Consider the following 144179-nt stretch of genomic DNA (forward strand, 5'->3'; position numbering starts at 1 on the left):
GGCTCTCGCCACCGTCCGGCCGCCGCCGCCTCGCCGACGATCCTCGCTACCGACCTCCCTGCTTGGCTAGCGGCTGCGCCAGGGACCCCGAGCACCGGCGACCCGCCGCCGACCTCTTCCTCCTCCCTGTTGTTCCTCCCTGTGGCTGCTGCCGGGAGGTGTTGTCTCCCCTTCGCCGGCGACTCGCAACCGGCGTCCTCAGCCGCCGACGACCGACGATCCTCCCTGCAGCCACCTCTTCGCCTTCGCTCTGAGTTCCGGCGACCCAGTGGCCCTCGAGCTTCGCTCCAGGTCTCCCCCTCTCTGCTGTCGACTGCGCCGGCCACCAGCGACCTCGCCAGCCGCCGCTCCCCGTGCTTTCCGGCAGGGGGGTCGACCCCCTGCGTTTCCGGCAGGGGTGGTCGACCCCCTGCCGGAAAGGCATGGGGGGTCGACCCCCTGCCGAAAACGCAGGGGGTCGACCCCCCCTGCCGTAAAGGCACGGCAGGGGGTCAACCCCCCATGCCGGAACTGCCTTTCCGGCAGGGGGTTTAACCCCCTTCCCTGCCGGAAAGGCAGGTGGTTTAACTGGCTAGGTTGAGATTTAAAATTCAAAAAAAAAATAATTATAAAAAAAAAATTCAAATCGAAATCAACTGGCTAGGTTGAGATTTAATCAACTGTGGTTAGTTAGAGTATTTCATAAATTTTTATCAATTTGTTAGTTTGTTCTAGTTAGAGTAGTTCAGAAATTTTTATCAATTTGTTAGTTTGTTAATGTCTACTGGTAGTTAGTTTTACTTCAATTTGTTTTCTTGAAATCTGGTTAGTTAGAGTATTTCAATCTATTAGTCTTTTATAATTATATTTTTCTTAGATAGATTGGTATTTAATGTTCTCACAATCAGTTAGTTAGATTAGGGCTATTTGAATTCTTTATGATAGTGGTGGTTAAACGGAGTTCACATCTTTTCTAGTAAACTAATTGATTGATTTACTATTCCTTTGCTAAGTAGTTCAGATTAGAAATTGTCTATGACTTTATGTTAGTCGACTGGTTCAACATGTTATAGCTGGTTTGTTAAATTAGCATCTTCTAGTTAGATTTGGCTTAACATATATACTATTTTTCTTTTCTCTTCTTTCAATTAGTTAGAGTTGTTTTAATTTGTTTTAATTTTTTTAGTTAGTGTTTCATCTTGTTTCATGATTAGTTAGTTTGTTACTTAATTTGTTTTGTTTTTGTGCATATTTTTCAACGGAACCAACTCGTGCTCGGCCACCTGTGGTAAGTAAATGACAAAAACAATGCAAATCGGGTAAATACCCGTGGTGAGTAAGTGATGCAAACGTATCACATGTTATTTAATTTATTGAATGCAGCACTTTATTGTTCACACACTCACTTAGTTGTTGATATCTAGGACTGCTTTGTTGGAGTTCGGAGATCATGCTGAGCATGATTTTAATGTAGAAATATGGAAGTGTTCTTATTTTTGGAGTACGGAGTTCATGCTAAGCATGGTAGTAGTTAGTGAGATATTGAAGTGTGTTTGCTGCAGGTACATGTTTGCCATTTATTTGATATGAATGATTATGATGTATTGCAATGTTTGATGTAATTGTATCCATGCTTGCATGTAGTTACTTTCAATTTGATTTTGACTTCCATGTGAAATTTTATAATAAAAGCATGTTTCAAATGATTGTATCATGTCATTAATAGTTTGCACATGAAAATATTAAGTTATCAATGCATGCATCAAAATTCTTGTTATTGTTTGACATAGTATATTGCATGGTAAATTTGATATTTTCTTCATCGTAGCATTCTGATTGTTTTTTTCTTAATTCGTTAGGATACTATTCGTAACATCATACGACAGAATGACTGCAAACCGTGAATGAATGTACCGTAGGATAGTGGACAATGAGTTATCGCATGAATATATGGATGGTGTCGATAGTTTTATTGAATTTGCAACGGCGAGTGTCAGTACGGTAGATCCCACAGGTCGGATTAGGTGTCCCTGCAAGATTTGTAAGAATAATCGATTTGTAGAACCTCATGGTGTTAGACATCACCTATACAAGAAGGGTTTTGTGAGTGATTATCAGAACTGGACGTTTCATGGAGATGAATTTAGAAACGATTTTGATGCACGGGTGAATGTGGTGCACGATAATCCATATACGAATTTGATATTTGATGCTGCAGGAACAGAACTGGGTTCTGCTATGAGTTCTAGTGATGTAAGAACTGCCGTAGATGAAGAATCACCAAACGATGCAGCTAGTAGATTTTATGATTTACTTAAAGATGCTGATGAGCCACTTTGGAACGGTTGTGAGAGTCACACTATCTTGTCTGCAGTTCTTCAACTAATGAATTTGAAGTCCGAGTATAATTTGAGTCAATCATGTTTTGACCGTTTGTGCATGATTGTGAAGAGTATGTTGCCTAAAGATGAGAAATTGCCACAAAATTTCTATCGTGCGAAAGTTATGGTCAACGCTCTAGGTATGGGTTACAAAAAGATTGATGCTTGTCCAAATCACTGCATGTTGTATTTCAAGGAGCAGGAAAACGACATATCATGCCCGTCATGTGGGCATCCTCGGTTCAAGCCAAAGACAAGAGGCAATGGTAGCACGAGATCAAAGGAAGTTTCATACAAGTCGCTCCGCTACTTTCCTATCACTCCTAGATTGCAGCGATTGTATATGTCTTCAAAGACAGCTAAACACATGAGATGGCATGCAAATAAAGTTCGACACGATGAAAACAAGATCACGCATCCTGTTGACGCTGAAGCTTGGAAGCACTTTGATCGTACTCATCAGAACTTCGCAATGGAAGTGTGAAAGGTTAGACTCGGTCTATGTACAGATGGATTTAATCCATTTGGGGGTAGATCAACTCTATACTCATGTTGGCCAGTATTTGTAACTCCATACAACCTTCCACCAAGCTTGTGTATGAAACGTCCAAATCTTTTCTTGTCTCTGTTGATCCCTGGTCCGACCTCACCTGGCCAAAATCTTGATGTATATCTAAGGCCATTGATTGATGAATTAAAAGTACTGTGGGATGACGGTGTTACCACGTATGATGCCCACAAAAAACAAAATTTCAACATGAAGGTCGTTGTTCTATGGACAATCAGTGACTTCCCTGCATATGGTATGTTATCTGGTTGGAGCACACATGGGAGGTTGGCTTGTCCGTACTGCATGGAGGATTCCAAAGCTTTTAGATTGAGGCATGGAAGGAAGCCTTGCTGGTTTGATTGCCATCGTCGATTTCTACCCAGCGATCATCCGTTCCGACGTCAAAAGAATGCATTTACAGCAGGCACAACTGAAATGGAAGGTCCATCCTCAAGATTGTCTGGCATAGAGATTTTAAGAAGATTGCGATACTTTCCAGATGTATTAACAGATGCCCGCATTCCTACACCCTTCCGTGGATTTGGGAAGGAACACAATTGGACGAAAAAATCTATTTTTTGGGAACTACCGTATTGGCCGACCCTATTGATACGACATAATTTGGATGTGATGCATGTAGAGAAAAATGTGTTTGATAATGTGTTCAATACAGTAATGAATATTAAAGGAAAAACGAAGGATAATCTGAAGGCCCGTATGGATTTAAAATTAATATGTAAAAGACCAGAATTGGAACTCAAAGAGTATAACGGCAAAAGTACTGAAACCAAAGGCGAAGTACGTGCTCGGACCTGATCAAATAAAACATGTATGTCAATGGTTGAGACAACTGAGATTTCCAGATGGATATGTCTCTAACATTGCTCGGGCTGTGAAGATTGACGATGGACAGTTATATGGGTTGAAGAGCCATGATTGTCATATCTTTATGCAACGATTGATACCCCTAGCATTCCATGATATGTTAGACAAACCTATATGGGGGGTATTGTCTGAGTTGAGCGGATTTTTCAGAACATTGTGCGCATCGGAGGTCATTGTATCAGATGTAAAGAATCTCGAGGACTCTGTCATCACCACTGTTTGTCTGTTAGAAAAGATATTTACGCCAGCATTTTTCGATGTTATGGAACATTTGATCATACATTTGCCATATGAACTAAGGGTTGGTGGCCCTGTGCAATATCGATGGATGTACCCATTTGAAAGGTATATGTTTTTTTATATTTGTCTCTTTAATGACAGATATTTAAAATTTGAAATGTATATTCTTGTCAGATGCATGTTCGACCTAAAAAAAAAGGTTCGTAATAAAGCAAGAGTAGAAGGCTCTATTTGTGAGGCGTACACTTTAGAAGAGATTTCAAATTTCTCATCTATGTACTTCGAACCTCATATTTCAACACGTTACACATGCCCGCCCCGTAACGATGATGGAGAACAAGTAACTGTAGCTGACAAGCTATCGATATTTCAACTACTTGGGCATGCATTTGGTAGTTGCCGATCAAGGCTATTGACAGATCGAGAGCAAGATGCAGCACACATCTATATTCTTTTTAATTGTTCAGCGATCGACCCATACATCGAGTAAGTATATGTATATGCAACTCAATTATAAATCCTTTTATGTTCTATATGTGGATACATGGCTCGGTAATATAAGTATTTGTGGTTTGCAGACGATTTGATCTGGAGTTGCAAAGCAAAGTTTCACATCTCACTAATGCAGAAGTACAAAAAGAACGTGAAACTAAGTTTGTGGAGTGGTTGAAACAGTTGGTAAAGAAGCTAACATAAATTTTGTACTTATAAACAACACTAAGTTACTTAATTGATCGTGATCACAATAATTGTTTATGTCTGTGCGTAGGTTCGCCATGGTGATGTTAAAGATCAAGGAATATGTGATTTAGAAAATGGTCCGACCAAAGTTGTGCAATGCTACAACGGGTATATCGTAAATGGTTATCGATTCCATACAAAAGACTACGGTATAAACAAATCAACGATAAATAGTGGCGTGTGTGTCAAGGGTAGCAGCTACGGTGAAAATGAACATGATTACTACGGTGTTATAGAGGAAATAATGGAGTTGACTTACTTAGGCATGAATAACAGGGTTACGGTATTCAAGTGTCATTGGTTTGATCCAACTGCAACAAGACTCGACAAAGCTTCAGGCATTGTGGAGGTGAATCATAAATCCAGGTTTGGAACATATGAACCATTCATATCAGCCTCGCAAGCTCAACAAGTTTATTATACTTCATATCCGAGTATAAAAAAGTCAGATAGAAATGAATGGTGGGCAGTTTGCAAGGTGAAATCCAAACTATACCCCGAGTATGATCAGTTACAGGAAGATGAGTTAGCTGAAGACAGTGATTACTATCAATCAGATGATGTCTGTGACTTCGCTTATGGTCACGATGTAGCGCATGATATGCATGTCATATCTCCATTGGCTGATGAAACATTCATAGAGGAATGTGATCCAAATGATGTACCAAGTGGATGGGCAAACAATGAAGAAGAAGAAGAAGAAGAAGAAAAAGAAGAAGAAGAAGAAGAAGAAGAAGAAGAAGAAAGTCAAACTAGTGACGAGGAAGAATTCTCAAGCTAGTGAGCAAAATCTTATACTACAAACCTCTATTTAAATGCATTGTAATACTTGATGTGAGTTGTATTGCAATACTTGGTGCGAATGATTAAAATTTTTATTTCAATGTATTGTAATACTTGATACGAATGATTCGAATGCATTGTAATACTTGATGTGAATGATTTCAATTATCTGAATGTATTATAATTTATGCAATTAACGAATGATTTGAATTAGTGCAATACTTGATGTCAATGATTTGAATTATTTGAATGCATTGCAATGCTTGATGTGAATGACTTGAATGCATTGTAATACTTGATGTTAATTATTTGAATGTATTGTATGACATATGTTATTTGTTAGAATATGGTTCGTGGAGGTTATAGTGGTCGCTCATCCAGTAGTAGCCAGGCTCAACCTTCATCTTCACGGGCTCCTGTGATAGGTATATCATATAACTAATTAGATGCTTGATTAGTTCAAATGCACATTCTGAGAACTTGGTGTGTATTTTTTTACAGATGATGTTGCGCCTGTACACGACCCACCTACACCAGTTGATCGCACAAGTCAACAGCCAACACAAGAAACAGGGTCTTCTCAGGCTGGCACAAGAAGACTCATTCGAATAGTGTATATCGATAATCGACCGTAAGTATTTTGTTTTCAATTATTGCATATCTTTTAAATATTTTATATTGATATTTACTGTGTAACAATTCATGTGCAGCACGAGGTTTGAGCCACAAGAAGTAGTACGGGAGATTAGGAATTCACTTCTTCAACATCTACCAGGGTCAGTTGCTCAATGGAAAGAGTACCCAAAGGAGGTGTTAGACAGATTGTGGTCCTCATTCATGGTATACAGTTGTTCCTCATAGTTAATGTGTTTCATATTTAATTTATTTAAGCAATGTCTACTAATTTTCTGAAAATATTTATAGGCTTCGAATCGCTTTGCAACTACGGTGGAAGAAAATGATGCAAGGAAGGTGTGGCAGAAGGTGGCTGCCAATCGATTTGCAGACATGCTGCACACTATGAAGACTGCAGCAAAAAAAGCATCTGGCGTAGTAGATGATCCATTACTGTGGAAGGGCCATGGTCCTATTACTATCAGGAGAGATTACTGGGATGAAATGTGCGATATGTGGGCGGGAGATGCATTTAAAAATCGCTCTGCGAAGGCTTCACAAAATCGATCGAAGATGCCCGAAGCCCATCTACACACAGGTGGATCTAAGACATTTGGGAGCCACCTAAAGAAAATGGTAACTCATCAATATATAATATTAATTTTATAAGTATTGTTGCAAATTTGTGTACTAAATCTTTTGTCATTTAACTTCGCAGGAAGCAGAAAAAGGAGGCAGTGTACCATATAAGGATGTGTTTGTAGAAACACATAAACGGAAGACCACGGGAGTCTTCGTATCAGAGAAGGCGAGAACGACAACGGTATGTATTAATTCTATTAATAATCATTGCAATATATATGCAAGTCATCATAATGTTATCATTAATTATTAATGAATACTTTAAACATTATTTTGTAGGAGGCATATGAGCAACAGATGGTAGAGCGATATGGCGAAGACGCTACTCAGCATCCATCATTTGATCCTACAACATGGGTGACTGCAGCAGGTGAACCCAAAAAAGGTCGCGTGTTCGGGTTTGGGAGTAATATGAACACTTCACCAGTTATTGGTTCTTCCAGTTACGGCTCACCGACTTCTTGCGCCGACATAAGCTCCAAGCAGCCGACTATTCTTTCCGGTGATGATGTACGCGAGATCATTAATGAATCACTGAATAACTACTTTCAATACACCGTCGCCCCCTTTCTCCGAAATGAGATCAAGGTCGCTGTTCAGGATAGGGGATCTTCGATTCCAGGTCCCTCTCAGGTATAATCACATATATAGTTTTTTTGACTGTCTTAAAGCACATCTGAGCATGGTAGAATCACATATAGAGTTTTTCTAGATGCCTTAAAACACATATGAACATGCTATAATCACATATTCAATTTTTTTACTGCCTTAGCACACATATGAGCATGATAGAATCACATATAAAGTTGCTTTGCCTGCCTTAGAGCACATATGAGCATGCTATATTCAAATATTCAATTTTTTTACTGCCTTAGCACACATACGAGCATGATCGAATCACATATATAGTTTTTTGCCTGCCTTAAAGCACATCTGAGCATGGTAGAATCACATATAGAGTTTTTTTATATGCCTTAGAACATATATGAACATGCTATAATCACATATTCAATTTTTTGACTGCCTTAGCACACATATGAGCATGATAGAATCACATATATATATATTTAACTTTTTGTCTGTCTTAGAGCACATATGAGCATGATAGAATCACATATAAAGTTTTTTTGATTGCATTAGAACACATAAGCATGCTATAATCACATATTCAGTTTTTTTACTGCCTAAGAACACATATGAGCATATTATAATCACATATTCTATTTTTTGACTGCCTTAGCACACATATGAGCATGCTATAATAACATATAGAGTTTTTTAACTGCCTTAGAACACATATGAACATGTTATATATCATTTATGATAGAATCACATATAAAATTTTTGGCTTTGCCTGCCTTAGAGCACATATGAGCATGCTATATTCACATATTCAATTTTTTTACTGCCTTAGCACACATACGAGCATGATCGAATCACATATATAGTTTTTTGCCTGCCTTAAAGCACATCTGAGCATGGTAGAATCACATATAGAGTTTTTTTATATGCCTTAGAACACATATGAACATGCTATAATCACATATTCAATTTTTTGACTGCCTTAGCACACATATGAGCATGATAGAATCACATATAGAGTTTTTTTATTGCCTTAGATCACACATGAGCACATGATAGAATCACATATAGTGTGTAATTTATTTCATTATATTTTGTTTATCAATACTGATTGTTCTTTTCTTGTGTAGGCTGCTAGCGATAATCAGGGTAGTGGAGCTGAAGGGACAGATAAAGACAATGAACAAGAAGACGCACAAAATCTTGGCGATGATTAGAGGACTGTGTTGAAGAAGTTCTATTTTTTTTATTTTTCCTAATTGTAATTGTTGAATTGTAAATAATTAAACTTCTTAGTTTTAAGGTGGAACGATTAATTATTATAGATACTTGTTATATGAATTTTTTTGTGTGGTTTGTTTTTTATTTACAGGAAATATAAATTGTACAAGAAATATAAATTGTACAGTTCTCGGTAATTAATTTTTAAATAAATTTTTTTTGATTTTTTTTCGTTTTTGCGACGGATTAGCGACGGATGATTCCGTCGCTATTCATATTAATCTAGCGACGGCTTAGCGACGGAATTAAATTCGTCGCCACTCCTGGTCGCCGTTTAGTACCGGCGGATTGGCGACGGAATATAGCGCTCGTTATTCCGTCGCAATTAGCGACGGACTTGGCGACGGAATAATTCCGTCGCCAGTTAGCGTCGAAATATTCGCGACGTAAGCATACTGTAGCCGCGTTGTCGCTAATCCGTCGCTAACCATGTTAGCGACGGATTAGCGACGGAATGTGGTCGTCGCTAATCTACTGCTTTGTTGTAGTGTCAGTACTATAGTAATTTGTAAATATCATTTCAACATCCATCATAACTGCTTACACCAACCACATAATGTATCACTCAGTTAACAACTTTAAAAACCAACAACCAACAATAAACCACAATACCTCATACAACCAACCTCTATTAAATGCTTGTGCACAGTCAACTCTAGCCTCAATCCAACATAGATAAATATTGACAAAACCATCGAATATTGACAGGCAATAGACACAAATAAGTAACTATATGTGCATTTAAATGAGACAAAAACATCCAAAAAACCAAAAAAAAAATTGAGGAAACTAACAAGCAAATCAATGAGGGATTTTCGTAAAGTCGTCGCCCTCCAGAACAAAATTTTGCAAGAAAAAGTAATTTTGCAATACGGGTGTGATTCTAATAAGAAATTTTGCAATATCATACTTTCGCAAATATTTTAAAATTTCATAATACTTCATGTGATACTTATCAAAAATTTCACAATCATCGGACCTTCCGTAAATTTTATGATTTTTGCAAGTTTTTGTGCAAAACTCATCATAAGTTTCACAAATTGTTTGGAATTTTGCAACCTCATATGTGATTTTGTTGAAGTGTTCTATGGGTGTAGTATTTTAGCGTCATGACATACAAAAATCAAAAATTTGCACATGCGAGGGGTAAAAGAGATACGAAAAAAATTTAAAACCTGCAATATTGTCTATTCGACAAATTTGGTAAATTTTGTGGTATTTTAGGAAACACGTCATTTTTCCTGTATAGTACGGTCAATTTTCGTTCATTATACCTCAAGCACCACAATTGGGTCCTCACTTGGTGGTGGGGGTAGGGATTTGGATCTCTTTTTGTCGTCATGTTTCCCTTTATGTATATAAGTATTCATCGCAAAATACCTAGGATATAAATATAATACATAAGATATTAGAATAGTTTATTAAAAAATAATATATAAATATAAAGAAGCAATTCATTAAAAAACTTTTAACAAATAGATTAAATAAAACATTGGAACAATTCATTAAAAAAAATAGATAAATACTAATAAGCAATTCATTAAACAACTCTTAACAAATACACATTTTGCAAAGCATAGGTACTCATACATATTGTTATTTGTGTTTTTACCTATTATAACTAATCCCACCACTTATACTACACTTGTATGACATAACATCCTTGTGTTATGTTCTATGTCTCTTCACCTCACACCTCAGGTCGTAATGCTTTACGAATCACTTTTGATGGATAGATATGAATAAGAGTTTATGAAACGAAGTTTGGGACATTATATGCCATCAAATAAATGGATATATATTATATGCAGCTTAATATAATTCAACTATAAAGAACTTGTTACAGTAATCCTCTGGTAGCTTAACCTCATACAAAATGTGTGTAATCGCACGTATGATGAGAATTCATGAATTAAAGTTATCTGCTATATTAGACATTAAGCACCCATATCTTCTTGCTAGAAAGTGACTATTAACCTATTGTTTTGGATCAATGTCAATATAATGATATGAAGCTTCATCTTGCTCGTAGACTTTTTCAAGAAAATAATTACATTTTTGTGTTGTGGTTGCTTAGGCTACACTCCACCAAAGTGCACTTAGTGGTAAATCAATTTTTTTAGAAAAGTTCTTCATGAAGTGCTTCATGCAATATTCAACATGACATGTAGGTCATGTGTAGGGGACAATACACTTTAGAGCTCCATGCTTTTCTGAGATAACTGTAAATTATAATCTTTCTTTATATTCGTTGAAGACAATGAACTTTTCCTTCACATGCTCAAAAAATAATGCCTATGAATCCTTCGACTCCTTATACACAACTACAAATGTTATTAGAAATATCTCACTGCAAAGATTAATACTATGAGACAACAATAATATACATGTGTATCTTTCTTTTAAAAATGTGTCATCTACCATAAGAATTGGAAGCCATCCTTTCAAAAATTCATTGGTGCAGGAATGGAAAGATAAGAACAAGTACTTAAATTGATCTTTCTAATTGATCTGAATATACCATAATGATCCTCGATTAACCTTTATCAAATGATTCAAATAAGCTTGAAGCATCTTGAAAGACTTTAAATAAACCATATAGTGCCTCCCCACATATGTTCCCACCTACATCATGTTTGTTTGTAAGTAACCTCCATACCTTCCTTGCAACTGATGTCATTCATGATTTCTCCTAGAGTCATATTGAGGTTATAGTGCATGCATTTTTTAACAACTAAAATTTACTTGAAAGATACTTTTTTCACTACAAGGTTGTCCAATGATCCACCATATGTATGTTCGCTTTCCTACTTCTATACTTAAAATATTGTTACTCAACGCACTTTTGTCCAATGGATCTTTCAAGGGCAATCAACCATAGTTTGTGAGTTCTTTCTTGTGCATACGACAATGACTATTATTGTAGCTATTCACCAATTTTGCTTTATAATTATTTTTTATCACATGATATTTCAAAAACTCGTGATAGTACTGAAGATCATTAAATCTTTTTTTTAAAGCAATTGCTCGATCATTTAAACATGTTGTTAGCAGCTGAAAATGTTCATAATCATTAAATTTTTTGTTACAGAACTTGCCATACAATTGAGATGCATTTGCTTCAATGATTTTCTATTGCTCTTCATTATATGAGAACTCATTGAATGAGAACATGTTCAACTATGTTTCATTAGTGTAAAAACATAAAACAAGTTTACTGCCCAACAAATACTCATATAGCTTATACAACATACTAAGGGTTCAACTTTTCAATTGTCATTTGTGCAATGTTTTCAACCGACACTATTTGCCTAATGTCATTACTATCTTGGTTATCTCCTATCATTTTTTAGTACGGCTCAATAGACATGGTATGGTCATCATCATTGATATCATCTGATTCTCCATTGTTTATGTCATCTTTGCTACCACTAATTGATTGTTTTGTTGTGTAAACTAAATCATAATTCATCATATCTATAAATTCTCTTGCTTCTATGCATGAAACATTCATCAATTTCTAACTTTTAATATTAACTATAAAAATATAATATTCATCATCACACATATATCTCAAACATAAATTGCAAAGTCTAGCAACTTGTACTTAGCTTTGTCATCTTCTCTAGAAGGCTGGATGTTATCCACATTACTACGATCAAGATCATTGGCACTGATTTGTTCACGTGGTTCAATATCCTCTGCAGTGATCCTCTGATCATGTACATTATTATTCTTGGAAGTTCTTCATTGCTTTCACATTGAAAATCTATATCCCTAATCGGTTTGGGCAACTGCATGTCATCTGTGTGCCTGAGCTCAATGTTTGGGATATCAATATCGTTTACTATTTGGGACCATTGGATGTTCACCAAAGGACTAAGCTTGATAGATGATGCCTGAAATAAATGCATATTCTCTACCGGATTCTCATCATTTCATTTATCAACGCTTCTTATGCATCACTTCCAATTGTTTCTTGTTTAACTTTGTAAATACCAACTTCTTTAGCTTTACAATCAACTAAGTAAACATCACCACTAAATAACATCAATTTTATATCATCATCGTCCAACACATCTATATATATGTTTTATCAACATTCGAAAAACAACTATATCGGAAGATCATTGACTCTTCTGCATATCCAGTTTTATGAGACATCAAAGCCATAAATTTCTTATAATTATTATTTTTTTAGACCACTATAGATCTCCAAGTAGGGTACCTGAGCAATTTTACAATAGTATATTTTAACACTTTAAGGTGTCATTATTAACTGCCTACATCAACCATACAACATATCATTCACATAATAAAAATATCATGTGTGAAAAGATCATCCATATACACTTCATACATTCAATTAACATAACTACCTACAACAACCACCTAAAAATCAACTACTCACAATAACTCCTAATCCCTATTCAATGCTTATGCACAGTAAACTCTAGCCTAACTATACCAACACAAAAACATCAAATATTAACTAAAGGACAAGCAAATAAATATAAATCATCTACAATATATATATATATACATATAAGCGAAAACATAGTAAACCTTAAATAGTAAATTTGCTAACAAATATTAAATAAAATACAAAAAAAATACAAAAAACATTCATAACAACAACAAAATATAAATACACATGAAATTATTAAATGCTCATATTTACAAACAAACAAAAAGTTTAGAATGAAATAAAATAATACACACACACACACACACACACACACACACACACACACACACACACACACACACACACACACATATATATATATATATATAATACAAAACTAACCTTTTGACCTAACCTGGAAAATCGATGTAAAGGATACTGCAACCTCGTCAGAATGCAACACATTTTTTTTACGAAAATCGCCCCAAAGAGAGAAAAAATATTAAGGATTCTAGAGAAAAAAAGGTTAGGGTTCTTTTAAAAAATAAATGAGAAAAAAAATAAACAAAAATAACTTTATATATGATTCAGCAAGCATGTGAATGTAAAAAAAATTGCATGCCAAAAATTTGTGCAGATCGCCTTATATTTGTAGATCTCCTTTATAATCAATTACTTAAAGGAGATCCACATGATTCTATATGAACTTCGTACTATATATGTAAATTTAATTAAAATTTATGAAGTTTCGACAGGTTTCAATTGCAGGAATTTCATATATTTGGTTATGTGAACTTCGTACTATACATGTAAAGTTAGTTTGTGAAGTTTTGATAGGTTTCAATTATAGAAAGTTCACATATATAATTATGTGAATTTCATATTATATATACAAATTTCAGTTACAAGAAGTTCATAGATTTAGTTATGTGAACTTCGTATATGTGAATTTAGTAAAAATATTTGCAAATTTTCTAAGTTTCAATTACAAAAAGTTTGCAGATTTGGTTATGCGAACTTCATACTATATATGTGAAGTTAGTTTGCGAAGATTCGACAGATTTCAGTTACAGAAAGTTTGCAAATTTGGTTCTACATATTTTGTGAAGTACGCAAAAAAAATGTGAATCTACCTTTTAATGACAATTTGCGATACCCGAATAGTGTACCAATATATTGCACAAACTTCAAGAGGTTTACTCACGCAAAGGATAAAATGATCCTAAAGAAGTCGGACACTTGCGAATTTGGCCATGAAACGGATTTCAAAAATTGTAAGCATTTTGAGAAATATATCATTTTTGATGTACAGCACAATCATTTCCGTTTATTTTTTGCCGTTATATTGAGAACTTGCAATGTCCATGCAGGATCCTGGTTTTACGTAAAAAGAAAAAGCATCCGACATTTGTGGGTAACAATGCAGGAATCCATGCAGAACCCTGGAAGGCTGTTCTCAGCATAACCCAGAATAACGGGATCTCTGCCTTCGTCTGATTTCCACTATAATACTCAAAAGGCCCATTGTAAAATAAAACACTTTTAATATTTCGCTACTTATAATAGTCAGACAAGGAGGATATGGTTTTTGCGAGTGGCATAATCACCGATGGGACAACCCAATGTTATCAGAAAGTATTGTCGGCAGAAAATCAATACGGAACAAGCCTGAATTGGCTAATTTTCAAATAAATAATAATTTAAATTTTAATATTTTCAAATATTTTTACGGGTTTGAAAGTTGAGCGATACAGATCGATTTAGTTTGAATTCACTTGAATCGTTTGGAGAAACAGGGCCCAAGACGATACTGACAACATTGGGACAAACCCATGATATGATTCCGTAAGGGAAATCCGAGTTTGTTTTGGTCGTTTTGGGAAGTTAAAAGCCCATATTGCAGATTGTGGCATTGCATTTGAGGTATTTTCAGGCCAACTGTATTACAGGCGACCATAAATAAGCTCAACTAATGAGTTGATGGATGTCACATCTTGAGGGCCTTGAAGAGCATGACCCCAGAAACTAAGAGCATTTTGTTCCTCTGGTAGCAGTAAATAACAGCAGTGAGAAATCAGATGGACTTTTTTATCCATGTAGGCAATTAGCTGTTCAAGAGAAGAAAGATGTCGCTTATCAAAAAAGAAAGGTGTCGACAAAGATTGAACTTCCCTTTCAGAAGTAGGTCACTTTCATCTGCTTTATTTTAAATATCTCTGGATGTTAATGGCAGTGAAGTAAACACCCCACTTGCTCCTGCTTTGTATTAAATGTAAACAGGGGAGCAATGCAGAAATGATGGTGCTTCTCTCAATGGGGACACTTATACAGCCTTTATAATGGCTAACGTTTTTATCAGGAGATTTAGGGAGGCAACAGTGGCTCAAAATAACTGTCATCTCCCTGAGTGGGATCCTTTTCTCACCAAGTTAAGTGGCCATCCCACCTTGGAGAAAAACTCCCTGGAAAGATCCACTTACTAAGCAAGACGGTGCATCAGTGAAACTTTTTTACTCCAAACCTGCTGGGCATTAGTAAAACTTTATCTGAATATGCAAGTACTGTTTTCTATACATGGTATCATGACTGTCGGGCCAAAACAAGCATGCGAGAATGATGTGCATAATAAACTCGTACCTTTTTCACTGAGCACTAATTACATTATCTTAACCAGTCTAATCATCATTTCTGTCATTAATCCATATCAGATACATTAAAAAAAAAGAGAACTATATTATCATAATTTATCGAAATATCTTTTCAAATAGTTTAACCAATTAAATAGAAATTTGACAAAGAAAAGATTGCAAATTGTTGCTTGTGAAGTTCAAATCGTTCATCTGTATTTCTAAGTGGATCTACAATTAGCATGGCTACACTGTGTGAGGGTCTGAATAAAAAAGGCGGTTGACAATTCCAATAATAATCCAGATAAAACCAATTGCAGAAGAAGAAAGCATAAAAACTTTTTGAACAGACAGATACAGGCAAAATTATACATATACACAACTTGCATCTACTTACAGCCTCATAAAGAATGGATGGGGCAGAATTATTTGTACAATCATTACAATAGATGCAAACAAATCAGTTTTGATGATTTTTTCACTCCTACCCTACATACAAATGCTAAACAGGGCTTTCCTGGAACTTAGTCCCAAGGATGGCTACATTATGATAGATAAGGATACACTACTCCTTGGTATAAGAGTTGAGAAACACTTGCGTGCATGAATCAAACTGTGTTTATTTACCCACAGAAGCCTCACAAGATTTGAGTTCTTGTTCAAGTTCATCAAACTCCCAACCTATTTCCTCGGTTGAATAGTCTCTACCAATCTTTCCAAATTCTGACTCCAACTTTGCTAGTTCTGCTTCAGGATCTACGGTTTGATCATGGTCAGATATCACAGTTCCAGACACTGGGGCATCTTCCTTTTCAGCATGTGGAACCTCAATTTGTTGTTGGTTGGAGTGAGACAGACCCTCTGATCCTCCAGCAGATGATATTACTCCCTTTTTTAGGGACACTCTATCAGATTCTAAAGGAGGCCTCTGGATGGACTCAAACTCCTGTCTTATTTGTTCAAGCGCATCAAAAGCTTCTATAACTTCAGAATCATCTTGCCTAATTCAGAAATAAAATGTCTACCTTAACAAGACAGCAGGAGGCACACCATAGATGAACAGATAGAAAGCTGTGCGCATGTAAAACTATGACAGAATACCATGCTGGGAGTTTGGAAATTCAATGCAAAGATCACCTGAGAGGGTTTCCATGTCGAGAATAGAAGTGTTCTTTCATGTTGTCCACTACACTGAATGTAGTTAAGATCTGATACGACATACAAGATTTATATCAAATCAAAGGCAATTGCAAGAAGATAACATCAATAAATAGATTCCAGAGCCCTTGATCAAATTTATGCCAAGTAGAGCAGTGTCACAATAAGGTTCTGTTTGATGGCTCATTACTGAAGAAACGAACAGAAGCTTAAATAAATACTTTTAGGTATCGAATATCATAAAGAACCATAGAAGTTGTTCCATGGAATAACAATACGTATTATCTGAATCACTTCTTGATTCTATCAACAGTACCAGTTCTAAACAGTCACAGGTCATTATCACAGTTCAGTATTGAAATCTTTCAAGCACAAATATCAACAATAATTTTGAAGTTCACCAGCTATTGACAGCATGCTGATTCTTGAAATTGTTCAAGAATATAATATTGGGCTTTCCTGGAAGGATAGTAGCATCCAGTGAAGGATGTGGTTCATGACAAACAATCAATTGCCAGTGAAGTCAATGAAATCAAATCAGCTCCACAAGTAACACAACAGAAACAGTACCTTTCTTGAAATTATCTGCATAGAATGTATAGGCATGGGGATAAGGGATTTTTTTTGAAGCGGCACAAGATTTGTGCATACTGCAGAGATGTTTAGTACATAAACAAAACCAAACTTATTGTAGCCAGAAGTGCATGATAAAAAGATCATAGCAGCAATGAAGACTGAAGTTATAGAATAGGAAGCAAACACTGAAAGGGCAAGTGCAATAAATACAGAGAGGGCTGAGGAAGAATACAGTGCAGTTATTAGTTTATTTACAGTACTAAACAAAAGGTATTCTAGTAACTTTTGTTATTACGTAAGATTCTTATGATAAATAAGCATTCAAGTAACAATACTTAAAAAGTACATTACAGACTTACAAATTCATAAGTAATGAATATGAAAAATATTCACCACTAATATGGTAGAAGAACCAAGAATGCATAAAAGATGTCACCTTTGCTTCAGAATTCAAATAGTCAGCTTCCAGTTTTTTCCTCTGCTCTGATATCTCTAGACTTTCAGCATCACTATTTGAAGTTCCTGCCAGCCTGCCAGAGGAAACTAACAGAAAAATGAGTCAAAAAAACCAATAAGAAAAAATATCCCAGCTACAATATAGACATAGCAAAAGACTAAGAACCAGGGCCACAAGGAGTCAAATTCATATACACCAACCCAATCAGACAGCTAATCACCCATCTTCATCACAAAACAATAACAATAGTAATCTCAATAGTGTTGATGACAATGATGAAGATGATGAGGCTCACAACGATACTAATGACTATGAAGAATGAAATAAGATAGTGACCAGGACAAACTTGGTGCAAGCATGCCTGAATAATAACATGGGACTTTTAAGTCAGTTTGACCAAATCTTCTTGAGTCAATCCTTCTTACCAAAAAACACCAACCTCAGACTTGGTTCCTGCTAAATTGTCACTAATATATGGCAGTGGATACATGCATGACTGATTTTAACTCTGTTCCTTTAGGAACGATTCACTGGGATAAGAATATTAGAGCATCAATGGATGATCCTTGCCAGTTAGCTACTAAATTGGTTCAGGTCCCACATCAATTTATCAAAGTCTACCCTTCACACCAAATTCAAATCAGTATGAAATTTACTAAATTTAGGCGACAACCTATTGCTGAATTTGTTCAAGTCATCAATATGTCTCTGTATACCAGGGATTTCACGTTTCAGCTCTTCCTGCACAGTACGTCATTGAAACAATTAACAATTTAACAACTATTAATAAACAAACCAGTATGATCATACTTGAGACTACTTCTAAATTAGCATCATAAACCTAGAATAGAAATTTATTTGAATACCTTGTAATCATATAGGTACTTGGTGACCAACTTGACAAAGTGTTTCATAGATTTCTCCAATTCATCACTTTAACCATATAAAGAAGCAAAGCCTTAAGTTAATAAAAAGATGAGGAAAAAACTGACTGATAAAACAAAAATAAAAAATCACATAAAAACAATCACAATATGTAAATTAGTTGATGATGCCGTATGATGAGGAAAGTGGGGTTTGGTCACAAACTTTGTTGATTTCTCTTTCTGCTCGGTATATGATGACTGGAGAAGCCAGGTATCTTCCAGGAAATTGATCCATGTTCGGACAACATTTACTTCCGTCTTACATGCAGCTAAAGATCTTGAAAATTCATCTTCCTGGCAAAATTAGACCAAGCAATGAAAAAAATGGTATTTTCTTTTTTCACATTAATAAGGAGATATTAGCTAATGGAAATCTGTATACCTATGTCACATAGGTAGGGGTATGGGATAAGATTGTTTTAAGGGTACAGGGCTACAGCTATTCATGCATGCATACATAAATACATATGTATATTATATTCTTTTAGAAAAAAGTATGTATAGATGCATGTACCTGTGAATGTATGTGTGTGTATGTAGTATGTATGCATATATGTGTGTATGCACATATGTAATGGATGAAAGAAATACTTTATGCATATTAAAAAGGAGATTAAAACTAATCCCACAAAATAGGTAATAGGTCTGGCTGAGTCGGGTCCGAAAGTGGTTGACCCATACCCGTGAAGTACCAGCACCGGTGTTGACACAAATCAACATGGGCAGAAACCCTTCCAGAAGTACCCATGTTACATATCCGTGTACATATTAATAACTGCATAAAAGATTGTGTATGGAACCTTTGTTTTCAAGTGTGTAACAATTTGATTGTTTGCTTCATAAAATTGTTCTTTCTCCTCCCTAGCATTGTGCAGTCGTGCAAGAGCAGCTGTCAAAGAGATATTCACCTACACTTGAATAATCAGAACGGGTTAGTTAGTTGCTGATGTTAAATAACAATTATATGAGGAGATCAAATGTCAGCCAAACACTGTCACATGGGTGCGGGTGCGGGTGCGGGGATTCGGCACTTCCAAAAAACCCGGGTGCGGGGGTGCGGCAGGGGCAAAAATGTAATATATATATATATATATATATATATATATATATATATATATATATATATAAAGGGGAGAGAGAAAATCCTTTACGCAAAAAAGGATTTGAAAAGCTCCTGCCATCCTGCCAGGACTGGCAGCAGCTGACAGGAGCTGTCAGCTGCTGACAGCTCCTGACAGGAGCTGCCTTTTCAAATCCGATTTTCTCTGCTGACAGGAGCTGTCAGCAGATTTTTTTTTTTTTTTAAAATTCGCAGGAGCTGTCAGGAGCTGCCTTTTCAAATCCGATTTTCTCTGCTGACAGCTCCTGTCAGCAGCTGACAGGAGCTGTCAGCAGATTTTTTTTTTTTAAAATTCGCAGCCATCAACAGCTGTCAGCTGATTTTTTTAAAAAAAAATTTCGCAGCCCATTTTAGAGGGCAAATTTTTTAAAACAAAAATCCAAAAAAAAGGACCTAAATGATCCTGGGTGCGGTCAACGCACCCAGGATCGGGTTGACCGCACCCGCGTCGAGTCGTGTCGACGCGGGTGCGGCACCCTGCTAGCCGAATCCCTGTGACATAGGCCAAACATGATAAGACACTCTAGAGAAGGGAATGTGAGAGTACAAGTGATGGAACCAAATCTAAGTCAGTCCCTGCTCCATGCCTAGAAAGGCCTCCAGTGTTTGTTGCAATTTAGAGAGAGAGAGAGTTTAAAAAAGATATTCCTCTTTGAGGTTCTGTTTTCTCATTAAAACCATGAACAGATGCATTTGACTTTATAGAGCCCCCGATTAAGAGGACTTTCATATGGCAGTGGAACTAACATGGGGTGCTCCCCACTTCAGGATCCCTTAGGCCAAGGAGGCTTGACAGATCATCAAGTATTATACCAAAGGAATTCAATAGCACTTCATGATCCATGAATATGTTCCAAGACCAGGCTGAACTTTAGCTCCAGCATCCATTGGATCATGACTTTGCACATGGACTGCCATGATCTGTGTAGATGCATGCACGAGAGTTGATGCAGACACAAAGGCAGGACCACACCAAGACATGTATCTATCCATGTGTGCCCACATGTGGGTGTGTGCACGTGTATGTGAGGATAAAGATGGGCACACACCATTCAACAAATGTAATGAATATGCATTTGGCATGCTGCAGAGTTCACACACTAAAATAAGGGAAAATTCAAATCGTGGAGTATATATATTAATGATGCACCACTCCAATAGTGGTACAATAGTAGTAAATATATCCATGACCAACGACACAATATACAACTGCATTTATCCATATGGGCAAAAAATTATCAGATCAAAACCAGCAAAATCTTCTTCAGATCAAGCCATTTCTTTCATTGCTGGTTGATCAACATTCCCATTCTCTCACATGAGCTAAACCTTTGCCGTCACCTTCCTTTTCTGTATATAATATTAAACCATACATTCAGAAGCCTCTAGACTCCTTAACACCTACACGTGCAAAAATATTATCACCCTCAATCCTCATCAGTATGCTGCATAAGCAGCAACCAATCACATTCATCTGCATTCCTAAGCACAAATGGTTTCTCAGGGGCAGGGCCACAAACAATGGCCTCCTGCTAGCATATCGACAGATGATGGCTGTTTTGGACAACACAAAAACACTTACTATTTTGTGCATGAGTTGCTTAACCTTCTTTGTGTTGTTCCACAAAATATACCAAAAAAAAACTGTTAAGATAGCCAGCACTATATTCCAAAAGTTACATTTTATGTGCAACAAAGAAAAGGCATGTACTTATGCAGTTCCGCTCTTAAGCATGCACAAATCATGGTTTTAACCCTGCAACGAGGCCCAATACTAGACATCATTTCTTTTAAAACGACTGAAATTGTGTAACCCAGAAAAAAAATGGATTTATTACTCTACCAAGGTCATATTACTACTCCCGTATTCAAATAAAATAACTTAGCAGACTAATGTAGTTTCTTTTTATGGAGTTATATCGATGACAACATATGCTTTGCAGGTAAGGCTTATATAGCTATACCTCCTCCACAGTTAAGGGTGCCTGCTTGAATAAAAAGAGCTTGGCGTGATCTTGTTCATTTAATAACGAAACCAACTTGAGTTTAAAACTAGGCTATCTTACTAAATATGCCAAGATCAAGCTTTTAAGAGAGCACAATAAGCATGCATGACTAAGAAGTCAGCGTATCCACCAGTGTTGTAAGTAGCGTGCAATACTGTTCGATACATATTGTTACTTTGAGGAAGATCAATACGATACACAGCCATATCTTGATACAGGTGTGTATTGTACCTGTATCGGGTGTATTGTACGATACACCCCCGGATAATAGGATGTATCTTACGATGCACACTTAGTGTGTTTATGTTGCACTCATTTCATTTTTTTTTTCTTTTCTTTCTCCTTAGGGTGAGTTTGTATTCACTCCTAAAGAACTTGAGTGATTTGGGGTTGATTTCCTGCAAGAAGAAGTCTTCATTTTTTCTGAACTTAAAAAATTTTGGTTATGTAAAATTTTTAAGTATTGAGAAACATTTTGGAATTTTGTTTTTGTTTATGTAAACATGCATTGTTATGAATCTTATAACTTGTTAGCTTAGTTTTGTAAACAATTCCAGCACTGGTTTTCTTGATGAACAAGGAGTGATCTGAAGCTGACCTGACAAAGCCAAAACTCGATATTACCTCAAATAATTTGTGAAATCATGCCCTTGGACTCTGTTTCAGGCCATAAATAGTCTTCTTCAACTTGCACACCTTCTTACACTCCCCCTGAACCTCGAAGCCTGGGGGTTGTTGCATGTAGACAGTTTCATGCAAATCCCCATACAAAAAGGCATTCTTGACATCCAACTGAAACAAGGGTCATCCATGGTGCACAACAACAGAAAGAACAAGACGAATAGTGCCAAGACGAGCAACTGGGGAGAAAGTTTCAAAAAAGTCAACACCATAAGTCTGAGTATACCCTTTTGCAACCAACCGGGCTTTGTATCGTTCAATTGACCCATCTGAGTTATATTTAATGGTATATACCCATTTGCAGCCAACAATATCTGCATCAGTTGGAGGATCAACCAAATCCCCAGTGCCCCTAGAACATAGGGCATCCATCTCATCCTGCATAGCCTGCATCCATTTAGGGTCGAATAGAGCCTGACTGTGATGAAGCGGAACAGAGGAGGCAGACAAAGCCGAGATAAATTTCTTCATAGAAGCCCCAAGATTAACTTCAGAAACAAACTGAGAAATGGGATGAAGGGTGCACTGTCTTTTCCCTTTTCGCAGAGCAATAGGAAGATCCTCATCAATAGCAGAAACTTCAGTATGCTCAGAGATACTTGCCTCAGGAGAAGGAGATAATGGGGGCATGGAGGTAGGTGGTAACCTGTGAGTATACACTATAGGAGGGTTTCTGTATCGAGACTCCCCAGAGGATGGAGCCACAGGCTTTGGAGTGAACGACTCTAAAGGAAAAGGGGGAATTGGCAGAGGAAAAACATCACCCTGACTCTCTTGTAACCTTGGAGTAGTACTTGAAAAATAAGGAATAGACTCAAAGAAGGTAACGTCCGCACTGACATACTCTTTATGAGATATAGGGTCATAGCAACGATATCCTTTTTGGTTCTTAGGATACCCAAGGAAAACACATTTAATAGACTGCACAACAAGTTTATCTCGATCAGGACCCAGCTTATGCACAAAACACACACATCCAAAAACTTTAGGGGGGATAGGAAAGAGAGGAGCCTCTGGATGGAGAATTTGAATTGGGATCTGGTCTTCTACAGAACTTGACGACATGCGATTTATAAGAAATCCGGTTGTCAAAACCGCATCGCCCTAGTATGTAGCAGGCATATTGGATTGAATCATAAGGCACCGAGCAACATTAAGGATTTGTCTATGTTTCCTTTCAGCCACCCCATTTTGCTGAGAGGTATGGGGACATGTAAATTGAGGTTGAATCTCATTAACAGAGTAGAATTGAAGTAAGTCTTTGGATTTGAACTCAAGAGCATTATCAGTGCGAACAATTTTAACACATATGTCAAATTGAGTTTTAATCTCTGCAACTAAAGATTTAAGAATGACAGGACCTTGAGACCGATCTTTTAACAGGAACACCCACGATAGTCTTGAGAAGTCATCAACAATAACTAGATAATAACGACACTGAGACCTATTCGGAATCCTACTCGGACCACACACATCTACATGAAGAAGATCAAACAATCCTTGACTTGATGGACTCTGACTGGAGGGAAAAGAGCTTCGACAATGTTTTCCCAATTGACATGTTTCACACTGAAAAGAAACTGAGGGAGGTATATGAGGAATGACACAACGAAGTTTTGTCACTGGAAGGTGACCCAAACGATGATGCCACAATAGAGGACTTGAGGATGATGTAACAACAGAATAGGTCGAAACCTCTGGTTGGTGTAGGTAATACAGACCATCTTCCTCATAGCCACCACCAATCCTTCTCCCCGTCAGCAAGTCCTGAAAGGTGCATCTCATAGGATCAAAAATCACTCTACAATTCAACTCTTTTGTCATTCGACTGACGGATAATAAATTATGTGGAAACGAAAGAGCATGAAGAACATGCGACAATTGAAGAGTAGGGGGTAATAGACATGTTTTCCTGCCCTACAATTGGGGAAGAGCTACCATCAGCAAGACGTACCCCTTTTTGACCTGTCACAGGTTTTAGACTCAAAAAGTTGCTCGAGTTTCCGCACAAGTGACCAGAGGCTCCAGAATCAATGATCCACCTACCACCTTGAGCAGATAGGCCATCACATGTCGAGCACACAACCTCCGCAACAGAAGACTTCGAATTGGATGATCGTAAAGCAAGGAGCTCGTCATATTCAGCCCTGCTAAGAGTTACACAATCATTGGAGGAATCTGCATCTCGTGATACTAATTTAACCACTTGAGCCATAATATAAACTAAGATTGAGAATGCTGAAACTGCGACACTTCCAACTGATACTGGTATACTCAACGCTCCACCACAGCAGTCAATCTGATATAAAATCAGATCAGATCCACAACACTAATCCGAGCTGATTTACTCAGCAGTTGCTACCATAGACAAATACCAAGACCGCGATACGACTGGTTCATGACGGAACTTGCAGACTTGTTCGACATCCTCGCTACTACCATAGATATGATCAGAAGATGCAAACAACTACACCCCTTTCTGGATGATCTCATCAAACTATTGAGATGCATATACTCCAACAAATCAATATTTGAGCAAGCATATCAAGTTGGGAACCTAGGTGTTGGTCTGCAGTAGACGACTTCAATTACACCAAAAACAAATATCAGATCTGAATATGATCTAACTTAACATAACCACATCAGCCCATATGAACAGCAACCCACGACAACTCAGAGGCTGCTGATTGCCAGCACCACAACGATATTAACTGCAGTAACTCACGACCACACCAGATTACATCTAATCACAACATCTTTAACGCACCAGATTACATCTAATCACAACATCTTTAACACACCTGCAACGAAGACCAATCTGGTCCACACCATGCGACAATCTCAGAATCACCACCGACTGCAACCTCGTCAACGCCACGACTTCAACACACAGATATCAGCCTGTTGCTCCAGCTTGCCAAATCACGATGATCCATATCTTTACACAAATCTGTGTGGATCTTATGCCCACACCCCATTCAAATTAATGACATATGTGAGTCATGCCCCTGCAAAATCAGATCTGCGACCTGATCTGATTCCCTTCAACACTTTTCAGATCAGCGACATGACCTGTTTCACGACCACACAACCCACGACTACTGCACTCAGATCTGAGACAGTTCCACGACTTCAACTTCAACCACAAGATTCAGATTAGATGTTAGATCTGAATCACATCAGCAAAAAACAACAACTTTCAGATTTGCGCAAAATCAAAATCACAACTTTCATATTTGCGACAAGCCAGATCGGTATTTGGTCCACAGAGTTGACGGCGGCTGCAACTTTGATGTTCTTCAGACGCCACCAATGATGATCTTCAGCTGCCCAGAGATATGCAAGGCTCTGATACCATGTTCAAGAATAGCAGAGATGCACCGAACCCTAGGAGGAGAGAGGAAGTGAAAGAGAGAGAGGAGAGAAAGGGAGAGAGAGAGAGAGGGACGGCTGCAGATAAAAGAACATAAAAGAACTTGTTATTTTCAATTAGGGCTAATCTCTATATTAAATAGAGATAGTCCAAGGAAAAAAATTACATCCAGGTCCCTCATTAAAGAATAAGATTCAAATAACTTCTAGTTTAGAAAAACTTATTTACTAAAAACATCTTGGTCTCAACATGTTTGAAATGACAGACCTAAGAAATTTGAAATATTAAGTTGCATACTCAAAGAGAAATTTATTTGTCTCAACATAAATATACAATTGATCTTATTGTAAAGGCGAGACTAGCTGATGAGTCTAAAAAGGTTAGAAAGCAAATGTAAAATTGAGGGCTTCAGATGGAGTAGAGCTAGAGGATCCAATTGTGTAAAGGCAGCTAGTTGGGAGTTTGATATGCTTGACCATTTCCATGGCAAATAACACTTTAAGTTGGTCATGTGGCCAATCATATCATGAGCTCTCTCAAGTCAGTTCATCTCATTGCGGTACTTCAGATCATAAAATATGCGAGGAGCACTATGCACTATAGGATGTTCTTCTCTTTGTCCTCCACAGATCTTAGAGCCTTTTGCGGTACAGATTTTGGAGACTCTACCTGAGACCGTCTTTCTACTATTGGATTTTGTATTTTTCTTAGGAGCTTTTTAATCTCTTGGAAGAGCAAGAAACAACAAAAGAGTTGTGTTATCCACAGCTGAAGCAGAATGTAGGGCTATGGAACAAGTTAAAGCTGAAATTGTTTGGCTAATGTAGCTATTAGGAGAGTTAGGGGTTTCTATTTGTGGACGAATCTCCTTGTATTGTGACAATATGAGTGCCATTCATATTACAAAGAATTTAGAATTTCATGAAAGGATTAAACATATTAAAATAGATTGTCACTTTACTAGGAGAGCATATGAAGATGGAGTTATCTCTCTTGAGCATGTGAGCTCAAAAGATCATAATGCATATGTGTTCACTAAGAGTCTTGCTCATTTACATTTCAATTCATTCATTTCCAAACTTGGGATGATTTCTCTTACATCATCTCAAGTTTGAGGGAGAGTGTTGAGACTTTGTGTATCATATGGATGACTATTTTGAGTGCTGTCCCTCTCTTTTGTATATATGCACATTTCATTCTTTCTAGGGGTATTCTTGTAAATTTTCAGTTAGTATCAAGCCAACAACTTCTGTCATGTAGTGAGATAGAAGGGGTGTCTCCCTTATATGGCTGTAATGTTTTTATTCTTGGCTTAATGAAGTTTCATTTGAGTTTTCCTCTCTATTCACTCTCACCCTATTACTTCTCTTCTTGCTTTGATAGGCTGAACAGGAACAAAGAGACTTTCTGTAATTCTCCCTTCCACCTCATTTTACTATTTAGACAGATTCAGGATGATGTTTCTTTATGTGCCTCCATCCATTGGCAGGGTGATGTATGTCCCAGTCTTTGTTACGTCCTCTACCATGTTAAATAGGGCTTTTAGCCCATGTATTTCATCCTTGGTGATAATTTGTCACTTGCTTTTAAGTTTAGAAACAAAACTTTTTCTTTTCTGAAAAAAAAAAAAAAAGAACATCTCCTTAAGTTTTTTGTTCATACTAATGCCTAACCAACTCCTATTACTTTAAAGGACAGATTTGTTCACTATTTCGCTTATAAATGATCTTTGTAAAGATATTTAAGTGCATTTTTGAAGGGCAAATTTGATTTATTACTTTTCTTTATTTGTTCATCTTTCATGCTTATGTTACAAGTCAATTCGAAATCAATATGCCTATTTTACAGTTTCATCTTATAAAGAAATGGTTAGAAATGCAGTGCTTTAAAACAAATGGGTGCACAACAAACTCATATTGATCCTGGAGGAGTTAAGAGAGAAACAGAGTTCGAATTTTGAAAAAGGAGCCCCTCGCTTGGTAGACTTTCTTCTTGTCCCTTGTGAAAGAGGCAGCAAGAAAGATCCACAACTTCATTCTATTAAAGGTTGCTATCCAATAAAATTTCTTATTGCAACTCTTCATGCCATCCACTTTCAAGACATACATGCCCAAAAAAAGCCGCATCCCACACTTTGTCCTTAAAAACCTTCCAACAAGTTTTTGCTCTTATGCAACCACCAACTACCATTGTGAAACCACAGCAAGCCACAGTCGGCAACCATTACATAAAATACCAGCTCCCACCATAAACACATAAAGATGTCAAATACACCACAACATAACGACTTCCCTCAAACAACGAAGTAACAGCATGATTGAAAGAAAACTGTTTTGGATTGGAAATCAGTTTATCCTTAATGATTTCCAAATTCATCATTTGTGCGTGAACATGAAATGAAAACATCAACGTGGCAAAAGCAATCAAACAACACACACATTTAAAGCACAAAAATGGACTGAGTATCAGCAAATGGCCAACTAGGAATTCAAGCCAAATAACTAGTCCGTGCAAAAATGTAATTAACAATTAATGCAGGAGATGAGGTAATAAAAATGAATATGCAGACATACCCTCTTCAATTCAGCCTCAAGCTCATCCCTCTGCTTTTCTAGTTGTCCAACCTCTGCCTCCAATTCCTAGCATAGACAGGAAAATTATTAAACACACCTAAAAAATAAGCAAGTTTATACTGAGATTATCAATCTTGAAAAGTAATCCTATTAGAAAAACTAAAGAATCAGCTACTTTAACAGACATCATTTCAATTCAATTGAAATCATTGGAAAATGACATGATGCCAAGTTTATGAGCAGACCGATATGTTTTGATATAATAAGCAGGAGTTAAATATAGACCGGGTGCTCTTAACCAGTAAGTAGTCCTTTAAGTTGCCAAGCTGGAAACAAGATTTAAGTGAATTTTTTTGTATTGTGACCTAGTTGTCAAAGGTGGCGCCTAGGCGGTCTAGGCGTAGCCCCACCATCTGGGCGATCTATATTTCCACCTAGGCGCAAGCCTAGGTCGGTATTATTATTATTATTATTATTCATTGACTAATGTCAACGTCTATAAAAGGGGGTCCCTTTTCCCCCCTTTTACTCTCTCGGTTTCTGTCTCCTCTGTCTCGCAGGCTAGGGAACGAAGAAGAAGAAGACTCTCTCTCTCTCTCTCTCTCTCTCTCTCTCTCTCTCTCTCTCTCTCTCTCTCTCTCATCACACGAGGAGACAGGGGATATGCTTGCTTTTCTTTGTTCTCTTCTCTTATCTCATCCCCTTATGTTCATTCTTCATTATTTATTTTAGCCTAGAGTTTAAAAGGTCTGATATGCTTGCTTTTCTTTGTCATGATAATTTTTGTATTAGATCAAATGTGCATATCATGCCTTTTTGTGAAACAATCTGATGTTTGCATTTACTTTATCATGGTCAAAATGTTGATAGTTCTGTATGGTTTTTGAAAAGAATTTTATTGTTCTGTTTTCGCTAATTGTTCTTTTTTAGGTTTTAGTTGGTCCTAGCTTGAGTTGTAATTCAGATCTAGCTCTTTGAAACAGTTTCTGCACATGGCTCTGATATGTTCACAAGCAGTCAAAACTAATTCTTTTATGGTGTTACTTTGAATCCTGGGGGAACTGAATGTTTTAATATCACTAATCAGAGAGCACAGCCTGATGTTGATAAATTTTCAGGCATACTGAATGCCCTTATAATTGAAGGCATCCGTGCATGTTCCAAGTCCATTTGTTGCAAACTATCTGAATATGTAGTTTACCATTTGATAATACAACAACAACAACTACGCCTTCATCCCAAAACAATTGGGGTCAGCGATATGAACCAAAAAAGAAATTCATTTTGGGTCTTCCACATGAATCCTTTTCCTCCAATCATTTCTATCCAATGCCATGTCCTCGGTGAATTTGATAATAAAAAGGCATAAATTCAAAGTCAAATACCTCCCCTTACTCCGTACCCAGCTTGAGTGTGATAGTCTGTATCCGTACATGGAGCAGGCAATAGAGTAGTCACAGGCATTGCTGGTATCCCTGAAGTGAGGTTTGTTTCTCGTACTCTTGTAGGCTCCGTTCCGACTCTTCGTCTACACTATACGCTCGCAGTAGGAAAGAGTGGTCTAGTCCGTTCTTCCGGAACCAAAGAGGATCCCGGTTCATAGGCTTCCACATGAGGAGGGGGCTGTCCATACAAAGCCTCAAAGGCATAATAACCTAGATGCATGAACTTTTGTGTGTATGTGCCTAGGTATGTGCACTACGTATTTGAACTTTGAATTGTAAAGGAGAGAAGGTGTCAAACTACTGGCATGATGTATGGAAGTTTAAAAGTCAAACAGAATGCTAGTATCCTTCTTTCTGTATAAAATCAGAAGCACCATCTTTTTCTTTTCACGAGAAAAGTATGAATGACTGCTTCATCACATTAAAATGTCCTTCACTTTATTATATTGTTTCATTTTATGTGGTTTAGATTAAACTAAATACATATAATATAAGCATATATAATATACACATAACGATAAGCATATGCAAATAACGATAGGCATATACAAATGTATCTATATATATTCTTTTATTTCATCATCTTGAAATAGCCAAGATATTAAAGCGATATTTTCAAAATGTCACCGATATAGGTGACAGTGCTACAGAGTAACAATGTGAAGTACTCTTAGACTCCGCACAGCATGATGGTGCACTATATAACTGAAGATATATAACTGAGCAACTAAGAAATGAATATTGAAGAAAAACAGTATGTAGTAGAAAAGACCTTACATGTTAAGGTACACATACGCAAAAGAAAAGGATAAATTTAGAAATTAATGTCAAAAGATTAAGAGTGCTGTTGATAGAAGAAAAGAAATTAGTGGGTCACCTAAGATATTTTAGGTATGTTGCACGAAGACTTGTGACAAATTACAGGGGAACAAAGGGAGACCAATCCAGAATTAGAGGAAGAGTGAAAAGGTTATAACATGATACAAGACTGAGAAACCCAAACCCATGTAGTCGGAACAAGGCTAGATAATGATGATAATGATAAGATAAAAGGACAATCATATGGTACATGGATAATGCAACAGTATCAGCAAAACAAACAGCAGCAGTTTCACGTTTCAAACATTGGTGTACAACATTCAAATCATAGAGTTGTTCCCAATGCCATCAACCAATATTTTATGAAAAAATAGCTACAACATCGCAACATCCAGATCATACATTCAACATTAACAAGTAAAATACACTATTTATAGCTTTCCACATGGATATACCTAGATGAATGATTCATGCTGATATGCACAGGATAAGCAACCTAAAGAAAGCTTTGCTGGTAGTATACCTTCTCTACTTCACTAGCTTCATTGGTTTTAGCCACACGAAAGTTAAGCGCCTCTTCTTTCTGATGCCTGATATGATCAAGTTTATATCAAATAAAATGCAAACAGATGGAGTAAAACAATGGAGGTTAGAAAGAAGGTAGAACAATCAAATATCCAGAATCATTCTTGTCTGACAGCAAAGATGATCCCCATAAAACGAATTACATACCCAAAGAGGTGAAGTCTAACTACTATGAATTCTAGATCAACACATAAACTATGTCATTTCTAGAAGAGTTTGTGCATGTGCACACACACACCCAAAACGGGTATTGTGGGTATGCGTTAGGTTAGAATCCACTCTTATGGAGGCTCAGTATAAGTCTATAAGATAGTAGAGAAAAGGTGAAAACCCCTATTTTTTGTTCCCTCCGCTTCCTTACCCCCTTCCCCACCTTGATGTCAGCCAGCAGCTGAATTAGACCAATCTTGCAGGGTCAGGTCAGGTCAGGTACAGGGATTAAAATGACCCTGTCCATATTACCAAGTCAAGATTTTTAATAATAACAATAATAATAACCCAGGGTTTCAGGTCAGGTTTGCTTCGGCTCTGACCCAATCCAACTTGTCATGTACAATTACAAATGTCAACACAGGTATCCACTAGGGATGTATCCATGTTACGCAACACATAAGCTACTGGTCTCAAATAAATTCTGAACCAAACAATAGTCAGCCTCATTAGGATTTAGTTGATATTAGTGAATGAGTCTAAAACAATGTCAATGATACTTCCATTACAAGACAAACATTTGTAGGAGGCAAGAGGAATATTTCTTTCTTTTTTTTTCAGAGACTTGCCTCCTACATGTTCACTAACAGGTGGCAACGGGCCGGACTTGGGTGGGATTTTTTATCCTGATCTGGCCCGGCCTAGCCCGACACACACACACACACACATATATATATATATACATATATAAATATATATATATATACCAGAGTATGAAGTATGAACCAAGATTTTGGTGGGTTTTTTGTTTTTTTCTTAAATCTCACTGTAAGAATGTGATCTACATGCTTGGTTTTATGGGGACCGGCTCTCGGATTGGCTGACTAAAATGCATAAGCAGGATCTTTTAAGGCTGGAAATTTACAGCTCAAAATTCTCGTAAATATTCAAGCATCCAAAAATCATATTTTTTTGTCAAAAATACACGATCCAACAGTCAATTCCTAGCACACTGTGCCGAATGCATCTGCAGGGTTAGATTCGCAAGAAAAAGCACCAGAAATACTTAGTTCACACCTTGATAAACATATTTACAGTAAATATAATCTACTGATTCGAGTATATATATGTATATATATATGAGAAGGTGGTAGCTGCTAACCACTTTTCTAGCTAATTGCCATGCTAAACAGGCTTTTGAGGGTTTTCCCCATGGATTACTTGAATTTGACTGTACAAATGTGCTTGACATGATTGATTTACTAGGAATCGACACTTGGATCATGTTTTTTCGATGAAAACATGATTTTTTAAGCCTTGAATATTTACGAAAATCTTAGACCGTCGACTTTTAAAACCTTATAAAAACCTACCTGTGTATCAGAATTGGATGATCCAAGAGTCGATTCCCATAAAATCAAGCATGAAGAATGCATCTGTACGGTCAGATTTAAGGAAAAGATGGAAAACTCCTTCAAAAGCCCAGTTAGCATGGTGGTTAGATAGAAAAGTGGTTAGCATCTCTCTCTCTCTCTCTCTCTCTCTCTCTCTCTCTCTCTCTCTCTCTCTCTCTCTCTCTCTCTCTCTCTCTCTATATATATATATATATATATATATATATATATATATATATATATATATATATATATATATATATATGTGTGTGTGTGTGTGTGTGTGTGTGTGTGTGTGTGCAAAAATATAAATATAAATGAATGACTATTTATCTAAATTTGTGTGTCCATAAACATATATTATATAATATATGTATTTATTCATTAACAGGCTGGAACGACCCAGCACAGTTAGGCCCGTGGGCCTAATGGGTGGGCCATGGGCTGGGCATTCGGCAAGGGGCCTTCCTGAACAGGGCTTGACCGGGCTCACTCGGTCAATGGCCCCAGCCGATTAGCAAGCCAGTCCAGCCCATTGGCCACCCCTATGAGGACGCACAATTTTATGCTTTAAGTGTGTGTGGAACAACAGAACCATGTCTCAATCCTCAAGAAAATTGAATAGTTTTCATACTCATAAAGGAATAAGTCAGGTCCCACATCAAAGTCATACATAATTATGTGCTTCATTTAAACACTCATGTAAATTTTCCAAATTACTAGAACTCCTATTACTCAAGCAACAAGGGAAAAGAAACTACTACAATATAAATTGTCTTTATCACTAGAAAATCTGCAAGGTGGAAATCTTGTGCCACACCTATAAATTTTATGTGCTTCATTTACACACTCCTGTAAATTTTCCAAATTACTAGAACTCCTACTCAAGCAACAGGGAAAAAAACAACTACAATATAAATTGTCTTTATCAGTAGAAAATCTGCAATGTGGAAATCTCGTGCCACACCTGCAACCATGACAGAATTATCCACAGGATGGCTAACTGGTGAACCAGACAAATGCCTTATACATCAGTATAATTCCAACCCAGCTCAAGGTCGTCCTTACCCCTCCCCCAGCACAAGTGGTGGTTTACAGGAAAATTCTTTAGGCAGAGATTCAAGGAAAGGTCTTTTCCAGGAGTAAGGTTTAACTTGCACCCTACGTAACAACTGCAGGGATCGCCCACATGACCAGTGGGGTGGTTGTGAGGGTGCTGAGTTGAAGGCACTGGATCAAACCCCACTGGCACATGGGTGTGTCTGTAGCTTTCAGAGGTGGGCCACATAAGGCAGGGTGGCCGTGGGGTCCCACCTGGGTTTTTTCTCGCATTGGCAAGGGTTCCTCGTCGTAAAAAAAAAACATGCACCCTATGTATGGTAGTTGTAAGACCAAAACGCTTATAACTATTAAGCGAGTTTTATCAATCTGCTCATATAGTACTTCAATATCTCAGATCAAGGGTCATTTAATGGTAAAACCAGTGTTGTTAAAAGTGTGCCTTGAGGTGCGGTACTTATAAGAGCAAGACGCTTATAACTATTAAGCTAGTTTTATCAATCTGATCATATAGTACTTCAACATCTCAGATAAAGGGTCATTTAATGGTAAAACCAGTGTTGTTAAAAGCACACCTTGAGGCGAGGCCCTCTGCGCCTCAAGAAGAAGAACACTTACAGTCCTGACATGTAGTGTCCAATTTTCTGAAATTGTGATTCATGAATTGGTGTTGTTAAATGTTAAAAGTGTATGTATATATATATATATATATATATATATATATATATATATATATATATATATATATATGTGTGTGTGTGTAATAAGTGAAACCCATTAGGGGTATTTTGGATATTACACATTATGTAATTAGTTTTAGTCTATGTCACATGGGTGCGGGTGCGACACGGGTGCGGCGCAATTTTAAAAATTTTGGACATGGGGACTCGGCTATATATATATATATATATATATATATATATATATATATATATATATATATATATATATATATATATATAGAGAGAGAGAGAGAGAGAGAGATATTTTTTAAAATATATATAATAATATATCCAGTGTGTGCATATATGTGGATATTGTCCTCTAAAGTTTGGCACCAGCATGAGTGTTTTTACAAACTTTGCAAATTGTACTTTTGCCCTTGCAGAAAGGGGAGTCCGGGGGCTCCCCCCGGCGCGGACAAAATAATGTTGCAGCGCCCCCCGGAATTTTTTTTTCTGGGGCTTATGTTTGAGACTATATATATATATATATATATATATGAAAATATCTTTTTTTTGTTTTTGCCCTAAAAATGGATATTTTTGGACTCAGTCAATGTTGACCGAGTCCAAAACAAGGTCGTACTCGGCCTCGACTTGTTGACCGAGTCTGACTCGACGTTGACCGAGTTTGAATCGGCGTTGACCGAGTCCGGGCCGTGTCCGAAGTCGCACCTGTGTCGGGGCGTGTCGACTCAGGTGCGGCGCCTCCCTAGCCGAGTCCGTGTGACATAGGTTTTAGTATTTATTTGAGATTTTCTATTTCTTATTGGTTGTTGCTTCATCAATAAAGCATTTTTTTTATTTGTATTTTTAGATTTTTTATAGTTTTTTTTAAGTTTCCAAAAAAAAAATTGAGGCTTACACTTTACGCCTCGCCTCAGTTTTTAGTGGAGTGCCTCGCTACACCTCAACGCTTTTCACTGTGAGAAATTGTACCAGAATATGTTGCTGCAATAGAGAGAGAAGAATCATTGTGAAAGAGGGGCGTCGACTAATGATTTTGTTCACTCCTTCACGTCGTGCCCTATAGCCTCAATATATAATACCTAATGTACAATGTGGGTCGGGTCGGGTCGGGTCTGGTATGCTACATCAAACCCAAATACAACAAGACCCAAAGAACATTTACATGATATGGATCGAGTCCCAGACCCGTAAGGAAACAATACCGATATCGAAGCAATACCCTCCCTCAAGTTGTGCATGGTGTTGCACCATGGACAACTTGCTTTTTAAGAACCAAAATTTTACATGTGTAAGACCTTTGGTGAACAAATCAGCTGCTTGATCTGTGGTCGGAATATAAGCAGGTTCAACCTCTTTGTCTTCAATTTTCTGCCGAATGAAGTGTTGATCAATTTCTATATGCTTCGTGCAACTGTGATGAATGGGATTGAAGGCTATTTGTATAGCACTCTGGTTGTCACACAAGAGAGTGGTAGGCAAAACACTCTCGCCTAATTCAGTTAGAAGATGACTCAACCACGTAGCCTCTGTTGTGGCTACTGCCATAGATCGATATTCAGCCTCGGTGCTAAACCGTAAAATGGCACGTTGTTTCTTGTTGCTCCAGCCTATTAAGTTCCCATCAATGAAAACGCAATACCCTAATATCGACCGCCTGCCATCCGGGTCTCCAGCCCAATCTGCATCCGTGTATACAACAAGTTGGTGTAAACTAGGCCATCCCCAAGAGTTCCTTTCAAGTATCGAAGAATCTGCCTAACGGCATTCATATGTTCTGTGTGTGGTTCATGCATAAACTGAGACACTTGATTTATGGCATATACAATGTCTGGTCTTGTGAATGTAAGGTATTGAAGCATACCTACAATGTTGTGGTATTGTGTGAGATCTGCATATGGTTCCCCATCCTGAGAACTAAGCTTATGATTGAGCACGCTAAGGGTAAAAAGGGGTTTGCAGTCTTTCATTCCTGCTTTATACAATAGATCCAAGGTGTACGTGTACTTATGCTGAGTTAGAAAGAGACGCTCACCTTGTCTATCAACTTCGACGCCCAAGAAATACCGCAAATTACCCAAATCTTTCATCTTGAATTTCTGACTAAGTAAAGCTTTGGTGACTTCTATATGGTCATTCGAATTCCCAGTAATGACAATGTCGTCCACATATATAAGAAGCAGAGTGGTTACCTGATGATCTCGAAAGAAAAATAGGGAATGATCCAGATGAGATCAAAGAAATCCATGCCTTTGAATTTCAAGAGAGAAACTGGTGAACCATGAGCGAGAGGCTTGTTTTAAACCATAAATTGACCTTTGTAGTTTGCAGACATGTGTGCTAGAGTTGTTTTCTGCATAACCAAGGGGCTTCTCCATATACACCTCTTCTTTCAGATTATCACGCAAAAAGGCATTTTTGACATCTAGTTGACCGAGGGGCCACCCATAGTTAACTGATAAAGACAAGATTAGTCGAATGGTTGTCATTTTGACCACACGGCTAAAAGTTTCTTCGTAGTCTTGTTTGTATTCTTGTGTGAAGCCCTTAGCTACTAGCCTCGCCTCGTAACGTTCGATAGATCCACCAAGTTTATACTTTATTTTATAAACTTATTTAGATCCTACAACATTGGTATTTGAAGCTCTATGAACAACCTTCCAAATTCCACACTCATGTAAAGCCTCCATCTCCTCATTCATAGCATCCACCCATTTGACTGATTTAAATGCTTGTGAGAAGGTGACAGGTTCGTCCGGATTCGCAACTTGAGAAATGAATAATTGTAATTCTGTAGAGAAGTTATCATAACTAACCCACCTTTCAATGGGATGACGGGTCCGCGCAGACTTCCTGGGTAGAACATCAAGTTGTTGATCATTGGTCCTTTTTTGTCGTGTATAGATAGCTCCTTGAAATCTTGTGACCTCTGAAATGGGCCTTGAACTAATTTGTTTATCTGGCGGCTCTTCCCTTTGACACGATGCATTTGTCTCATTCTGTCCAGCAGGTTGTATAAGATGTGACAAGGTACCTTGTGTTTCTAGATGATCAAATAGTTCAGCAGCAAGCCATGGTTGGTATCCTTCAATATCTTTGTTGTGCCCGTCTGCACTCATTGAAACTTCAAAATTAGTATCATCGAAAAAAATGTTCCTCAAGACCCTGATGCGGTTAGTAACGAGGTCATAGCAATGATATCCTTTGTAATGATCAGCATATCCCACAAATTTGCATCTACAGGCTTTGTTCTGGAACTTGTTATGTTAGGAACTGTCAATGTGAACATAACACAACCAAAAGCCCGTAATTCATTGTAATCAGGGTAAACTCCAAATAATGTAAAATAAGGAGATTAACTTTCTAGAAGCTTCATTGTCAAACGATTTATAATATGCACAACAGTATGGAAGGCTTTTGTCCACAAATTGAGAGGAATGTGGCTATCATGTAACATGCTCAATGCAGTTTCCACAATATGGTGATGTTTTCTTTCCGCTACACTGTTTTGTTGTGGTGTATGTGGGCAAGATATAAGACGACTTATTCCATTAGCTTGAAAGAATTCAGTAAATTCCTTTGATAAATACTCTCCCCCACCATCACATTGGAAATGTTGGATTTTAGATGAAAATTGGTTACAAATTAGAGTATAGAATGAACGAAAAAGCTTAAACACTTCAGACTTATGCTTCATAAAGTAAATCCAGGTATATCTGGAATAACTATCGATGAAGATAACGTAATAACAACTTGCAGATAAAGAAGATTGAGGGGCAGGTCCCCAAACATCAGAATAAATAATTTCTCTTTGATTTATTGAATTAAATGCAAGAACATGACTCTTACACAATTGACAGCTAGAACAAAGTGAAACATCGGACTCAAGACTCAAACTAGACTGTGGAGCAAGTCCTCTTGACACAAGTTTTTCAATAAAACAACGACTACAATGAGTCAAACAATGATGTCAGACTTCTGACTTATTACACTGAGAGAGACTAAAACTATCTTTAGTCGATAATGCTGAAATGGACTAGGAACTCTGTAGGTTTGAGGAAGTATCACGATCTGAAGAAGACTCCTTGAGAACATACATATTTCCCTATCGTTCTCCTTCAACGAGCGTCTTCTTCGTGAGAAAATCCTTGACACATACAGAATAAGGAGTAAATTCGATAGAAGAATTGGTATCGTCAACAAGTTTAGAAACATAAACAATATTTTTAACTATGCTGGGAGAATAATAGAAATCGGATAAATATAGGGAAGAATTAGATAATAGAAGAAGAGTATTTCCAACATGAGATATGGGGTGGAGAGTACCATCTCCAGTTTTAATATTGTATTTACCACGATAAGGAACAGGTCTCGAAATCTTACCAACATCACCTGTCACATGTACAACAGCCCTGGAGTCAATGTACCAAGCCTCCTGCTCACTCTATTTAAAGCTCAGGCTTGAAAGGGCAGATATTAGGAGATTCTTCACATTGTCCTTTTCATCATCTTTAGATCCTTCCCCTGATTTTCCTCTGGCCGAAGTCCCAACACCATTAAATTTGCCTTTATTATGTGGATTAAACCAGCAATTTGCCTTAATGTGCCCTCTTTTATTGCATTGAAAACAGGTTGGTACATTCCTGGAGTTTTGGTTCCCTGAGAAAGCATTAGGCGTCATGTGAGGGGTTGGGAGTAGTCCTCGACCCCCTTGACCATTTCTTTCTTGCCCACGTCCTTCTCAAAAACCTCAATGTCCCCTTCCTGACATCATCCCTATGACTAGCACATCATGATTGTTCGAGGTCAAGGTTATCTCCTCGCCTCTAATGGTGACTTCATACTGTAATAACTTTGCACGTAGATCTTCAAAACTAGGCAATGAAGGTAGACACAGGAGAGATATGACTAACACGTGATATTCATGGCCAAGTCCATTTAATGCCGGTTGAACTTTATCTTTGTCAGAAACCTCGCAACCAACCATAGCTAACTGGTCTGTAATGCTCTTGACTTTATTCATATACTCTATGACAGATAGAGAGTCATTTCTCAAAAGTTGAAACTCTCTTTTCAAGTGCAAAATTCTGGCCTCTGAGATCTGAGAGTACGTCTGTGCTAATTTTTGCGAGAGCTCCATAGCCGAACATCCATCTAGAATGGCCACCAATACCTCTTGGGACAGAGTAGAGGTAATGTAGGCCAAAACTGCCTGATCTTTTCTCCTTCATGCCACAAAGTCTGGATTCTGAACCAACTTGGTAGAGGCCTCCCTTTTATCATCTCGTTCTTCTTGCAGAACAAATTCTAGTGGGACATGAACGGACCCATCAAGGTGTCCAGAGAGATCCAGACTTCTAATAAAGGGCAAAATTTTCTTCTTTCAGGTTAGGTAATTCGAATTATTGAGTTTTTTAGAAATAAGTTGGCCAAGGAAACTCGATGGGAGAGAAGGAGAATCCATAGATAAAGGAAGTGTAAGAATTTGATGGAGGAGGCAAGTACTGAAATAACAAAAGAGTCCAAGAGTTAAAAGGAGTAATCTGTCTGTCTTCCCTTTTTTTTTTTTTTAGAATCAGGCTCTCGACTCAGACTTAGAATAAAAGATGTTGCTCAGATGTTGAATGAGATACGTTCGGCTATATCCTTTCTTACGCTGTTATTGGGCTGCACAGGTAATGATTCTGATCTGCAGAGAATGTAATCAGACCTGCCACCAACTCCAAAGGTGATAGCACATATCAAAAACAAATAAAACTCATTGAAGAAAAGAATTTGGATTTGGGTTAAAATGTATATGTTTTGTTTTGATTCTGATGTAAAAAATCAGATTCTGTATTGAGAAGGACATATTTGATAAGCTAATCAGATCCTGAAGAGTCGACAGACGCAGATCTGTGGTTTGATCAGATCTGAAAGGGACGATCAAAAAAGGGATGTTTAGATCAGGACATGATGGCAGAAAAGTATAGATAAAATCAGATTTGAAAAATGAATGAGATCTAAAACTGAGAATCGGTGAGTCTTGAAGGAAAGACGTTGATTCAGTGTTATTAAAAGCGCGCCTCAAGGCGCAAAAAGCACGCCTCGCCTCAAGGCGAGGGGCTTTGTGCCTTGAGGCGCAGGCATAAGGCGTAAAAGCCCTGAAGTGCACACCTCATACGCCTTGAGGCGTACACCTCAGGGAAAGGCACGCCTGCGTACACGCCTCACTTAATTGAAGTTGAAGGCCTTAGACATTGCCCTTAGCAATGCTGAAGCCATCATTGCTCGCATTCTCAATGTGGGTGCTTGCAATCTCTGCAATTCTTAGCTTCCTTCCGAGAAGTAAAGGCAAAAAATGGGCATTTGCTATGACACTTCATCCATGGCTTCAGGCACACACGATGAAACATGTGATTGTAGGGACTAGGGAGTGAAAGGTGCACCCTTCTACCCGATGGTGTGGTCATCATCCTTACTGTGGTTTTCGATTTGGGATAGCACAACTTTTCTTCTTCACCACTTTGTTCGATTCTTGATGGGTAGGTGTTGCAGTTTGCTCATCCATGGGGAAGCTCGGCTGCGCACTTTTGTTGTTTCAGGCTTGGGTTCTCACCCTCTCCTCAGATAAAAGCCCATGTATCTGGCAGGGTCTCCTGCTGACATGGGATGTTCCAAGTTTCAACCACCTTAGTAATGTTTGGTTTGTAACAGTAGAAAGTGTTGACATGAAGAATTCAAATGCAGGCATAAGGCGCCTCACCTTTTTTATTTTTTGTTGGTTGTTGCTTCATCAATAAAGCATTTTTATTTATTTATAATTTTAGATATTTTTTATAGTATTTTTAAGTTTTCAAAAAAAACTTGAGGCTTACGCTTTACACCTCGAGGCTTACGCCTCGCCTCAGATTTTGGTGGAGCGCCTCGCTACGCCTCAACGCTTTTCACAACACTATTCATACATAACATGTTTGTGTTTACATTTTTTATATGATGAAGAGAGATAGATGTATTACTATTTAGCATGTTACCCCTCCTAATTAGTCTTTTGTACACAGATTTATTCTTAGGGCTATTCTTGTATTTCCTCAATGCTTTTCACAACACTGGGTAAAACAAAGACCATCATCAAGGCTAATAAATACAAAAACCTTAACAGTTGTGTGAATAACTTGATTAAATTTTTCCTTTTCTAGGAAGACTATCATACATAACATGTTTGTGTCTACATTTTCATCAGTTGAAGAGAGATAGATGTATTACTATTTAGCATGTTACCCCTCCTAATTAGTCTTTTGTACAGAGATTTATTCTTAAGGCTATTCTTGTATTTTCTTATATAAATTAGGATCAACAATTATCCGCAAACAACGGTAATTAAAAAGAGAAAACTTAAATTATGTGCATTTAATAGGGCATGCATATGGAAAGGAAAATCTTAAGTAAAGATAATAAGGTGTTCGAGCATTGCACATAAATCATGCATATTCCTGCTATGCATTAGATCATGTACATTTTACCTATTCCCTTAATTATTATATGTTGGTGGATGTATGATGTTTAATTTCTAATATATGTTAAATGTCTTGCTTATTTAAATTATGATCTCTGTTATTGATTAATGTTCTTTCATGCTTAATAAATGCTCTTTGTTGCATGAATGCTAAATTGAATTATGTAATTGTCATAATTGCACTCCACTGAACTATTGCATGAAATCTTATTTGTATTCTTTAGCTCACTTGTTTCATTAGAAGTACATGTGCTCAAGATTTCGGTTCTAACACCCTACTTCTATGGTTTTTCGCAGCCGCAGATGATCAGTGAAGCGACTGGCTTCTGGAAGAGCTACGAGTGTCACATTTTTGCTAGACAGTTCACAGAGGAACAGTATGGCTCAGTCTTCTTTATTTTTCTTTACATTTAGTGGTTACTACACTCTGAATTCTTCATTTATGCAATTGTCTCGAGACTTATCACTTATTATTCAATAAATATTTGGTTTGGTTTGGTATGGATGATAATTGTAAGCTCTGTTGTGGTTGGTTGTTTTATCGAATTGAGACTAGAACGGTAAAGGCCTCGGGTTTCTGGGAAGATTTCCGCAATGGTTTAAAAAAATCTGCATTTTTCAAGGGGTATGAGTTAGAGTCGTTACATGTGGAGCCTCCCTCTTTGTTATCTCCTTCATCTTCTTCCTCTTCTTTGCAATGAGTACTAGAGTGTCTATTCCCCCTCGTTTTGTATATTATGTCTTTTTCTCCCAGACAACGTGAAATTTTAGATTTAATTCATTCCTATGTTGAGCACAGTTCTTATGCAGAGGTTGTTCCTAAGGAGAAGTGGCAACAGAGAAAATGCATGCTTGGGATCTGGTGAAGCCTCTACCTATGAAGAATATAGTGGGTTGCAAGTGGGTTTACAAGATAAAGACCATAGCAGAAAGGTCAATTGAGCGATACAAGGCAAGATTAGTAACAAAGGGCTATAGTCAACAATTTGGAATTGACTTTGTTGAGACATTTGCACATGTGGCCCATATGACTATCATAATGATTTTGCTTGCAGTTGATGTGATAAGACAATAGAAACTATGGCAATTGGATGTAAAGAATCCATTCTTAAATGGGTATCTAAATGAAGAAGTATATATAGAGTTGCCTCCAGGGTATTCAAATTTAAAAGGCAGAAAGTGCATACTAAAGAGAGCCTTACATGAGCTTAAACCAGAGTTACCAGTCGAGGAAGCAGGAGCGGGAAGCGATACGGGAAGCGGGAGCGGGAAGCGAGGCACTTTCAAAAATTTAGGAAGCGGGGAAGCGTGGGACTACTTAGAAGAAAATTCTGAACCATCTCGAAAGCGACCTAGGAAGTGAACCGGAAGCGAGGGGGAAGCGAAAAAAATGGGGAAGCGTGGGGGAAGCGCGCTTCCCAAAAAAGGGGGACACTTCCCCTTACACTTCGGAAGCGCGACGTTTCACGCTTCCGAAGCGCGCTTCCCCTTTTACCTAGGCGCTTTCGGTAACTCTGGCTAAAACAGGCTCTATGTGCATGGTTTTAGAAATTTAGTGATGCAGTCTAATTTCTTGGTTTTGAGCAATCGTGACCCTGATTTGTTTATGTCTTTATCCTCTCAAGGCAAGTGCCTACTACTTTTGTATGTTGATGACATGATTGTTACAAGAGATGATATGCAAAAAGTCAAGAATACTAAGAATAAGTTGGCAATGTTTTTAAGATGAAAGATCTAGGTATCTTGAAATCCTTTCTTGGCTTGGAGATTGCATACTCTAAGAGGGATAACATGCTACATAGTAATACATCCCACTCTTCAATACTGCTCAAACTTGAGATGATGCAAAAGGAATCATTCCAAGTTTGGAAAGGAATTACCGAAAGTGTAATGGAGCAAGGCTTTTGGTAAAAGTATCTGCAATATGTTCCTTAACTCACATGCTCCAAAGATATCACACCATCTTCATATGTCTCCCTTGTATTGTGACAATATGAGTGTTATCCACATTGCAAAGAATCCAAAGTTTTATGAGAGGACCAAGCACATTGAAATAAATTCACTTTTTCAGGAAGGCATATAAAGATGGTGTGATATCTTATGAGCAATTGATATCAAAGGAACAAATTGAAAATACTTTCACCAAAAGCCTTGCTCTATTACATTTTCAATCATTCCTTTCCAAACGGATGATTCCTCTTGTATCATCTCAAGTTTGAGGAGTGTTGAAGAGTGAGATGGATGTATTACTATTTAGCATGTTACCCTTCTAATTAGTCTTTTGTACATAGATTTATTCTTATGGATATTCTTGTATTTTCTAATATAGATTAGGGTCATCAGTTTTGTCCTCTTGTGTATCCTAATGGGGTCTACTTGTATTATTCATTCATTCTCAACTATGTCACAGGGATTCGGCTAGCAGGGTGCTGCACCCGCGTCAACGCGACTCGGCATGGGAGCGGGTGCGGGTGCGGCACCCGGTGCGGTCAACCCGATCCTGGGTGCGTTGACCGCACCCAGGATTATTTAGGTCCATTTTTTTTTTATTTGCCCTATGAAATGGGCTGCGGAATTTTTAAAAAAAAAAATTGCTGACAGCTGCTGCTGCTCCTGCCTTTTCAATCCTGATCCTTCTTTTTCGTAAAGGATTTTCTCTCTCCATAATAAATGATAATGATGGTGGTAGCCTTGCTGATCCTTCTTTTTCGTAAAGGATTTTCTTTCTCCATAATAAATGATAATGATGGTGGTAGCCTTGTTGATCTTTCTTTTTTGTAAAGGATTTTCTCTCTCCATAATAAATGATAATGATGGTGGTAGCCTGGCTATTAGTATTCACTGTTCTCCTGACGAGATGGGTGCACTATCATGCAGCTGTATATAAAATCAAATTTGAAAAAACCCGCATCGGGGGAACCCCCAGTATATATATATATATATATATATATATATATATATATATATATATATATATATATATATATATATATATATATATATATATATATATATATATATTATGTCACATGGGTGCGGGTGCGGGTGCGGGTGCGGGCGCGGGGATTCGACACTTTTGGACAAATATATATATATATATATATATATATATATATATATATATATATATATATATATATATATATATATATATATATATATTTTACATTTTTGCCCCTGCCGCACCCCCGCACCCGGGTTTTTAAGAAGTGCCGAATCCCCGCACCCGCACCCATGTGACATAGATTCTCAAGTAATGAAGTTTTCTTCTTCATCTCCCTCTTTGTGTTCCTTTCATTGTTTCTTCTTTATATACCCATGCTCGTAGATCATCCTTGCTATGACATAATTGTACAATCTTTCAGAAAACTAGCATACTAGTTGGAACATTGCTAAGCCCATCTTAGTAAAGCACATTAAGGACACATTTGTGTGCCATGGAAGAGGGTGCCGCAGCACCACTTGCTGTGGAGCTCTCTTCCATGAAACTCAAGTCTGACCACCCCCCCCCCACACACACACACACACGGGAAATATTTCAGTAGAAAGGGGGGTGGCCGTTGAAAACGAGGTCCTCTTTCAGCATGGAAAGAGGATTTTGTGTTTGTGTTGCCATGGTGGGCCCCACGTGCATGGGGTTATGTGCATTTCCTAAGATATAATATATAAGCTGATACTAAGAACACAACCAAAACTCCCAAGGCATCATTGAACTGTTCTCAACTTTTAAATGGTCACAAATGATGCCAACCTATAACTATATCATAAATGCTATTCATTATTCTTCAGAAAAAGAAAAAACATGGAACTATAACATAATAGTAATTTGTATACAAAGGAGAGAAAAAACAAATAATGTACAAATTAGAAAAAAGAGAGAATAAACAGCAATAGTGGGGTCACTTTCTTGTCCAACGAAACACATGCAGTTGATGTTTGATGTTTTAAATGATACCTGTTATCAGAGATGCGCTTTTCTGTCTTCACAGTTGAAACCGCGAGAGACTCAGCTAAGATCTTCAACTTATCAATCTGTATACCATACAAATAGATTAAATTGAAGAAACAAAGGAAACAAGATTCTCTACATGTACAATAAATACAAGAAACGATAAACTGTCAAATTGGTTAATCTTTAACATTTACTTTTATCACATGTTTGGGAAGTCATGACATGGCTACCAAGTTCTCTATTTTGGGTGCGGACAGCAACTCATGACCTATGTCACAGGGATTCGGCTAGCAGGGTGCCGCACCCGCATCGACGCGACTCGACGCGGGTGCGGGTGCGGGTGTGGCACCGGGTGCGGTCAACCCGACCCTGGGTGCGTTGACCGCACCCAAGGTCATTTTGGTCCATTTTTTTATTTTGCCCTATGAAATGGGCAGCAGAATTTTAAAAAAAAATTGCCCAGGCCCAAGCCCAGGATAATGATCATTCCATCGTCCTCATATGTCTTTGGACTTACGTGACGTGGTCGATGTGACCTTTCATTTTCAAAGAAACGTTTTTTGTTCGATGCTTGGGAGACTGATAGGCGTAACGCGGCAACTAGTCACTGGTTGTATGTATAGGTAGTCCCTCCTTTTTGTTTTTGCTTTTGCTTTTGGACGACGCTTCCAGCTTTTTGAAACAAAAAAGCCATAGAGTGCCAAGCTGTCACGCGCTCCGAGCCTTTCATCTCAGTTCAGCACTCTCCAACCACACTCAAAATAGCTCTTTGTTTTATCCTGGCAAACTCACTCGACTCGACTATAGTCTATAACTGGTTCTTTTGGGCGACTCTTGAGCATGACTTGCTTTTAATAAGTTAGTCGAGCATTTGAAACAAGTTAGTCGAACCTACATAGTGCGTATTCAAGGCGGGGTGACTGATGACCAGCTCAGAAGTCACCAAGGTTACACGGGGTGGGTATTTGCCTTTTTAACAGGGCTTGGATTTTGAGCACCAGAGTTGGCCACTTCAACTCCCCATGCGAGTCCCACAAACACCATCCTCATAAGGGCAGGAACTTGTGACACGCACATTCCCAAGTTGGTCGATCCATGACCAAACCATTGCGCGCTGTCTAGCTAAATCGTCGATGCCAAGGACTTGGTTCATCGATGACTCGGTCAACAACCATTCTTCAAGGAACGATTGTGCTTTTGTTTCCCATGGGACCCGCACCGGGGGGAACCCCCAGAACACCCCCCCCCCTTATATATATTTACATGTTTTCCCCTGCCGCACCCCCGCACCCAGGTTTTTTGGAAGTGTTGAATCCCCGCACCCGCACCCATGTGACATAGCTCATGACTGAACCTATGCCAGTGCACCTGGGACATAAAAATGAAACAACCCCAATATACAGGGGACTGTCTGCCTAGTGACATATATAAACCTTATAATTATGATCATGACCAACTCATCTATTTCTTGTGCCTCTTTCTTGTCTTTAACGCGAAGCATGTTTCCAAAATGATTACATGAAAGCATGTATATTTTACAGAAACCTATGTCACAGGGATTCGGCCAACCAAGTGCCGCACCTGCATCGACAAGATGCGACGCGGGTGCGGTCAACCCGACCCTGGGTGCGGTCAATGCACCCAGGGTAATTTTGATCCATCTTTTAGATTTTTTAAAAAAAAAAATCGTCCAATGAAATGGGCTGCAGAGGGGAGGATTAGGGCAAATTTTTTTTGCCCTAATCCTCCCTTCATCACCTCTCTGACTCCCTTTGTTCTCTGCCGACCCCGACGCCGTTGTCGACCGCTTTGCCGGACCTCTTCAGGTATGCCCCCGACTCCCTCTGCTCTCCTCTCCTCTCTATCTTCCCTCTCTCCCTCTTAGAATGTCGGGGAGGGGCACGACATCGTCGTGGCTGCGAGCAGTGCTAATTTTCAACGAGATGCTTGGGTGCTCGGCTTCTCAACATGTCCATTGGGCACATGGTTGTGCGCACAGCTTGTGCTTTTGTGGGTGTCTGTGTTTGCTTTCCCTTTGCCGCAGCGGAATCGTGTCCCTACTCGATGCTAACGGCTCAATTGCAAGGTTCCTTGTGCATCTTGCCAGAGGGCTTGGACATGCGGTTTGGCAGGCCAAACTGCAGCATTCTGTCGTTGTTGGTTCCCTTGCCGCTATGTGAGCTTTCGGATGTTCGGTATGTGTTGGCGTGGGGAGTCGAAACAGCTCTCCTTCCTGCACTGATATTTTCGATGTCGGAATCGACGGATGATGCTTCGCAGTTGCGCGGCCTTCGAGCCAGTGTTGCGACGTTTACGAGGGCACACAGGCAAAACTTAATTTTTTTTTCATTAGTGTTAATGTTGTTAACTGATAAAACTTAAAAATTATATAATATATATATATATATTTATTTATTTATTTATTTATTTATTTATTTTGCCGCACCCTCGTACCCAAGTTGTTTTAAAGTGCCGCACCCCTACACCCGCACTCATGTGAGATAGACAGAAACATAAATCCAGTAAATATAAGAGAAAGAAATCCATGAAATAAGACTTATTACATTCTTAGTTTTAACTCCAGTTATATCTCCCTTACGCATTTTCTTTCACTGGCACTAATATCATTTTATTTTTCTCAAAAGAAGAAATTGAATGAATAATCCTAAAGCACAGATGCATCTGATTTTTATTTTATGTTAAATCAATGGTTCCAGTTTACAATAGCAAAGGTAGGTTGATCTAAGCAACAAGACTCAAGTGATTATAAAAAGACTTAGACGAGGAATAACAAAACCAATTCAAGGGCATGGCAGGTAGATCTGGCCTGTAAGAGTTAGTTACGGAAAACTGGGCAACAATTTTATGTCTTATGAGCCATCAAAGGATCCTGGAAAATGGAGGAACATGTTGTCAAAGTGAGGTCCCCAAGTTCCACGAGTCATATGACATCCACATGAATTGGGATGAGATGGAATTGTCACTGAATTCTACCTTCCCATGCATCACAGAAGCTTTATGCTATTAGATTTCTTTATTTCTGTTCTTAATTCAAATGAAAGAATGTAAAAATTTATTAACAAACACTAAAAAGTATAGTAAGAGGTCGGGTATCAAAAGATATCAGAAACTTATGTGAACAATTAAAATGTATTGCTTTCTGCCTCAAATACGTATGAATGAACAGCATCTTGTGGAATGCTTCCAATTTCCAGAAGAATCACATGAACACTTTCTAAACTAAGGGAGACAATTTATTATGTACGAGTACAAAGCATACCAAGGCCAAACTATGGCCCTTTCATAAAGACGAAAAATGCATATGAACACGATACAAAATAATTTTCAGAATTGGCCTTCAAATATCTTATTCAGAATCCCAAATAAAGGTTTTTCAATTAATTATGAGCATTCACAATCATTGAGTTAACTGAGGTGCCTGTTTCCCCATCTCCCCATTTGTTGAATCAAAACTACCAAGAGACTAACACAAACCTTTTGAGCATGTATCTCAGGTGAATCTCCAGTATGTATCAGCTTTTTCTTTAGCAAAAGCCCTTCCAAAGTGGAACACATCCGCACTTCTGCCAGTGCATCTTTCAAAGCCTACAGTTTCAGAGAAGGAATATCATGTATGGCAGAAAGTTTTAGCAGAAACATGCACTCAGAGTATACTGTAATTATTAGGCACAGAGAAACAGATGAGAAATTATCAAATTTAGGGTTTTACATCACAGTGATTCAGCATCAAGTGACACATTATGTACAACAGGAAAAACTACCCTTGACATTCCTGGACCTTTTTCAGATAAATTGCCTACAATAATTTAAGTGAGATGATACTTCCTTCAAAACAATCGGACCCCAATTCAACAAGTTCAATGTAAATGGCTAAAAACAATAAGGATAAGAAAATGGTTGTTTAACAAAAATGCAGCATTGACTTAAAGTAATCACTCTTGATGCTTCTTGCACAAGAGCATATATGCCCATATATGCAGTGGTTAAGCATGATATTAAACCAGACCACATCAAAACATTATTGACATGATGCAGGTACAGGATGAAACATCGGATAATATCTTTGATTTAACCAAATAATTTTCTCTTATTGCTCAGAAAATAATAACTGTATATAAGTGTGTGAAAGAGAGAAGGGTGCAAGGGGAAGGGGGTGCGGCAGTTGAGGAAGAATCAGCATATGCAATAGAAATGCATCATTTTGTTAAGCCAACACTCATATTCTGCTTTAAATACAATAACTTAAAATGATTCACATATGCCATTAGATATCTGCATTCAGTTAATGATCAATGGCCTCATTTCCAACAAACAACCATTCATCATTATAAAAGCATATAATGTGCATGAATGCAGCAACAATAGCACACAAAGCATTCATGTTAGTAGTATCAAGATTATCACAGTTTGCAACTGAACAGCAACTGCTGAAAAATGTGCAAGGCGAGGAACCAAACTACATGTTCTTAATAAAATGTTGTTTGATGAGAAATAAGATAGGCACTATTGTTGAAGGATGTGTATGGATCCAAAGTAAGGAATCACATTTAGAACTTTTCCTCAATGAACAGACGAGCATCACCAGTTTTGAAACATACCTTGATAGACATGGAAGATTTACTATCATCTGCATCTTCAGGACCTTCTGTTGAAGATGATTCCAATGCATTCTTCTGATAGAGTTTATGTTCTACATTTAGGACTTCCGCATCTATCCTGTTATCAAGGGAAAAAAGGATACAAGTAATTAATAGAAGCAAACAACACTATAGCCTTCAAATGGAGAGGGATAATGTGTTGACTTCAAATTTTGAATGAGATGCCCTAATTTGCACAAATACTGCAACATTACATGGTGAGAACAGTGTACAGTCTAAAATAACAGTGAACCAAAGACAGCTTAGATTGGACTAGGCATCCAAAGCAAGCCATCACCTCCAATCATTATTTTGTAAGGCATGTACTTCACCCAGTCTAAGTGCAAGCTCTGCATTGCTAGATTTTGGAATATAAAAGGGCCTTTCTAGAAAATGGGACAAAAGGAATGACAAGATCTAAAATTGGTCACAAGTTTAACAAAAGTCAATGCTACTGCAACTTCGCAGTGACTGCAGGACTCTCCCATGTGGCTGCCTAATCAAACTGATCTAAATAGACCACAGACCATCCTAGATTTAACAGCACTTTGTGGTTATGAGCAAGCTTAATATTAAAAACACATGATAAAAAAAGAATAGAAAATAATATAAAGATTTCCAAGATGCTTAGTTTTTCTTATCTAAAGCATAATGACAAATGTAAAAATGACCATGTCCAAGATAACAAGGTACAATATTTCAATACAACAACAACAACAACAACAACTACGCCTTCATCCCAAAACAATTGGGGTCAGCGATATGAACCAAAAAAGAAATTCATTTTGGGTCTTCCACATGAATCCTTTTCCTCCAATCATTTCTATCCAACGCCATGTCCTCGGTGAGGTTCAAAGCATTCATATCCTTTCCTATCATCTCCATCCAAGTCTTCCTAGGCCTACCCCGACCTCTTTTAACTAATATATTTTCCCATTTCTCCAACCTTCTAACTGGAGCATCATTAGGCCTTCGCCGAATATGTCCAAACCACCGTAAACGATTCTCTCGCATCTTATTTTCAATGGGTGCAACACCTACCTTCTTACGTATCTCTTCGTTCCGAATCTTATCTTTTATTGTATTTCCACACATCCATCTAAGCATCCGCATCTCAGCTACACTCATTTTTTGAATATGATGTCTCTTGGCAGCCCAACATTCCGTACCATATAGTAAAGCGGGTCTAATAGTCGTCCTATAAAACTTTCCCTTCAACCGCAATGGCATCCTACGATCGCACAGCACTCCAGTAGCACTTTTCCATTTCATCCACCCAACCTTTATCCTATGATTTACATCTCCATCAATTTCTCCATACTTTTGAATGATGGATCCCAAATATTTGAAATAATCATTCACCGGTATATCTTGTTCACCAAGCTTCACTACACTCCCATCACTACTTCGTTGCTTACTAAACCGACATTCCATATATTCAGTCTTACTCTCACTCAACTTAAAACCTCTAGCTTCCAATGTCTGTCTCCATAATTCTAACTTAGCATTAACCCCAGCTCTAGACTCATCAATCAAAACAATATCATCAGCAAACAACATACACCATGGTACATTTTCTTGAATTGATCTCGTAAGCTCATCCATCACTATCGCAAATAAGAAAGGGCTTAAAGCAGATCCTTGATGTAACCCAACCGTTATCGGAAAATTGGTTGTCACCCCTCCACAAGTGCGGACATTGGTTACTACTCCTTCATACATATCTTTAATTATACTAATGTACTTGAGAGAAACACCTTTCTTTATCATTGTCCACCAGAGAACGTCCCTAGGTACTCTATCGTATGCCTTCTCTAAATCAATAAAAACCATATGTAAATCTTTGTTCCTCTCTCTATATCTTTCAATAAGTTGTCTAAGAAGATGTATAGCTTCCATGGTTGATCTTCCAGGCATAAAACCAAATTGATTCTCCGATATCATGACAACCTTCCTCAACCTAGACTCAATCACCCTCTCCCAAAGTTTCATAGTATGACTCACGAGTTTTATACCACGATAGTTTGTGCAATCTTGTATATCACCCTTATTCTTATATAAAGGCACCAAAGTACTCTTCCTCCACTCATTAGGCATCTTTCAATAAGAATGCAAATTTTATGATACTGGTATTTATTTTTACTTTCTGTAATAACGAAATGGTGGCCTTATACTTCACAAATTCCTCAACACGGATTTGTATATCCCAAGGTTGCCTGACTAGGAAGAAAAAGCGAAAAGCAATGCATTTTAAACTGTATAGGAAACAGGAAACGAGAAATTAAAAAAAAAGCAATATATATAAGAATTGAATGAGAATTGAAATGGAATGCAAATAAAAACTAAAATAAAAGTGACTATTCTTAAATTTCATGATTTTTTAGTGTAAGAATTAAATTTGTAACATCTCAAAAAGCTGACTGTCAATTTAGGAAACACATAAAAAACATGAAAAGTAGAGTGAGAAAACATATAAGAGGAACAAATAAAGCATGTGGAAAGCTGTGCACCCCAAATTTTTCAAAATTTTGTAAAAATGATCCTTTTTGCCCCTAACCCCGTTTTCTGAAAAAATCAAGTCATTTCTTCATATTTTCTGAATTAAATTCCATAAAGCTATATTCAAAATTAATTCTGGATCTGAATCCAGTACTTTAAATCCATATTTCCTCCAAAAAAATCTGGATCAAAACCCATTTCTGAAGAAATTTTCTCAAAAATAGCTTTTAAATTCTCAGAAAAATTCCCTTTTGTAAATATTTTTGCAAAAACACCAAAAAATTAGTTTTAATCTTTGTTTTCTCACAAGCTTTAGGACTTTATTCTAAAAATGCAAAAAAAAAAAATGAAAAGATAGTGCAAAAACCAAAAAATGGAGAAAAGCTACAAAGAAAACGGATGATTTTCAAGCTTTTGAAGCCATTTTTACCAAAAACCTCATTTTCAAAACCATTTTATAAAAATTTCCTAAAAAGAGGACCATCTTTTTGAAAAAAGGAAAAAGCCTTAACGGATTCCTCCCGCTCCTCTTTCCCTCCCTCTTTCCATCGTTGATCTCAAAACGGCCTTCTTCGTTCTTCACCCTCGATCCTCAACTGACTTTCCTCTCGAACCTTCGTTCTTCCCCTTTAAAAGCAGCACTCGGGGAAGAACGAGGGGATCCCATTTTTTTTTTCCGCATTCATCAACCTTCTCTAAGTAACACATCATCCACAATCGGTTTTTCTTCAGAAGAGGATCCATCTTTTCTTCCTTCATCGAGTAGCATCCCTTACTATCCATTTCCTTTGCCTCACATCAATTTCTTCCTCTTCTTGGCATCGCTGAAGAAAGATTACCCTTCCTCCCCTGAGGCTTCCCCTGTAAGAGCAGAAGAAGGGTCTCCTTACAAAAGCATCTCCTCTGCAGTCGTCTGTAAGAGATTCAATTCTCTGCAAACAAGGTAAGAGCCTCTTCTCTTCTTTCCTTTAATCTTCTTTTGATTTCTCCTGTTTCTGATTCTCGCCCCATCAAAGCACCCATAGTAATGTCGATTTGTTTATAACAAATCGATTTGCTTCTGTGCGATATTAACAGAATGACCTCATTCTGACACTCTTTCATTATTTATTTATTTACGTTTCAGTTATATATCTTAAGTCCATACAGTATCACGCCTCGTCTCCTGGCTTGTATTCTGCACTTCTATTTTTCATATTTTATTTTTTTTTTTCATCGCCATTGATTGTTTAAGGTTCTTATTGTTCTGTTGTGGTATACCTTTACCCCTATGCCTTGTTTCTGGTTGATCATAAGTCTGTGTATATTTTAGGATTGCTATATTTTATCAATTTGATCTTCCTGCCAATTCTCAACATTAGTTTTTATTTTGATCTTTCAACTTCTTGATTATGTCATTTTCTCTGTGTTGGAAAATCAATTTCCTGTCTTCATTCGGCCATGGCATTTGGTTTTGTTAACATAGTAACCTCCCTTGAATCCTCATTACCGTATCTATCCATGCCTCGCTGTGGCATTTCACTTTTCAGTATTATTAAGTAGAGTATTCGTTTCTGCCAATTCCTTTTAGTGCTCTATTAATGTTGATCATTTTATTTTTGCTTTACCCTTCTGCACCCTATATTTGAAAACTCGCGACCCTGGCTTTCAATACATTAATACCCATGGCGTCGATTTCTGCTACTCTTGTGTGGCGTGCCTAGTTGCAGAAGGATACAGCCGACCTTCGGCAGCATGGTTAGTTGCTTCATCATATAACTCAGCATCCCATCTGATTAAGAGCATCCTTAGTCCTGAGTCCTTTGTACCTGTGCATGATCGGCTGTCCTAATTTCATGCTCTTCACTAGATTAACTTGGCACATTTTTTTTAGTTGTTTTGTTTTCATCCCATTAAAGCACCTTTGATAGCTGCGAATAGTCTACAGAAATATCATTCTACCTGGTTACAACTGATATGTTGTTATTTAATCTCGATTTGTTATAAATTCTAACAGTTTTCTTCTCTTCCGCAGTTCATTTCGGAAATTCACTTTGATTTTAGCATTTCAGAAATTCACTTTGATTTTAGCGTGTTGTGGAGGTCTGTGTGTTTCTGATCCTCTGTTTTATTTTCAATCACAAATTTGCACTTCTGATCCCTTAGGTTTTTCCTTGTTCCATCTCGTATATAACATCATACAACCTTGGGTTATAGCCTAAGTTGTTGTCGTTGGAAACAAATAGGTTTAACGTGATTGTATGATGTTTTATAATTTGTTATACTGTGAAAATATTCCAAAAAGGGGCGGATGCACTATAGAATGAGAACAGAACATTGATATATGTTGATCAAAATAAAGGTGGTCTCCACTATTGCCCTAACCAAATCTTTTTTTTTTGCTCCAGAGGTGGAAATACAATTCACTAAATCCAATTAGCAAAAGTCATTTTCCTGCAGTGGAGTTTGCTGCAGATTATTATTAGTTTTATCTGATAGATTTTCCCTGTACATCCTCTACATTCTATTACCTCTTCCTTTATAATAACCCTCTCAGCTCTAAGGCTTTGAAGAGCTCAAACACTTCAATAGATGGCCTTACTGGAGCTCATTCAGAAAGGTATGATTCTATACTTTGAATTCCAGCGTTGGCGCCAGCCAATCTTTCAGGCCCTTGTCCAAAAATGATTTGGGTTTGCCCACCAGTTATGTCTAAAGAATACCGATATCACGTCAAGGATTGTATCCTTTAAGGGAAGGGATTCTGGGGGATCAGTAAGATATACTCAAATCAGCAAAAAAAAAAAAAGGTGTCTCAAGGTATTACAGTTTTAGAGGTCTAGCTACATCAATACATATGGCCATGATCACTTGGAGTTTAGCTATGAAAACACTTAAGTTGATCCACTTATTCCAGGTTCAGTCATAAAATGCTTATATATCTCGAGGATAACTCTTTTTGTGTAATCTTTTTAAAAGGCTTTATTGGGGACTATAGCTTAAGTCATGATCTTCAGTCTCGTGTTGTGTCAACGGGACCAGCCGAATCATAAATCTTTTTGTCCAAAAGATATCAGATAGTTTGGGAGGATTGCCTTCAAGCAATGCAGTTGTATGGGAAAGAAATCTTCATCAAGGACTACCTGCTGTGACGCCTGCTTCAACGGCCGCATCAACCATTTCTGTAGGCTATCACAGCTTCCACAGCAGATGATGTGCCTCCATCGCCTTGCACGTTTCACTCGTTGTCGTCTTTCACTCGCTGTCACCACTGCAACTCATACACCATAAACCCTGCATTATTTACCCATCCCTTTGTTTGAACCACCTACTTTACCAGCACCTCACCACATACCAGCATACCATTTCACTACACCTTTTTTTTTTTTTGTATGTCACTGCTGTAACAGCCCTGGCAAGGCTTACAACTGCAGTCAACTACCCTTTTATCCAACCAAACTGGTTGTAGAGTACACTCACTCCTCTGCAATTTTCACAGTGTCTGCACCATCAATACATATCACTCACTCTCACTCACATCACATAGCCACTATGTAATCACACTCAGCATCACTTGTTCCCCACCTCTTCACGGCACAACACTATGCTGCACTTCATTTCACAGCCATCATATATCTGCTACACAGTGGCAGTCTTACTACACTTTGCCTTCCACACGGTCTCTCCAATGACCTTCACCCTGTCACCACTTTTTCAGCACATGCACAAATCCCAGCATGCTTCACCATCATCCAGTGCATGTCCCTCAGCATTACACATCTCCATTGCTGTCAAACACTACACCACTATCACGTTCTGGTTCACAACAGCACTACCACCTCTTTATGGCTCCTCAACACTGTAAAGGCAGCTGCAGTTTCAGCATAGTTGCACCTTGTCACCTTCACCCACAGCAGCACTCTTATTCATCTAGAGTGAGTGCATATCACATGTGATATACATATATATATATATATACATATATATATATATATACATATATACATATATACATACATATATATATATATATATATATATCCGTGTATATTCATATATATGTATGTATATATAGGCAAGCATGTATATATATGTACATAAGTATATATGTCGTTTTCCATCTTTCTATCATTTATATCTTGACATATGAGCCTTTCATCATTGATATGTACAATTTCTTTCATATTAATCAAGTGTTTTGCAGGGGATATGTGGAAGATATCATTACTTGGAGTCATAAAATTTTCATATCTTGTAATAATTAGATCTTGAATGAAAATTTATATTTCCTGTCTTAGATAGAATGAATGAGCATTGTAAATCTCATAAATTGTTTATTTTCATGCTTTTTGCCTTTATTTCTCAAATTCCCACCATGGTGAAACACGAATGGCACGTGCACCATTTCGTAAGAAATAATAAATACTAAGTTGATGATCCACATCAATGGCCATAGTCAGGGTGTAGACAAAACTTAGCATTTTTATCTTTTACAAAATAACACTGGATCCACATTAGATCCATTTTCAAAATTCATCATATTTTCCTTAAATATTTTCTTCTTTTATCAGAATTTAACTTAAAATTAACTCAAAATGTATACTAATGGCCATAGTCAGGGTATATTGAGAGTTAATTTCATTTTAAATTCTATAGAAGCCCCAAAATGTATTTTATTCTTCACTTGAATTTAAATGTAGTTATTACATAATACATTCAATGACCATAGTCAAGGATTATTATGTCTTCAACCTCATTCTTAATTAATTTAAAGAATGAAATAGTTTTTCAAAAACCAATTTCAAATTCTCTAAATTCATTCATCATATAGGATAGAATTGCATCATATTTTCAAAATTCTCTTTCAAAACCCCAAGTGATCTCAAATATCATTCTTAAGTCCATAGTTTAATTCATTCTTCTATCTTATTTCAAAGATTTAAATTCCAAGTTCAAAGTCCAATTTGACTTTAAAATTTCAAAATTCAATCTTTATATTCTTGATTCATTCCAAATTCAAGCTTCAAATTCAAAGTTGACTTCGAAGTTCATCTATAAATTCAAATTCTCAAATCAACTTTGAAATTCCAAAATTCCAACTCAATTCAAAATCCAATTTCAAAGTTCAATTTAAAATTTCTGATTCATCCTCTGATTCAAAATCAAGTTTTCTTCAAGTTTTAAACCAAAGTTGAGATTGACTTTGAATCTCAAAATCCAAACATTCCTAAGTTCAATCTGGGTTTTCAAAACCCAGATCCATCTTCAAAAGTCCCACTTGGACTTTCAAAATCCAAATCAAAAGTTGGATCAACTTGGATCCGGTTTTCTGAATACAATGCTACTTTGGATCTCAGACTTCAGATCCAAATCCTCCTTAGAGTCCAGAACCTAGTTCCACTTTGGATCTCCAATTACAGATCCAAATTCCATTTAGGATCCAAGAATCCATCTCTACATTGGATCTTAGACTTCAGATCCAAATCCATCTTAGGATCCAGAGTCCATCTCTACATTGGATCTTAGACTTCAGATCCAAATCCATCTTAGGACCCAGAACCCAATTCGACATTGGATCTTAGATTTCATATCCAAATCCATCTTAGGATCCAGAACCCAATTCACTTTGGATCTTAGACTTTAGATCCAAATCAGTTTTAGGATCCAGAATCCAATCCTGCCTTGGATCTCAGACTTCAGATCCAATTTCATCTTAGGGTCCAGACTTCAGCTCTATCTTGGATCTCAGATTTCAGATCCAAATACCATCTTGTATTCCAAGTCTTAAATCCAATTCCCTTCAAAATTCCAAATCCAAAATTCTACTTAAATTCCAATTCTTAAAGCCAATTCCATTTCATTCAAACCAAGTTCCTATTTCGGATCCTAAATCCAAAAATCAACTCAAAACTCTATTCAGAATCCAGAACTTGAATTCGGATTTCATCTTGAAATTCCAACTTTTGCAAATCCCATTTCTCAATTCCTTTAGATTTTTCACATTCCCTTCTAAATTCAAAACTTCAAAATTGGAATTCAATTCCATTCCAAATATCCATCCAAGTTCAAACTTCTAAATTCAAAGTCCATTTGTGACTTTGAAAATTTCCTTCTCTTTTTATCCCAAAACTTCAAAATCAATTTCCAAATTCCAGATTTATTTTCCCCAGCTCTTGATTATTCTAAAAACTTAGAACTTTAATCTTAAGTTCTAAGTTAGGAATCATTTCTTCACTTTATCAGATTCACTTGGAAATTCTTCAAAATATTTTCAAAAAGAGCATACATCTTTGCACATTGCACAAGCATGATTCATTGTGCATTTAAACTTAGGATAAATACTTAGATAAATTCTTCGCAAAGCAAAAGGCATTAATTCGACCCGTGGTTCGATTACCCCTGGTAAAGGCGCCAGGAACGGTCGAACCTCGTACCGACGAGCGGATCCCGTCTCCCAGTTTTCCCGCAAATATTTTTCAAAAACGGAGGCGAGTTATTTCAAAATTCTTCAAAATTAAGGTCAAGTGAGACCCGCAAAAGAACTCCTCTTCTTCTTTTCTCTTCTTTTCTCTTCTCTTTTCTCTTTCCGTCCTCTATTTTCTCCCTTCAAAAGGAGGACATAGAGGTAGGAAAGGAAGAGGAAGAGAGAGAACATTATAAAGAGGAAAAATTTTGCGATGATCACAAAAGCATAGGAGAAGCGTGGGAGAATCGAGATTCTCATCAAGTTTCAGAAGCGAGTATCGCGCTTCTGACGTGAGCTTCCGGGAAGCGGGCTTCCCACCTATCTAAGAAGCTTCTGGGAAGTCTGGTATATCCTCAGGATACTATTAAATATTTCACTAGCATTGACCAAGAAGACATTGACCACAAGTGAGACAAGTTGCTATCAACCTTGGCCACTATATGAGTGTCAATGTCAAACAGCCATTCATAGGGGTATGCATATAACATGGATATGGAAAGCAGACACAGAAAGTTTCATGAGAATACAAGACAAGGGACTGTTTCAAGTATTAAATACAGAGTAATAGCTTGATTTTAGGAATAAAGCAGGGGATCTGCAAATGAAATACCTTAGAATATGACTAAATAGAGACATCATGAAGGGTCTCATTGGTCTTCGTTTTTTTTTTATTAGAGATGGAGAATCATTTGGTCAAGTCATTTCACACATTTCTTAGGAATAGAGTTATCATGAAAGGTCCAATTGGTTTAGCTGTGATGTTGGAAGTGGGTTACTTATCAAGCTAGAAGCTTTAATGACTCAACTTCCAAGCAGTGGTGATGGTTATTCATGGGGATGGGAGTTGGAATGTCCGGAGATATATCAATGGACAAATGGCTCTAGGATTTGGAAGGTATGGTTAAACCTTGAAGGATTTTAAAGAGAATGCAGGTGAATCTAGGTGAAGTAACCTGTTCTCGTTTTGGAGTGACCAATGACTAAAAGTGGGCACCTTAATCTATGACTTTCCTAGCCTCTTTAAGATTGTTATATTTCAAGGTCAACAGGCCAACTAGTGGTGCAATGAGAATTCAGGCTGGGAAATGGTGCTAAGAAGAGATCCTAATGATAGTTAATATAGAGAGTGGAGTGAACTAATGCTGTTGTTTTTGTCATGTTTGCCAAATGAGAATAGAGAAATGCCTTGGGGATCTACTCAGTGAAGATCTGCTATAGAGTTGCCATGGATTTCCCAAGTGAGTGATATGGGATGTTGGCCCTTCTGAGATCTTTATCAGGCTGTCACTCTAGGCACCAGCCCTTAATCCAAACAGGAGCGGTATGGCCCTAAGGAGTAGATCATCCTTGTGCTTTGCAATAGGAAGAATCAACCAAACACCTCTCTTAAAGTTCTCCCTATTTTCATAAGCAGTTTCACTTTATATGGACCAATCCAATTTGGACATTGCACCAAACCTTAGTATCTAAGGTGCAAAGAGAAGAGATAGCTCCTTAAATAGAAACGGCACTCTTTCAAATTTTCATGATCAAACTATATCAATAATCTTCAAGTTTTCTGAAGAATGCCAATGCAGTGCTTAATCTATCACTTAAAAAAGTTAAACAAATATTCAATTTTATGCCATGCAAAAGTGTGGCATTGGACATTTTTTGGATTGAAGCTTTCAGGACAAGTTCAAGGGTAGCACCATTATTTGTTTTGATTCCTTTTCAAGTGATTTCTTTTCATCATTTGTCATGTATTTGTGCCTATTCCATTTGTCAATTTGATTATTTCCTTTCAACGTATTTAAAAAAAGGGTGGGAAAGAATCAATCAGATTTGTTGCAGGTGGAAATAAATAATCAATGAAACAAACTTTCCGTCGAAATTTGTCGAATGGTAACCAATTCATTGGATACTCTGCAAAGAATAACCATGAGTATGATGATATCAGAAAATTTCTAGGTAAAAGAAGTCAAGGATGCCTTTATTCTAGGAGTAATTTCTTTGAGAAACCCACTTCATTTGGTGTTTGTAATAGTGATTTTTTTTTGTTCAAGGATATTGGTATTAAAAGAAAATATGGTGGCCATTGATTTTTTCAGGGTATATTGTTGGGCATATGTTGTCTCTTGTATGTGGAAGAACATGACAGGCCTACCTTGATCAACTTGCCCATTGATATTTTCAGGGATACGTTTTGAACTTTGCAAATGAATCAGGTAGAGAGGGGGATGGCAATTTAATGTTGCAAGTTAATTGTGGTTCTTGAGGTAGGAGAACACATGTAGCAAGTTCCTTTTGGGCTTTCAAAAAGAAAAAAAAAGATAAACACAGGTGGATTTTTGACTTTCAACACAATATATAGCAAGTTACAGTAGATAATATGTTGAAATATGACTCATTTGGAGAGAAGCAAAAGAGAGGAAAAATATTAGATCTCTTGTATGGAAGTTGTATATATTAATTTGGTTCTTGAAAGTGTTTAATATTGCTGTACATATGTCAGATAATACAAAAAATCTGAGAGAAGATCGCATCTTTTCATTTTTTTGGAAAACTGAAAAAAGGCCACATCATTTTTAGAGCCAGCATTGGAAATGAACTTCACTAAAAATGAGCATCTGTGACAGGTCTGCTTATTCTGGTAGTCTTTAGACTTTGTATGGTAGTCATAATATCTTTGATATTTTGAAGATATAGTCCTATTATCAAAACGCTCCCATCAAAATGACATCAAAGGTGCTTTATCATAATAATTGAAAATATCAGCAGTTCTCAAAACATTAAAGATATTAGTGCAAGAGGATTTTCTTTATAACCTCTTTTTCTTAATCTTCATTCTATATTGAATTGTTTTCATGTTTTCCACTTCTATTTTTTATTATTATGAAACATCAGTAATCTTTTCCTTCCCCTTTTTTTCCTTTTTTGCCAAGATGTTTTCATGAATAGTGATGTTGAAAAAATTTCTCATACTTCTCCAAGATTTCTTCAAAAACTCTTGTAAAACAAAAGGCAATAATAACACAATATCCATTGCCCTCGGACCTTAAACCGCAGCTCCAGCACTGCCTATAGCTATGGTAGATGAAGAGTAAAGTCATAGCTAGGTGCTTATTATATATCATGTAATATTATCCTCAATTAACAGAATTTCCCAAAAAAATAGGGCCATAACACCTGCACTCCATTCTTATTGCCACCTTTTGTTGACATATCCTTCATCAAGCAGTATGCTCTCCTATTCCACATATTCAGTAAGATTTTTCATTTTTTTTTCACCTTCTCATTTTATATTCTATAAGTATATTTCATATTTCATTAAAAAATCCAATTAGTCTGCTTGCATGCATATCTGATTCTATAAGGGTAAAATGCTACTCCAAGTCTAGTAAAGGATCTCTAAAACAAATGTTGAATTCAAATACATCACTGATGGTGATGGTGATGGTGATGGTGATGGGATGGTGATGGTGATGGTGATGGTGATGGTGATGGTGATGGTGATGGTGATGGTGATGGTGATGATGATGATTATGCTTTAGTGAAACAAAAGTTCCAACAAAATGATTTTGCTTGGCAGTATTCCAGTTGAAGCAAGAAACTGAAAACAGTGCCCCTGACCATCATAAAAAGCAGTTCAAAACTGAAAGTTATGGATCAAAAACCTTGCAAGATCAGCATTTAGCTTCAGCCCCGTAATAGCACCTTGTGCAAATTGGAGCAATTCCTCCCGCTTTACCTGTAAGTTTCAAACGACATGTACCTTCACTGAATAAATTACCTGATTATTAAATACACTTACTGAGGCTGTACATCCCAATTGAGCTTCCAAGGAACATGATTATATGAAATCATGAATGATAGCCATTCATGTTTCCTAAACTAGGAATAAGAAAAAATAATAATTTTAGAAAATGCATAAGGTTCCATGTTTAGCAAGGGCCGGGGACAAATAGTTATGAGAGGAAAAAGAGACTCCAGGAGTATATGGAAATATCTCTTAAAAGATCCCTGAAATCCCTTTTAAACAGCCAAAACCTCTGTCAAAGTCTGCTCAAATCCCAAACCCCTCCCAAACATTTGGTACTTTCCTCATGCAACATTAACAGATTCACTCATGATCAAGTTATCTCTCCATCAAGAAGCTCCAGAAGATATCATTCACAGAATATGCTTAATATTTTCATATAACAGCACCTCTGTCGATGTCAATATCCAGTATCAAACAGTCATCAAAAAAGTTTTACAGATAAGACTTTTGGGGAAATTTTTTTGGAAAAAAAAACAGCTAAAATTTCAAGCATCCGGTGAGACCCTTCATCAGTAAATTCAACAAGGAATAAAATGACAAAATGCTACCTTCTTGTTTCAAAATATTTGTTTTTATGAAAAATGAGGCTCTTAAAGGACTTTTCATGCAAGTAACATATTTTCAGTCCAGTGACCATGAATATTTTTATGGTTAACTCTCAAATTGAAGCTAGCAGGTAAACAAAATACCAGCATTTCTTCCTTGTAGCTTGAGAATGCTTTTGCCAAGTCCTGTATGCTACTAACAATTGCATTATGAACTTCCTTTCCACCCGTAAGAGCAAGGCTACCAAAACATAAATTCCAGAAGTTAAATAACACCAAATGCTGGCATACAATGCTTATCTTATTTCCATCTTTACTTTTAAAAGAAGAGATCAGAAAATAAGTTGTGCCACAGATCCAACTCCAGATCAAATGAGAGAAATAGTACAAGAAATTGAGGGCAATAGACTTCTGAAACAAACTCCCCTTTTACTAAACACAAATACAGCTGACAATTAAAAAAGAAAGAAAAAGTTTCTGCCAAGTCAAATGGAATCATACATGCCAAATCATTGAGTAAAAGTCAACCAACGTCAACCTCCAAAAGAAAGCCAATCGAAGACAAAAGCAATTAACTCGAGCTGATACATAGTTTTTAGCCATTATATCAAAGATTAACTCGCAGCATTGCTTTCCATGTATAGATAGTATTCTGGTGGCAAAAGACATCATATGTAATGAGAAAACAAAGCCACTAAGTTGAACTACAAATCAACTATAATTTAGGACCTCTATGACACCTTGTATAACAAACTGGACTAAATAGAGCTACCTGCTCTTATTTACTGACTTAAAAAGTCTAAAGGACACCATAATCATGAGTCCATAGCAGCCATACAACTATTAATTTGTACCTATGTCACATGGGTGCGGGTGCGGGTGCGGGGATGCGGCACTTCCAAAAAACCCGGGTGCGGGGGTGCGGCAGGGGCAAAAATGTAAAAAAAAATTTATATATACATATATATATATATATATAATTTTGAAGTTTTAACAGTTTAACATTTAACAGTAAACATTGTCATAAACTCATAATATGATTCATCATGCATGCAGTATATCAACCTAAATATCAAATAAGTAAAGCAATTACATAAATCGACCTAAATATCAATCAAATAAGTATTGTATAAAAGAACTAAATTACATACCTGCGAAAGGAGAGGACATGTAAACCTTTTTGGTCAATAACCTAACACATAAACTTTTGGATACAGAATTTCCAACAGATAAAGATTTTAGCAGAACAACTTGAAAGTAAAGGTTACATAGGAATCCAATCGCAACTAACTCCACAAGTAGATCTTGAGTTTGATTTACAGAGATCAATTTAACAGAAAGACTTCATGCCCAAAAACAAGCACAAGTTGGTCTGACATAGGGTCGGGACCTTATACAGAATCACAATTTTTCTTTGTATAAGCCAAAATACAAAACTAACCACGGTATATATAAGTGCACCCTCACCGTTTGCTGATATGGTAAACAGGGAACCAAACGAAGGCTTCACGTGTGTGCAACCCAAACTCAGAATCGTGATTCTGCGTTTTTGCACAACTTAAACCCACTCATAGGGGCCATGCTCAACGACTTCACCTATTTAAACGGATACGCTACGAAATCCCAATAGATCCTACATCAGAATCGAAAATCCCAAAAGGAATTTCGAACAACAACACAAGGCATACTTGAAATCGATACTTAAGCAAAAACACAAAAACCCTACTGTCAAAAGTTCACGATTTGGGGCTTCCCAAGCACTTCAAACCCCAAATCTCCCCCTCACTATGGATTTCCAGCACCCCCCATCCCATGCTCAACCCATAGAATACCCAAAAGAAAAAAAAAACAGTAAACCTACTTTATTCGCAGCTTTTCCCCCTTTGTGCTGAGTTTCCCGTCATCGTGTTCTCGATCAGCCGTGACTCCGAGGAATCCCTTCCTTGAACCGTGAACGAGGGAGAGACCCAAGGCTTGCCAGCGCCAGGGCCCCTCCCCTGCCGACCCAAGAAGAGAGTGAGAGAGGGTACATACCTGCGAAAGGAGAGGAGGAGCCAAGAGGATGAACCGAGAGGAGGAGCCTGGGCCGAGAGGAGGAGCCTGGGAGGCAGAGCTGGGGCGGCGATGGGAGAGAGCTCGAGCTCAGGGGGAGAGAGAGGAGAGATTAGGGCAAAAAAAAAATTTTGCCCTAATCCTCCTTTTCATCGGGGAAAAAAAATTACGCCCTAATAGTGGACAAAAATGATCCTGGGTGCGTTGACCGCACCCAGGGTCGTGTTGACCGCACGCGCACCCGCGTCGCTTCGCGTCGACGCGGGTGCGGCATCTGTTTTGCCGAGTCCCTGTGACATAGATTTGTACACAAGATCCAAGTAAAATTTTATAATATATAAGTGAACAGATACTGAAATATAAATATGTATCTCTGGTTTACCTTCCACATTACTCTCATATGTAACACATTAACTCTTCAACTCGACCAGTACTTACAGGAAATATCAAGTCTAGTTATCCAAGAAGAATTAACTGAGATTTTATGTGAACCTACCACAGTTAGAACTAAGCATACAAACATGTCCATAAAATTAAAGAACAAACGCTAATATAGCTGCTGGCTGGAGGAGAAAGTAGCCTCTGTTTGATTATGGAAAATTTTATAATATGGAAGCTACAAACATGTCCATTTCATATGATTTTGTGTTCGCCAAAAACAGGAAAAAAAAGTAAAAAAGAGGAAAAACACAGAAATTCTATTAAGAGTTAAGTAAACCAAGATGCATCTACCGTGAGGGGAAAAAACTATGGAACTTTTTGGAACATTAGCTAGCTATTGTGTCTTACAATAAGTTACTAATAGAGTCAATCTACCACAATATGGGCCATGGCTGCTGATATTACAAAAGAAACAATAATATTACAAGCCAGATATTGGGAAAAGCTTTCCTTCAGTTACAAATTAAATATAAGTTATATAACAGAAAAGAACAAAAAAAACATATTTCTGATCTTAATAATTACATAACAGAAAAAAAAACAGCAGGAAGGACTAATTATATAATACATGTTTTGTCCAATTTTAATCAGCAACCAGTGAAGCACAGAATTTCCAACCATTCATGTTATGTTCCATCCTTCTTAGACAAATAATGGGAGCATAAATATGTATAAGAGGAAGCACCAGCATAACTAATCATATGTATTTCACCATATATTCAGTCCAAGACTGAGAGCAAGACCCAAAAATCACATTATGAAAAGGAAATTTTGTAATCTCACAAACCTTTGCAGACATGAGACAGGATCAAACAACAAGCAAAAGCAAATTGGAGACAGGCAGATTCACTTACGCAAATATCTCCAGCAGCAGATTAACTTCTTCATCAGTTGGTTCTTCAAGAATCTGATTCAGACAAAATATCCAACCTGTGGTTAACTTACGGATCAGCCAATACAAAAAGACAACTAACCTAGTATTCATGCTGCAAGTAGAAGTAGAACACTTATGGTTATCCATGTATAGGATTTGACAACCAGAACTTGACCAACTGCACTCATTCTCTGAGTTGCACTGGCTTCACATTTGGTTTATCAGAATAAGAATAGCCTAAAGAACACATCTCAAACAACTAAACCTGATTTTCTCCCAGAAATAAAAAACATGCATCTAGACCAAATAATTCAAATTTTTTCCAGCAACAGAGGATTCAAATGTGCAACTTTATTCAGAAAAGTAAATATCCCAAAACTGAACTTTTTGTATTAAATTTACATGTGATGACCAGTGCTAGCACACTTGACTTATGTGACTGTTGGAGTTACTTTAATATTGCTCTGTTAGGCTTCCTGCTTTGTAATATTGAATCACATCATATTCAATGTATGTGTGACAAAAAAGACAAGTATTTTGTGCAAAAGGTTACACAGCTAATATATCAACTATACTTTGCAAGGAACTCAGAAGTTAATACTGTCAAAGAATAGTGGTAAAATGGTATTAAGTGTGAAGCTGTCAATACAAGGCATTTCAGACCTTTAAGTTAAAAGAAGATGTCCTGTATTTTACATTAAATGTATATGGGTTGTCAGCCCATATAGGACTGATACTAATACCTAAAGGGATGTAACCTTAGCTGTATATAAGACAATTCCATGACTAATCTAGTTTTCTTCTCCTTCCTCTCTTTTCTCCCCGCTATCCAACAGAATCGCACACATACCAAGGTGAATAACTAATAAATATGTCAAGTTTCAGTGGGCATTTCCAAGAGACATGTAATGTCATTAGCAACACAAACACAAATTAAGGAAAATGGGAGATAATGATACGCAACCATCTACTTTGTCCTTCATTGATGCTATAACACGCCCTCTTCATGCCTCAGTCCGTTTTTTGCCTTTCTATTTGTCCATGTCACTAAGAAATACATTCCTATAGACCCTTAGTCAATAGATGGATGTTTTGAAGCCAGCTAAAAAAGAATAATAATAAGTTAATAACATTAGGCAATGATAATTCCCAAACAAATGATTTGTCATATTTATTAATTTTCAACAGATGGTGCCAACTAGAAAGGTGGCATGATCTCTTGGGTCAAGATGTTCATCTCTCAGTACTGAACATGGTAACATCCTGCTCTAGGAGAAGGGTCCCACACTGACATGTGTTTGTTCAATCCAATATGATATTTGTAAGACAGCATGATCTTGTAGACAATGTTGTAAAGATATCATTGTATTTATTGTGTTATCATACCCCCATACAATAGGATACACCCCTATATGAAAAATGGGGTGTATCAGACCATGTTGGACTATATCGAACAATATGGTCCCACATTGTGCCATACTATAAGACATAGTTGGTAAACTCATGACTCGGGCTTGGATCGGACCCCTACTGGGTCACCAAGTCAACGGGTTGACTCGGTGACTCGGACGAGTCAGGACTCTATATTTTATAGTGTAAGCACATAAACAAGACATGGAAATAACTAAACTTCAAGCCAATATGTCAATAGCTAAGTTACAAAAACATATAATTATACATGATTATTAACTTTTTTCATTGAACAATATTAGATTCTTCATAACAACTGATTTTATATAAGAATTATGCATTAAAATAATAAAATACATGATAAAAATATCTATTTAATAGGTTGGATCAGCAGTCCTGAATCGTGGCCCAGTTTGGGTCCGATCCAGGGCGATTCCCAAGTCGACTCGCCGGGTTTGCCAACTACGCTATAAGATATACCCCAGATCATAAGGTATGACCTTTTTTCCTTTTGAAATTTTGAAACTGATTTTTTTTCAGACACGCATTAGACATTTTCCGCATTTTAGTAACGTTTCATTGTAAATGGAGCCTTAGTAAGCTATTTTTTTGCATTACATCCTTGAATACTAAGAACACATTAACCTACCATTCCACGGCTGGACCTTTCCATTTAGGCCTTGTTGGGATGATCAATGGTTTCATATTGGTCAGTGTAATGAAACTAACGGAAGCACCAACAATGCAAAGCACTCTTTAGACAAGGAGCCAAGAACACAAACACTTAAAGTGCATACGTAACCCACTAAGGGGTAAAGTGCCTAAACGGCAAAAGCAAATATTATTGAAGAAGAGAAGAGGGTTGAAAAACCCATAGCATTACAAGAGGGAAAGCCCTCTATTTATAGAGGATCAAATGCAAGAGAGAGGGACCACAAGGGGGCTCCCTTCTAGTCGTTGAGAGCCCCAACGGTCATAAATATGACCGTTGGGGCCCCAACGACTAGATGGGTGGGGCCTCTTGTGGTCCTACATTAATGAAAAATAAAAAAGATAAAAAAGAAAGAAAAATGAAAAACCTAAAAAAGTAAAAAGTATATGGATTTTACCAAAATACCCCTATCGGTATTTATTCAGCTTCTGTGCTCGACCTGGCAATGGTCTTTTGTTTTCTACTGCACCATGAGACAAGATTTAGGCCAATGAAAATAATATATCTTGAGACTGATCTACGCTCATCGGGATCTCCTGCCCAATCTGCATCTGTGTAAGTAAGAAGTTCATGCATGTGATGGTCATGAATACTCTTTCTGTACAGAAGAACATCGCCAATAGTTCCCTTCAAATATCGAAGAATACGTTTAACAGTTTCCATATGTCCAATATGTGGTTCATACATGAACTGAGATACCTGATTGACCGAATAGACAATGTCAGGTCGAGTGAAGGTAAGATACTGAAGCATTCTGACTACCCTACGATATCCTGTAGGGTTCTCATACAAATCTCCATCTTGGGAACTTAGTTTCTGATGAAGTACACTGGGTGTGCTTAGAGGCTTGCAATCTGTCATACCTGTCTTGCTAAGAACATCAACAGCATACTTATGTTGAGTAAATGTCATACCTTCAGGAGTCATATCAACTTCTACTCCAAGAAAGTATCGCAGTCTTTCATCTTAAATCTATGGTTCAAAAGTTCTTTGACTTGTTCAATATGTTCATTAGAGTTACCTGTAATGATAATGTCATCAACATATATCAATAACAGGGAAACTATATCTTTGCATTTGAATATGAAAAGGGAATGGTCAAGAAGAGACCGACTAAAACCATATTTTTCTACTTCAAGAGAGAAACTATCAAACCAAGATCGAGATGCCTATTTCAAACCATATATAGCTCTATTTAATTTGCACATGTATTCTTTGGAGTTCCCTTCAGCATACCCAGTGGGTTGCTCCATATATATTTCCTCCTTCAGAGTTCCATGAAGAAAAGCATTTTTTACATCCAGTGGACTAAGAGTCCATTGGTGCTCAATAGCCAATGACAATATATTGCGGATAGTACTCATTTTCACGACTGGACTGAAGGTCTCATCATAGTCTTGTCCTGGCTCCTGTGTGAAGCCTTTGGCAACCAGTCGAGCCTTGTATCGCTTGATAGTATCATCCGGCTTATACTTTATCTTATACACCCACTTTGAACCAACCATATTTCGATTGTGTGGTCTGAGAATTATATCCCAAGTGCCACACTCATGAAGAGCCTTCATTTCTTTGTTCATAGCTTCAATCCATCTTTTAGAATTTACTGCTTGATAAAACGTGGTGGGCTGATCTTCTTTGCCTAAGACGGTTAAGAAAAGTTGAAAATTCATTGTGAAGTTCTCATAACTATCCACCTATCAATAGGATGCCGAGTCCGGGTAAACCTTATGTGTACAGGTGATTGAATGGAAGCAGAAGGAGAATTCAACTCCTGATTAGGGTTGGGGAAGATCTCCTTCTCACGTCGAGAGTAAGCAATACCTTTATACCTTTCGGGAATCAATGATGATTCAGAGATCACACTTTCCTGAGTTCTTTGCACAGCAGTAGACACGTTTGCCTCGTCTCTTTGATTACAGTTTGTAGAGCAAACATTGTCAATACTAGAAAAGAGATCTGAGTTCAGCCAAGGGTGGTAAGTTTCAATTTCAGGAGGAGTGTCTACATTATGACCAAAATTGGATTCATCAAACACAACATTTCTGGATATCTTGATGTGTTTGCTCACGGGATCATAGCATCTATATCGTTTGTAATCATCAGCATATCCCACAAATCTGCACTGTAAGGCTTTATCCTAAAACTTGTGTCGCATTGAACTGTCAATATGAACATAACATACACACCCAAATACACGCAAATCATGATAATTTGGATGCACACCATGCAAAGAAAAATGAGGTGATTTGTTTTTCAAGATATTCATGGGCAATCGGTTTATGACATAGACTGTTGTATGAAAGCCCTCTGCCCACAAGGTAACAGGAAGATTACTATCATGCATCATGTTCATTGCACTTTCAACAATATGGTGATGCTTTCGTTCAGCAATCTCATTCTGTTGAGGTGTATGAGGGCAAGACACCTGCCTACTTATTCCATTTGTCTATAAAAAATTAATAAAGTCATTTGAAGAGAACTCACCCCGCCATCACATTGGAAACACGTAATATTCTCAGAGAATTTATTTTGAACAAAGTTATGAAAATTCTGAAACAATTTGAAGGTTTCAGATTTACTTTTCATGAAGAAGATCCATGTATATCGAGAATAGCTATCAACAAAAATGAGATAATATCTAGTGTCAAACATGGAAGGAACTGGAGCGGGACCCCAAACATCAGACCATATAATTTCAAATGTTCTTGAAGCTCTTTTATTAATGGAATGAAATGGGAGAACATGACTCTTACACTGAAGACAACTAGAACATTTTTTATTATCGACACTTAAACTCAAACTTGACTTGGGAATAAGACTGCTTGAAACAAGCATATCAATAAAATGACTACTACAATGACCCAGACGACCATGCCAAAGATTCAGCTCAATACATTCAAAAAGATTAAAAACACTCTCAGGAGAAGCTGAAGATGATGATGTGAGCTTCAAGATGGAATCAACAGGTTGAACACGAGAGGAAGGATTATCTTGAAACACGTAAATATTCCCTTGTCATTTTCCTTCAGCGAATGTTTTCCTCGTGTGAAGGTCATTAACATGAACAGAAAAAAGGGTAAACTCGACTAAAGCATTAATGTCATCGACAAGTTTAGAGACTGAAACAATATTTTTCTTGATATTAGGAGCATGAATGACATTTTAAAGAGAAAGAGAAGAGTTGGACATAGGAATTACAGAATTTTCAATGTGCGAAATATGGTGATGAGACCCATCTCCAGTGACGATACTATTTCTACCAACATAAGGAGCAAGATTTAGGAGCTTACCAGCATCACTAGTAACATGGGTGGCTGCACCAGAATCAATATACCAAGTACCGTGATCATTTTGTTTGATGTTCAATTCAGCCAAGGCAGATAACAACAACTCCTTGACTTCCCCAGTATTCTTCAATGTATATGGTCACTTTCTTGTCTCCAATTGTTTCCCTCGATTTTTGCGGGTTATATCAGCAATTTGCTTTGATGTGCCCCCTTTTGTTGCAGAGAAAGCAGGTAGGTATCGTCCTTTGCCTTTGCAGATTAGGAGACATACTGGGAGTAGGTAAAATTCCACGAGCTCCTTGTACATTCTTCTCTTCCCTTTCCCGATATTCACACCTGCCACGTCCTCGACCATAAGTAACACATGTGGAAAGGACCTCATGTGCTCCAATGGGATTGTGAATACCTTCGGAGAATCCCTTCAAGGTCATCTCATATTATAAGAGCTTAGCACGAAGGTCTTCAAAAGTAGGCAAGTCTGGCAAACACAGCAAAGAAGTATCCATCATGTGATAATCGGGTCCCAGCCCACTCAAAGTCTGTTGCACCATATCTTTGTCATTGACAGCACAACCCACGAATATGTCTGAACAAGACAATGCCATAACTACATAGCTGAGCAGTCATCTGGGATTGCCACAAGCACCTCCTATGACAGAGTGGAAGTGATGTAGGCAACCAAAGCTTGATCTCGCTTCATCCAGGATACATACTCTGGATTTCTAACAAATGTAATTGAAGTTTCACCTTCTCCATTCTTGCCTTCTTGTGATAAGAATTCTGGAGGGACAGGAACAGAGTCATCCAGATGTCCAGAAAGATTCTGACTCCTTATGAATGGGATGATTTATTTCTTCCAGGTTAAAAAGTTGGAATTGTTCAGTTTCTCAAACACAAGCTGACTGAGAAAGTTGGAAGATAGGTCAGAGTGAGAAGAAGGGAATGAGTCCATAGTCAATGGGTGAAAAACAAGAAGGATTAAGAGACCAGAAAGAGAAATCACTTTTAGAGCAAACAAAGTAAACTCAAAACTCGGCTGTTGTTTCTTTTTTTTTTACCTGCAGACCCGAGACAGAAAACAGAATATGCAGTGAGAAAGAAAAGAAACTGCTCTAAAGGAAATATGGATCAATCAGTAAGAAGGCACGTTAATATGAAAATAATGTGTTTTATCTAATCGTATTTTCTTTCTAAAAGGGAAAAATCCAAAGTTGAGAGGTAGACAGAATGATATTAATCAATCAAGGAAGTACAGCGAATGTACAGAAGTAGACAGGTCAGATTCAATTTTGACCAGTGTTATTAAAAGCGCGCCTCAAGGCGCAAAAAGCGTGCCTCGCCTCAAGGCGAGGGGCTTTGTGCCTTGAGGCGCAGGCATAAGGTGCAAAAGCCCTGAGGTGCACGCCTCATACGCCTTGAGGCGTACGCCTCAGGGCGAGGCACGCTTCAAGGTGAGGCGTACGCGCCTCACCTTGTTTTGGTCAAATGGGGTCGCTATCCAAATCTACTGCATCGGTGAGCTCCGAAACGTCGACACCATAGGAAACATCAGCAATGGCCTCATCATTTCGAGTGTAGGGAACGATATACGGATCTAGGCGATAGCTTCATCTCAAAATTAGAAGAAAAAATAAGAAAAAACAAAAAAAGAGAGGGAGTGAAACGCTTACCTTCATCGTCAGGAAGTTTCGCAGCCTCGGACCAGAAATTTTCCGGCGAATTCGCCGCGAAGAGGAAGAGGAGGAGGATGAAGGAAGCAAAGAAGAGTATGGAGAAAGAGCGATTGTCGATTCCCTCCATTTCCTTCACCGACTCTCGGCCTTCTTCATACGAATCGAGCAACGGAGAGAAGGAAAAAACTTTCTTCCTTTTTTAATCTTACTTTGGAGATCAGAAGGGACAGCAACGAACTCGGTATGGGTGAAGAGACTTCAGAAGAACAGGGATTCGAGATTTGGGATTGTTATAAAGAATGAAGAAAATAAGATTAAATAATGGAAATTAGGGATCGGAAGCCTTCAGATTGCAGCCAAAATCTGTTTATAAAATTTTCAGTCAGAGGAAGAAAGCATGCGTAACCATAAGCTATGGTGATGGAGACGTTGCGGTCCACAGGAAAGGGGGGCAGATCAGGTCATGCTGAACATGAGCGTTTTTGCTCATGTGGACATCGTGGCCGTCTATTTGCATTTTGGATGAATGCCACGTGGTTTTGTTGACTTTTGAGCTCTTTAAAATGCAAATAGGATGGCCACGATGTCATGAGCAAAAACGCTCATGTTCAGCATGACCCGATCTGCTCCCCTTATTAGACTATCCAGTTAAGCGGGTCTGGTTTATAATGGATCCAAGGTCCAACCAGATATAAGTTAATCGGGTCCATGTCCAAGTCTAGGCACAAATGAAATATATACATGAGGGAAAATGTTTGCTATCCTTTGTTGGTTCCAAACCCCTTAGTTGAAGCTCATGCGGCGAAGGTCGTGTTGGCCAAATATGATTCCATGGATGTGTCCAACATAGTCAAAATAATAAGAATAGACTCTTATATATTATATTTTAATGTAAAAATTATGATTTTAAAAAAAATTGAGGCTTACGCCTCGCCTCAGATTTTGGTGGAGCGCCTCGCTACGCCTCAACGCTTTTCACAACACTGGTTCTGACGTTAATTATGAGGAAAGATAAGGGACGGGTTTGACGTGATTTTAAATTTTGAAATCACGCAAACATGAATTCAGATTTGTGGGGTTAGAAAAGAAAAAGAATATTTTATGGGAGAAATCAGAAAAGAATATGTTGTATGAAGAAAGGAATAGAGAAAGAGGAAACAAACTGTATAAGAAGAAATCGTTGGATTGGGAAGAAAGGAAGAGACAATGAGAATAAAGAGAAAAATACCTTTAGAGAATAGCAAGGAGGATGGACACAATCTTCAAGGGATCTGTTGCTCTGATACCATGTTAGAAATGGTATCCCACCTTCAACAAAAGAGAAAGAGAAGCATAGAGGGAGAGAGATATTGATGGCTGCAGAAAACCCACTCAATTTGGGTTTGCTGTATTCTGTATTAGATATACACATGTACACTTTTATTAGGGTATAAAAACACCCTTTACACAAAGTATGGAATTTACATGTCATTAATGAGCATGTGTTTAAATACAACTAAAACCCAGTCGTGATAATCTTTTCATATAGATATATATTTATATGTACATATTTTAACACACCTCCTCAAACTTTACGGGGAGAAGACTAAAAGTTTGCTGAGAAGAAGAAAAAAATGCGGAGTTGGAAGCGCTTTGGTGAAGAAGTCAGTCAACTGATATTCTGAAGTAACATATACTAATGTGATAGTTCCTCTGAGATATTCGCCTCGAACATAATGGCAATCCATTTCAATATGCTTGGTCCGCTTGTGAAATGTATGATTGCTTGCAATGTAGATTGCGCTTTTATTATCACAATACATCTTGGTGGAAGATGTAATGAGAACGCCCATGTCACAGAGAAGACTTATAAGCCATACGATTTTCATAGTTGTCATTGTTATGGCACGATATTCAGCTTCAGTGGATGATAGTGAAACCTTTTGTTGCTTCTTACATCTCCACGAAATGAAAGATTCACCTCAAAAAATGCAAAACCCAGTAGTTGAGATTCGATCATTGGGATTTTCTCCCCAATCAGCATCAGTAAAAGCAGTTAATTCAAGAGATGAGGAGGATAAGAAAAGCCCTTTGGAGATGGTATTCTTTATGTATCGCACAATTCGCATCACGGCCGCCATGTGAACTATAATAGGCGCATGCTGAAATCAGCTTGGAGCATGAACCGCATGAGCTATATCAGGACGGGTGATGGATAATTAAGGGATCCAATCAATTGATGATAAGGGGTGGGATCCTCAAGTAGAATGCCATCCTCAAGTCTCAACTTTGCATTAATAACTTCAGGAGTTTCAACTTTCTTTTCATCAGATACTCCTGACTTGGTACAGATGTTTGCTGCTAATTTCATTTGAGATAGAATATATCCTCGCGGAGAGTATGTCATTTCAATACCTAAAAAATATCTCAAAAATCCAAAGTTTTCTTTAACATGGACTTAACATCATTTACTCCATTTTTGTCACTTCCAGTGATGATCATATCATCAACATACAGAAGTAGAATAACAATGGAGTCGCCTGTTTTCTTAACAAGAAGAGCAATGTCGGTATAACAAGAAATAAATCCCAAATTAATTAATACATTATTAAACTTGTCATACCAAACTTTAGGAGCTTGCTTAAGACCATATAAAGCCTTTTTAATTTCAAAATTTTACCATTTAAATTCATGCCAAGGCGTGGTTCCATATAAACTTCTTCACTCAGATTTTCATTTAAAAAGGCATTCTTAACGTCAAGTTAAAAAATAGGCCATTTTTTAATAGAAGCTATTGCAATAAGGGCTCGAACACTAGTCATTCAAGCAACAGGGGCAAAACTCTCATCATAATCCACCCCATATTCTTGAGCATATCCTTTGGCTACTAATTGAGCCTTAAATCTTTCTAAAGAACCATCACTCTTAGTTTTTACTTTGAAAACCCATCTACATCCAATGGGTTTCTTGTCATTAGGAGAATCAATGATTTCTCAAGTTTGAGCCTTTTTAAGTGCATTAAGTTCAAGTTTCATTGTTTCATTCCATGGTTGCCAGTTGAGGAAGCGGGAGCGGGAAGCGAGGCACTTTCAAAATTTTAGGAAGCGTGGGACCACTTAGGACCGATTCGGGAAGTGTCTCGAAAGCGACCTAGGAAGCGTCTCGGAAGCGACCTAGGAAGCGTCTCGGAAGCGAGGGGGAAGCGAAAAAAATAAAAATAAAAATTAAAAAATACAAAAAAAATAAAAAAATAGGGGAAGCGAGGGGGAAGCGTGATGGGAAGCGTGCTTCCCATTAAAGGGAAGTGTGTCCCCCATTAAAGGGAAACGTGTCCCCCATTAAAGGGAAGCGCGCTTCCCAAAAAAGGGGGACGCTTCCCCCCACGCTTCGGAAGCGCGGCGTTTCGCGCTTCCGAAGCGCGCTTCCCCTTTTAGCTAGGCGCTTCCGGTAACCCTATTTCATTCCAATAAGCATATTGTTTAGCATCGCTATAATGAGATGATTCATGAAAAGAGTGAAGAGCTAACAAACAGGCTCGAAAATTTGGAGAAAAAGAATCATAAGATACAAATCTATTAGGTATTTTAGAAATACGATTTGATCTTCTTTGAGAGGATTCTTCTATTGACTCGTTTTGAGAGAATTTCTCAAGGGCACAAGGAGGATTACTTTCATTCCTTCTAGAACAAACTTGTGTGTGACTTGGTATATTTTCTTGTAGGTCATGTTGCACATTATCTGGAGGCTCAAAATGATCCTCGATGAGAGTTTCACAAGATTCAATAGTTTCAACATGTTCATCTATAATTTTTTCTTGAGGTAACAAGTCAAACAAAAAGGAATAATCAACATTTTCATTTAGATTATGCGAAAAACCATTTTGTGACATCTTTTGAGATATAAAGTTTGTTGTTTAATAGGTCAAGACATCGGTAGCCTTTTTGTTTTTCACCATATCCTAAGAAAATACATTCAATTGCCCTTGAAGAAAGTTCATCGTTTTTGTGAGTTAGGACAAAGCATTTACATCCAAAAATTCTTAGTCTTTTATAATCGGGAGACATATTGTAAAGTTTTTCAAACGGAGAAAGATTTTTCAAAGAGGATGAAGGGGTTCTATTGATTAGATATGTTGAGGTTAGAACCTCTTCGGGCCAAAAAGATTTTGGAATGTTCTTGGAAACTAATAAAGTTCTTGTGGTCTCAATTACGTGTCTATGTTTTCTTTCCGCAAGATCATTTTGTTGCGGAGTGTTTGGACAAGAATGTTGATGACAAATTCAGTTTTCTTTTAAGTAGTTTTGAAAGTCATTGGACATATACACGCCTCCTAAATCAGATTTAAGAATGGATAGGTTTCTTAAAAATTGATTTTTAACCATTGCATGAAATTCTTTGAAAAAAAAACCTCAGATTTGCGATTTAGGAAGTAAATCCACGTAAATCGAGTGAAGTCGTCAACAAAAACTATGTAATATGAAAAACCTCCTTTAGATACAACAGGAGAGGGTCCCCATACATCAGAATGAACAAGCTCAAATGTCCAAGTAGGAACATGATTTCTTTGAGGAAATGGAATAGCTTTAGATTTCCAAAAAATACAATCTTTACAAGTCATGTGTTTGTCTTTACAAGTATTGTCCAAAAAAGGAAAAAAAGACATCTTTAAAAAATTCGGATGACCAAGTCTCTTATGTCAAACTTCAATACTTTTGTCATTTACAAAATTACAAAATGACTTGGATGGAAGAGTCAAAAAATCCATAAAATAAAGATTGCCCCTCTTATGGCCTTGCCCAATCAGCTTCCTTGACTGGAGATCATGTACGGTACAATCTTTAGGTGAAAAAGAGACTTGGCATCCATGATCGGTAATTTGGGAAACGGAAATAAGGTTTAGGTTAACTTTTGGAACTACTCTTACTTTTGGAACAAAAAAGTTTTGAGAGGATTTTAAATCAAGTGTTCCAATACTTTCAATTTTTAAAGATGTCCCATCGATCGTTGACACATAAGAAGATATGGGTTCAGAAAAAAACATTAGAAAGAGAGTTTTTATGAGATGTCATATGAAAAGAAGCACCAGAGTCTAGTATCCACATACCTGGAGGTGATGAAGAATAGGCTATGGCGGCTCTTGATGTTGATGGTGAGGAAACCTTGAGAAGATGTTGGAGAACTTCTGAAATATGGCTAAGAGTTTCTTTGATATCTCCTCCATTGGTATTTTCTTCTTCCTTCTTTGGAGAATTTTCTCCAACCGCGGCCACCTTTCCTTTGAGCTTTGGACAAACCGGCTTAATATGCCCTGGTTCATTACAATAGTGACAAATCACTCTCTTTCTATACCCATTATTTTTTAAAAAATGGGAAGGTCTATAGGTTTTAACATTTGATCCGGGCCTAGTAATGGCCAAAATTTCATCACTCTTAATACTTATGCCAAGACGAGTTTCCTCTTGGCATATTTCAGCAAGAGCATCTTCAATAGGTAAGGCTTTACTTCTATGAAGAAGAGATGCCCTAACTTGTTCAAATTTTGGCCGAAGCCCATGAAGAAATTAAAAGAAATGCTCATTTTCAATTTGTTCTCTTCTTAGCTCAATATCTTTCGGAGCCACCCACTTGGGCTTAAGAAGAGCAAGTTCATCCCAAAGAGGGGTTAACGCACTAAAGTAATCGTGGACACTCATATCCGTTTGTCTAGTAGACCTAATTTTTTCTTGACAAAAAAATTGTCTAGCTAGATCATTTTGGGTATACATACCCTTGAGAAAGAACTATGCCTCATTGGCTCTTCTAAACTTATCAATATTGGCACAATTCTTGAGGTCAACATTGTTCATGAACCATTCCAAGATTTTGGCATGGTTACTTTCCCAATCTTCTACTTTGGATTGGTGATCATTAATAACTTTGATGCGCCCATCGCCATTTAAAGCTTTTTCAACCTCACCTTCAATTTTAGTGAGCACAAGAGAAGGTTCGGGAGTAGTTCTCATAACAAAACCCCAAAGTTTCTTAACTCTTAGGTGGTTTTCCATAGCGGTGGCCCACATAAGATAATTGGATCCATTGAGCTTAAAAGAGAGCTCCACTTTTGATTCGCGCTCCATAGATGCCAAGAATAACCTTTGGTACCTTCAAAAGATTGAGAGGCACGCTTTCCAATGCACCTACAAGAAGAGAGGCAAGATCACCAACCTTGCTCTGATACCATGTAATGAAACTAGCGGAAGCACCAACAATGCAAAGCACTCTTTAGACAAGGAGCCAAGAACACAAGCACTTAAAGTGCATACGTAACCCACTAAGGGGTAAAGTGCCTAAACGGCAAAAGCAAATATTATTGAAGAAGAAGAGAATAGGGTTGAAAAACCCATAGCATTACAAGAGGGAAAGCCCTCTATTTATAGAGGATCAAATGCAAGAGAGAGGGACCACAAGGGGGCTCCCTTCTAGTCGTTGGGAGCCCCAACGACTAGATGGGTGGGGCCCCTTGTGGTCCTACATTAATGAAAAATAAAAAAAGATAAAAAGAAAGAAAAATGAAAAACCTAAAAAGTAAAAAGTGCATGGATTTTACCAAAATACCCCTATCGGGGTTTTGGGTGTACAGGAGAAAAGAAAAAAGAAAATACGTATATATATACATATATGTATATATATATACTTATATATATATATGTATATATATATGTATATATATATAAGTATATGTATAGATATATATTTATATGTACATATGTTAACAGTCAGAACTAAATTCCAACCAGTGGGTGGCCGGAAAATGGCAAGCTGTTAAAGAAAAGGCAAAAAAATAAAAATGGTCGGCCCATTTTTTGGTTGGTCACTAGCTGGAAATGGCCAAACTAAAATAATCAGGGGGGGGGGGGTCTGAAAACAGGTTTTGAGTGTCATCCAAATGGGCCCTTAGTATTCTCACTTTGAGGCCAATGATTTCATATTGGTCATAACTAATTTTGCCACCATTGTTCATCTTCCTAAATTAACCTCCAACACCATTACTTTAATTAAAGATAGGCTCAAAAGGTGAAGCCTTCTAATGCCAGAACTCCTGCATATCATTGGCCCTCTTGAAATATTTCCAATTTATCAAGTCGACGGTCTTTGCAAATAAGCGAGTGACTCAATGTGATGTTCCAATTGTTTGTGTAGAGATCATGTCAATATGGATCTAGAGAGTACTCTGATAAGTGCAATTCTACTGGAAAGGATAAGTATCTTGTCAACTAAGACTAAATGTTATCAAGCACACAAGCATCCAATGGGCCTCTAAAGACATCCCTTAGCAAAAACATGCCCTAAGATTTAATTGGAAAAAATGCAAATGAACAACCAAAAGTATGTGTTTAAAACTATTACAACACTTGCTAAACTTAATAAGAAAACAATGGTTGACTCAAGGCATTTATGGATGAATCAAGGCTGATATACCTATGCAGTGGAAGCCTATGAAAGTTGGTGAAAGCAGATCTGAACATTAAGATAGCATCCACCCATTAGGAGGGTGAGGAGGAACACCCAAACTAGTCAAATGCTACAAAAAGAGGCGCCCCTCTGTTATTAAATAATAGCTCAATTATCATCTTGATGAAGGCGCCAGTCCACATTAAAGCAATGTCCGATGTGAAAATTGATACCCAAAACAAGCAAATAGCCAAGAAACAAATTAATGTTATCTGAGTATGGCCAGGCACATTGCCACCAAAGTAAATAAAACAAACCCACTTTATTCAAAGCTTTCATAGAACATCCTTAAACAGGAATGCTTTTCTGTTGGTCCATAAAATAAACAGAAAACCTCTAAGCCACCACCATTTTGCCATTAAAATAAGAAGATGAAAGTTCTTCAATGTTTTGACTGCTTGATGCTATCATTATATATTTTGAACATTATTTGTTTTTTTTTATTTGGTTATGCACATTCTCTGCTAAGAACAACACACAGACAAAAAAGTTGGCCTAGAATGATGTTAGGCTGAAGTCAAATGTCCATGTTGACATGATTTTCAACACCTTTGCAGTCTCCATGAAACAATGGGCATAACATGGTAGAAAATGTCAATCTCTCATACTAATTCTTGGATTCTATAATTTTTTTCAGAAATTGGACAAACATTGACAAAAAGAAAACTTATCTGAAAATGTACATGGTGATGTTTGCCTTTGGCAGTATAAAAGCATCCACTAGGGATGCCAAAAATTCAAATTTCAATTCTTTTAAATGTGATAATGATGATTAGACAATATTCCTTCTGATAAAAAATGAGAGGCCAAAATTATATCAGCACTCTAGACAAATTTCATTCACTGACCTTAGGGAGGTCATAAAAAGAAAACAATGACCTTAAATGTATTTACACTTTACAGTAAAATAAAATAGCCAAACAAAAAGAAAGAAATAATGAGAATGAATGCTTGGATGTCAAAAGAATTAAAGCTAAATCGTTGAGGTAATCTCCAAATGAATAAACACACCATGTTCAGTGTTATGCCTTCAAGAGCTTGGCTGTGAAGAAAAACATCCCGAAAGGTCATGGGCTCCCCACCAACATCAGAATCATAAAATAATACCTACTCCCATAACAACAATAAGAATTTCACAATATCAAGCAATATGCTAGAGTTGAGTTTACATTAATGCAAAAAAGAGAACAAATCTCTGGCGTGAATAAAAATGTAAAAACAAAGTGTAGCAACCAACACAATAATTCATACTAATCAATACTATCAGAATTGGCCATAATATAATCCTTTTTGCTTTTTTATTACTTATAGCGTGAAGCCAGAATTGAAGACAAGTTATTCAATTTCAACACCAAATATAGATGAACAACATTTACCATAATATGAGCAGAGCAATTAAAAATTTCTTCATCATTGGGAAGAGCCTTAAGAGAATCAATATTACTAATAGTCCTAAAAAAGTGCGGAAGCTTCTAAACTTTCAGAAATCAGACTTATTAGCCATTGTTATTTTGTATCCAAATTTATTTCATACAATCCAAGAAAGCATTCTCATTGCACATGAGTTGGTGTATTGCATGAATAAAAGTAAGAATAACATTATCTTCGAATTGGATTTGGCCAAAGTTCATGATAGAGTTGGTTGGGGTATTTAAGAAATTTCTCTAAAATTTTCACCGTAGTTGGTGGAAAAAATTATGGTTAATGGTGTTCCCAGTTACTTGTTCAAAGCTAGAAGGGAATAAGACAAGGAGACCGGGTGTCACCTTATTCTTATTAGTGATGGAACAACTAACTAGAAGGCCAGTTGGAGGAAAAACAAAAGTCTATTTTGTCTTATTCAATCCACGAAGCCACAATTTCCTTGCTACACAATATTACAGAAAGTCATCATTAACCCGACAACACTCTGTCCAACTTGGAGAGAGAGAGATAAATACTTTTACCGTTCCATAAGCTGATTTGGCCTAAGTATCATGCACCATGAGAAATGGTGACACTTCAACCTGCTGGGGAGACTCACCTTCTCACTGATGATAAACTTCATAAGTTTGAGATTTTGCAATTACAAGCATATTTATCTTACAAAAGCTTAGGATGAAATCAGTGACCATATTTTCTGTACAAGCCTGACAGATCCTAAAAAAGTGGGAGAAGGTAGTTCACATGTTTCGCAAGCTTATGTTGCATAAGAGTCCAAGAGTATATTCTAATTGTTGGAGGTTAAATGATAATATTTTTGTAGTAACCCAAGATAGGTAAGTAGTAACTGCAGTTAATTTTAAAAGAGTTTGCTTTTGATCTACATAAACAAAACTTTGGTGTCTTCTTGAAATTTTTTCAAATATTATGTTGTTTTTTTAATTATCCAAAAACTTAGGTGCCATTTTGAAATTTTGCTAATTTCCAATTCATTATTATTCCATTACTGGCTCTGTAAGTATTATCACTTTCTGCCATAGTGGCATATTTAGAGGTACCATTTACATTCATCGGTCTACCCTTATGAAATCTGAAGTCTTCCATGTATACAACAAACAACAACAACTACGCCTTCATCCCAAAACAATTGGGGTCGGCGATATGAACCAAAAAAGAAAATCATTCTGGGTCTTCCACATGAATCCTTCTTCAATCATTTCTATTCAATGCCATGTCCTCGGTGAGGTTCAAGGCATTCATATCCTTTTCTATCATCTCCATCCAAGTCTTCTTAGGCCTACCCCGACCTCTTTTAACTAATATATTTTCCCATTTCTCCATCCTTCTAACTGAAGCATCATTAGGCCTTCGCCGAATATGTCCAAACCACCGTAAACGATTCTCTCTCGTCTTATTTTCAATGGATGCAACGCCTACCTTCTTACGTATCTCCTCGTTTCGAATCTTATCTTTTATTGTATTTCCACACATCCATCTAAGCATACGCATCTCAGCTACACTCATTTTTTGAATATGATGTCTCTTGGCAGCCCAACATTCCGTACCATATAGTAAAGCGGGCCTAATTGTCGTCCTATAAAACTTTTCCTTCAACCGCAATGGCATTCTACGATCGCACAACACTCCAGTTGCACTTTTCCATGTATATTAAGAGTAAATCTCCCAGGGTACAACTCCAAAAAATACCTATTCTTCATCATCTCATTATTAATAACAGATTTTTTCCATATTTGAGATCATTTTTTCCACTAAGTTCCAAAGAGGGCTTTTCTGTTCCATTTATATTTTCATGCATGACATCTACTAAATCTGGCACTTAGTCATAAATAAAGCAAATAATTTCCTATAACGATCACAAAGAATTTGTGATCTTCTAGCCAACTGCTAATACAGATAAAACATAATTTTATTATAGCTACATATCAATGATAAAGGTTATGTTAGTTAATATGCCCCACTAATTTATAGATCACGCATACAACAGCATATGTGACAACTAAAAGAGTAATATTTGATCCCATTTTCAGTGCTTCTTTTCAACATGGATGACCCATATGAAGCTACATCCTTGAACTTACCTTGTCAGAAAAAATAGAAATCATTACTAAAAGCAAGGTGGTTATTACAGAAGGATAAACACTACATTAATCTGACTTTAATCATGCTACTTGGCACAGTTGAACTGTGGAAAGCAGTGATTAAAAACACGCCGTCAACTCGGCCAGTCACCTGGTCAAAAATGTTAATGACCAGGATTTTCGCAAGACTCAGCGGAGTCAGCTGAGTTTTCATATGACTCAGCTAGTTCAGCTTATGACTTAGCGGAGTCATACAAATGTAGTACATATGAGTACATAATTTGTATATTTTACATAATATGTGTATGTACACTTATATAGCTGTATATCATCTACACATATATATGTAATCATCTACATATATCTATCAATTCTATGCATTTAAAAGTTAACATGACAGGGTCGAGTCACTGAGTTGAGTCAACCATTGCTGAGTCGATTCTCGAGTCACTAGGTTTTAAAACATTGGTGGAAAATTGGATTTTGAGGTTCCAAAATTCATCTAAAAGAGCCTTTTGAACTCCAATAACCAGTTTATAGCCCTAACTCATGTTCGTAAATTGTCAGCTTGTAGCTTTGAATAATGAAACGCAAGCAGTGATAATTCATAAATAAGGTTCCATAATTCATCTAAAAGAGCCTTAACTCATGTTCGTAAATTGTCAGCTTGTAGATTTGAATAAATAACAAATTAAACACTGAGAATCAAGTCACTATGAACATTCCAATGATTTTTTTATTTTTTATTTCATTCTCATGATGACATCAGCAAGGCTTTTTTCGCATGAGAACTTTGCAAAAAATGTTGGATTTCTTAGACCTTGACATTTTCTCAAGACAAGAATAGAATAAAATACAATTCAAAGAAACACACAATCTTCGAGAAAATGTTATCATAGGGCTATCATAGCTTATTTTGATGATAAAGAAATTGAAAACCTGGTAAGTCGAAATTAGTGACACTATGTTATTGACATTACAAAGTCTAAACTAACAAAGCTATCTATTTATATATCATAAATGTAGCATTTTTTGCATTGATTTTTTCCATTTGCAGTGTTACTTTAGTTTTCACTCTTTTCTACAATGTAGTTTCAACAACAGATCAAAATGGATCAGGTTCATCAGATATCTCACCTGGATCTGGCACATTTTTCTCAGATTTAAACTCAAAAATAGGAGATACTTGATTGTCCAGATCAATTTCAAACTTATCTGATTGAACCAATTCTGATCAAAGTTTTCCATTAGATTTAAGTTCACATTCAAATCAGATATGACCAGTTCTCTATCTTTCACATGCAAAGACCTTGTTTTCTCAATCTAGCATATCACAACATAAAAATCAGTCCCCTACTTCTTAGAACATAGATTGGATCCAGATCCTAACCCACCATTCCATAAGCCAAAACCAGATCTGATCAACATGATACACATCAAACCCGACATGTTTCCATCCCTGCCAAGCATAACTAACCAACCTTACAAGCTATGTAACATGGACTATTCTAACAGGGCACCGGACTTGCGTCGCACCCGCACCCATGCGAGTAAGACACTTGGAGTCACCCATGGTATTGTCCAAGTTTCAGGCCTCAGCGAGAAAAAATCTGCATAGCAGAAAGTGATGCGAATGAACTGGTCCTAAGATGGGTGCATAGATTGTAAGCTATGTCACATAGGTGGGGGTGCGGATATGGCTGTGGATGTGGTGATGTGGCACTTTAAAAAACTTGGGTGCGGGGGTGCGGGGATGGTATATATATATTAACAGTTTTAAGTTAACACTAATGAAATAAAAACAATTATCATATCATCAATTCATCATAAAATAAATCAAATTAACAATCTACGATTGCTATTCCTCATCAATAAAAAAATAACACCACACTGGTGCGGAGGTGTGGATATATATATGTGTGTGTGTGTGTGTGTGTGTGTGTGCGCGTGCATTTTTTATATATAATATAGATAAAACTGGACTTAGTTAGGGTTAACTGAATCTACTTTTGGACATGTATGTGTGTGCATTCTTTATATATAATATAAATAAAACTGGACTTAGTTAGGGTTAACTGAATCTACTTTTGGACAGAAATGGACCTTAGTGTGGTTGACTTAACACCATGTCAAAAATAATGATTAGTCACACTATTTACTTACAAGAGAAGCCTTTCTTGGAGATAAGTCCATGACATCAGGAGAATTAGGTGACTCTGCAACTTTTTCGCTGCTCTCAGCAGAATTTTCAGATATACTTTCAATTTCTTTCAGAGCAACCAACCATCTTTTCAGCAGTTGCACTCTTTCTGACCCTCTGCAAGAGACAGAAACTTCTTCTAGCCTTTTAACCGTATGCTTAAAACTTCTAAAATTTCGAGCAACCTGCAATTTTGAAATGTGAGCATATGATACAAAAAACATACTTGAACAAGTCACACAGCATGAAACACCAAATAGAAACAGAAACCATAGGCTGAAGCAGTTGCATTCCATTGTAAACCTTTGAGGATAAAAGTATGGGCACAAAATGCACAAGCCGCATGTATACGAGTTGAAATAATCTGCCTGCATATGTGTGCACAGATCCCTGGTTGTACCAATGTACATTAAAAAATAGTTGAAATGCTACTTTTTCCTAATTGCATTTTAATTTGATGCAGGATAACTTAGTGGCTCGAAAAGGTCATCCTGAATTTTTGTCTTAATCAATGTTGCAAAATGCATATCGTAACACACGTATCATAATTATAAGAAAAAAGTATCATCGTATAAATCGTTAATTGAGAAACATAATCCTAAAAAAATGAAAAATACATAATATTGGTTATGAATGAAGCTAAATGATGCAGCAAATATACAAGTTAGGGTCAACAAATACAATTATAAATAACTAAAAAATAGTCTCAACACTCCTGAAAATCTCATTGTTCATAAATCATGACACATCCGTTTCACCTAATACCCTAAATTTTTAATATTCTAGTTATTCCGATCTGACTCTAAACACCCAAACCTTAAAACCTAACCACTACTTAATACTTGAAATGTAGATCTTCAAAAGCTCATTCACGGCATCCAAATTGTCCTATTGGCCTTCATCAACCATTTCATCTTTGGAATACAGGATTATCTATGGCAACTCCTGGGCAGGTTGTGCCTTTTGCAGTGGTTGTGCAACTTGTGCTCATCCTTCTCCGAAACTTAAAACTATGTTACCACGAACATTGTATGAAATATAGGGAGAGTGACATAGTAATACGAAGTAGTCACCTCCTATAATATGGAATTTAAAATTATTGAACCCACTATGAATCATGAGCTGACAACTTCAAAAACTTCCTATGTTCTACTTGACAATATTTTCATGAAAGGTTATTTATATATCTTCAACCTCTTCCTCCCTCCATAGATAAATCTAAATCAAAAGACAAAAAACATTCAATGTCAGATCGTACGAAATCATTTCACTCATTGTTGTATGTATCATATCGTACCATACCATATCATACATATCGTTATTATAAGGAATATCAATACGATATAGTTGTATCATATGTATCATACGATACAGGGTCAGCACACTTAAAAAAGGGTCGAAATGTAATTTTTCAGTTTTGGGTTTTAAAGACATCTTGAGGGTTGACTCTCTCATTTGTGTAGAAGTCATTAGAGAGGTATCCACGCACCCTAGGACTCATGAGAGCGGTTTCGGCATCAATCCGTGTACAAGCGAGAGGATTTTGCTGTTTCTAAAGTAAAAGTGCATTTTCACCATTTTTTCACTCAAGGAAATGCGTTAAGGTAAAAAAAAAGTAAAATTATAAAGCTATCCTCCAAAAAATCCACCTCGAGGGGCGCTGCTCCCTACAACCCCCCACCAACTTACCGCAAAGTTGGATCCACGAAAATTAAAGATTTATATCAAGGTAGAAATCAGGCTCCACACTCCAACAAAGATGGCATCAGATGATTCGGCATGGCAATGGGGCACTAAGTAATGAGTGAAAATCGAGTGCAACTATTATCATAATATTTTTGTTTATTTAATATGAAAGTATGAGTCTTGTGGCATACTCTTAATTGCAAGATATTTAATATTTTGCATTGTTCTTGTGAGATAGTTGATGTTTGATGATGTCTTATGCAGCTCATAGAGACATAAATGTTTGATATGTGATTTTATGCTTGTATTTTGTGCAATTTCATCATTGTTTCATGTGTTATGATTTTTTTAGAATTTTTGCTAGTTTTTTTCTGATTTTTCATGTTTTTTTGTCATTTTTTGAAATCTTTTATTACAAAATTATGATTTTTACGATACGATACCTATCCTATTTTGGGCCCGACCGATACGAGTAACGATATGATACTTACAACCTTGATTTCACTAAAGAAAAGTCCTATAGAAGAGAAGGATTTTTTATCTCAAAGGTTTCAAAAGATGATGAAAGTGGTGAAAGTCACCTTCATTCACCTCAATGATTGGAAATGAAGCTCCTTGCACAAACTCTCTCTCTCTAGAATGGAAACCACCAAAAACCCCTCAAATTCAATAGGGTTTGTTTGGGTGGTCAAAAACAACCTCTTTATATCTAAAAAGTTTGGATAAACATGGTTGAACCTCTTAACAAATTTATATATATATATATATACCCAAAAATTGCAATTTCAAAGACATCAGTATTGTACTATACACCATGTATATAGGGTGTATCGTATAATACATGACCCATACAACCCCCAAAACTAATTTTGTGTATTGTATCAGGCTTGGATCGACAAAGTTCTATATCATAATGCATCACACGATAAGCTACAATACTTACAACACTGGACTCTCAACTGAAGTATGGTTTAAAAGGTCTCTAAGGAGGTTTAGAAAAAATTCAACAATGCACAAGTTATTTGGTCATCTAGTTTAAGGAGGTTCCTAATAACTAACTAAGGGACGGACTTTCTAGGGTTTCTTCCTATTAGATAGGGATATCTTTATCCCCATGTGCGTGTAATGAAATGGATTGAATCCAATAAATATGCAAGAACACACTTTCAACAAAATAGAATACTTGATTGAATCATCAAACCACACACACAAGGGTCTAACAAATTTGTTATTGCATAGAGTCACTCAAAAATGAGTTAGAAATACAAGGCCACAAAGGGCCTATTTATAATACAAATGGGCAGCTAGGGAGCAGCCCCAATATGGCTCATGGGCTGCTCATAAAATATGATTGTTGAGAGCAGCTCCAACAGCTATATTAGAGTTGCCCCAAAAACACAAAAACCGAAAAACAAAAAATACAAAATAAAATAAAAGTAAAAGATTGTCAGCCCGCCTATTACAATAAAAGACCGAAATACCCTTGTTGGGTATTTCGGTTTACAACAAATATATATATATATATATATATATATATATATATTAACACCCTCCCTCAAACTCATAGTGGAATAACTGAGAGTTTGCCAAGTAGGAAGTGAAATCTAGAAGACAGAAGCGCTTTGGTGAAGAAGTCAGCTAGTTGATACTCAAACAGAACGTAGGGCAATGTGATAGTCTTCTTAACGTAGTGGCAATCCATTTTAATATGTTTTGTCCTCTAATGAAATGTATGATTGCTTGTAATGTATACAGCGCTCTTGTTGTCGCAACATAACCTTGAAGGCTTCACAATATGAACTCCCAAGTCTTCGAGAAGTTGTCTCAACTGTACCAACTAAGACATAAGTGTTGTCATAGCACGATACTCAACTTCAGTGGAGGAGAGAGACACCTTCTGCTGCTTTTTGCATCGACATGAAATTAGGAAATCACCTTTTTAAAGCACATGGTGGATGATCTTCGGTACGCCAAGCATAGGTTTATATATCATTGTGAGATGGGTCTATATCATTAAGACTCTCATTCACACTCTCACTTGCATTATGCATGTCTTCATTTCTACTCTCATGTGTGTCATGAATATTTTCACACCTTTCATGTTCATTGACAAGGTAAAAAATAAACGAATAGTCACAACTTTCTTGGATTTTTTCTTTGCAAAAACAAATTTCATTTTCAAGAAAAGTGACATTTCGAGAAACATACAATTTGTCTATTTCAATATCATAACATCTATATCACTTTTGGCTTTCACCGTAACCTAAAAAACACAAGGGATTGCTTTCGGAGAAAGTTTGTTATTCGTATTGGTAAGGACAAAGCATTTGCATCCAAAGACCCTTAACCTTTTATAATCGGGAGATGTTTTAAAAAGTTTTTCTATAAGAGAGATAATTTCAATGTTTTTGGAAGGCATTCTATTTATCAAATACACTGTCGTAAGGGCGGCTTCGACCCAAAAAGCTTTTGAAGCATTTATAGACATAAGTGTTCTAGTGGTTTCAATAATGTGTTTATGTTTCCTCTCGGTTAGTCCACTTTGTTGAAGAGTGTATAGACACATTTTTTGGTGAATAATCTCATTTAGGTCAAGATAATTTTTGAATTCTTTTAACACAAATTCTCCCCCGTTATCGGTTCTAAAGATTTGAATATTAGTTTTAAATTGATTCTTAACATAATAGTGAAATTTTTTAAAACACTCAAATACTTCTGATTTTTGTTTTAGAAAAAATATCCAAGAAAGTTTATTATAGTCATCTACAAACACAACATAATATGATACCCCTCCTTTGGATACGACTGGAGTCGGTTCCCATACATCTGAATGTATTAACTCAAATGGGTTCTTAATTATAAAATGTCTTGGTCCAAATGGCAAAGAATTCATTTTGCCAAGAATGCAATCTTCACACACAAAATTTATTTCCTTATGATTTAAAAGAAATGGAAACAAGTGTAATCTGGTGACGCTAGGATGTCCTAGTCTTTTGTGTCAAATTTCTGTATCTTTCTTTTATACAAAATTACAAAACGGTTGTTTTGGTAACTCAAGATTGTCCACGACATAGAGATCTTTTCTATGGCCTCGCCCAATCGGCTTCCCGAACTGGAGATCCTGTATTAAACAATCATTAGATGAAAATAATACTTTGCAACCATGGTCCGTAATTTGAGAAACTGATAAAAGATTTAAATTTCTTTTATACAAAATTACAAAATGGTTGTTTTGGTAACTCAAGATTGTCCACGACATAGAGATCTCTTCTATGGCCTCGCCCAATCGGCTTCCCTGACTGGAGATCCTGTATTAGACAATCATTAGATGAAAATAATACTTTGCAACCATGGTTCGTAATTTGAGAAACTGATAAAATATTTAAATTTAATTTTGGTACTACTCTAATATTTGGTATGTGAAAGATTTGATGTTTTTGAAAATCCCAAAGCTTTTAATTTTCAACGATGTTCCAATGGCAGATGAAACATAAGAGTCATTTGGGTTAAACTTACATTCGGACAATATGGACTCATTTGGTGTCATATGAAAGGAAGCACCAGAGTTAAGGATCCAAGAGGTCTTACCATGGTCATCACTTGTAGATATGGCCGCCCCCGAAAAAGATGGAACTTGAGCTTTAAGCATAGGTTGTAGCGCCTCCATTAGTTGAGCTAATGAGACCGAGTCAATGCACTTGGAGTCGTCTATCTCACTCCTTTCAACCGAAGCAACTCTTTCTTTATGATCATCCTTTTTTCTTTTGGTACAAAAAGGCTTGATATGTCTCGGTTTGTAACAATGATAACAAATTATCTTTTCACATTTTTTGTATTCATGATCACCCCTCTTTTCATTCCTCTCATAGTTGTTGAGGTTCTTTTCATTCTCATTTTTAACAAAATGAGGAGGTCGGTAGCTTCTAGTATGATTTTCGAGCTTTGACATGGCAAGCACGGATTCTTCATCCTTTGAAACGGAAGGCTTCTTTAATCTATTCTCTTCAATAGTCAATTGTTCAAGAGTTTCCACTATTTAAAAAATACCTCCTCTAAGAAGGAGAGCCAACTTGGTTCCCTCAAATTCGGGTCTAAGCTCGTTAATAAATCGGTAAAAATGCTCTGTTTTAATTTGGTTTTCACGGAATTCTACGTCTTATGGGTAATGCCACTTTGGCTCAAGAAGAGTCAACTCATCCCAAAGAAGAGAGAGTGCACTGTAGTATTTTCTAATGCTCATCTCTCCATGAGTCATGGTTCTGACCTTGTTTTGAATATTGCATATGTGTGCAATATCTTTAACACTATACATGTCATTAAGATATTTCCATGCATCACTAGCAAAATCAAATTTCGCCAAGCTAGAACATTTGTGGATGTCCACATTATTGATGAGTCATCCAATTATTTTGGAATGACCCATCCTTCACTCTTTCCATTTCTTTTCATAGTTGAAAACGAATTTACCCATTTCCTCTCTTTAAAGTGCAACCTCCTTCCCATTGTCAATTTTCGTAAGAATGAGCTTAGGCCCTTTTTTGGTACCGTCCACCAAACCTCATAGTCATTTTCTCATATTTTGTGTTTTACTATGGATGCCCATATCACATAGTTAGTATGTGTTTAGGCGTACGGGAATGGAGACTATTACTTCCCTCTCATTCTTCATTTCTTTACAATTCGAAGAGAAAGGGTAGAGAAAGAGAGAGTGGAGAAGAAAGAAAAAGTAATACAAAACTTTCTTGAGAGGTGTAACAACAAAAAAAAATTGTATTTGATTCGGGCCGGATCCGGACCCGACCCGGACCACCGCCTCTCACTGTCATTAAAGACAGAGAGGCAAGCGGGAGGAGCGTTACGAAACCCCCCTCACCGCCTTTCCCCTCTGCTCTCTCATCTTTCTCCTTTACCCTCTCGCTCGTCCACTATCACCGACACCGGCGACCCCCGACAACCCGCCGCCACCGACGTCGGCGACCTCCCATCTCCGGCGAGCTTCTCTCCGGCAGCCTCCCTAGGTACGCTCCTCCCCTTCTTCTCCTCTTTCGTATGTCTCTCTCTTTCTCCCCCTTGTTTCTCTGTTACGCAGGGAGGGGGGGCGAGCCGCCTCCCTGTTGCCCTAGATCGCAGGGGAGGGGCAAAGCCCCCTCCCTGCGACCCCCTTTTTGTGAGGGAGGGGCGGAGCCCCTCCCTGTGTCGTGCAGGGTAGGGGAGGGGCCGATTCCCCTCCCAGTGCCTTTTGGTTGCAGGGGTGGGGGCGAGCCCCCTCCCTGCATCTCCGTACGACAGGGGGGGGGGGGGGGGGACTATGTCCCACTCCCTGCTCCCTTTTACGGTAGGGGAGGGGTTGATCCCCCTCCCTGCTTCCTGTTACGGCGGGGGAGGGGCTGAGCCTCCTCCCTGCTTCTTGTTCTTCTAAGAGAGCGACAGGGGCCCTTGGCCCTTGTCTCGTTTCCTCGTTTAGCAAGCCAACCGGGGGGGGGGGGCTTTGGCCCCTGCCTCCGCTCCCAAGAGTTGCAGTGGGGCTATTGGCCCCTACGTCTCTCTCTCTTTGCTCATTTTCCTGGCAGGGGCCATCAATCCCTGCCCTTTTTATTATTCCAGCAGGGGCCATCAGCCCCTGCCCTTTGTACTTTTCCAGCAGGGGTCGAGGGCCCCCTGCTTTTCTTTTTTTATTTATTTAAAAATTTTCAGCAGGGGCCGAAGGCCCCTTCCTTTTTAAAATAACCAGCAGGGGCCGATGGCCCCTGCACCTGTTCTTTTGGCGGCAAGAGTTGTATTGGAGAAGTTGAGTCTTCTCCTTATTTTTACTTTTGTCTTGGTTGCATGTTAATATCACATATTTGCAGCTACGACGGATCCCGCTCGCGCACCGCGACCTGAGCTGTCAATCGTGTACATCCGCAGACAACAGCAAGCTTGCAACTCTCCGAGGTAGGGGAAGATTGCACGGAAGACTTGGATAATTGAATTAAGTTCAATTAAACTAAAAACGATCATTAAATAAATCTATATATATATACAAATATATATATTTATACGAGTATGCATTTAACTCAAGGACACGGTTTCGCGATCCTTGCCCTTTACCTTCTGTCAGTCTTTACTTGCCGTCGCGCATCGCGTCGAGGTCTTGCGTTGCACTCCTGCTTACAGTCTTTCATTGCCGTCGCGCATCGCGTCGAGGTCTTGTGTTGCACTTCTGCTTACCATGTTTACCTTGTCGTTGCGCTTTGCGCCTAGGCTCTTGCTTTTGCATATGTGTTGTTATTGCCTTGCTATTGCAGATGACGTGCAGGTTTTCGCTCTTTGTGTAGGCCTTAAAAGCATCCTCGTGGAGGATGCAAAGGGCATTCACCACTCTCTCTCTTGCGACGAGAGTTGAGTTGCGAGCTAGCGTTACATCCTCGTCTAAGGAGAGGGATACCTCACAAGGATCCTGACTCTTCGAGTACGCAGAGTTCGAGCGAACTTCTTAGCAGGGGTTCTGTTGAGAAACATGTATCCCGTCTATCGAGGCCAGTATCGAGTCATGCGAGGCATGTAGATACCCCGATAGCGGATGAGATTCTAGAAAATCGCATGCATAATGTTGGCACAAGGCACTGGCTGTTTCAAAAGATAAAGAATGTCAAAAGTAAAGTTGATAAACATTACATCTTTGTGAAACACTCTTGTTGATGCTTCTATTGAGGAGCTATACCCCCTTCATCCTAAAGTACTTGTAGTCGTGCACGACACGTCTAGTACTGCGATGATCGGATGAGACGGTTGAGCGACCTTGAACAGTGCTAAATGCACAATGTTGTAATCATATAAAATGGGTATAGGTGATGATTAGGTATACCACGGGCGATGGCGTGATGACAAGATGGCTCCAAGACTTTCTTCTTCCTGCTCTTAGCTCGCGTCCTGGACGTTTGGGGTTTTGTAACGGATTTTCCTTGGGATATCCGAATTTTGTACTATTTGGAGAACTTCTTAAATGAAAGTGGCTTTTCTAAGTGTTTGCAAGTAACATGGGTTGTGCGTTTTGGTTCTTTTAGCTAACGCGCCCAAAGTTGTCAGCTTGCCTTTCTGAAATTAACAAAAGAATAGTCTTGCGCTGATTTCATAAACCATCTCTGAGATAAAGGGATTTTTTTTTAGTCTCTTGTCTATTTTTCTAAAAGGTTTGCAAGTTTGAAATTTTGGGACGTTACAAGAGGTGGCATGCTTCCCGATGCAACAATTCACGATTTGTTGTATCCGCTAAGCTCACGATCCTCCTCTTGATATTGTCACGAACTTTCCTCTAAAAATTGCTTTTGGACAACCAAAGCTCTGATACCATGTAATGAAATGGATTAAATGCAATAAACATGCAAGAACACACTTTAAATCAAGTAGAATACTTGATTGAATCATCAAACCATCCACACAAGGGTCTAACAAATTTGTTATTGCATAGAGTCACTCAAAAATTAGTTAGAAATACAAGGCCACAAAGGACCTATTTATAATACAAATGGGCCACTAGGGAGCAGCCCCAATATGGCTGTTGGGCTGCTCCCAACGAGCTGCCCAAAAAACAAAAAAACAAAAAACAAAAAATACAAAATAAAATAAAAGTAAAAGATTGTCAGCCCCTAATGGCTGATGCCTATTACAATAAAAGACCGAAATACCCTTTCTGGGTATTTCGGTTTACAGCAAATGTATATATATATATATATATATATATATATTATCAATAGGTGACCTAAAAAATAAGACAACATGAAGCATGCATCTTTAAATGAATTTCCAAATGTCTATTTCTTGAAAGGATTCATGGTAGATTCTTTGCTTTCTCTTTTTTTCGAAAGTCATACGGAAAACGCTACTAAAATATTTAAGTGACATATATATCGAAGGCAGAAACCCATTCAATATCTAAAAAATCCAATCTATATTGATCCATTCATGGTCATTTAATGTTTTCACGAACATATATTTCTCACTAGGTGGAATCCATAGGAAGGTAGTGCTTGTTAGAGTCCATAAACTCCAAACAAATATGACATTCCTTTCCTACTGACCATGCAATGAAGAGCCATCATCTCCAAGCAAAAAACTATTTGATCCTTTTAAGTCTCAGAACTCAACCTCTTAAAAGAACCATATAAGATGCCCTCAAAATAATAAGTCTCATGGCCAAGCTAACACAAAACCATTCTAAAGTAGTGGCTCAAGGGAATTCTAATTCCTCCTTTAACAACCAGAGGGCACAATGTGACACAAGATGTCTCCTTTTTTGTTGTTAAGGGTTGATGTTTTGGTATTAACAAATACAATGTCTTGGCTCTAGGTGATGGGTCACCAATAAAAAAAATGGCATGGTCACCAAATAATAAGAAGTGAATACAGTGCAATTATTACCATCGATCTTCAATCTGGTGTTGTTTTAAATGTTCTAAGGCCAACTACATCCCTCATGATTGTTGGATAGAACCACCTCTCATTACAAGAACGTCGGTTCATGGTTTCCACTATAATACAAGAAGTGCAATTTCGCCTTTCTATGACCATTGTTTTTAGCACATAACCATTCAACCCGCTTAGCTAAAGTGTCATCTTCTATTGAATAGAAACTACCATAAAGATCCAGAAAACAAGGAATTAAGCCCGCACAGGCAGTAAACGAGAGAGAGAGAAACTTGAAACAAAAGGTGAAAAATTTTTATTCTCGATGAAGATCGAATCGAAACAGCAAGAAAAAAGGGTGGGAAGGAAGGAAACGCCTAATTAAACAATTCGTTGATGCTTGAACACCTCTTGAACCAAACAAAACATGAAATATAGACGCGACAACTGGACAAAATTCAATCCGAACGAGCTCAAAAACCAATTTCACAAGTTGGAGAAGGGGAATTACGAATCGATCCTGCAAGATCTTGGCGCCCTCGGCGACGGCGTGACCGGCGTGATGTACGACGGTGTCGGCGTAGTTGCGGACCGTCCGAGTGAGAGGGTTCTTGCCCCCGACCTCCACGGCCTTGTTCACCGCTGATCTCAACCACGACATCCTGTTCGGTTCGCTTCCTCAGAGAGAGAGAGAATGTGTGATTGATTGTCAATGACTTGGTGGAGTAGAAGGAGGAAGAAGAAGAGGGGCGACGAATGGGGGTGGGTGGGGTCACCTCCGTTCGCGCTTTCTTCCCTCGGTTCATTGTTTCTTTGTCGCAAACCAAGTGAACAAACTAGGGGTTCACTGCCGTGGTGTCACTGGATCGGGTATATACCCTTTTCGAATCGATTAGACCCAATCCGATCATATTTTGATAGAGGCCCGTTGATCTGAATCGATTTAGTTCCGATTCGGGTCGGATGTAGCTAGGGTGTCAACGGGTGGGGTTTGGTTCGGACCCAGGTGGTACCGGACTTAGACCCGGTTTTTGGGTATGGTATCAGGTCCCGACCCGGGTCTAATCGAGTCCACTATAAGAAAAAGCATACCGGGACCAATAAGAACTACATGAACCAGAACCATACCATACCTGGTAACACCATATTTTTTATCATTTTTACATTGAAAAATTGCAGGTCTTAATAGGAACTCAAGTTGGGTCTGGGTCTGGTATAAAATTTCACAAATTATACCCGGGTCCATGTATTAATCTGACCTTTGGGTCTGGACCTGGCTCTTAATCGGGTCTTATTATTTATCACCATACGTATGGTTTGGTTCGAGTCGGGTCTGAGTAAACCCTTGACAACCCCAGATGTAGCCCATACAAAAAACGAATGATGGGATATTGGCTAATCCGATTTCAATGGAAAAAAGTTAATACCAAATTCGGAAAAATACATGCAATCATATTATGATAATTGTCATGATTGAAATCCTTATAACCAATCTGAGTCCAATTACTAATCTGATTCAGTATTTAAACCGAATCCCATAAAACAGATTTGAAATTGTGTGGACCACATGCCTCTGACCCATGGTGTTGTCTCACGTCTCTTCTAGGGCTTGTAAAGAGTTTGATCAAATGGAAAATGATGGTACAAGCAAATTGACATGTTTTCCTAGATGCCTCAAAATTTTCTCTATTCTCCTCAAATCCAAAATCGTAAATGCTCAACTTTGTTAGGACCTTTTTACCTTTTGCATATAACAAAAAGATAGAGTTTTGCGATATATCGCTCTACTCGTTGGCTAGTGTAAACTCTCACCTAAATATACAATCGCACATTTTCTTATGTGGACCTCACGAAGCTCACATAAATTTATTTGCGAGCATCCAGTTAGACTGAAACCTAAAACATCACAAATATCCTACCTATGTCTCAAACATCGCATAAATTTATTTGTGATTAGATTGAAAACTCTAACATAACAAATATTATACTCAATCACATGTATCTCACAAAGTTCGCATAAAAATATGTATGAACCTTCAGTTAAATAGAACATCGCAACCTCACAAATATCCTACTTAAATATTTATGAAATTGTGACATATATGCAGATTTTTTAAGTGGAAGTTCGCACTGATTTTTTAAAGTATATGTAAATTAGTAAGATATTTGTGATGTTAGAGGTTTTAGTCTAACTTGATGTACGCAAATAAATGTATGTGATGTTCACATTATATATGTGACTTAAGTAGGATATTTGCTATGTTCGAGGTTTCAATTTAATCAAATGTTCGCAAATAAATTTATGCGAGCTTCATGAGGTCCACGTAATAAAACATGTGATTGTACATTTAAGTAGAAATTTGCATTAGCCGACGAGTGAATAGATGTATTGCAAAACTCTGTCTTTTCATATATGCAAGAGGTAAAAAGGTCCTAACAAAGTTGGGAAGAATAGAGAAAATTTTGGGGCATTTAGAAAAATGGGTTAATTTGCCCGTACAATCATTTTCTGCTGATCAAACTCTTGAAATTGGTACATGCTTGTTGATTAGTAATAAATGTATTTTACTCATATTTTATAATATAGAGCGTACGTGTTAAAGTGTTTGGCTTGCAAGCAATAAGCCTAGAATTCAAAACCTGACATTTTATAGATTTGAAACAATGTATTTATTTTGTAATTGAACCGATTCAACCTTGGCTCAATAGGTTTAGGTTTAGAGTCTAATTCTATTATTTTCAGTCTTGAAAAATGTATTTTATTCTTAATAGGCGAGGCCAGCTCGAATTGGATTGATTTACCTCAAATTCATGTTCGTGCTCAGCTCAGACCGTCTGTTTAGTTCATTCAGTTTGCTTACCAGCCCTAGTCTCACGTTTAAATTTTGGATTTGTTACAAAACCGGTTTAGCTTTTGGTAAAAAGCTTGTAGATCCAAATCCTTTTTACCCAAATTGCTCATGTACTTGACCCAGTTGGTTCATCTCATTTGTACTTTTAACCAACCTGGACCATAACCCATATTAAAAGTGTACCATTTTGCCCCCGGTCATTTGGTTTTTTTATATAACTGAGTTACTAGTGGTTTGAATCACATAGGGGTTATCCCCTATCATGTCTATTGACAGAAAAAATAATAATAACAATAATAATAATTCAATTGTTTCTCTTTATAATAAATAGAATTTTCTAACCAACCAAAAAAAATCTGGATAGAATTCGAACTTCTTTATCAATTTATAAGTGTTTTTGGTAAAGTTTACTAGAATGTAAACTTGTTAAAGGAAAACTTTTCTTCATGATTTCTAAATTTTAGTTAGTCATAGAACTATTGTGTCGGATTTGAACTAAATTCATTTCATACTTAAATTAACACTCAATCCTATAACCTAATCTTGTCTGAACTAAAACAAATTTATACCTGAAAGGTTGTAGGCTTGATCCATTTGCCTGAACCCCTTTTCTTATCATTTCCGTTTTGGATATATTTTATAAAATCTGATTAAAAAGGAATGATGGATCTGATTTTGACCAGACTCATTTATACCTGACATAATTTATATTCAAAGCGAATAACCCAATGCGTTCACAATTTTAATGATACACAAACTAGAATAGCAATGGGCATGGGCTTGGACCAATTCTCTGAAACCCAACCCTAGGGATGTCAATGGATCCGATGTGTGACCCAATCCGACTGTATTTAGTTGCATTCAGTAAGTCAAAACCATATCCAATTGTAATCGGATGTGCATATGGTTTGGACCTTTTGCTGCCAAATTCAATGAATATTGGAATTTGGCAAACATCTGAATCCGTATACATGTAAAAAACAAAAAAGAATTTGGTATAAGCTTTTTCCAATTCGAAACTATTTAACCGGCATCCGATTTGTCAAATCTAATATGGTATTTGACTACATCTGACCTGAACCATAACCGTTTACATCCCACCTCGGCCCAAACCAACCCAATTAACCCCTAGTGGTGGTTTCCTAGTTAGCGTTTTGCCTTCCTGTTAGGGATGGCAATGGACGGGGGCAGGGGACAAGGTCTCCACCCCCACCCCATCTCAAAACCCGAACCTCCATCCCCCCACGGGCATGAATTTTAACTTTCGTCAACATTTCATGTCCTCCATCCCCGGTCCAAATGGGGGTAAGGCGGGGCGGGGTACCATTTTCCCTCGGTCTATTGTCATCCCTTAGAAGGATTGGGGATGAGGCGGGGCAAGATGGGGATCGGGGCAGGGGAAAGCGTAAGTCCATCCCCGCCTCCATCCCCACACAGGGATGGATTTTACAGCCATACCCATTTCATGCCCTTCATCCCCGGTCCAAAGGGGGGCAAGGCGGGGTGAATCGCTTACTCGGTACTGTTTTTTTTTTTGCTTTTGAATAGCCTTTCATTCATAAGCCAACAATTCCAATTTTTTGGTCATTTGGGTGAATGCTTCACTAAATTTGCCTGATAAGTAACTGCTGCAAATTTGAGATGTTAAATCCACTCTGCATATCAACCCAGGAGGCACTAAAAATGTCCTAAAAGCATGAGCAACACCATAGGAGATGGCACACCGATTCATAATCACACTCGCTTAACATACACCCGTTAGCAAGGCAAATCCCCATTGTTAGCAATCTGTCAAAAGTGTTCCAGCTAAGACCGTCCAAGTGAAGAATCTCGCCATTGGTGAAGGTCAACTACACCATATCGCATCCTTTGGAAACCAATCCATACTGTCCTCTGTACATGCTAAATTGTTGGGAAACGATAGGCACAAAACCGATGAATAGGGAAACGGATCAGGTCATGCTGAACATGAGCGCTTTTTGCTCATGCTTACATCATGGCCATCCGATTTGCAATTTTAAAAAGCTCAAAAGCCAAAAAAAAAAACCATGTGGCATTCATCCAAAATGCAAACAGACGGCCACGATGTCTGCATGAGCAAAAACGCTCATGTTCAGCATGACCTGATCTGCGCCCGATGAATAGACAAAAAAACAAAATAAACAGGAAGAAGCAAAAGGAAAAATCAAATCACACGTGGAAGAAAGATTTACATGGTTCAGCAATAATTGCCTACGAGAATGGTCTTACTAATTTCAATAAACTGAATGAGAGACGCAACTCAAGAGAGAAGCATGCACTGCAAGCAGGACGGGCGTGCAATGTTGGTTGAGTGAGAGTGACCTCTCGTGGTCGGCTATGCAGCGAAGAGTAAGGTGGATGGAGGTCGACGGTAAGGGAGGAAGAAAAGGTATTCCCTCTGAGTCAAAGATGAACATAAAAGAAGTGGCGAGGAAGAAATATGTTTTCTCAAAGGACAAAAACAAGAACCAAGAACCAAACTTAGAGAAATATTTGAATAAACTTTATTAAAAATAAACTAAACATGATATATCTATATATAGATTTATAAGAGGGCAAAAGGGTAAAAATAGATACAATTTCTACCCTAGAGAGAACTTTAGGTGGTGTTCCATTGGAGTCTCGATCTGGGCAGGTTTCTCTTAGAGTCTTGGAAGAAAGGGAAACTCCCTTCACATAGTCCCAACTGGTCAAGTTCTTGCGGCGACAAATTTGGCTCATCGAACCCGAGTCAGGAAAGGGTATGTAACAAACTATCCCTCCCAAACTGGCATCACCCTCATGGTAAGAACTTTGGGCATTAAGTTGTTAGCCGACCCTCCTCTTCTTTTTTCAATCTCGTTCCATCTTGTGGGTTATGAGTCCACAATATGCAGTGAGATCTTGAGACTGCTCTATAAACTGAATAAACCAAGCAGGATCTACCCCAACATGCACACTAAAGCTAGAAACATTCTTGTTGATTCAACCAATCATATAAAAGACCTCCAAAGAAGAACGAGTCAAACGAATCTAAAACAACTAAAAGATAAAATATAGATCCAATTTTGAAGGAGCTTGATTTGCTCTAGATGAGTTGAAGATATGGATTCGGATTTGGTTAGAAAATTGAACATGAAGAGGTTTTGAAATTGGATTTAACAAGCTCATGTTTAGGTCCATTTTAAGGGTTTTAGGAATGAGGATATGATGGTCCACACTGGGTTTAAGAGGACCCAACATAGGAGGTTTGGATTCAAGACAATAGTTTTAATCTAAATCTTCTTATATTGGATTTGGTTATTGATAAAAGTCTTGGATGGGTTTTAAGAGATGGATATCTGGATTAGGTCTCGATTGATTTTCATCTAATCGGGTTTGGTTAGGTTGAGGGGTATCCGAAAGCTTTTCATTTTCCTTATTCAGTTCATTTTCAATATTTATGACATACTGAATGACTTACTCAAGAGAAGTGATTGTGATGCTTGTCATTTTGTCAGATATATGAAAATCAAGTCCTTCAATATACTTAGTAATCCACTTTTGTGTGCTTTCCTGAATCTGGGTTCCCCATGTCATGCAATGAAACATCTATGTATATTTTTGTACGAATTGGAGCCTTGAAAAAGGAAGAGACATTAGATCTCCATGATCAAATCTTTATCCATTCTCTGCTTGTATTGTGTTGTCTTCCTATGATACATATTACTGTCGGTCTGAAGTTCGTGTAGTGTAGAAGGGTAGTTTAGGGTTTAAGGCTGGATCTGGGTTTGATCGTTTGGTCTATGATATCAGGTATGTAAAAATAATTTTTTTGAGATTTTCACAAAATTTTAAGGTCAGGATTAATAAATTGGGTTTGAAAGTTAATAGATATACATTTCTAGGATAAAAATGTTAGGATTTATGGATCTAGGATCAAGCCTAGGAAATTTTTTAAAGTTAAAAAATGTTAGGTCATCATAAACCAAATACTAAACCTAACAGGTTTTGGTAAAACGTCGATATATACGTATTGGGATTTGTTTTTTCTGATTCATAAATTGAGTTTGGTTTAGGATAGTTAAGGCAATTAAGGTGACATTTTTTGAGAATTTTTTGAGCTATCAAACTATCGAAATAAGATTTTTGAAAATCAAATTGGGATGCAGACCTGTGTCGATCCTTCCTAAGAAGATGTAGAATGGGGCATGTCTTTCGGAAGTCAGATTGGGGTCATCGAAGGTCAAATTCTTATGATTCAAAAAATATTTTGAAAGTACACGAATCAAAGAACATGATGCCGATGTGATCTCTTTAGAACGATCAGAGGAGAGATCTTGGAGAGCAGATCACTGTTGTTGGTACAGGTCACCATTGACTGCAATTGGATTTGTGGTGCAGAGCCATAAAGGGCTTGGACCCTTGTTGTTGAAGGTCCTTCTGGTCGGATAATCGAAGTGATTCCCAAGAAAGATGCTTTTATACCACTGGTAGGATCGAAACTCTCATGAAGAATGACCCTATACATTTCTGCAAGGGAGGGTCTCTTTTGGTTGGATACACATGAAATCATGAGGTGGATGAAGCGCCGATAACAAGGTTGGGAGAAAAGGTGTTTCCTTTGGTTCAATGATGGACGTGAAAGAAGAGGCGAAAGAGAAATATGTTTCATTATAGAACAAGAACATGAACCAAGAACAAAGCTTAGAGAAATCTCTAAATAAACTTCATTAAAAATAAATTAAGCATGATACCTCTCTATATAAATTTATAAGAGAGCAAAAAGGTAAAAATATACATAGTTCTCATCCTAAAGAGGACTCTAGGGGGCATCTCACCAAAGTCCCAGCTTCGGCAGTACTCAAGGCTGGGTGGGTTTCTCTCAAAGTCCTGGGAGAAAGAAAAACTTCCTTCGTGCAATCTCAGCTAGGCGAGTTTTGGCTAAGGCATATCTGACTTGTCGAACCCGGTGCAGAAAAGGGTCCATAACAAGCAACATGATTTCTCAGACCATTCAAGCGGGGGACCATGAAGCTTACATTTGATTTTTATGAAGTCGGTCCATGAAGCTTGGATAATGGCCAGCCACCACCACCAACTAAGAATAGTTGTGTTAAGTGTGGCCATCCTTATACTACCAAGGCCTCCCTCTCCAAAGGAATAGTAACCAACTTCCAATTAACCTGGGACTTGGCTGCTCCAGGTCCACCCCAAAGAAAATTATTGAAATGTTCAGTGGATCCTAGCATCCACCTTTTCGGCAAGCGGAGGAGAGCAAGGAGGTGCATGGGCAAGCCATTTAAAACATGACGAATCAAAGTGGCACATGAGATTTTGACAATGTAGGGCCTGCCCAAGAGTCAACACGGGATTGAATTTTCTCTTTGAGGGAGGATCAAAGTGGTTGATTTGCACGTTCATGTATGATACTAAGTCCCAAGTTGTCTAAGGAAAGATCAACAACTCGGTAACCGGAAAGAGTTTCGGCAAACATCCAGACTTGGGACTAGCTTGCACTTATCCTCACTAACCGGTAGACCTGACACCACCTTGTAAGATTTGATCAAGGTCCAAATTTTATCCAATTGATTTAGGGAAGCAAAGCTAAAGATAATGATGTCGTATGCATACTAAAGCATGGTGAAGTTTTCAAGACCCAAGAGATTTAAATTCTTGATGAAGTTGCAGGAAGAAGCATTGCAGAATAGTGTGTTGAGGGCTTCACCTACCACATTGAAAAGAAGCGGGGACAAGGGACATCCCTGTCTTAGGCCCTTTGCATTTGGAAAAATTTCCCATGATAACCATTTACAGTGTCTGCTATATTGGTTGAAGAAATAAGTTTCATGATCATACCAATAAAACCATCACTAAACCCATACCTTCCACCTTACCATATTGAAAGCCTTGTTTAAAATGAAAAAAAGAGTACTTGATTGCTTTAAGGAGTGCACAATTTCACTAGCGAGAAGGAGCCCATCATGAATTCGTTGCCCTTCTAGAAATGCTAATTGAAAATGTGATCAGATCCTGCAACACCAACTTCAATGGGTTGGCAAGAAGCTTTGTAACATCTATAAATTTTAAGTAAATTTCCTAAATAAAAATATAATTTTATGTCTCATGATGGTACAAATTGTTGTTTTGAAATTCTCAATTTATATGTAGTTAAAACTTAATTAAATAAGAAAGTTTGAATTAAATTAAAACTCCAATATGAATTAAGGATTTAAATAAAAATATGAGATTTTAATAGATTTAAAATTTTGAATAGGTATATTCAATTGCAACTAGTAAATGTATGGGATTAATAGGTTTAATTGAGTTTTTGGATCTAAATTGGAATCCAAATGAATTTGGATCTTTGACACGACCCAAAACAGATACTTTGATGGACCTCGGGCCCTATGACCCATGGAGGGGACGCCCATGTGGGTCCTCTCTTGGTTATCGGACCACTTTATGGGTGGATCCAGTTTAAAAAATAATAATAATTGGAAACAAAGTAGGGTGGGACGTCCCCACCTACTTACTCTATAGGTTCAATTGTTACTTAAAGCTAGTAGAGTACAATTCAGCCAAAGATTTGGATAAATATCCATTACCTATTCTAAAGCTTTAATCAATTGGGTAACTTACCCTTGTTAAAGGTAAGTAGGAAACACTACCACACGAGCAAGGAAAGGACCATATTTAGGATAGTTTCTAAGGTAAAGAAAGGAAAGAAAATTTGAGAATTTTCTTTTTTTTTTAAAAGACCTCCCTAAGTTGGTCGACCCTATCCCCAAACATATTCCTCTCTCTTTCTCTTACACAACCCTAGGTGGCTGGCAACGTGAGGGTGTTGTTGTTACAAGGAGGGAATAACCAACCAATTCGTGGATCCGACATTATTAGGTGATCTCGATTCAATGCTAAGGTATGGTTCCTATGGTGTTGCTGTGTATAATGTTTCAAGGTTGTCATGGTATGTATTGATACATACCATCAATCAAACAAATCTATACACATTAGGGTCGATTGAAATCTGTTAAAATGTAAAATGCCTTGTTACCATGTTGTATAGGTAAATTGCACATCCACCATCGGTGGCTATCTTTATGATAGTTATCCCCAATACCTGGAGAGGGTGGTGCGTGTTCTCCCCGAAACATAAATTGCGTGTTCTTGTGTGTACGAAGGAATATCTTGGGACCCACAATAATTCATATGCCAATGTTGCCCATGATGACTTTATAATAAAATAACATATAAAAAAGGTAGATATGCTTTTAACGGAAATGTCTTCTTGTAAAATAGATATGCGTTGGATGAAAAAGTCCTCCCGCTCCCCGTAAATAGATTTGCATGTTTTGTCTTTGTTTTTTAGCTTGTGTTACAACACATGTCCGCCTTCTCGTTCCTGCCTGATGAGTTGTGGAGCATGATTCATAGTTTTTTCCCTTACAGAAAGGGGGTTCGGGGGTTCCTCCGGTGCGGGTCCCGCTGCGCGGTCAGCAGGCGCGGGGGGGGGGGACGGTCGTGGGGGGCAGCGCCCCCAGAAAGAATTTTTTTTGGGGATTATGTTTGAGACTCGGTTTCTTATGGATCAGACCCAACTTGTTTAGGTTTAGGGTTGTCGCCCTTGCCTTGTATAAATTCTTTCTTTTCTTTATTTTTTGTAACTGTTGAAAAGAGCAATAAGATTTCTCTCAGAGCAGCTGTGGTTTTTTTTATTCTCTCTCTGTTGAAAAGAGCAATTTACAACAGAAATCAAATCAGAGAGTAGCAATTTATAGTAGAAATCAAATCAGAGAGTAGCGATTTACAGTAAAAATCAGATAAGAGAGTAACGATTTACAGTAAAAATAAGATAAGAGAGTAGCGATTTACAGTAGAAATCAAATAAGAAAGTAGTGATTTACAGTAAAAATCGGATCAGAGAGTAGCGATTTACAATAGAAATTAGATCAGAGAGTAACGATTTATAATAGAAATCAGATCAGAGAGTAGCGATTTACAGTAAAAATCAGATTAGAGAGTAGCGATTTACAGTAAAAATCTGATTTGTATTGTAAATCGCTATTCTCTTATTTGATTTCTACTGTAAATCGCTACTCTCTAATTTGATTTTCTACTGTAAATCGCTACTCTCTAATTTGATTTTCTACTGTAAATTGCTACTCTCTTATCTGATTTTTACTGTAAATCGCTACTCTTTGATTTGATTTATACTGTAAATTGCTACTCTCTGATTTGATTTCTACTGTAAATTGCTACTCTGATCTGATTTTTATTGTAAATCGCTACTTTCTGATTTGATTGTTACTGTAAATCACTACTCTATTATCTGATTTTTATTATAAATTACTACTTTCTGATTTGAATTCTACTGTAAATCGCTACTCTCTTATTTGATTTATACTATAAATTGCTATTCTCTGATTTGATTTATACTGTAAATCGCTACTCTCTGATCTGATTTCTATTATAAATTGCTACTCTCTGATTTGATTTCTACTATAAATCGCTACTCTCTGATCTGATTTCTACTATAAATCGCTACTCTCTAATTTGATTTCTACTGTAAATCGCTACTCTTTGATTTGATTTTTACTGTAATCGCTACTCTCTGATTTGATTTCTACTGTAAATTGCTACTCTCTTATCTGATTTCTACTGTAAATTGCTACTCTCTGATTTGATTTCTACTATAAATCGCTACTCTTTGATTTGATTTTTACTGTAAATCGCTACTCTCTGATTTGATTTCTACTGTAAATCGCTACTTTCTTACCTAATTTCTACTGTAAATTGCTACTTTCTTATCTGATTTCTATTGTAAATCGCTACTCTACTCAGTTTGATGTTGCCATCATTATCTCTGTTGTAAATTGCTATTCTCTATCTACTCAGTTCGACGTTTACACCTTCGCATCATGATGAACAATAGACAGAATGTTGATTTTTCTGGTAGTTTAACTATTTCTCACAAACAGACAACGACAAAGGGTGCTCTGACGATAATAGACGATGACGATAACAAAGGATGCTTTGGCGACAACAGATGATGGCAAAGAGTGCTCTAACGACAGCAAACGACAACAAAGGGTGCTCTGGTGGCAGCAGACGACGACAAAGGGTGTGTCATCAATCGGAGCTTCTGTTACAGCAGATGGTGCATTGCCAAAGGGTGATCCAGAACATTTAGGGTGCCATATTGTGAGGAGCTCCTGTTAAAGCAGAGGAGTTTACTCCTTAGGGTGAAAATAATGATGATTTTAACCCTTTTTGGCGGGAGGACATTTTTGTCTTTTACTCAAAACATCATTTTATGGCGCTAATGGCGAGAAAGGGTACTTAAGTCTTTGCAAATGTACCAGACTCTGATGCTAAGTGATGCTGACACACACGGGGAAATGAGGCCCACGTGCTTACATACGTGGTGCTCATTCAGACCCAAGAACATGCACCTGCGTGTTTCGGGGGGGGGGGGGAAGATATAAGTTGCTTCGCAATACCTGCGATAAAGTGAAGTCAATCCTCAATACCTGCGATAAAGTGAAGCCCAACTATTTTCACACAGGACAAATATTTACGATAACTACATGCCACTTGATAGCATTTCACTTTTTACGCCCTTTTTGTAACTGTTCGGTTATTGTCAAGATTTGCGATGTATCTTATTAATATCCTTTATATTCATTCAATGAAATTGACTCTTTCTTGGCACCGATTCATGGTGTTTACTCCTTATCATGGTATCAGAGCCAGACGTCTGATCCACCTTTGGGTTTTTTTTTTTGCTATGGCTTATTGCTCGCAACAGAAAGTTTAGTGATACTACCCATGTAGTCTGTCCCCAACAGTTGCAGCATCAGCCCTACCCATTTCGGCTTCTGTTCCTGCTTGTTGTTCCTATTTCTCTACAATGTCTGTATACCTTCCTTTGACTGCTATTGTTGCACAGATTGCCTTCTGCTGCAACACTTTTGGCTATCCGGATCCTATACCGATTACATCTTTGAACCTTTTTGCTAGCAACCATGTCAAAGGAAGCAACAAGTTCTTCAGCATTATCGAGCACAACAAAAGATCATATGAATCCATATCATCTTTATCACTCAGATTCACTAGGTATCATGTTGGTTTCTCAATCTCTTACAGGCGAAAACTTCGCCATGTGGTATCGTGCGATAAGCATGACACTCAACACAAAAAACAAAATGGGATTCGTGGATGGTACTATTCCTAAACCCACTGAACCAACGTCATTAGTTGCTGCCTGGGAAAGGTACAATAATATGGTGCAATCTTGGATTTTGAATGCACTTCACAAGTATCTATCTTTGATCATTATATATGCCCAAATGGTAGAAGAAGTATGGTCCGAATTGAGAGAGAGAGATTCTCCCAATCTAATGCTCTTGAAATCTTTCATATTTAACAACAAATTATTAATTGTAAGCAACAACATTCTTCAGTTGTTGTCTACTTTACCAAACTGAAAGGATTATGGGATGAGTTGTCTTCTTATGTCACCCTACTGCCATGTACTTGTGGCGCAATGAAGTATGTTCATGATATGCAACAACAAGACAAGTTAATGCAGTTTCTGATGGGGCTAAATGAGAGCTATAACCACATTAAAAGTCAGATACTTTTGATGGACCCAATACCCACGGTTGCAAAGGCATACTCGCTTATTATTTAAGAAGAAAGACACCAAGAATTGAATATCACTGCTCCATCTGATTTCATTGTCGCTATCGGTTTTCAGTCCAAAGAACACCTCAAAGGAGTGGCAACAAGGAGTTAGATAAGACCACGCCCTCGTTGTGATCACTGTGGTAAGGTGGGGCACATAAAATCCAAGTGCTACTAGCTGGTGGGATTTCCAAGCAAGTTCAACTCAAATGAAGAATCAAGGCATAAGGCCAATGCCGCAAATAGCTTGGGTCAAGCTATCCCATTCAAGCTTGAACGTTTCCAAAGGTTCGTCGAGTTCATGAACCAGTCCAAGCCCAAAGTAAATTTAGAAGGTAAATCGTTAAACTCAATAACATGTCTTTCACTTAAGAACATCTAGGTCATTGACACTGGTGCAACGAATCATATGACACATATGCTATCCAACCTTGAAAATCCTACTCTTGCCACTAGTCCACCAATTAGCTTACCAAATGGTTCTAATGTCCCTGTTTCCCACATTGGGACCGTGACATTATCCCCTAACATAGTCTTGAAAAACGTGCTCCATGTTTCGAACTCCAATTTCAATTTAATAAATGTTTCCAAACTTTGCGCAGATTCAAATTGCAATGTGATATTTAATGAAGAATCTTGTTTTATGCGGGACCATCACTCGATAAGCATGATTGGGATGGGAAAAATGGCGAATGGCCTTTACATCCTTGATTAAGACAGGCTTGTAGCCATTTCTTTCAATTCCAATAAGTCTGAACTTTGGCATTATCGTTTGGGTCATGTCTCTAAGTTTTGTTTGAAAACCTTAACCGGTTTAAATTATGATAAGTCTTCTAAACAATCAGTTGATTGCTCTATTTGCCATATAGCCAAACAATATCGTTTGCCTTTTCCAAATAGTTTAATGTCATCTTAATCTATTTTTGAATTAATCCATTGTGATATATGGGGTGGATATCAAATTCCATCATTATCTGGAGCTCACTGTTTTCTGACCATCGTAGAAGATTTTTCAAGATCAATATGGGTTTATCTTATGAAATACAAGTCAGAAACATATGGCATTATTAAGAATTTTTTGACTATTGTTCAAACTCAATTTGGAACAAAAATAAAAAAATTTAGATCAGACAATGGGACAAATTTTTTTTCCAGTGACATGGAAAATCTTTTATGAGAAAAGGGGATAGAGAGACAATATAGTTGCATTGCAACACCCCAACAAAATGGGGTAGTTGAGCGCAAACACCGTGACCTCCTTAAAATGGCACATGCACTCCTATTTCAAGTCCAACTTTCCCTAAAGTTTTGGGTAGAAAGCATTTTGACTGCTGCTTATTTTTTAAATCGGTTGCCATCTCATCCTATTTCAAATAAAACCCCTTATGAGATCTTTCATGGACATGTTCCCAAATATGATCATTTAAGAATTTTTGGATGCCTATGTTTTGCTACTAACTTACACAAAACCCACAAGTTTGATATGCGTGCTACAAGGTGTATATTTCTAGGTTATCCTTATGGGCAAGCAACATACAAAGTATATGATTTAGAAAATGAAAAAGTTTTCACAAGTCGAGATGTCAAATTCAATAAGTTTGAGTTTCCATTCAAAGGTCAAAGTGGGTTCTAAAATGATGGTAACATGTCATTCCTCTGCCAGTTCATGACATATCCATGGAAGACTTCCAAAGAGTTTCTCTCAATGAGAGCCATTCTCAAGACACCCCTGATCTCAATATCCAATCCACAAAACTATCCAATCTAGATCCAAGTGAGGATCCAATCGAAGCCAACGACCCATACACTCAAACACAATCAGATTGCCTTCCTTTCGATTTCCAACCTCGTAGGTCTTTGCGACCGTGCATTCTGCCTAGACACCTCAAGGATTATCAATGCCTTTTGACTACACCTATTTTCAAATCAAGTTCGTTGAGTAATGGAATCACAATAATAAGAGGTATTCGTTATCCTATCATTTCTTATCTTGTAGACAAAAGTTTATCTCATTCACATAAAGCCTTTCTTTCCAATCTAACTGAAACCCAAGAACCTACTAGTTTCTTTCAAGCAATGCAGAACCCAAAATGACAAGAAGCCATGAAAGCCGAGATTCAAGCATTGGAAGTGAATGAAACTTGGACACTCACCAGCCTACCACCAGGAAAAGACTCAATTGGGTGCAAATGGGTCTACAAAGTCAAATTTAAATCTGATGGATTTGTTGAGTGGTATAAGGCTCATTTAGCTGCTAAGGGTTATACTCAAAAAGAAGGTGTGGACTATAACGAGACCTTTGCCCCTGTTGCAAAGGTAGCTACTATTAGATGTGTTCTTGTTGTTGCTGCTATACACAATTGGCATTTATTTCAAGTTGATGTCAATAATGCATTCATTTATGGGGATTTAAAAGAGGAAGTTTACATGAAATTGCCACAAGGATTCTCACGACAGGGGAAGAATATTGTATGTCGGCTAAATAAGTCCATTTATGGATCTAAACAGTCGTCTCGAAATTGGTTCTCTAAATTATCAAAACTTCTCAAGCAGATAGGGTATTTACAATCAAAGATGGATTATTCATTATTTTCCAAAATCAACAAAGAAGGCAAGGTGTTCGTTGTTGTTTACATTGATGATATCATTATTGCAGGTGACAACCTTAAAGAAATGAACCACCTTAAATCTATCATCAATGATCGGTTTAAATTGAAAGACCTAGGAAAATTAAAATATTTTCTAGAAATAGAGGTGGCACGATCAAAACCAGGGATATTACTTCATGATACAAGATATATGGGTGCGCAGCCTTATGATTTTTCTATGGAGCAGCATCTAAAGTTGAATAATGTGCATGGTGAGCTTCTTAAGGATTCAACCCAGTTTCGGAAGACAGTCGGAAAGCTTATTTATTTAACAATCACTAGACCTGATATTCTACATTCAGTTCATGTGTTAAGTCAGTTCATGAATCAACCCTCAGTATCACATCAAGAGTCCATGTTTAAACTATTGCGATATCTGAAAGGAATGCCAGGTTATGTCATTTTACTTCATTCATACAGTCAACTCCAGATTAACGGGTACTGTCATTCAGACTGGGCATCGCTTCCTATGACCCAACGATCGACAAGTGGGTATTGTGTGTTGATTGGATCAAGTCCCGTTATGTGGAAAACAAATAAACAAATCATTGTTGCAAGATCATCTGCCGAAGCAAAATACAGATCCATGGCACTTTCATGTTGTGAGCTAACTTGGATAAAAAATTTACTCACAGATTTGGGAATACGACATGATTACCCAATGCAATTCTATTGTGATAATCAAGCAGCCCTGCATATAGTTGCCAACCCAGCCTTTCACGAGAGGACCAAACATATCAAAATCGACCGCCATGTAGTATGTGACAAGGTCCAAAGCGGAAAAATTCAAACCCAATTTATATCTTCAGAAATCAAGTTTCTGACTTATTCACCAAATCTTTGGGTCGAGATCAGTTTCAAAAACTTCAGAGCAAGTTGGGTATGCTCGATCCGGGAAGCCCAACTTGAGGGGGGTGTTAAAATGTAAAATGCCTTGTTACCATGTTGTATAGGTAAATTGCACGCTCTGCATCGGTGGCTATCTTCATGATAGTTATCCTCAATACCTGCGATAAAGTGAAGTCAATCCTCAATACCTGCGATAAAGTGAAGTCCAGCTATTTTCACGCAGGACAGATATTTACGATAACTACATGCCACTTGATAGGATTTCACTTTTTACGCCCTTTTTGTAACTGTTCGGTTATTGTCAAGATTTGTGATGTATCTTATTAATATCCTTTACATTCATTCAATGAAACTGACTCTTTCTCTGCACATTGGTGTTTACTCATCAAAATCCAGCAGGTCAATACCAGAAATTTAATGGTATGACTGGTTCTGCGTGAGAACTGGGCAATCAAAACAGGTCTGGAGTTCTTTTCCTAAGTGTGTTAGTGGACCTGTTATAGTGATTCTGTTAACCTATTCACTGCAGCGGTTGTATATTACTAGTCTTTGGAGTTTTGTTTGGTATTAAATTATTAGTTGCGAAGAAAATATCTGAAGAAAAAGAAAAGGACCTGAGTTTTGGTTTGAACAGTAAATGGTATACGAAATCTTGTTTTTGTCATTTATAATACCTATTTTTGTTAGCTATAGCAAATATTATATTGTTAATTTTTTTGAGGAACTTGGGCTTGACTCTTAAATAGCAGTTTAGAATGTCGTTTCTAATCCATCATTAGTGTAGTATAAACTGCTAAATCCTTTTACGAAGTAGGATGTTATATTCTGTCAATTCTGGCAGAAGTCTGGATCGTTAATGAGGGCCTCATATCTGTCAGTTCCGTTATGATGATAGTTAATTTCTATTGTGATTCTGTGTCAACTTATTGTTGAGCTTTCACTTGAATACTAGATAGCGATTAGTAATATTCAGTCATTATTGTTTTAAAACTTTTTATTGTGGATGCTCAAGGCTGATAACTATTGTTGTGAACCAACAATCACTTGTTTGTATTGGTCCCCTGGTGTTTCGACTGACCACCTGTAAACGACAGTTCTATGTAACTTTTCAATTCCCTAAACCTATCGCGATATGCTGAGGAACCGGTAGCATAAGAAAATAAAATGGGAAATGATGCTATATTTGGTCATAGTCTGACCGAGGCATATAAACGTAGATGCAAATGTTAGTTTAGGCATTTGTTTCTGTCCATGCCATCTAATAATTAAAGACAAATTATTTTGTTTCACAAGAATCTATTCATGTATAAGTCTGATCTTCTGTCTTGATGGGACATAAAACTCGGTATTTATAGGGTTGTAAAAAACCTTTGTCAAATTAGTATAGTTAGGCGGAAATAGTATATATATATATATATATATATATATATATATATATATATATATATATATATATATATATAGAGAGAGAGAGAGAGAGAGAGAGAGAGAGAGAGAGATCACACACATGAATCTGTTAATGCATTTAAATCTATTTTTCTGTCATAGTAGGACTGAACTCGATATCTCTCTTATTGATTGAGAAATTGTTTTAAATCATCGCAATCAGGCCTAGAAACCAGATACAACCTGAACCGATAATATGAATAATCATAATTAGGCCTATCTATGTGGTTGTGATGTTAACAGATAAGTGCATGACAAGCATATTAAATCTGAATTTTATTAAGCATGTTATGACAGACCTAATCACTCTGAAACTTTATTGGGGTCTGCTCGTTATGTTCATGGGTTCTGAATTTTTTTAACATGCTATGACATATTTATTAAATCTAAAGTTTAACTTGGTATGCTTGTTATAATATTTTTTTTAGCATGTTATGACAGGCCTATCCAATCTAAAACTTTATTGGGGTTTGATTTTTATTGCTTATTGAATCTGAGTTGTAATGAGTATGATATGACGAACCAATTGAATATGAATTTTAACTAGGGTATGCTTGAGATGCTCATGAGATTTGAATTTTTTTTTCTTTATGCTTATGCGTACACGTTGAACCTGAAAGTGTTGCTAAGTATGCGGTGTAAAACCTAGAAATTTTTGAAAATAAATAAAAGAAAATTTTTCTTCAAAATAGCTAAGATAATTCAATAGAATATTAAATGTATTGAATCCAAATGAATCTTGGATCTGAAGAAGGTTATATCAAATCCAATATGTGAATTAGATATAGCAAGTGGATTCGGATCTCAGATGGATCCAAACCCTAATTGAAATCCAATTTGGATCCTACTGAATCCAAATATCGTATAACCCAATCAAGATCCGAAAACCAACTAGAGGATTCTATGAATTTGTAATACTCGAGAACTTAAATCCCAAAATCTAAGGCCCGTTGTGAAAAACCCGAATAAAAGTATATTTAAATTAAAGTAGACAAAGCTTGCAATGAAATGGGATGTGGTGTAGTGAAAAGGTTTGTTGCCTCTTGGGGGTTTGACTTGGGTTCAAATCCCACCACATCCATGTGCACAACTAAATGAAAAATCTTTTCATTCTTTTTGACAAAAGCGCACAACACTTACACGTGTTTAAGTAAATTAAAGAAGACTCTAATTGGAATGAAATAAATCATAGTGCAGTGGAGAGGTTTGATAACTTTTAAGGAGTGACCTAGGTTCAAATCCTTCCATGCATATGGGTTTTATTTTTATGCTATGATTACTTTTTACAAAAAAAAATTGGAATCAAAATTCTAGAAAGATGAAGAAACTACCACACATTTTTCTCTCTAGGGGTTTCAAGATAGGATTAAGATAAAGTAAAAAGAATGGGAAGTTTGTAAAAGTTTGAATTAAGAAGTTAGCTATTTTTCTTCTCACATTCATAATTTTGGGGGTTGGGCTTGTGTGCATAGCTGAAAAAAAAGGCAAAAAGTGAAAAAGGATTTTGAGAAATCAATTAAGAAAAAAGTGAATAGGCGTGAATGAGAAGAGGGGCAAAATGGTAACTATCATTTTGATAATTTTATCAAAATGATAAGCTTGAATTTTGGTTAATTAAAGGATGGGTAGTTTCAAGAGTTTGAAATTTTGGCCATAAAGATAAAAAGGAGACACAATTTTGGGTTGGGTATATCTCTCTCTCATCTCACTCATCTCTCTCTCTCTCGATTTCTCCTCTTCCTTTCTTCCTTTCTTCCCTTCTTCCTTCTTTCCCTTCTATCTTCATCTCTACATTGCAACCATCCTTACTGGATGTGTTAGACGAAGAAACGATCGAAGGATGGTGTGCGAACGTAGATCCGGCCAAACCGTGCAAGAATATATGGTGATTCGACTCATCAAAAGAGGTAGGGAGCCTTATATCTCTATGCGTATGTCCAGTGTTATGTGTTCATACCAATCAATCTAAAAAAACTAGCTAGATCTCCCTTATATGTCGATCAAAATTCATAAACAAGGACTCTATCCTAATCTACACACTCTGAACTTCGATTTGGTGCATTTAGTTGATTTATTTGAATTCATATCTAAGGGGATATGTCTATTACAATAGGAGACTAATTTCTGTCCTGTTTGCCAGACTGTATTGATGTTTTAGTCTAATCTGTTTTGAAAGAACATTCGTATATCCTAGAAAATGAATCCAAAAAATATAAATGATGACTTTATCTTGATCTATACATTCTGTACTTAAATTTGATGTATTTATTTGATTTATTTGTAGTCGTATCCTAGGAGATATGTCTCTTTCAACAAGAGACTAGTTCTGTCCTATTTGCCAGACTGTATTGATGTTCTAGTCTGACCTATTTAGGAAAAATATTTGTATCTCCTAGAAAATGAATTCAAAAAATATAAATAAGGAATTTGCCTTGATCTACTCATACTATACTTAAATTTGGTGTATTTATTTGATTTATTTGCAATAGTATCCTAGGAGATATGTCTATTACAACATAAGACTAGTTCTATCATGTTTGTCAGACTGTATTGATGTTCTAGTCTGACCTATTTCTGAAAAACATTTGTATCTCCTAGAAAATGAATCCAAAAAATATACATGAGTACTTTATCTTGCTCTACATATTCTGTAATTGAATATGGCGTGCTTATTTGATTCATTTGAAGTAGTATCCTAGGAGATATGCCTATTTTAAAAAGGGACTAGTTTTGTCATATTTGCAAGACTATACTAACGTTCTAATCTGACATTTTTCGGAAGAACATCTGTATCTCCTATAAGACGGATCCAAAAAATATAAATGAGTACTTTATCTTGATATATACATTCTTTACTTGAATATGGTATGTTTATTTGAAGTAGTATCCTACGAGATATGCTCATTGCAAAAGGAGACTAGTTCTGTTTTATTTACAAGACTGCATTGATGTTCTAATCTGACCATTTCGGAAGAACATTAGCATCTCTTAGAAAACAGATAAAAAAAAATGAGCACTTTATCTTGATCTACACATTCTATAATTGAATATGGTATATTTATTTGATTTATTTGAAGTAGTATTCTAGAAGATATGTCCATTGCAACATAGGACTAGTTCTGTCATGTTTGTAAAACTATATTGATGTTTTAGTCTGGTCAGTTTTGGAAGAATATTTGTATCTCTTAGAAACGAATTCAAAAAATATAAATGAGGACTCTATCCTGATCTACACATTTCAAACTTCAATTTGGTGCATTTATTTGATTTATTTGAATATATATCCTACGAGATATATCCATTGCAATAGGAGATTAGTTTCTGTCCTGTTGCAGGACTGTACAAAATTTCCTAACTTGACCAGTTTTGGTTTGAAACTGAGCTTGTGGTTCCTCAAAACCCTTGTAATATTATATGAACACTTCTGAAATGTTGTACTTGAGATAGATCATATGTTTGCATGATCAGTAGGGTACAATGTGTACACCCTAATCAAGAAATAAATTTTAAAATAGTTCAAGTACAAGTACTCAGCTCAAATTTGATCCATGATTCTGAGAATTGTTGTTGGTGATTATTGGGCACTAAGTTGGTGATGTGCATTAACTTGCATGAAGAAATAAATAAAATTTAATATATGCACATATAACCTAACTGTGGGATTTTGGGTATACTTGAAAGATGATATATGTTACAGATTTCTTAGGGTTCTGGGTATACCTGAAAGACAATGTATGTTATCGAACCTTCGTTCTAACTTCGAGAGGGTAGATAGTACAAGCTATGTGGGACAATTGTATTTTTGTGAGAGCGAGGTATCTCACCCAGTCCCTAGTTCTTAGAGTTAGGGGGACATGACTACCAATGCGTCCTAGGTGGTAGATCCAAGTCTTCTGTAAAAGTTTTCAGGGTGCATTCTATTTCTAGCTGCCATTGAAGAGTACTCTCTCAGTCATGAATCGTCCCCTTTGGGTATCTGTACGGTTGACCACATGAGATATTAATTGAAAAAGCATAACAGACCCTCATATGGTCTCAGTCAGCTACGATATCGAATGCTTGTGCATACCCACAGGGTAATTAACAAGAGAAACAAAAAGCCAGCTCACCTTCAGATGTCTTTGAGTACATACACCACAAGGTGTTGCATTTGTTATAACATAGTTGAGGTTCATTTATGTGAAGCATCGTTCAGTAATGTTTTCCTTATGTACTGCGTCATGAACTATTTGCATCAGATGACTACCATAGAACTGTTATGAAATGTTATTATTTTACATATACTTGTACACATGACACTGAGCACATTTATATTGATATTATACTTCTTACTCAGACTGATTGTAGGCTGAAGCTTATACTTCTCTTATTTTTTGTAAGAAGTGAATAAGGTACATGGAGCGTATTGTGGCATTATCGTGGGCGGAGCCATGGGATTTATTATTTGTGATCTTGTATAATTCTCATAAACCTTTTGATATTGTATTAATGAGCTTGTATTAAATTTTGGACATATCATTTATTGATGGTAGTAAATGTTACTCGAGTATTCTCTGTTATACCCTGTAACTCATCCAACTGTTTGACCAAATAAGTTAACTGGTATTCTGCTGTGATATATTAAAAAAAATTTATACCAAAAATTTTGAGCCAAGTTTTTGGGGCATTACACGCGGGGACATGTTCGATGAACCCGACTTTCTTTATGATCAGGTATGATAGGATAAGCAGATGTGGGTTCATATGTGAGCTTGCGATTCAGGTGAATCATCGTGATTGTCCTCTATTACCAAAGTGCATAACAATTTGTCACCATTGCCCAAGGTCACCTCGAAGCTTGTGTGTTCAGAGACCTCTTTCTTTAGTCTATGGCAACTTCTTCTTTGATGAAGTTGTGGGTTGCGCCCATGTCAATGAGCACATCCACCACTTGACCTTCAAGTTTGGCTTCAAGTCTCATAGACTGAGGTCCTGCAGCTCCCGTCAAGTAATGATACTCGACCGGGTTGCTCCCTTCATTGTCACTATCTGATTCACCCATTTGAGGACATGGTTCCTCCTCCTCCTCATCATCGATGATTTTGAAATGGTGCATCGATCATTCCCCAGGTGCTATAAGAGCAAGTGTTATGCAATTATATGTGCTTTGGTTGTGATGGTTTCACCAGGGACTAGGCATGTAAATTAAAAAGACCATAAGGTATAACATGTGCACCTAAAATTTTATAAATATAATATGCATGCAAACATAACCTTAATTAATGCCTGACTGGTTTACATGCATTGGGGCACTTGTTGCTTGACTGGTTTTTAGGCACCGAAGCACACTGAATGGGTTAAATAAAAATTTGATGTCCTACCTGGAGTGGGAATCTTTGGGCTCATGCCATTACAACAGTGCGATTCATTTTTTATGTGGGTATTTAAACTATTGAGCAATTGGGTGTAATACTTGTTGGGCACCTATGAGAAGGTAATAAAGCCTCAATAATGAGATTAAAACAAAAAATCCATTCAGACTTAGGCTTACCTTGGAGATGGTAAGTGATTTAGAACTCTAAGAAAAATTATATTATCATGCTTTGAATGATAATGACTCGTTGGTCCCTAGTCCTCAGAGTTAGGGGTCCAGACTACCAATTTATCCTAGGTGGAAGATCCAAGTTCTTTTGCAAAAGTTAGGAATGCACCCTATTTTGGTTTGGCCTTTGAGAGTTTCTATCGGTTATTATACCGCTCATTTTGGATTTTAGTTTCAGTTAGTCACTCAGGTTAAAATAAATGCAAACCATAATATACTCCCGAGTGGTCTATTTTGTTACAGTTGCCTTGGCCTGCCAGTACCCGTAGGATAATAAATAGAGAAACAAAATCATTATATTTGTGTATTTTATTTCAAATAGAACTTGTATTGTACTGTGCCTAATCATATAGATGTTGATCTATGATTAATTATATGTCTTGAATGTGATCTATAAAATTAATTGTCTCATATAGTATACATCTGGTCATGACATGTTACGAAATTATCACATATATGTTGATATATGTAAATTTGTATATCCTTGGCACCTTGTACACCTGTACAGTCATGGTGATCCTAGTGAGACAGGTTGAAGTCTAACCCTCGTTTACTTTACATTTTTAGGTCAGAAGTAAGTTGTCTGGAACAATTGCGGAATGTTGGGAGTGGTGCCAAGAACCAATAATTTTTATGTTCCTAGGATCTCGCTTGGACAATTATTTAAATTTCATTCTGACTCATTTGTAAATGATTATTAAATTATTTGATGTTGATTTTAATTGAGGCATGGAATAATTTCATTGGTTTGAAATACTTGTACATGTTTGAGATGTTTAACCCAAAACCAAATTGATTATTTCTACTGTTTTAAAAAAATGGGTTAAAATTTTGGGGCGTTACAAGCTTGTCCAAAATTTTATATAGACTGCCCAACATAGAGTTTGGAGGGAATCTTGAAATGTCTTTGGCATTGAAGTCCTTGAGTTTAAACAAGAACTCAAATTTGTTTAATTCTTTCAGCAGAATTTCATTTTGCTGGAACTCATTACCATATAAAACAACTCCTTGAGAACTTCCCAGATGAGTTTAAAGAAATGAGGGTAAAAACCATCTTGGCCAAGCACCTTCCCTTATTTTAAGGAGCATGTCATCATTTCATTCAATACAAAGGGCCTATCAAGCATAATGACTTGATCATCAGAAAGTTGCATGAAAGGGATGTTTGCTTGTGTCTTTAAATGACCATTAAGATCAAAAAATTAAATTTTAAAATAATCAATAATTGTAGGCACAATATTAGGTCCTTCTATTGTATTTTCACCAATTCAAATATATTGGATTCTATTAAGTCTCCTTTTGTGTGAGGCCCATAAATGAAAGAACTTTGAATTCTAATCTCCGCACCTTAACCAAGTAATACAAGATCTTTCTTTCCACTTTATTTTGAGCTTGTATCTCCAAGTTTGAATATTCTTGCTAACCTTGGCCATTTCCATGGGAATTTGCTCTATGCATGGATCATCCAAGTGCAAGGAGTCTAGTTATGCTTGCATCGAAGAAAGTTATTCCTTTCACTCCTGAATTTCCTTGAACTTCTCCCCCCCCCCCCAATGATCACAAACCCAACCATGAATGCGGCTCTACAGGAACCTAAGCTTCTGACATAACCTATAAGCCACCCACCTGCCCACAACTAGTTTAGCCCAGAAGTTCGAGACAACATTCTTAAATCCCATAACATTGAGCCATCAGTCTTCAAATCTAAAGTGTCGCAATGATTTCAAGCTTCTACTAACTTTGATAATTAGAACACCATGATTAGAAGTTATCCTAGGGGAGGTAATAATTGTTAAATTATGGAACATCTCAACAAAACTCATTGACACCAAAGCTCGATCAAGATTATGAAGATAAGATAATTGATGAATATTGGACCAAGAAAAAAATTGTCTACCTGTAGGAATCTCATACAAAGTCTAGTGAAAAATAAAATTGTTGAAATATCTTATTGAGCATATGACATTAACTGGGAGATCACACTCTGAAGATGACTGCAAGTAGTTGAAATCCCCCAAGACTCACCAAACAGAAGGAACACCATTACCCAATCTATTCAGCTCATCCCAAAGAACTTTCTTCCACGCATCCGTAGTTGGTCCATACTGTAGGAAATTTTGGATCGGGGTGTGCGCGGAGAGGGATCTCGTAAATGGCCTATATCAAGGAGGATTAATCATACTACGTCTCACTTATTGAGCATGTGGGCATTGACGAAATTTAACCTCCCTTGTGTTAGCTATTTATATCTTGAATTTAATATATTTTAATATATTTAATTTATTTTCAATGCATATGTTTTGGGTTTCTTGTGAGTTATGAGCCCACCATACCTGTGGTTATTGGATTCCAGTTGTGAGACCATTATGGCCACACTGGATCTGTTATCTAGATCCAACATCTCCCACTTAGCCACACGAGATGAACAACCATAATATATCATAACTAGTGCATCTTGAGTCACATATAGTACTTAATGACAAAAACATGCACCAAATAAACCTGCACAATTCTTAGGTTATATGAATATCTAGGTATAATGTTTTTCTCACACGCTATGGGTTATTTTTCTACATAGTCATGTGGGTTTTTCATTATTCATCTTTAAGTATGAGGTTTTCACACATGCTATAAGTTAATTTTCCACACAGTCATGTAGATCTTTCCATCATTCATATTCAAGTATGAGGTTTTCACACATGCTATGAGTTATTTTCTACATTGTGTGATCATTGCAAAATTTTTCCTCTCGTTCTTTTTTCCTTTTTTTCTTTCATTTTTCTTTCTAGCCTCTATTCCCTTTTTAAAGGGAAATAAAAGATAGAAAAGAAGAAAGAAGAGAAAACAAAAGAAAGAAGAGAGGAACTTTTTTGCAAAGGTCTCACTTGACCTTTAAAGATATTTCAAAATTACTCGCCTCTGTTTTTTGAAAATTTACGGGAAAATGAAGAGACAGGATTCGCTCATCAGTACGAGGTTCAACCGTTCATGGCACCTTTACCCGAGGTAATTGAACCAAGGATCAAATTTATGCCTTTTGTTTTGCCTAAATATTGTCTAAGAAATTATTCTAAGTCTAAAAATGTACAAAGAATCATGCTTGTGTAATGCAGATGTATGCATTTTAAGAAGAAGAATTTTAGGACTTTAAGGATTATCCAAGTGATTTTGAAACAAGTTTGAAAATATTTTGAAGAAATGTTTTTTTTGAAAATTGATTTGGAAAAGTTAGATTTTGAATCTAACTTAGAACTTGAAATAGATCTGGAAGTAGAGACTTGAAATTCTAAGTCTTGGAATAATCAGAGATTAGAAAATGGATTATGATTTGAATTTGAAGGAGAAAGACTGAATTTTGAATCTTGGAACTGATAAATTGATAGAAAATATTGATTTGGAATTTCAGACTTGGAGTCTGAATGAAATTTGATTTTGAAATTCAAAATCAATTTCTGATTTTGAAATAGAGATTAGACCTTTTTATTTGAACTCATACTTTGGATTTTGGGAATTGAATTGGAAATTCAATTTGGAACTTTGAATTTGATTTCGAAATTGAGTTCTGATCTAGAACTGGGAAATGGATTTGGGAATTGGATTTGGAGTTGAAAATCAGGATGGGATTGAATTCTGAAATAAGAAATAGAATTCGAATTTGGAATTGGATTTGAGAAATCCAGATGGAATTTAGAAATGGGATCGGATTTGAGAAATCCAGATGGAAAATAGAATTGAATCTAGAATTGGATTTTTGAAGTCCAGATTGAATTCGAAAGATGGAATTTTGAAAATGGATTTTTGGATTCGATAGTTCAGATGAAAATCAAAAAAGGAATTGAGTCTGAAATTTGAATCAAGTTGGAGAATGGGATTGAATTTTGGAAATCCTGAATTGATTTTGAAATTTTGCCTTGAATTTAGAGAAAAATAGATTTTTGAGATTCAAAATCAATCTCAAAACTTTGATTTTTTGATAAATGAATTGGATTTAGAATCAAGACTCAATTTTAGATAGAACTTGGAGATTTTAGACTTGAACTTTGAAATCAAGAGATGGATCTAGAATTTCAAAGTTGAATTGAACTTTGAAATTTGATTTGGAATATTGAATTGATTTTGGAATTGAATCTTGAACTGAGAAATGAATTTGAAATTTCAAAGTTGAATTGAACTTTGAAATTTGATTTGAATTGGAAATTGAATTTTTTATTTAAAGATGAACTCGAAATTTCAAAATTGAATTGAACTTTGAAATTGGAATTTTGAGGTTTGAATTTTGAAATAAGATAGAATTGAGGATAGAAAGATGAATTTGAATTTATAAGTAAGAATTGAAGATTGATTTGAGAATTGAGGAAGACATTTGGAAATTTGTCTCAAAATCACTTGGATTTTTCAAGATAACTTGAAAAAATGATGTAATTCTATCCTAAATAATGAATGATTTGAAAAGAATTTGAAAATTGGATATTGAAAAACATATTTCACTCTTTAGGAGAATTGAAATAAGATTAAAGTCATAATACATTCATAACTATGGCCACAGATGTATTATAAAATAATCTGTATTTAAATTCAGATAAAGAATAAAATATATTTTTGGTGCCTTTATAGGATTTGAAATAAAATTAACCCTCCATATATCCATACTATGGTCATGAATATATTTTGAGTGAATTTACAAGTCAAATTCTGATAAAAGAAAAAAAATTCAGAAAATATGATGATTTTCAAAAGTGACCCAAGTGTGGATCAAATGTTATTCCATAAAAGATAAAAATCCTAAATATTATTCACATTTTGACTATGGATATAAATGCAAATCGTTTACTTAGAATTTAATTACCTCTTATTAGAATGGTGCACGTGCCATTTGTGTTTCACCATTGTGGATTTTTGAAAATAAAAGAAAATGATATGAAACAGGCAGTTCATGACATCTATATGCACATACATTCTAATATGATACTGAAAATGTAAAAATTTTCATTAATATCTAGCTATTACATCATTGAATTTGAAATTCAAATTCCTAATCTAGAAAAAGAAATTCAACGATTTACATCTTTCCTGCAAAAATAAAGTTAGCAAAAGATGACAGATGCTTGTAGGAATTTGCAAAATCTCACATTGAATCTAGAATGCAACTAATGAAATGCTCATATATGTATTCTATATCAATGAAAATGCAATGCATTGTTAAAATATGCATTGGGGTGATATGTCGAACTAGTGAGGAATGAATATCAAGGTATACATACAATATCCTAATGATGAAAATAAATGTTGAAAGATATCCCAAGTTAACGGTTTTGATGACAGCATATGGTGATGATGGTGGATGCGTAAAGAAGATGGAGCTAGTGCGACGCCAATTTCTGAAATGGATGGCCTAAACATGCTACTAATAACATGCAAATGGTGGACAAATTCCAATGCTACTGCTGCATGGAAATACAACAAAACGTAGGTGGTAAAGGCACGCACAGTGGCTGCTCAAATTATAAAATATTATGATAAATGGGCTAATGAACATGCTAGAATGTATGTAGATGCAGCATAGTGCTGTGGTAAAGTGTGCATGGGTAAGAGTGAATGGCGACAACAAGGGCTGGGGTTGGTTGAAGCATGCATGTGGAAGGTGTTGTGAACAATGCACTTTGCAGGAGGGTATGTATTGAGAAAGATGTTGGTGCTGCCATGGAGGAACAAAGCATGCTCAGGTTGCTGCAAACTACACTGTAGCAGCAAGATGGTAAGATGGTTAGTTGTAGGTAAAAGGGGAAGGCAAGTGTACAATGATCATGTGTACAAGTGAGGTAGTGCTGAAAGTGAGTGTATGCTGATCGGATTTTTGTAAGCGTTATTTTAAAACATTATTTTATCGTTGAAAGTGTTTTGGAAAATCACCAATCAAGTAATAAAACCAATTTCCCACATAAGTGGTGAGTACGGGTTGAATCCTCAGGGAACAGGATACCTTCAAATTAAATCTAAAACTTCAATTTATTAATATCACAAATGTTTACAACTAAGTTAACAGTACAATTCTAATTGAATTACAAGCCAAAAATGAAAATGAACTGAAATAGATTGTTAAGTCTTCTCTGAATTGCCAGGGGTAATTTCATCTTTTCGCCATATGTGCATTCACACTCGCATTTTAAATACACCTGTTGATCTGTTTTTAACTTATCAACCTAACTCGAGTCATATATAATGTGAAGATGGATGAGACAAACAAAGATTGAACTGTTGCATACAAATAATGTCAACATCTGGTGTTGATGAGAAGTGCCAGATAGCCTCCCGTTACCAACAACTATATAGGTCACTTATGCATGTTGTAGATTTGACATCAAAAAGTGAAGAAGCCTATGTATGTATGAGAAAAGTATCAAGGAAATTACTTGAAAAAGTGCAGTTAATTCACCATGAGTCTGTTGCAGCTCATGAAGATCAATTTAAGAAAATGAGATCAAACAACGTAGGTAAGAATTACGCTTCTCCTGACTTTTATGATAAGTTACGTCAAAGGGTCAACATCATCTTTGACAAGTCAGGAGTAAACCTTGTAGATTATGATGAAATTATTCACCTAGCGAAAGGTATAAAAAAGAAACCTGCCTTCGATCGCAGTCGTCAGAGGACAAAGGGTGCACTGGAATTGGTTTGTAAGAAAATGTCTAAGAAACAACCAACCCCTAAGCAACCAAGCCATTCGCATAAACAGGTATGTAATACAGTATATTGCTTCTCATGTAAATTGTATTACGAGCAACTTATCAATATCTAACTTGTGTAATTTTCAACATACTACAATACCCTACAGACATGCATTATAATGCTGAAACCTGCAATCCTTCTGACCTGTTTGAGTGGAACGATGGCATGAGTTTGACAAGTCTTTTGGTATGTAACAATTTTGGAAGGATGTTTGCATTTCTTGTTGAACTTAATGTAGTGCCTGATATTGTTTTGTTTAATGACAGGCTCAGTTCAACTCAAAAGTGAGCAACGTAACACAAGAATCACGTGTAGATTCTTCAACTACAAAATAGTTGTAGCATTTAACTTTTATTAGTGTAAATCATTGTAATGTTTAGCATTTTATAATTCTTTATTGTAATTCTATAATTATTTGTTGTAAATTGATAATTCATTGTTGTAATTCTATAATTCTTTGTTGTAAATCTATAATTCTTTGTTATAATTCTTTGTTGTAATTCTACAATAGAAATCATACTACAAATATCATAAAACTCGACACTAGAAAACATATAATATCTTATAAATCGATATACATCAATTGAGCATAATATATTACAAATCAATATACGACAATTCAACATAATAGCTTATAAATCGATATTGATAAACAAAACAATATTTCATAAAAATTGATACTAGAAAACACATAATATCTTACAAATATATATATGGCAATTCATCATAATGATTTACAAATCGATATTAACAAACAAAATAATATCTCACAAATCAACACTAGAAAATACATAATATCTTACTAATCGATATATGGCAATTCAACATAATATATTACAAATTGATATTAACAAACAAAATAATATCTCAAAAATCAACACTAGAAAACACATAACATCTTACAAATTGATATACGACAATTCAACATAATATATTACAAATCGATATTAACAACCAAAACAATATCTCATAAATTGTCACTAGAAATCACATAATATCTTACAAATCGATATACAACAATTCAACATAATATATTACAAATCGATATTAACAAATAAAACAATATCTCACAAACTTGCTTGTTTTAAGAAAACACATAATATATGATTTGCCGTCTCGGTGAGTTTTGTGTAACCATGTATTTTTATGATTTATGAACTTACAATATCTCATAAATTGACACTAAAAAACACATAATATCTTACAAATTGATATACGATAATTTTGCATAATATCTTACAAATCGATATATGGCAATTCAACATAATATATTATAAATTGATATTAACAAACAAAACAATATCTCACAAATCGACACTAAAAAATACATATCTTACAAATCGATATACGGCAATTCAGCATAATATATTACAAATTGATATTAATAACCAAAACAATATCTCAAAAATCATCACTAGAAAACACATAATATATTACAAATTGATATACGACAATTCAACATAATATATTACAAATCGATATTAACAAACAAAATAATATCTCACAAACCTGCATGTTCTGAGAAAACACATAATATATGATTTGTCATCTCGATGAGTTTCGTGTAACCATGCATTTTTAGGATTTATGAAGTTATAATATCTCATAAATCGATACTAGAAAATACACAATATCTTACAAATTGATATTAACAAATAAAACAATATCTCACAAATCGATACTAGAAAACACATAACATGTTACAAATTGATATACGACAATTCAGCATAATATATTACAAATCGATATTAACAACCAAAACAATATCTCAAAAATCATCACTAGAAAACACATAATATGTTATAAATCCATGTACGACAATTCAAGATAATATATTACAAATCGATATTAACAAACAAAACAATATCTCATAAACCGCGTGTTCTGAGAAAACACATAATATATGATTTGCCGTCTCGGTGAGTTTCGTGTAACCATGTATTTTTTATAATTTATGAAGTTACAATATTTCACAAATTGACACTAGAAAACACATAATATCTTATAAATCGATATACAACAATTCAACATAATATCTTACAAATTGATATACGACAATTCAGCATAATATATTATAAATCAATATCAACAAACAAAACAACATAAGATATTATGTGTTTTCCAATGTTGATTTGTAAGATATTGTTTTTGTTTTGTTTGGGTTTTGATCGTGTCTAACCGTTGATCATGAAGGAGGTGAAAAGGAAGACGACAATGACAATGCATGGCAGGTATAGTGAATTAGAACATGGTCTGCTCAATGCATTTGTTCATCTGCGTGGTTTTTAGTTTGTAGTGTATCGTCAACCTTTTCTACGTGGTTTCTGTAGTTTGTAGTGATTTTGAATACGAAGTGCCATTAACGCGGTCACGGGTAAGCATCGAGGAACCCCCATCTTCTCCACCCTCTGTTTCGCTGTTGTCTTATCGCAACACACCAACATCGTTGAAGAAACCGATGTTGGAGGAGCCAACCCCACCAAGAAGGCGGTTGCAGTTGAAATTGGAGTAGCCTTCATCTTCCCCACTTTAGTCTTCTCCTCCAAAATTGGCGTACCATGAGGCCTCATTGTTGAGGAGACCCGTGCTGGAAGAGCCTCCAAGAAGGCGGTCTGTGAGATTGTAGGAACCCCCACGTTCACCATCAGCATCTCTTCTGTGCTTGCCATATCAGGAAGCTTCATTCTCAAAAAGGCGAGTTGCGGAAGCAGTTTTGCCTCATTCATTTGCTCGAGAAAAGAGAGGGTGTACCGACAAAAACAGTAATAAGACTGACATTAAGAAGTCAAAGATTGAACCCGCTGATGAATCTTTCCTTATTTCATCAATTAATGACCATGAAGTTCCCATTTCTAAGAAAGCTGGTAAGAATTTTCACTTCTCTTTGGCTTGATAACTTACAAATCGATATATGACAATTCAACATAATATCTTCCAAATTGATATATAGCAATTTAGCATAATACACTACAAATTGATATTAACAACTAAAACAATATCTTACAAATCGACACTAGAAAACACATAATATCTTACCAATCGATATACGACAATTCAACATAATATATTATAAATCGATATTAACAAACAAAATAATATCTCATAAATCGACACTAGAAAACACATAACATCTTACAAATCGATATACGACAATTCAACATAATATATTATAAATTAATATTAACAAACAGAACAATATCTCACTAATCGATACTAGAAAATACATAATATCTTACAAATCGATATATAAATTCAGCATAATATATTACAAATCGATATTAACAAAAAAAACAATATATCATAAAAATCAATATAATATCCTATAAATTTATAGTAGACATCGTGTTAGGAAGCAATATCTGCAAATTGATGATAAAATATCATAAAAATCAAGAAGAAAATTCCTATTAATAGCTTAGAAATTGATATTAAGAATAAAAATATAAATTAATATTAAAATTGTTTTGTAATATATTATGGAATATTATATCGATTTGTAAGATGTGTCAATTTGCAAGATATTTGTATTATAATTTTGAAATATGTGCCTGCAGAATTGACATTGTTGCGATTTGCGCACTTGAGGTGGCGATTTGCGTATTCAACACACGTGTGCCAGGTGCATAATTTTGGTTTATGGATCAATGTGAATTTTGTACACAGTTTTACAAAATTTGTATACAGAGTCTATAAAATCTGTGTACACAAAAAATTTGTCATGTTCGGAAAATTGAATGTTGAACCAAAAATTGCCATCTCTCTCTCTCGCAGCAGTAGAATGTAACCCTCTTCACGTTATCCTTGAGAACAAGTAGACATTTGAAACAACTTCCTCTTACTTCTGGGGGCCTCGCATCCTTCATTGCTTTCTAGATAATCTTGCAGTCTGGGGTTTTATATCTTTCACAATTAGAAAATCCATTAATTTTTTGCATAGTTCTGTGCGGAATTCAGGTATATCATCCTGAAAAAAAAAAACGAAAGTCAGACCAATATAAAAATATAGTCAGCAATAATATAAGATAATAAAACATGTTTAAGTGTACAGCATACAACGACGAATTCTGGTGCTCGTCCATAGTATATTGCTTCAATATACTTAATTACAAAGACACCATAATTGATGCGATTATTTTGTAAAGGCGCATCCTCTGCGATGTGAAGCCTCCACGGGCCAATGTCGACACCCAACAAGTCTCTGAAAAATCCAACTTGTGGTTTATGCAAAAGCAAGTAAATTTTGGGTCACGATAGAAGATACAATAATCTTATAGATAGAAAATTACCAAATGCATAATGTCACAGTCTATACCAATGTTATAGTCCAAGGAGTTGTATAACCATATTTTTTGTTTTCGTACATCCAGCACGTATAAGACCCAATGCTTTTCCGATTGCCATAATGTAGGAATCAATATCTGAAAATCGATATTAAGAATCAACATACAAATCGATATTAAGAATCAAAATAATATCTTAAATCGATATTAGGAATCAACATAGAATTCAATATTAAGAATCATAACAATATCTTACATCGGTATGAAAATTCCTATTGATAGGTTAAAATAGATATTAAGAATCAACATAGAAATCGATATTAAGAATCAAAATGATATCTTAAATCACTATCAAGAATCAACATAGAAATCAATATTAAGATTGAGAACAATATCTTAAATCGATTTGAAAATTCGTATTGATATCTTAAAAATCAATATTTAGAATCAAAACAATATCTTAAATCAATATTAAGAATCAAAACAATATCTTAAATCAATATTTAGAATCAACATAGAAATCAATATTAAGAATCAAAATAATCTATTAAATCCATATGCAAATTTCTATAGATAGCTTAAAAATCGATATTAAGAATCAAAACAAGATCTTAAATAGATTTAACATCTTACAAATCGATATGGTCACAAACCTTTTCACTCGACGAAAAGTCTGCCATTTGGTCATCGTCACCCCAGTATTATAGTCCATCTAGAAATCCAATCGTATGACATTCAGCGGACGATACTCTGTTGAATGAAACAGTAATAATAGTAAGTTTAAAACATGCAGGTATATTAGTAAATCATAAAAAGAAAATAAACATATAAGATATTCGATAAACCATAAAATAAGGGGTGACAACGTGGACTGGCATGGTTAATCCCTTGCTTTGAATATACATGACAAAATCGTGAATAGTCTGTTTACAAAAAATATACACTTGTTAATATACATGACCATGGCATACGTAAATGTATAACTGATAGTGGTTTCATAAGTACAAAATTACTGATAGTGTGTCCTGCAAATTCATCTCGCATCGATCGATGTTCTCTTCGAGCACTTTGCTAAGTTTTTTAGCACCTTGTTTTGTGGATGTTGCACTAAAATTAGTTAAATATTAAAAGAATTGTAGCATTATGTTTAGTAAATGAATTATAAACGACATAAAAAAGATGAAGCACGTTAAAGGAATCGAACATACCCATTTTTGTGGATGTTCGACTGAATCACAACATCCTTCTTAGACATCGATACAGTTTTTGCGATGATGGTAGTTAACTGAAACATCGGGTTTTCTGTTCGTTGCTCACAAAGCAGAAAAATGAAACGTCGCCTGTTCCTTGCTCTTAAAAGAAACGTCTTGTATTCCTTGTAGAACACACTACTAAAGTTAAGAGATATTTAATTTCACGTCGTTTCACGTCCTGCCCATTTTCAAAAATCATGCCCAAAGAATATAATAAATAAATAAATTACATTTTGCATTAATTAAAAGATGTCATTTCATTTGCTAGTATCATCGAAACAATGTTAGTACGTGTAAATAAATGACACGTTGCATAACATCAGTAGTGTGTTAGATGATGTTTCCCTAAACTCTAGACCCTAAACCCTAAACTAATGTTATGTGACGTTCCTTGCACTTAAAGAAAACGCTACAAATAATAAACCCTAAACCAGTAATCGCTTAACAGTTAAGCAAACCTAAGTACAAATCGTGATAACTTCATAATTAGTATACCTAGTAATCACTATTACAGGAATCACTATACATAATAAACTCAAAACTAGTAATCACTACACAATTTAGCAAACGTAAGTACAAATCGTGGTAACTTCATAATCGCTATACCTATTAATCGCTATACTAAGTAATCGCTATCATAGGAAACACTATAAACAATAAACCTTAAACCAGTAATCGCTATATAATTTAGCAAACGTAAGTACAAGTCATTGTAACTTCATAATCGCTATACTGAGTAATCGCTATACTAAGTAATCGTTATCACAGGAAGCACTATAAATAATAAACCTTAAACCAGTAATCGTTATACAATTTAGCAAACATAAGTACAAATTATGGTAACTGCATAATCGCTATACTGAGTAATTGCTATACTAAGTAATCGCTATCACAAGAAACACTATAAATAATAAACCCTAAACCAGTAATCGGTATACGATTTAGCAAACATAAGTATAAATCATGGTAATTGCATAATCGCTATACTGAGTAATCGCTATACTGAGTAATCGCTATACTAAGCAATCGCTATCACAGAAAACACTATAAATAATAAACCCTAAACTAGTAATCACTATATGATTTAACAAATGTAAGTACAAATCATGGTAACTTCATAATCGCCATACTGAGTAATCGCTATATATAATAAACTCAAAACTAGTAATCACTATACGATTTAGCAAACATAAGTACAAATCATGGTAACTTCATAATCGCTATACATAGTAATCGCTATCACATAAATCATGATACATAATAAACCCAAAGCCAGTGATTGTTATACGATTTAGCAAATGTAAGTACAAATCATGAAAGAATTATATAATTACAAACCTAAGTTTATGTAGTCTTGTCAAATTTTCAGTGGCACTTTTGTGTTACACTTATTAAGCAAAGAATTATATAATTACAACCAAGAATGATAGAATTACAACATAAAATTATCGGGATACACAAATCACATATGTTTATTCACTGGCACTTGACGACTCAGATGGACATACAAATCGTCTCTTTCTTTGCCTTGGTGGAGTGTTTTTATTCGGTGGCCTCTTCGTTCCCTTGATCTTATTAAATCCACTGGTAATCATCTCAACTGGTGACCCAATTTGTCTCACTAAATTCTGCATGTCCTTCCGTAACTCTTTATTCTTCCTCTCCAGCAACACTAACCATTTGTCGGACAATACATTCTCTTTTAGGAGTTGTGTTTGCTCCTTATCGTGTACTGCAACAGAGAGAATCATAGGAAGTGCCAAAGGGACACGATGGACATTACTTCTATGCTGGAAGACGACATGCTCGGAGACAAGAGTGTCCTTACTTTTAGGTTGCTTCTCCTCAATCTGTCGATTTCGATGCATGGGTTGCCAATATTATTTGAATTAGTTAGGGTCATATTGTCGTTCTTTATAATCATATGGTATGACACAAACACCTCATTTGTTCCAGCTATCCAATTGTTTTCTGAAGCGTTCATGCCAATTCACGTTCCTAGCCCCACCACTATTCATTTTCCTTTTCAATTATAACACCCCAAATATTTAACTTGAAAATTTTTGGAATAATTTTTTTTTCTAAACAACAACAGAAATGTTTTATTAAATCCTCAATCAATTTATTTGGGCGGGTTACAGGTGATAGCACAGACTCAATAACATTAGGCAAATTAAACTCTTGCCTCTATAAGTCATAAATTACAACTTAATAAATTTAATAAAGTCAGAGTTCCTCAGAACATCTATAGAAGATATGGTCTCATGACGCTGTCCACAGCGACGACCGCAATTTCCCATCTTTATCTTTTTTCTGAAAATATTAATTCAGAAGGGACCAGACTACCCTGTCTGAGTAAGAATCATACTATCTATATGAGTGTGCTCAGTGTTATATGTACAAGTATATGTGTGGCACATTTATATAAGAAGTAACAAACATTTGAATAAGTGTTGAACGCACAGTTCATTAAATTCAAGCATTTCATGATCTATTACATAAAAGAAAGACATCAATGAACGACACATCATATAAATGAATCACATTTAAGTTATCACATTTCGCATTTAAAGGAAAACATTTCTAAACTATGCATCACATCAGTGAATCACAATCATATTCTAACAATTGCAACATCAAGCATTCTTCCAATAATTGAAGACTATCAGAAGTGTACTAACTTTATGTTTTCTCTTGTTAATTACCATGTGGGTACGCACAGTCATTCAACATCGTAGCGGATCGAGACCACACGGGGGTTTGTTATGCTTTTTCAATTAATATCCTGTATGACTAGCCGTACGGAGGTTCAAAGGGGACGGTTCTCTACCGAGAGAGTACTCTCCAATGGCTAGAACTAGAATTAGGATGCACCATATAACTTCTGCAGAAGACTAAGATCTACCACCTAGGATGCATTGATAGTCTTGGCCCTCTAACTCCGAGGACTGAGGATCAGGTGAGACGCCTTGCTCTCACAAAAACAAAATTGTTCCACGGAGCTTGCACCATCTACCCTCTCCAAGGTAGATCATGGGTCTGGTAACATACACCATCTTTTAGATGTACCCAAAACCCTGAGAAACTGGTAACATATGCCATTGTCAGGTATACCCAAAATCCTAGGAAACCAGTAACATATACCGTCTTTCAGGTATACCCAGAATCCCATATTTAAGTTATATGTGCATATATTATATTTTGTTTATTTCTTAGTGCGAGTCATTGCACCACAAGAGATTTTCAAAATTCCAACCCATACTCAAAGTGATCTCAGTGTATGCACATACCAAATCAATGCCCAATAGGCACCAATAATATTTTCTTGAATTTTTTGGCTCAACTTTGAGTCGAGTACTTATACTTGCAGTATTTAAAATTTCATTTCTGAGCTAGGGTGTATGTTTCATACCTCACTGATCATGCACTCACATTGCATATCTTAAGTATAACTTTTCACAAGTGCTTATATGGCACTACAAAGGTTCTATGGAACCACAAGTTCATTTTTGAGCTCTAGCAAGACTAAATTTTCATCAAAGTATGAATTATTTAGAATAAACAATTAGCAAAAACTAGGGTCTATGAATGAAACACGGCCATATCCTCTTTCTGTGAGACATACATCATTTATATGAGAAGTGACAAGTACAATTATCATTTCATGTATTTCATAGAGTTCAGTAAGGCTACTTTATTCATTTAGTGCACACATGACAAGGTATGCAACTTTTTGCAAAAATATGCCGGTGTACACTTATTCCCATAAATGATGGAAAAATCAATGCAATTCTTGTATTTCATGGATTCATTGAATAGAATGACTCATTTCAAATAATTTTACTGATGAAAGGTGCAGATTTAAAATCTTCAACATACGATCAATATTATGAGCATTTGTGTTTAACGTGCATACTCTTAACATGAGAAGCGAATAAAGAGTTCATTCAATATATATATATATATATATATATATATATATATATATATATATATATATATATATCGCAATGCCGAGCAATATAGAACCATCTATTAATGGACCTGAGAAAATAGTTTCCTAAAAAAAATGCAGGGCAAATTTTTTTTCCATGAACAACCGCAAACCGTGCTATACACAAAACATTGATCAGTTATATCAAAAGGTATTAGTTTCAGTTGTATCCTAATAGTGTAGGTTCATTTTCAGCGAAAACCACCGATTAGTCGTAACACAAAATTTGCAGATCCATCCATAGAGAAATGGTAGAATAATCCTTAAAAAAAATAACATGGATTATGGTGATAATAACGATGAAGAATCATAAAAACAATTGCAGATCAGTTATATAAGAAGAAGAGAAAATACTACATCAATCTATAAATCACACTAATCAGTTTATATCAAAACAGACATGATCGTCATACAAAAAAAATACTGATAGAACCATAGAGAAATCTAAACACATGATTGTATACTTTTTTTTTGTTTCTTCTTCATATTATCAACGCAGACCCAAAGAAAATATTTCCAAGAATGAAAGGACTTCATAATTAAAAGTGGGACAAGGTACCAGCCTAGCATATGCAACTTCATATTTAAGAGTACACACATGTGTTGATTTATAATCAGCGAAACACACCAATTCATACTCATGAATATATGCATACGCAGGATTTTAATTATGTTCACATGCATAAGTAGATTCATGTTTAAAGTATACATAGAGGCATATTAAAATCAAAACTGCATGAAGATACAGATTCGACCTGATAGTCTGGATCGATCATTTGCAGAAATCATTCCAGATTTCATGAATATGTAGATCCATGTTTTCCCTAGATCTTCACATTCATCTAAATGGTTGGATCTATCTATTCTTATTCAGAATGGTATATGGTTTGGTGGGTTCAAGTACACCCACACGCAATATTTTAACCAGATTTTCATCAGTCGTGGCTAAGGCCCATGGTTGAAAATGTATGTTTTCATACATACATTCAAAAGGAATACAATGTACTAGTACTACAGGGCATCAAGCACACACATAAAGGTAGAATACCCCTTACCTTAACTTGAAGATGGAAATCTGAATCTGAGAGTGCTCAACTTCTCACGCAGTTCGCATGCCCTCTTGCATCGTTCTTCTCAAAGGTAACAGAAGCACTTGGGTTTACGCACTCTAATAGAGTAGAAGTGATTGTAGAGAGGAAGAGGATGAAAAGAGAAAGGGTCGGATGGAGAGGAAAAGACTTGCTCCCCCATCCATTTTTTTAAAACTCTTATAAATTTCCAATTAAATTTTTATTGAAACCCCCTCTTGTCATTATTCTCTATAACTCCCCTTTTCAAAATCGTGGTTATGGCTTGGTCTTCCTTTCAAAGAAGGAAAACACGTGAATACTTCTTTCTCTTTTTTGTTTTCCCTTAGCTTTTATGAGGTGGCCCATTTAGAAAAAAATGAACCTTTTCCAAAACCCTTTCTTTTGTTGTTTAATATCTTTATTGGGTTTTCTATTTGGGAATTCAGCCAACCTCCCTCCTTGAAAACATGCTTATCTCTTAATTTTGAAATAAATGAGTTACAAAAAATTTTGTTGGTTATCCTAGTGCACAGGGGGCTTTGAACTTGAGTCCTTCTCCTAAAGAGGCAATGAACCCACCAATGAACTACTTCTATTTCGTTGCAATTCATATCTTACTTAATTTCCTTAAATCTTTATAAACGTTAGGCATTTTTGATAAAAAGGCAGGTCTTCTTGCTAAAATCCGTGTATGTGGTTGATGAGATTTGAACTCAAGTTGCCTCATAACTAGGCAATACCTCTTGCCATAACACCACCTCACCTTTTGTTGCATTATTGGTCTTTGTTAATTCATTTATATACGAATTGGTTTTCGATGAATCTCAAATATGAGTTGGATAAAAATTATATTTTAGATCTTCTTAACTCTCTAACTAGATTCTCGATTAAAATCCGACTATATTTGGATCCATTAAGATCCAACTGGATTCTAATTGGGTTTTAGATCCTTTCAGGATCTAAATCCATTCATCATATCCGAATCCAAATACTAGATCCATTTGATCCTGTTTGGATTCAAGATCCATTTGGATCAAATCCATATCACATTACCGTATTTATTTTGAAGAATTGTAACATTTATCTATTTTGATAAAGATCAAAATTTTGCAGGTTTTATATCAACAACACACGCACTTTTGGTACTGACTGTCCCAAGCTAGATTGTAGGAGTACTCAACTATCATGCTGCAACTCGGCTTCACATTTGCTAAAGAGCCAAATATCGCAGACAAACAGTCTCACAGCCATAACAACAACCTCTTCATCTTTGTCCTCCCTATCTCCATACGGTCTCTAGACAAGCTCTATAATCGAGATTATGGTTTAGATATAGACATAATTATTCATGCAAAAATGTTGAATGCGATAACGATTTGTACAAAGGAAGAAAAAATCCTAAAGTGATGATTACTTAAGAATGCTAAACGTTATAACAATTTACGCTAATGAAAGTTAGATGCTAAGAAGATAATGATTTATACTAAGGTAGACAAAATCCTAAAGCGATGACTACTTAAGAATGCTAAACATTATAACGATTTACGCTAATGAAAGTTAGATGCTAAAGAGATAACGATTTGTATTAAGGAAGACAAAATTCTAAAGTGATGATTACTTAAGAATGCTAAACATTATAACGATTTACGCTAATGAAAGTTAGATGTTAAGGAGATAACTATTTGTACTAAGGAAAACAAAATCCTAAAGTGATGATTACTTAAGAATGCTAAACATTACAATGATTTACGCTAATGAAAGGTAGATGCTAAGGAGATAACGATTTGTACTAAAGAAGACAAACTCCTAAAGCGATGATTACTTAAGAATGCTATACATTACAACGATTTTAAACCATTTACCTCATTCAATTACAATTCATCTAAAATGAACTGAGCATTTTCTTCCTTGACATTTATTGAAGCCCACTCGCCAATAATGGGAAAACCATAAACCACAGGGCCATACTGAGGACGCAAGGCGACAATATGCTCCCATATCTAGGCCTACAAAAACTATATATTAGTAAGACTCCAACCTTCAACGAGCTTAGTCTACATGTGCTAAATATATAATAAACAAAGACCTGAACAAATGGCCAAACCCCCCCACGGTTTTCGTACCTTACTCGCACGGTAAAGTTGACTGTACAAGTGTGCGAGCATAGCAGCACCCCATGCCCAGTTGTCGACTTCATCTAAGTCTTTCAGGAACTGCAACCACAAGTAACTTATTCTCGAACCAAAACAATCAAAAAATAAAGTAAGTCCAAAAAAATAAAGAAGGAAGCCATGCAACTCTTGGTCAGCTGCTTTAGATGCACATGCAGCGGAGCAACCTTCCCATTTATTACAGAAAAAATAAACTTTCATCGATGAAGAATTGCTTCCACCAGAAATACACTCACGTTATTCTTCCATCGACATTCCTAGAAGAGCCGTGCAATTATCCCATGGGTTATAGTTTGAATCCCGTGTTAGGACAACACTTCCATGGCACTTAAGACTTATAATTCGTGCTATATCTTCTAGGGTCATGGTGATCTCAAAAACCCCAAACTGGAACGTGTTCGTTTTATGATTCCACTTATTAACCAGGTGGGTCATGGTGTTTTAGCAATTTTTAAAATAATGTTGGTCCAGAAGGCCGCCGAAGTGCATCTTTCATAATCGGTCCTTCTGATATTTACTCAGCTTTCTGTACCACGACAAAACTACAGGCCACTGACATCACCCTTTCAACTTTTCATTTGTTGCTTTGCTTTTCTTCTGACTTGCCTATAACATAAAATATCAAATGACAATTAGTCGCTATACATAGTAATCACTATCGCAGTAATCGCTATATATATAGTAATCACTATACATAGTAATTACTATCACAGTAATCACTATATAGAGTAATCACTATTCATAGTAATCACTATACAGAGTAATCGCTGTACATAATAATACCTGTAACAGTACATCGCGACATCCAATAGCAATTAACGTACCTTGGTCACACTTTTCTCCTCTTTATCCCTCCCTTCCTTTGCTTTTGTACTTCTTCCTTCCTTCGCTTTTTTGCATCCATCCTCTACTTTTTTCTTTTCTTTTCTTCTTTTCCTCTTCCTGCTTCTTCCTTTCTCTTCCTCGTCCTCCTTCTTTTGTCTTTCCTTCTCTTTCTCATCCTCCTTCTTATTCCTTTCTCTTTCATTCTCTTCCTCGTCCTCCTTCTCTTTCTTTTGCCTTTCCTTCTCTTCCTCATCCTCCTTTTCTTTCCTTTGTCTTTTCTTCTCTTCCTCGGCCTCCTTTTCCTTTCATTCTCTTCCTCATCCTGAATATGCTTCTTTTGCCTTTTCTCTTCCTTCTTCTTCAATTGTCTTTACTTCTCTTCCTCCTCCTCCTTCTTTTCAACTATCTTTGTTTCACTTTCTCCTCCTTCTTCTTCAATTTCCTTCGCTTCTCTTCCTCCTTCTCCTTATTCTTCCTTTGCTTTTCCTTCTCCTCCTTCTTTTATATTCACTTCTCTTTCTCCTCCTTATTCTTCCTTTGCTTTTCCCTCTCCTCCTCCTCTTTCTTCTGCTTTCACTTCTCTTCCTCCTTCTCTTTATTCTTCCTTTGTCTTTCCCTCTACTCCTCCTTTTCCCTTTACTTCTCTTCCTCCTCATTATTCTTCCTTTGCTTTTTTATATCGTCCACCTCCTCCTTCTTCTGCCTTGAATTCCTTTGCTTTTTTCATTATCCTCTTCCTTCCTTTCCTTTTGCTTATCTTCGTCATCATTATTCTTCTTTTTCATCTGTACTTCTTTCTTATCATTCTTTGTTGGATTATCATCTTCAATATCTGACGGATTAGGCTCCGCTCTATACTTTACCAGCAATTGCTCCCTTTCTTTATCATTCTCAATCATCATTATTTTGTAGTATGCTTCTAATTGCTTATACAACACATACTGTTCGACAATTGCGTCAAGAGGTTTTTCCTCTAACGATGAATTATTTCTTCTCTTACGAATATAAGCCATTGGTAACCTGCAGAACACAAAAACTCACTGAGACGGTAATGGGTGCTCTGACGAAAGAAGACAAATCGTTAGATTTTTTGTGGAACATTTATGGGAAAATATTGGGAGGATCTCCTTTTATAGCAGAGGAATTTAATGCTTATGGGACCCGCCAAAGATTTTATAATAAAATAACATATACCTTTAAGCGATTCATATTTTAGGCCGTTTACGCAATGACGTCTTTGTCGGCCACAAAGTGATATAAAAATTCCTGTTGATAGCTTATAAATCGATATATAGAATCAAGATAGAAATCAATATTAAGAATCAAAATAATATCTTAAATTGATATCAAGAATCAACATAGAAATCAATATTAAGATTCAGAATAATATCTTAAATCGATTTGAAAATTCGTATTGATATAATAAAAATTGATATTTAGAATCAAAACAATATCTTAAATTGATATTAAGAATCAAAATAGCATATTAAATCAATATATAAATTCTTATTGATATCTTAAATCGATATTAAAAATCAAAACAATATCTTAAATCGATATTAAGAATTAATATAGAAATCAATATTAAGATTCAGAACAATATCTTAAATCGATTCAGAAATTTGTATTGATATCTTAAAAATTGATATTTAGAATCAAAACAATATCTTAAATCGATATTAAGAATCAAAACAACATCTTAAATCAATATGGAAATTTCTATTGATATCTTAAAAATTGATATTTAGAATCAAAACAATATCTTAAATCGATATTAAGAATCAAAACAATATCTTAAATCGATATTAAGAATCAACATATAAATCATTATTAAGATTCAGAACAATATCTTAAATTGATTTAGAAATTCGTATTGATATCTTAAAAGTCAATATTTAGAATCAAAACAATATCTTAAATCGATATTAAAAATTAAAACATCTTAAATCGATATGAAAATTCCTATTGATATCTTAAAAATCGA

At 36.6% G+C, this 144179-nt stretch overlaps 1 protein-coding gene across 3 annotated transcripts; it reads right to left on the reverse strand.

The window, feature by feature from the left end:
* Nucleotides 1-16090: 16090 nt before the first annotated feature.
* Nucleotides 16091-98685, reverse strand: LOC149821201 (uncharacterized). 3 transcript variants are annotated; one of them, XM_089982796.1, is made up of 18 exons: nt 98344-98685; nt 87725-87946; nt 83052-83147; nt 67469-67521; nt 64266-64362; nt 63431-63504; nt 50792-50909; nt 49668-49778; nt 46176-46252; nt 31372-31438; nt 28585-28650; nt 19632-19739; nt 18995-19125; nt 18772-18838; nt 18579-18646; nt 17885-17978; nt 16852-16922; nt 16091-16715 (listed from the first exon to the last, which is right to left on the reverse strand). In XM_089982796.1, exons 1-18 carry the CDS (start codon nt 98491-98493, stop codon nt 16334-16336), a joined length of 2052 nt encoding a protein of 683 aa, XP_089838922.1. In that variant the 5' UTR covers nt 98494-98685; the 3' UTR covers nt 16091-16333. The 3 variants fall into 3 exon arrangements, with proteins under 3 accessions (XP_089838922.1, XP_089838923.1, XP_089838924.1); XM_089982797.1 differs by lacking the exon at nt 19632-19739; XM_089982798.1 differs by lacking the exons at nt 63431-63504; nt 64266-64362.
* Nucleotides 98686-144179: the final 45494 nt, after the last annotated feature.

The sequence above is a fragment of the Nuphar pumila genome, chromosome 12 (assembly GCF_984573655.1).
Source record: "Nuphar pumila chromosome 12, dmNupPumi1.hap1.1, whole genome shotgun sequence".
NCBI lineage: Eukaryota > Viridiplantae > Streptophyta > Magnoliopsida > Nymphaeales > Nymphaeaceae > Nuphar > Nuphar pumila.

Coding starts and splice junctions, on each gene's coding strand:
- LOC149821201 (XM_089982796.1), bottom strand. CDS start 98,493: ATGTCGTGGTTGAGATCAGCGGTGAACAAGGCCGTGGAGGTCGGGGGC. Junction 67,522..83,051: donor AAGGCATAACACTGAACATG/GTGTGTTTATTC, acceptor TGTCTGAATCAG/ATTCTTGAAGAACCAACTGA. Junction 18,839..18,994: donor CAGAAAGAGAAATCAACAAA/GTTTGTGACCAA, acceptor ATATGGTTAAAG/TGATGAATTGGAGAAATCTA.